Raw genomic sequence first — 120,920 nt, 5'->3', positions numbered from 1 at the left:
AAAGGAATTTGATAGTTGCAAATAATTTAAAAGTGTTTATATTTTGCGAGAGGATTAAGTATTTAGTGTTGTTGTATTGATTGCTTATCATAATCTTTTTCTTCTCTTTATGCTTAGCTAAACAGCAGCAGCCGAAGCAAATACGCAGATAATAGAAAATACGCATCAATGGCATCAATAGCTTGCGTGGAGTGAAGTTGTATTTATAAAGGTTTAATCATCCAGCAGGCGCCACAATGGAAGCACACCTATAGAGTAAGTAATCATATGTGGGTTAAGATATTGTTGTTGTTTCTGCTGATGCGGCTGCTGCTGCTGTTGCTGTTGCTTTGCTATTGTTGTAGCCGTTGTTGTTTGCGCTCAATATTAAATGTTTGCCATAGGCAAGCGTCGATCATCATTATTCCAAGTGCACAGTATGTACATCAATTTGTATACAAAGTTATTGTATTCAATGTACGATTGTCTATATGTACATATGTGTGTGTGTACAAAGACCAATTAATCATGTACTCTAATTTCTATATGCAATACATCATTGAACCAAATTTTAGGTGGAATTCGACATTAGCATTGAAAATACTTGTAGTTTGATGGCTTCATTGTTGAAGTGGCTGCCTCAGCCGCAGTTTCAGCTTCAGCCTCAGCCTCAGTTTCAGCCGCAGCTTCAGCTTCAGTTTCAAGCCACTTGCGATCGGTGGTGATGCCTTCTGGGCCTACGGAAAACAACGGCACTTGCTCCCGCTTCATTGCCATTTGAAGGTCAAGTTAGGCAGGCAACAATGTACAACGTACATCGACAACAATAGCAAACAAACTCTTTTTTTTTCTTCTCTTTTTTGTCATTTCAGAACATGTGCCGAACCTCCGAAATCACTTGAACATATGTACGAAAACCTAAGCAGAGTGTGGGTTCATCTATACGAATTGATCATCGAGGAGACGCAGAAGGTGCCAAAGATATCATCTATCATACTCTACCACGAAAAACATGAAGTATTCGTCATAGAAGGCAATCGGTGTTTGCTTATTAACAGGTGGAATGAGACGATATTTATAAGTTATCTCAAGTATTCGAAATTACCCTTTAATTAGTAAGATTATCTATAAAACAGAATTAATCATCATGATTAATACAAGTAGAACAACTTTACAACAACTAAAACTAAAAAGTATACATTCAGCTTATTTAAATTTAAGTCAAAATGTGTACATTTTTCAAAACTAGTTTTTTGTTTTGCTTAAGGCAACTTAATCAAGTTTTATATTTGAACTTGCAACGACATTATTTTTTGTAAATATTTTACAGTGCAACGAATAGAAGTAACACATAAAATCAAATTTAATTTTAAAAATATTTGAATACATTTTTTTTAAATATATGTGTATATTATTACTCGTTGAACCCAACAAATTCTTGAGGCAAGATTTTAATCTTTAAATAAGATCTTATAATCTTAAAATGCAAGTTTTGTATAAAAATCTTGTTTTAATATCTTTTCTGCCAAAGCACCCAGTGCTAGTAAATTTACACTAGGTTATAAATTAATTTGTAATCTAAGCCTTATAATAAATAAATAAATATCTTTTCTACCAAAAAACCTTGTTTCCAGATTTGAATTATTAAGATCGTAAAGTTCTTAAATTCACTCTGTGTACTTAAGTAAATATTTCTGAAAATATAACTTTGCTATAGCTTAAATTAAGACAAATTTACTGATTGTTTATTATTATCAAATTGAATACTTTGCTTCGAAATAACTATTTAATGGTATCTATTACTTTATTAATTTTAAATACCGTAATTAAACGAATGTGAGCCAAAGTAATAAATTAAGTGGCTTATGAGATAATATTGTGATAGTTGAAATTAAAAGTCATTAATTATACATGCACATCATAAGTTTTTTAAAGAATAAGACTCATCTCTATACTCTGAGTAAACTTTGCGGTAAAGAATTTACTCTGAATGCCAAAAAATTGGTTCGATTCGCTCATCAACTGCAATCAAGGTTTTCGTATCTCACCTTGGACATTTTTATTACGCGTAATGCGATGACATTCTTGTTCCAATTAGAACGTGGTTTACGATGAGCGTAATTGATCAAGAACAGATATAGAGGTGATTATACGTATAATTTTCTTGTATTTCGTAATAATAATGTGAGAGTGATTGTTTTTGTTCGCGCATTGTTTTTACGCTTGCTGCAGAGGGTGTCTAATTTTATATAGCGTGGCAAAGTTGATGACAAAAGCAACCGCAACAACAATAATAACCATAATAATAATTCGTCCATCCTCGAGGGTAGACAAATATTGCTTTTTAACATATAGTATTGTGTTTAGCTGTGTGTATTTTGTTGGCCATTGTCTGACGTGGTGTAGTTCGTGTCTTAAGTCTTTCGTTTTGGGGCATCTCTTCTAATAGATAGCCGCAAAGCAGAAATGGAGCCACAACAATTAACAAAGTGTGCGCCGTTTGTTTATTTGTTTACTCATTTGATTTACTTAACGTTTTCATATTTTTCTTTTTTAATTTTTTATTTTTTGTTATATTTGTTGTTGTTATTGCTGTTCGCATTTCATTGTATGACCTTTAATAGATCGTGTTATACATTGTGCCATGGGCCATCGGCGAGTGGCAGCCGATGCCGATGCCGATGACGATGCTGATGGTGAAGATGCAGCACAATTGAACTTCAACTTTGATGGCTGTTGTAAGTGCAATAAATGTTACCAAAAGGTGATAATCTTGGCTTATTCAGTGCTCTTGATATTGCCCGCCTGCTTGCTTGCTAACTGTCTGAATGTTCGTCCATCTTTCTGTCTGTCTGTCTTTCCATCTGCCTAGTGGCTCGATCCAAGCGCTATCGCCACTTAAGGTCAATGATATGGCAAGCTGACCGCTCGCTTAGCCGGATGACTCCGATGGTTTGCCTGCGATCATCATTCAACTGAGGCTTCGACGCTGACCTTGCAGCATTGTTGGCTTTGACAAATTTGTAGCACCAACTGAAAGCTACAAGTATAAAAATTGCCACTTAATGTCGCTCGCTATGTGACCGGATGCGCGGCTTAGAAACTCGAACTTGGACTTGCAACTATCCATTCGATGTAGGCAACCACATCGCAAACAGCAACAGCAAAAGCAACAACAACAGCGTCAGCAACAGCAGAGAAGCAAAGGCGAAGGCGAAATTGTTTACACAGTTAGCTCAACGTTTATTTGACTTTTGACTGCGAGTACTCGCAATCGACAATTGGACGCACCTCATTGCGTATGCTCAAACACTCGTTACACGCTATTCACTTAGCTGGCCATTGTGTTGCTTGACATGTGTTGTGGCGTCGGTGGCGTATACGCAATATTTTTTTGACACTGTGCTAACTACTAAATGCTAACTGTTATCAGTGTCGTGATGAATGACTCGGCTTGCCAACTAACTGTAGATAATGTCGAGTCGCCTCGCGTCGTGTACTTTCCATTTTTCATGCTTACGATCAGCTTTTGCCTGCAGCTTTGTGTCGCTTCAAATAATTTTTAATCAGCGTGTGAATCTCGATTTCTTGTTGTTGCTGCTTCAATGAGACCTTGCGAAATTCAAGAAAAGATACGCGCGCGCACAAGAGTCGAGCGGTGACTTAAAGCTATCAACATGAATTATTCCGAATTGCACCAATTTAGCAATTAAACATATGTTGTACCCCATTGAGACGGAGCGAGAAAGAGGCAGAACAAATGAGCTAACATAAATGGCAACCCACAATTGTTGTTGCTATTGCTGTTGTTTTTCTTTTATTGCTGTGACCTTCAAGAGAATCACACGCCTTCGTCTTTGACTCCCCCGTGAGCGCATCTTGAACAGAGAGCGAAAGAGCGAGAGAGAGGTGCGAGAGATGATGTCGATGACACACCTCACCGGCATCTTGTTCCAATACTCGTTACTTAGGAGTAGCATTCTGCACTCATACGTTAATACGTACATTCTCATTGCATTGTCAAAGTATTACTATGCCGTACTTTGGGCCCCACACCTTTTCTTGATTTCCATTGAACCCGTTGACATCGCCGCTAATTGCCAAAAGATGCGGCAGGCAACCAACAAGTGCAGAGCAAACTCGTGATATGTAAGAACCAAAATCTGGCATTCACACGAAAATATTCTTAAATACTAACTAAATGCTCATTATGCAGCAAATCGGATTCAATTCAAATAAATATATAGCCAACAGCGAACTTGAGACTCTGCAGATACTTCAGCTTCGGCAGCCATAGAAAATGATTTCAGCAAAGACAGATAGAGAGATCGACAGAAAGATATATTCATCAACACAACTGAGATAGACAGCTAGATAAATACGTAGTTCCAACAGCGCTAGAGTGTGTTTAAGATAGTTATCTGTGAGGTGCAGAAAATAGTTCCGAAATATAAATGTATCTAGACTGAAGATACAAGAGACGCTTAATTTAAGCTAATTTACAATGGAGATACATCAGTAGCAGACTGAATAACAACTCAAAGTGTTGATAGTTCATATACCTAATTAATGACATTCATTTATTTTAAGGCAAATATCAAATTGGGTAAAGTTCTTTTAGTATTATTACCAAATCATTTTTGTCAACTAGCATAGTAAACTTTCAATTTTGTTGAATGAGAGGTCAACAGAGCAAAAATTACAGTCGAATGTGCTCGACTGTGAGATACCCGCTATTCGATTTGAATATACCGAATTAATATATCGCAAAAATACTTAAAATACTCCAAAGTCTATATTTGGTATATTGATACAGTACTACATTCAAGATATTCCATAAAGTATAAAGAATCCGGATTGTCAGACAACTAAGACCCGTAGGAAGTATTTCTTGAATAACTTCTACCACTTTTATCCGATCGCAAACAAATTTTCAGGAATAATAAAGAATACAAATTATATGTATCAAAAATTTTTAGCTTCAAAATTACGCTTGGCGGAAGTAGGCTTGGCAAAAGTTTGAAACACACTGGAAACATAACAAGTGCCGTCGAAAATAATAAAATAATGGCTCTCTCTTATAATTTCTCAGATCTAAGTGTTAATACGGACAGGCAAATAAACGGGCATGGTTATTTCATCTCGGCTATTAGCACTGATCAACAATATATATTCTTATAGAGTCGGAGATTCCAACTTCTGCCTCTTACATACATTTCCTGCCAACAGAAAGTTTTAATACCCTTCTATCCTATGGGTAGCGGGTATTAAAATGTTAAATGTTTTCACCATTTACTTTTTTTATTTTGTGTTCTTCATAATGACTTCAATCTAAGATGCCAAAAAATCAACAGAGTAATAGTTGTTGAGTTTTTTTTATTTTTACAACATAAATGATTTAATTATTAAATTAAAAAAAAACAGCGGATATTTATTTCCCTGCTTAACACCTCACTTGTTAAGTTAAGAAATAATTACGAAAATGTTAAATGAATTCAACGTTTGTTTACTTTTATTTTAATTTGTGCTCTTAGATCTTCATAATGAGTCCAATCCCACACCGTTTATTAAGTGAATACATAATTAGGTACCTGAGAATAAAGAGTGTGTCTTTGAGTTGCTGATTCATTCGCGAAATGAAGCACAACATTGGGTTTCCTAATATTAATTGCACTTGATATCTATAAATAAATCATTAAGTGCAAGTTTAGTTCCAGTAAATTAGATTGTAAATTGCAAATGCTCCTCGCAACGAAATCGTCACATGTCGCTGGCAATTAGTTGACCTTAAACTGGGCTTTTTTCTTTTGGTGGTGATCGTGTGCCAAATGGAAGTAACTGAAATACAACTACTATTACAATTGCAATTACTACTGTTACCACTGCTGCTGCTGATGATGATGATGATGAGGATGATAATGGTGGCGATGGTGGGGCAAGTGGTGCAAGTCATTCCTCACCCAATTTCAAAAGATATTAACTCACACTCACACACATCTATCGATCCATCGCATCTACATACGAGTTGAAGTATTTGTTGTTGATGTATCCAACGCCTTTTCAGAGCCAAACAAATCCGGCGCTAAGACAATTCAAATGCTTGTGGCATTCAGTTAACGGTTCGAATTTCACTAATAACCAAGCAGTTCGATCTCGGCTTTGGCTTTTGATTGCCACAGCGAAGGTCGCAGCTGTAAATTCAATTCAAATATGAATTACATTTACATTTGTTTATCTTAAGTAATTGCTAACGAATTGAAGATGGACCCACATATTACAATTACAATTACAATTACATCGATGTTTGCTTTGTTTTGTGGCTCGTCGTGCTGCTTCTGAATAATGATATATGGGTTTTATTTACATAAAGGTATGCCACGGTTTAGAAGGACGCACCTTTTGACCCTCTAAAGTACACATACTTTAAGCGTGAGTTCTTTCTTAGCATTACCAAAAATGCATAATTGATTACAAAGTGAGAATAGAGTATGATTGCAAAATAAAAAACTCAATTCAATCTCTATAAGCAAGCGTTGTGTGTAGAATAATTATTGATAGATTTCATTGATTTAAGTCTGTGCATAGCTTTTACTTCCCATGTAGATTTGTTCCAGACGTTCTTGTTCTCACATTTTAAAAGCAATTTTACACAAAAAGTTTAAAAGAAAAAAAGCAACATCAAATTTCAAATATGAATAGCAAAGAGAGCGGTCCTGGCGCTAATTGCAATCAAAGTTTCGATGATGACAATTGCAGCAACTATTCCGGAAATTCCCATGTGAGTGCACGACCCGGGCCGGATATGCACTCAAGTATCGAAGGAGAGGAGGAGGATGAGCAACCCATACGTGTCCGTGACATGATCAATCTATACAATTATGCCACACAGAAGAATCAGGAATTGGCCCAGGCCAAGTCCATCTACTTTGGTTCGAACATGAAGGGCATCGACATGGAGGCAACTCAGCAGCAACAACAGTTGCAACAAGAGCAGGAATGTTGCAATGGCATTTACCTCAATGTTCCAGTCAACGATAGTCAACAACCCGGTGGCAGGTGATTAAAAAATGATCAGCTAATTACGTTTGCTCCAATTTAATACACAAAATTTATTAGCCATGTATACAAGAGTAAACCGGGCAATTTTCACTTAACCACATCAGATGATCAAACATCAATGCAACAATCGCTGCAGGGAGACGGTGCGGGCGGTGAATCGATTGAGAAATCATATCAAAGCAAGACCACCATAAGGCGCACCGAACAAGGTAAAATACGAATGAAAAAGAAGACCTTTGCTTTTCGATTGCATTTTGCAATCATCTAAAATATCGAATTAATCATTGAGATACAGATCGATTCTCATGGCTCATCGAATCATTCTTCCGCAGGCGTACGCATTATTATCGACATCTTTTTCGACAAACAAGAGCATGACATTGATATCATCGGCAGCCGCGTGGAGACAGACATACCAGAGAGTCGCATTCTGGCCGAGTTCCAGCAACACTCGTTGGCAATGCGCTCACAGCAATTGAAATCGAACCAATCACCGAATGTTTAAATGTTAAATGGTGTTTCGTATTTTCTATTTTGTTTCGTTTTATCTTTTCTTTCCTGCTTTTGTAGAACGCCGCAAAATTTCATGTTACGTATACGCAAAGATGGACTTTTGTTTGTTTGAACAACATAAAGATACGCGTTCATCATTGAATTTTAAATTTACCGTTTTTCTTTTATTTCGATTTTTTTGTTTTCGCTAAAGCTTTGACTTCCTGCCCAGCCGCAGCCCAGCAGCAGTCACGATCAAAAAACACACAACAAAAAAAAAAAGAAAAGGAAAACAAAAAGCCAAATAATAAACGCTGCATTGAAAGCATGAGCGTCAACATCAGCTTCATATGAATGTGAACCTAGAAATTCAATGAGGCAACACGTCAGAGCAGCCCCAATTGATGCAAACCCCTAGCCGAAAAAGAGTCTTGTACACAGTTCTTTCTTGGTTTTTCCTCACGACAAAGGGCTTTGAAAGGCGGCAAAACAAGCAAATAAACGGCATGAATTGAAAATGGAAATCTCCTCTTACAAAACTCACTAAAAACTGTAAAATGAAAACTGAAGACGAAGCTGACTTCGACGCCAACGCCAGAGATGATGACTGCATGGAGTACTCGTTGTTGAAGTGCCTAGAGTTTTGGCTTTCGTAATCCGCTGCCTCTAATCTTACTTGGATCTCTCCATCTGCGGTTGCTACTCTTCTCGATTGCTCTATTTAGCCAACTGTTTGGCGATCCAATAAATTAGGCAAATAAACACACAGCATTTTGGTGAAGGGTTCAACCTAAACGGTGGCATACCCGACGCTAATAACCCCAATCCCCCCAAACTAAGCTGTGCTGTGTACATTGCAAATGGAAATCAAATTGTAGCTGCAATGTTAACGCTTTGTTGACTGCTCAACTCTGGCTCTGAGTCTAACGTTGAATCTGGCTGGCTGTGACGTTGGCTCTAACTGTGCTGCCCACTCGGCAACATTCAGACGAACTTTGCAGCAGCTTTGCCTTCGGCTATTAACGAAGATGTTTGACGCACAGTGGGCGTAAATCATAGCAAAACTACCAGCAATTCAACTCACAAAACCATAGTAATTGTGTGCATATTTTATCTAATTATTAGTTGTTAATTTTTTTTCAAGTTTCTATTTTAATTTATGAGCATATCTTTTAAGTTGAAAAATGTATAAAATGTATATAATTCTACTTTATTTTCTTTATGAAGCAATAGTAGCTTAAAGTTAATTTTCGGGACAAATTAAAACAAACATTCATATATTCTTAATACAATAATATTATTTAAATCAATAGGAGTAAAAATATTTGTTTTCGAAAATAAACATGACAAATATAACATTGATAAATAAATGTATATATATCTGGACTTTAATAAAATGACCACAAAAAAATATATTTTTCTAATAATCTAGTCTTATTTCTTATAAAATATATTTCATTATTAAAATACAAATATTTAATTTAAAGTGAAAATAGTTATAAAACCAAAAACTATTTTAAATTTAATTAATTTAAACCATAAGATAGAAGGGTATTATTACAGAAGTAATTCAAGAAATTATTTTATAAGAAAAAAAAAAACGAATGCTTCTGTAGGGTTTTTATATTTTTACGGTTTATCGGTATATTTAATAATATTTTCTGTTTATTGATTTGGTATATTATAAAAAAAATACCTAACTGTTTTGCGCACATCTTACTACAAGTTTAGCAAACCTTGCCCCACTGTGCGTTGATGATGACGACGATTGCTTGGCGCTTCTTTTGTGCTGCGTCTAGCGGGCGGACTTCGCCAGCGGCCTAATGTGAATTTTAAGCCAAGTTGAGTGCATTCAGAGGCATCAGTTCTGTTTGAGACGTCGTTCGATGTGGTTGCCGTAGCGGCAAAAATACAAACAAAAAATAAACAAAAAATAATCAAATACAATTGAACTGAACAACTGAAAGATACAGCGATTGAGATACAAAAAACAAAAGTAAAGCGCGCGTCGTTTGAAGTGCAAGAACGGGCAAAACTTGCAACAGTGTGGCATCGATAGGCATTAAGTGTTAATGGCATACCGTAATAAATATATAATTTATGCCAATTGAATTTTAGATGTTCGATGCTTGAATCTTAAAACATCAGAGCATCAACATCAACATCGTCATCGTCATCGACATCGTCGGCATCGTGATTAAAATCAATTTGGCGCGTGTGCTCTTGACTTTGTTTCGGTTTTTCAACTTCTATATCGGTCTGACATTTGATCTTTTGGGAAAGATCAGCAGCGATGTGTAATAGAACAAACCAGACATAACATATGGAATATTATTCATAGCCCCACCTACTCAGCACTTAATTTGTTGTTGTCCAACTTTTAAGTCGAAGGTAATGCCATAAAAAAATCCAATCTGATTGCCTCCTCAACTTGCTATCTTAATAACTTCCTCTCAACAATTAGACACAAAAAACGAGAAGAAAAAATGCCAACTATGGATGGGCTAAAGTCGTAATCAACCTGTAATGCCAGCTAATTGGTACAGTAATTGTTATTGTTGTTGTTGCAACATTAGCAATAGCTACAGCAGCTATTTGACTGCAGCTTTGGGTTTATAAGTTCGTAAAATGCTCTTTCTGTGGAAATTTGCTGGCAAAAATGTCAAATAGGCTTTGTAGTTTGGTTTTGCTGCCAGGCACAAAAAAAAAACGAAAAAAAAAGAAACACGGCAACAACTGCAACAGCAAAACGACGGCAATAAAAAAACGAAGCCAGCATCACGAGCTGAGGATAAAGTTGCATCAAATATTTGTTGCAACTTGCCGTTTGTTGTCAGAAAGGTCAAGACAGGGAAATACCATATCGAATCACGGGACCTCAATTATTCGAAGAAGCCAACGCTGTGGATGCAACCAATCGATTGTTGCACGCACAAAAATGTGATCTTGTAAATAGATTAAATAACCCAAACATCCGCCCAATCGATATTCAAATTAAATATCCCAAAAATAGTTAATCCGATTATTTGTAGTGTAATTCAATCTAATGAATTTTTAATGCGCTCGCTTCTTTCGTTACGGTCGCTGTCACTCAAGGAAATCAAGTCAAAGTCACTTTGTTTCATAAAATTTGACAAGATAAGTTGAATACAAAATTATAAACTAGGCTGCATTCTGACCTCATGCCAATTAAATTTTAATAGCAGCTACCCCCTTGCTCATCCAGTCCAGTTTGCAGGGTATTCATATGTAGTTCAAAGTTCAACTTGGCTTATTTGGAAAGCTTGGAAAGCAGCAACAACTGCATTTGGCTTGCACGACAACAGAAAACAGTTTAATCTATTCGCAGTGTTTGTGTTTCTGTGTGTGCGCGAAGTTGCAAGGTTGCAAAATTGAATTGTAGGTGGAGGTCGAGGCAGAGGCAGAGACTGAGAGGCACGGACACAGAAGAAGAACAGCATCGGCAGAGCGGCAAATGCGTTGCTAATTCTACCAGCCATAAAATAGCAACAATTTATGCCGCTTCGCTGTCAGTCAAACGATTGTAATTGTGTTTGTTTTCGTTAACATTTTTTTTCGCTTTTTGTTGTTAAATTACAATTAATTACGAACTTGGCCAAATTGAAATCGAAAATTGTTTTCACCATGGAATTGCGTCGTCGTCGTCTTCGACCATTGTTAAGAGGGCTTTGTGTGGAAAGTATTGTAAATCGACTTACGCAAAGATTGACAACAATTCAACCATAATTGGGGAGTCGCTTTCCAGCAATTATACAATATCTCGAGCACTTACGCTATTTATTTAACACTTTCAGTTATATATACACAATATAATTAACGCCCAGCCAAACAAATTGACAATTGATTCGGAAGCCAAAAAAAATTAAAAAGGAAAAGAGAGAAGAAACACTAACGAAAATGAAAGATTTTCGTATTTTGGGTATCGCATTATTCTGCTTCACGCTATTTTTGGATTGTGAGGTAAGTTTCTTTGGGATTTAAGCCCAGAGGCATATGAATATATCTATTATAATATATTATATATTACTATTATGACTTGTGATCCACCTTAAAGCTATGCAACTCATCTCTTGATGTTGTTTGGGCACGTGAGCTTAGAAATGCAAATTGCAAATTAATTTTTATTGAAATTATATAAAGATTTAAACATTGTATTTATTTCGCCATAGCGACTGCAGTAATTAATTGTTTAAATAATATACAAATAGCTTACAGTCTCACACTTGTTCTCGCTCGCGTATGCTGTGATTAATTCATTGAGTCGCTCATCAATTCGCCTTGTTTTGCGATCGGATCTGGGCAAAAGTTCGAAATGCTTTGCATCAGCAGATAAATCACTTACTGATTGTAAGCAATCACAATAAAAAGATCGTTAACATTTCATTTACTTACAATCAATTATCACATTGTAAGAGCGACATCAAATCGTGTTATTAATGCCAAGTGTTGGCTATAACCGTTGTTTATTATCAATTTAAACGATACTCAAATTCTGCGGATTTTTGATAATTTTCCGAATGCTAAAGTTGATGTGCAATTTAGTAAATAAATTTTAGAAAAACTTAGCTAAAAATGACAGCTGCAAATTTTAGCAAGTAAGAAAGCTACAGTCGAGTATGCTCGACTGTGAGATACCCGCTACCCATTTTGAATAAGAGCAAGACAGTGCGGTTTTAAAATATACTAAATTCATGTATAGCAAAAATATAAAAATTTGCCTAAGGCTCTATTTGGTGTAGTACTTACTTAAAAATATACTATAGAGCTAATATTATAAATCAGATTGTCAGCCAAAACTACTAAGTTCCTATTGCAGTAGGATTTTTTTGCCATATCAAAGTATTTCTTAAATAACTTTTATAATTTTCATGCAATAGCAGCAGGAATCATAAATTCTGTAGTCCTTAATGTATATACCGTGAATTAATATTTTTCTTCAATATTTTTCGATTTGTGGTGACGAAAGTAGGCGTGGCAAAAATTTGAAACAAACTTTATCTGCTTGCAAACATATCAAGTGTTGTTTACAAAAATTATATCTCTATCTTCTATAGTCTCTGAGATATAGGTGTTCATACCAACGGACGGACAGACGGACATGTCTACATCGCTACTTTAACTTTCTATATACTTTAACATACATTTGCTGTAGGCTCAAAGTTATAATACCCTTCTACTTTATGGGTAGCTGGTATATTCATAGTTGAGAAGTGTCTTAATCTGATATAACTTGTTGTGCACATAATTTAATTTAGCATATTCCGTGATGCATTGTCTTCCTGCGAGAATTAATCGCATGCTAAACGCTTTTATCTATACAAAACTTATCATGTACAAGCAAATAATTAATATTTTATTCTTATTGATCATCGAACTGACTTCAAGTTTCACTCCCCTCAACTTTCTTCTGCACACACTTGGGCAACACTTTTGAGCATTTATGTTAATTACTCTCATTCCGCAATATGTGCTGCCTGCCTGCCACATTAAACTGTCCGTTAAAATGCTGTTTATAATTTTGCAAAATTCGCCCCCCCTCTTTGGCCCCTTGTGGCAACTGGACATACCGATGGCCCCTTCAACTTTGACAGCGTTTTTCATCCACTTCTTCTACTTTAGTTTCTTCTATTGCTTTGACTTCGACTTCAGCTTCAGCTTTTGGCGGCTTCTTCGTGTTTATCTTCTTTTGGCGTCACTTCCCAAGTGCTTTTGAGCAACGGCGGAAAATGTTGTAATTTTGCGCTCTTTACGCTTTGTTTCATTTTTAATTTATTCTATGGGTGTCTATGTGAGTGCACCTACTACCACCATTCATTCATTCACACACATGCCACAGCAAGAGCTAAAGCAACAACAACAACAACAACAGCAACTACGACAACAATATTAGCAAAGGTCTTCAAGCATATTAAAACAAAGACGCAGTCGCTGACGTTGACCAAGTGACCTTTTTACTGACACTTTTGCACCACCGCCGCCACCACCAGCACCACCACTAACAAACAACAATAACAGCAACAGCAATAGCAACAGCTTTTAAAATAGGTTGGAAAAAAAAAGTTCGCAGCTTCTTTTCGCTTTCAAACAAGAAATTAAAATAAAAACGAAAAAGAAAATGAAAAACGTTGAGGTTGAAGTTAAAGTTAAAGTTAAATTTATGAAGTTGAGTAATAGGCCATTCGCCTCGGCCAAGGCACATAACACATAAATAGCACTAAAACATTCCGTCAAATTGTAAACAGTTAAGCGGCCAAATGAAATGCAATTAACTATTAAAATTGCCAACAAGTTTGCACAGCTTGAGATCAAGTATACGCCATGTTATCCATCAGTAGCAAACATTTTCGTTTTCTGTTTTTTTTTGGAATGTCAAATTGGTTGAACTTTCTGCACACTCGCCTTTAGCTCCCACTAAGTAATCAAACAGCTTCCAGAGTGAGTTCTCTGATTTACCGGATGCCTCTGCTCGTAAACATTGTCTGACAATGCCCTTATACAGCAAATGCAAATCAATGTGATGCCCACAGAGTCTCTCTGTCTCAAATGAATGCTAATCACATTGCCTTAAAAGTGTGCGAGCGAAGCGAAATGCCGCAATACAAAAGTGTTGAGAACCATTCAGAAGACAAATCGAGACTGCTCCAGTTCATCGCTGATGAACTGTAGAAATACCGAGAAATCAAATTAACATTTATGGTAGACCAAGAAAATCTTAAATAAATTGTATGAAATCAGTCTTTTAGACATCTCTGCTTATAGTCGAGTAAGCAATGGAGATAATTCTAAAAAATGGTATAATTTTTTTAATAAATAATGGACAAATTATAGTACTTGTTGTGATGACCGCATAACGGTAAAAATATGTAATTGAAAGAAAAGAATTTTCGATTTAAAAAAAAAAGAATCTGACTATATAAATGTAAGTTAAGGAATTCACTATAAATAATATTCACGTTAATAGCTGTAGTAATAAATAATAATGTTCAGTAATAGCTACAACAGAAAATATATTACTTGTCGCCTAGAAACCGGAATATACAGTAAGCATTATAAGTGTTGTATCTATAATGCAATATACTATACTATGTATATACACTTGCAAAATAGAAATATATTTCTAAATTCATTGGCTACAAATTTATTTAAAAACAAACTAAACACATCATTTAAATCAACTTGTATTACATTAAATGGGTAACTATATAAAAAACTAGGTGGCGTTTTTATTAAATTTACCACAAATATCTGAAAAACAAAACCACAAAAAAGAAAATTGTGCTATTGCTAAATCCGCAAATAGATCACTAAACCCAAACCTAAACACCCATTACAAAAGCACATTATTTATAGGGTATGTAACCACAAAATTGGTACACATTTTAAATGTTAATTCTCATAATCTGGGGCATCATAAATTGCCAAATATGTTTTACTCACAAGATGTCATCATTTGAGAATTGAGGCAAAGTCAAAATTATAAAATTGTAAGAAATATCCGCTGGTCTATTAGCTCATTAGTATACTATATTTTGTGGAATTTACAGAGAATTGAAAGTTAACTGAGGAATTCAAAGGGATTAGCAAAAAACTCTAGACAAGTTTTATAGAGAGGAGAGAAAAAAACATCGTTTGTCCAGCAAATAATTTTTTTGTAGTGTTGTTTTTGTAATATTATATAAGGTTTTTGCCAAGTTGTAGGGCGAGTGTGCTTGGTGTGATATGTGTTTTGTTATATTGTTTTGTTTTCTGTTTTTTTTTTTTCGAGTGCTTGGGAAAATATTTTTGCCATTTTTCACGGACTCTGCATGAACGGCACGGAAGCTTCACACGTCGCAGGCGAGAGACCCAGTGGCAGATTTCGATAAGTCATTGGGCTATAATTTGCGACTGCTAGCGACAACATCTGAACACTTTTTCTATATAATTAAAGAAAAGACAAAAAAAGCATCCATACATGCATATGTCTATACTATATATACACACACATACATATATAGAGATCTCGAGGTGTACACAAAGTTGACATTTCACACAATAGCAGCAGGTCGCATCGCATTGAACGTCTGTTGTACGTACGTGTGTTGCAAGCAGCCGTGGCAGCATGTGCCAAGTTATGACATCACTTCAATTCATCAGTTGGTCGGACCACAGCCGGCGGCAGCAACGAGTACTCGTTTTAGTACTCATGCCAAAGATATTGATCATCCACGGGTATCATTTGTTTTGATGCGCTAATAGCTTTTCCGCTTGAGAAAGCCCACGTATGTCCATTCTCTAGGCAGGAAAACTTGCAGCAACCAAACAAGAGACTAGCTGTGTATAAGTAGTAAAATTTAGAAGAATCACATTAAATACTTACCATCAGCACTGCGCTGATTAGAAACAAATTTTACTCTCAAGGTGAAATATTTCATTGATTTCCATAAAGTAGTCATATTTGTACCTGTAATTATAACTACATATTACAATGCATCTTATTTTAGATTCTAATTGTAATCGATGATTATAGTAAAATTTCACTCTCACGGTCATTTGTTTATATTTATAAATTTTTGCAAGTGATTCATTGAATAGAAATATTTAAGATATATTAATTTAACGCATATTAATACCCTTGTCAGCTATTAAGGGATATTATTGCCCATTTTGTCCAAATGTCAATTATAAATGTTGCATTGATTTCCAAGAAATGATCAATTAAAAGAAAACACCTTGAAAAAATATCAGCAATACTTATAAATATTACTATGCAGCTAAATTTAAGTATGAATTCAGTAGCTGTTAAACATTATTTCATTCCCGAATCTTCTTAGTCAAATAATACTCTAGTTTCCAAGAAGTGATTAATTGAAATGAAAGCTCTCATCAATATTCAAAAGTACCACAACTCATATTAGCTCATTTTTTATTCAAAGATCAGTTCTAAAAGTTTCTCAGATTTTCTAGAAGTGAGTAATTGAATGGAAAACTAATAAAACAAATAAAAGAGAGCTTATCTATAATAATAGTCATATTTATAAATATTATATTAAGTAAGTTGCTGATTAGAAATACATTTCATGCACACGCTTAAGATCACATCCAATAGTTTATCTGAGTCAATCAATAAATTGAATAAACAACTGGTAGCAAAATCAATGTACTTTCCTTTTTTGTCTAAAGATCAATTCCGAATATTTCGCTCATTTCCAAGAACTGATTAACTGAAAAGAAAACTTAAAAAAAAAACACAAAAGAACCAATCTGTAGGAATAACAATACTTTTAAGTAGCACATATTATATTAATTGCAAAGCTGATTAGAAACACATTTCACTTTCAAGGTGAACACACGCTTGTCTTTGCCTTTTTTGGACAAAGATCAGCTCCAAAATTTAGTTTCTAAGAAAACATATACGCCAATTGAAAACTAAATAGAAAAATTAATTTAAATATATAATTATGAAATAGTAGTTTTGTCTATATCAATAGCAATTAAGTAGAAAACCAATTCGATTTATTGCTTTCACAGTGCCAAAATGCCAACACAGTCTCGAGTGGCCCACGTCAGATGCAGAAGACTTCGTTCTCGTGCTCGGGTCGCCCCGCTGGCTACTATGCGGACGTGGAGACAGGCTGTCAGGTGCATAAACAAACACAGCAAGCAGCTCAAGTTATTCACAATCTAATCACGCTCGCATCTCTTAGGTGTATCACATGTGCGATGGCCTAGGAAGGCAGTTCAGTTACACTTGCCCGAACACGACGCTCTTCCAGCAGCGCATGCTCATCTGCGATCACTGGTACATGGTCAACTGCTCCAAGGCGGAGAGTAACTACGCTGCGAATCTGTTAATAGGTAAGACAATTCAATTAGTTACTCAATTGTGGAAGTACGATTGTGTTTAAACTCACCTGCAGGTCAGCGTGATAAACCCTTTGTTAATGATGAGGAGAACAATCTGCGCACGCCACGCCCAGATCTGCTGGATCGTCCTTATGCACCTGATTATGGCGGTGAATCCTTTAGAAGTCAATACAAGGTAAGCGATAGTTCAAGTAAGTTATATGCTCTTTCTGATTAGCTTCTTCTTGGCTTCCTCAGCAACTGACGCCAAGTCAAAATCAAATACGCGACGACAGCACAAAGGGTTCCATCAAACTGGATGCACAGTTGGCCCAAAATGGTCAAACTCGCTGGCGCATTCCGCCGCCAAGTCGCACCATTCTGCCACCAGCCTATGAGCCACAGATTGAGCTAACCAGCAGCACAGCCAGACCAAGACCAAGCACCACAACGACAACCACAACTACAACTACAACAACCACAACTCGCAGACCCAGCTCGACAACAAAGCGCACTGAGGCGCTACATCAGCGCAAGTCCACGTTTTTTATCGCAGAGCAGGATGCGGATGACTTGGGCACCAGTCACAGCACTAGGTACAACACTTCGGCGGACTTTAACTCGGTGGAGCTGGCAGCGGGCAAGAAGGACACGAAACCGGTGAAGTTCATCAAGCCGCCATCGAAGATCTACGAGCCACCTTTTGTGTACCCCATCTACAATCAGGATGATGCACTGCAGCAGCAGCAGCAGCCAGCAACCGAAACATTGCGCACTTCGTCGGCAGCTCCATTCACGCGTTTCACTGGCACTGTCAGTGGTGCAGTGGTGGTCAGCACCACAGCTCGACCCTTGAGTCGACCCACCACATTTGCCGGCCAGCCTTTCTCCTACTCCACGCTGCCGCCCACAGCGAGCACAGCAGCAAATAGCTATCGCCCAGCTGCTGTTGTTGTGCCGCTGGAGACGCGTACGCCAACGCCAGCGCAGAGCTTCCGCCTGGTCACGCCCTCAACGACTGCTGCACCTCCAGTTGTGCCGTTGAAGGCGGAGCTGCCGTTCAACGATCTGTTGCCGCCTTACGTGGAGTTTGTGCCACACGACATTGCCACCACGCAGGGTCCGCCCATTTACTACGAGTGGAAGGTGCCCGCCAATGGCCTGGAGCCACCCAAGTTGGATCCACCAATCGGTGTCGATGGTCGCGAGTATCCCGAGACAACGGGCGACTACACAAGCAAAGGGCACAAGCAGGAGAGCTTCAACAGCAAGCTGAATGATCTGGCCAGCCAGAGTTCGCTGACCAAACGTTTGCCCAGCTCGCGTTCCATCAAGACCAACGAGCTGCCCTCTGTGGTGGTCACTGAGAAGGCCCAACGACGCTCGGATGTGGTTGCCACTGGCAATGCTGCATCCACGGACATTACACAGCTCCGCAAGCAGCTACTGATACCGGAGTACGCATTCCCATTGGAGCAAATCGGACGCACTGGCTACGCACCTGGCTCGAGTGCCGCTGGTGATTTGTACAATTCGTTTCAGCTGAAGATTCCCGAACGTCGCAGCAGCAGCTCGAACAGCGCCAGCAGTAGCAGCAGCAGCACTGGGATCTCAACGAAGGGTAAATGGTTTGGCGAGAATCCCAAGTGTCCCGAGTGCCATCCATCGTTTGTGCTGCCCGGCACCTGCGAGCCCTGCCTGCGTAGATAGATTTACGATATGTCTTATATTTAGTTCCACAACACAGCAACTACAACAGCAAACAGCAACTACTCCTAGTATTAGACGACATCCTAAAGCTTCTCTTGCACGTTCGATTCTCCACCGAGATTCAGTCGCAAGTTCACAGCTGACTCTGCTAATGCATCAGCTGTCGCTATAAATGAGATGCGAACTGGAAAATATACTAAAAACTCGTATTGCAATAATCGATAGTTATCGATTACTGAGGACGGTGCAAAGTCGAACTTGTGAGCGGAACTTTAACAAACCCACATCCCACGCCCTCTTCTAGCAGAGGGATGGTGCATCTTTCATGCATTTAAATGTTAATTTTATTGTATATTCACAGTAATAATAATGCGCATTAAATAGTGTGTAAAACTAAAGTGTTGTCTTTTCAATTTATTATTCATGGTCTAATTATGAGTGCCTAACAAAAGTGATAAGTATAATTTTTGACACAGTATTTTAGTGCAAACAAAAAAGTTGTTGGGGACACTCTAACATAAATAAAGTAGTATATTTCATAGTTGATGCACTTGAAAATGAATGAGTGTGGGACAAACTTTCAGAATCGCATATCTGATTATATTATGTAAATTAGGCACATATGCATATTATCAATATTTTAAACGTAATCATTTATTTTCACTTTATTTTGCAGAGGTTAGTAAAGTAAAACAGATTATTTGAATAGTATGGTACTAAATTCTAATTAAAGTTTTAAAAGCTAATTTTAAATGAAATTTGTCTTTCATCTCTTAAAATAAAAAGTATGAAAAATAATTTCAAAACAAATTCCAGCCTTTTTACAAGTTTGTGAGCTATACTTTTAGGCGCTAGTTCGTTGCCTAAGTCTTTTGTTTGTGTGGTGGCAACGCTGTGCAATGGAAAAGAGTCTCAAGAGATGAAGAGAATCACTTCTCTGCAGTGGTAAGTATACACAAAGAGCAGCGTATTACTCACCAACACCAACACACATGTGTCGAGTGTAAAGCGTAGCTGAAAGAGGAACTGTACGCTGTGGCTGTGGCTGTGACTGAGCGAACGATTCAGTCAGTTGCCATTTACCTGTTGCCGTGCGCTGTAATTCGTCCAGTGTCGTAGCGGATGAAATTGAACCTCCAGGCGAGGCATTACGTTGCGTGCCTGCCTGAGACTGCGCGTGTGTGCGAGAGTGAATATACCACGAGTGTCAGTGTATTGATGGTGCTGTGGTGCTAGTGCGCTCTGTGCAAAGCAAAGGCAGCAAAATAAGAAAAGAAAAAAAAGATAACATAAAGCAAAGTAAAAGAGCCATAGTGAAAGATCAGCGCACTCATACATATGTGAATGTGTGTATGCATGTGTGAATGCACACACACACACACACAGACGCGCACACACACACAAATACGTACGCGACTTGCAATGAAAATAAAGTAGAGAAAAGTTGTGTCAAAATGAAATAACAAAAACGGAAATTTAAAACACATACAACATATGCAAACGGAATTCAATGAAGCTGCAAAAACTGCCAAATATCAAATGGAAAACTGCGATGCATAAATGAAAACTAAACGCGTGACGTGTATGAAAAAGGTAGCAACTGCTATTTATTAAATTGCAATTCGAATTCTTGTTTTCCCCTCTCTCGCTCGCTCTCTCTGTTACTCGCTCTCTTTCTCTCTCTATCTCTCGCTCTGTCTCTGCTCATTCGCTGTGCCTTGTTTTTGTGTGGCTTCAGCGAATGCAAATTCCTTCGTTGATTTCTTTGTTGTTTTTGTGCACGCTCGTAAAACTGAAAAAGGAATAATTGTAGCATACGGATATCCTAGACACTGTCTTTAGCTGGGTAAATTATTACGCATTTTCCCCCACAGCAGTTGCACTCACACACATAAACACACACACACACAGTTCCAAACCAGTTGCAAAGTTGTCACATTAAAATCACACCTTCGAAGAAGAAATATTTATTGTTGTTGCTGCTGTTGTTGTTGTTGTTGTGGTTTCTATATGTGCACCATTTTGCCCATAACTCGTTCGTGCTCTCACAGATACTTGGATACTCACGCACACACACATACACTCACACACACACACACTGATACACCCTCTCTGGTTGCCTGGCAATTTTGCAAGCAAATTATACGTAAAGGAATTCAGACAGCAGCAGCCTCAGTTGTGGTTGCTGCTGCTGCTGTTGTTGTGGCTGCAACTGGTTGATCTGCATAGACGCCCATTATATTTATGTATGTAAGTAACTCTGCTGCATTCTGTATGCGCTGCCTGCTGCCTGCTGCATTGTCGTTTTTCCTTTCATATCTGGCGAAAAAGTTATAAACATTAACGCAGGCGAGCAGCAAACGAGAACGCTGCTTAGCTGCTCATTATGCGCCATTTGAGCCATGCAACGGATATGCTCATTACCATATCATTTCATTTTATAACACACATTTTGCAATGTGACCATAGCAACACACACTCACACTCACACATAAATTATGCATGCTAATCGGGACAGTGACTTTCAGTTTTATATGATTCCTAGGAAATGCCGTTGACCATCACAGATCTCTCTCTCTCTATCGCTTCATCTTGTTTTCAATGCTTTCAATTCTATCGATAAGTATAGACTGTCACATGCATACACAACTCGCGCATATATAATTCATTATTTAAGCGCCTTGGGGGTATCCGCTGGTTGCTTTTTAGCGAACAGCAAACGCGGGAAACATGTGGCAACGTTTTTCAGAGTTTGTTTTGGCTTAAAAAGGTTAAATGTTTATAAATTGTTAATTTGATATCTGTCGTAGATTTGGACATAGTATTATGACATTTGAACAAAGCACTTTTCCTTCCCCCTCCTCCGCATCGCAACATAACGTCAACAACAACTGGAAATCCAACTCGAACAACAACAAACTGACAAGACCCTGTTGCCTGACGTCCATTGCCTGCTTGTTGGCCAATTTTGTTGGCCGCTTTCCAAATGTCCGTGGTAAAACAAAAGACTTAAGCGACAAACTTGATCGACTCACACAAAAATATCATAGGCCAAAGTTTTGCTGCCCGCCTGGCGCAGCCATTTAATGCATTTACAAACAATTTAAAGTATTTTTATAAAGAAAAAAAGTAAGAAATAAAAAATGTCAACATATGCGCAATGCAATGACAAGCCATCAGCAGCCGCAGCAGCCAGAGCTAAAGCAGCAGCCGGCCAGGCCAACTCATTGCAGTCAATTCCAGTCCAGTCAGCCATGGCCCGCAGCCTCAGCGCATTGGCAATCAAAGCCAAAAAGCTTTCAAGCCGACGCGACGACACCGTCAACGACGCCGCCACAGTCACAGAGTTGGAAAAGCCGCGCGTCGATTTCTAAAGATTTTCAACAAAATTGTAAATACTCTAAGCGAACGCAGATATATCAGATATCTTGAGCCAACAATTATTTATTAATTAAATGCAATATAATTTGCTAAACTAGAAATAACACAAAAATGTCGTGATCGCAGCTTAATATTCAATTAATTCAACACGCTGATAAATTGAAAAGATAATGAGCTTTATTGATTTTTGTTAACAACGCTAATTTATGACAATGCAAGCAACGAATTAATATTGAATTTGCACTTTAAAATAAATGAGTTTATTTATAAAAGCGTTAATGAAGGAATTTATATCACATGTTTGTTTTATTCAAAATTAATCTTATTAATATTATTTTAATACAGAAATTTTAAAAATACATTATGTTTAATGTAAACTACAAGAATATCATCCAGTTTTCTTGTATTCTAAATATTTTGTACTGCTATTATTATATTTTTATTTTATTTCATATTTAAGCTTATCGCAATTAACAACAAATTTTATAATCTAATTCGAAATCAACAAATCAATGTTCTATAAAAATATTTCATAATACTTTGGCATTATAAATATTTCATCAGGTATTGTTATAATTAATATTGAAAGCTTGAATGAATTCAAATATTTGTATTTCAATTCAAATTGAAACCTATTGCCGTTAAAGTTAGTTAGTGCAATTTTTTGAATGCTGAATGTTCAAACTTATTCGGGAACTTTGAAATCAATAGCTTAATTTTTCGTAAAGGTACAAAAATGTTGCCCAAATATTTGATTTACAAATATTGTATACAAGTAGTGTTATTATTACTCAGAAGATTATTCTTAAAAGCATTATATTTATTTGGAATTTAAACTTATTGGATTGAAAGAAAGTTATTACATCTTCTTTGAACACAAAAACTTTTTCAAACAATATCGAAAAAATAACAAATTGATTTCTTTCTCAAAAGTTTAAAAACTAACAATAATATCACTCATTGCTCTGTTATTATAAATATTTAATCTGTTATTATAAAAGAGTAAACAGCAACGTTATTGTTTGATACTTTCATTTAATAATATAGCCATTGAAGAGCATTGAGGGTATGTGAAGCTTCGTTGTGTGCCTTCTGAGCATTTTTCTTTCTTGTCTACAATTTTTGTTGTATGGGTTTTTATACTTATATATGATTTCATAGCGCTTGCAAACGGCGCAATAAGCAATACTAAAATGCAATGCGATGGATTTTTTATTATTATTTATTTAGTTTTGTTGTTGGTAGGAGACGAAGACTGAGTCCGAGGCTGCGACAGCGACAGCGACTGCGACTGCGACTGAGACGGAGCCATAGTCCGAGTCTCCAATACAGGCATAAACACAGCCAAAGATACAAATGCGCAAAATACAGATACAAACACGAACACACACATAGATACACAGAGAGTTGGAGTGCAGCAGTTTTGCAGCTCTCACGGCCACAAGCGACAGTTTTGTATTAGAAACGGCAACTTGTAGCTGCAGCTAGTTACGGGCCTGATGACTCCCGGACAGAGAGAGGGGAACGGAGCGGGGAAGCCGAAGGTAGCTGGAATGTTGTCGCTGCTAGTTGGTAATGTTGCCAAGTGGCTGACATAGTTGTTGTTGCTATTGCTCTTGCAGTTGCTCCGTTGTCCGTTGTGGTTGTTGTTCTTGGTCTTGTTCTTATTCTTGTTTGCGTTCGCGTTCTCGTTGTTGTTGTTGTTGTTAGCCTATGCAGGGCAAGTTTGGAGTGAACTTAAAAATTTCATTTGTTAAACAATTTATGTGTGGCATATTAGAAGAAAGAGTTGCGTTCTAAAGCCAGAAAGCAGCCTCACAAACGTCACCCTATGCGGGCGTTTGTGGCATGCGGGCAATGCCAGCCAGCAGCCAACAGCGAGCTGTGAGCAGCCAAAGCAGCAGCAGCAGCAGCCCACAGATACAAAGATACAGATAACCTGTTGTTGTCGTTGCTGCCTCTCATTGGATACGTGTGTGAGAGTGTGTGCGAGTGAGTGCTTGTGTGTGTGTGTGTGTGTAGCTGAAATCAGAGAAAACGGTGCTTTACATTCGTTTTATCTCTGTTTTCTCTTCACTTGCTCATCAGCCAAGCGAGCAAGAAATCCGCCAGGCTGAAGGCTGGCAGGCATCTTTCTCTCTGTCCCGCTTTAATGAAATGTAATTTGAAAAATTGCGCTCGGCAAATTGTTGACTTGTTGCTGCAGCTCGTTTTTATTATTGTTGCTGTTGTTGCTGTTGCTGTTGTTGTTGTTGCTGTTGTTGTCGTCATAGTTAGAATTTCAAATATTTTGTCTTAATTAAAATTTAGCTGCCAAGCACTTGAGAAAGAGACTCGTCCACAGTCTTCGTCGTCGTCTAAACTCGCATCGCATGTTGGACAAAAGTCAGGTAAATCTTTTAAATAAATTAGCGCTGTCGTTCGTCAAGCATTTGTCGCGTTTGCATTTAGTCGACATTTTTATTGGATTAAGTTTGGCCTGGATTAATGCGCTGTCTTAGATTAGATGCGCCATCATTCACGTCTCCAATTGTTGTTGCTCTTGTTGTTGTTGTGGCTGTCGCACAGCATGTAATTTGCGGTAAGTTGGCTTCTTGTTGCTTTTGTTTTTTCTTTTAAATTTTTTGCGTCTTTGGGCTTGTTGTGATTTATTTTGTTTTGTTGGACATTACATTTTAGGTTAAGTGGCGTTTATGCACAGTTGACTGTTTCGCTTGTCGCCGCATTCAAAATGTGGGTCATAAAACAAAAGACTTAAGCAACGAACTGGTTCGTCTGCTTTGCCTTTGGCTTTGCATTGGAATTTGAATTATTTCCCCGGCACTCGGCACTCAGCAACAATCAATACGAAAGAGCGACAGAAAGAGAGTGCGAGAGAACCTTAACTATTTTCCATTGATTAATGACAGGTAATTTTCATCCATTGGTCGCGGTTATAGAACGGGGAACCATAAGAGAGGCTCTTCCAAAGGCAAAGGCAAAGGGCATTCGCCTCATGCTTCATGCCTCGTCTTCATGGTTCCTTATACAAGCTTCGGTTTAATTAGTTTGGCTAAAATTTTTGCGCATTTTTTTAATGAATTTGTCGGCACAGAGTGAAATTTAAGTCAAGATAATGATCAAATCGTACAAGAATCATTAAAGAAATGTTCACAATTGGTGGTCAGATCTAGGGCATAGCTAATTGCTGGAATTTCAATTATAATGATCAGCGTGCATTGCACAGTCTTAGCCAAGGTAACTAATTGATAATCTATGCTAAATGAAGCATCAACTTCATGCTAAGCATTTACTTTATCGTAAAATTTAGAATAAATTTCATAGAACATTTAGAACATGTTTTCGTATGAATTTTAATATATATCTCAAATGACTTTATTATAGGCAATAATTGTATCTATAACAGATACTTTACTAATCTCTGAGACACTTTCAAAGATGTTTTGCGTAAATATACACTTTCTACATTCCTTTTGAACTGCCCAAGCAGCGTTATAATGAGCCATTCATAGGCTAATAGCTGACAATATATCAATCGAAATAGACATGTTCAAAAACTATTCCTATACCTATACCTATTCCTATGCATATTTCATTAGCTGAATTCGAGCTGATTTTTGCACTCTTTCTACCTATTAAGTATGTCAACGTTTCGACAACTTTCAATTCTTTTATTCTCATTTACAACGAGTCTCTTGAGAACCCAAAATTTCAGCAGAGTTCAACCAATCACAAAATATACAGTTAAGATATTTAGCTGTGGAATATTTTTAGCATACCTAAAACCCACATTCATAGAACGAATTTTTATTTTTATTAAAAGAAAAGCTTTACAACTTCTGCGAATGTTGAAGAAGAATCAAGTATGTGTAATAAAGTAAAGTAAATATTGGAAAAGTACAATTCCATTATGACATTCATATTTAGTATTTTAATATTTGCATTTACTATATAGGGAAGCATGGAATATTTCATATAAAACAGCTGTATTTATTTAATTTTATTTACACTTGGGCACTTTTTTTTTGTTTATATTCATACTTGAAGCTTGATATTTTAAGTGTATATGTTGGATTTGTTCGACTAAATGTTCAAAAAAGGGAATTGCATTTCCACTTAATGCAAATATTAGTTCGAACTTTTACTTTATAGTCATAAAATTTAACATTTAAATATTGTAATTTAGAATTTATTTCTTTTAATGCAGTTTAGTTTGCATGAATATGAATCGTAGATTTAAAATATTTCGTAAAAAATCTAATTGTTAAGTTATTTATTAAATGTCAACAAAATCATTACCATCCAACAAAACTTGAATTATATTTTGTTAACAAGTTGTTTTTCAGTAAAGAAACAATTTTGTTTGCTTTTATTGCGACAGCTTTATTTGTTAAATGCGACACTTGGAATTATTTTTATAATATTTTACCAAGTGCATCAATTCTCAAGCCTATAAATTATTCTGCAAGTAAATTATAGACTTAGTCCAGTTCACTCGACATGTTAATGAAGATAACAATTGGATTATTAATCGTGGCTGTGCTGTTTGTGCACCAGAACGCTGCTTGTGGTAACAGTCATTTAAAGAAATAAAGAAGAGATGTGCTCATAATACTTTACACTTTCATAGTTGACATTTGCACGCTGCCCGTAGATCCAGGGCCCTGCAGAGGATACAATCCGAGTTGGTATTATGATTCCACAGAAGGAACATGTAAGCCTTTTATATATGGCGGTTGCCAAGGCAATCAAAATAGATTCGAAACACTTGAAATCTGTCAAAATACATGTCCCTAATGTTAAAATGTTTAATAACACTTTAATGAAATATAAATAAAATTGGAAGAAAATAATGTTTTAAATAATTACTAATACTTTGGGAAAAAGTCAGTGTGAGAGTGTAGGAAAATGAGGATGAATTATTGTTTTTTAATCATAATAATTGGCTAACAAGCAAAACACAAAAGTTTCATACTGCGTTACTACACGGAATAGAATTTTTCTAAATAAGCTATTTCAATATTTCTTTTATGTATTTGTTTTTCAAATAATCGGAATCCTTAAAACCAGAGATAATTCCATGTATTGGGTGTGTCAAGGTTGTACGAAAAAACAAGTAAGAGATACCCGCTATCCATTTTGAATAAAAGCAATATATTTTGCAGTATTATTCTCAACATATACCATAAATACTACAAAAACTGTAAAAATATACCGAACGGTATATTTGTTATATCGATATAGTACCACATTCAAAATATACCATAGACGGCACAATATACCAGATTGTCAGCCAAAGCAACTAAGACCCCTATTAAGTAGGCGTTTTTGCCCATACAAAATTATTTCTTTAATAACTTCGACAATTTTTATCTGATCGCAATCAAATTTTCAGAACTCGCGGGGCGAAAGTGGGCGTGGCAAAAATTTGAAACAAACTTGATCTGCGTGCAAACATAATTAGAGCTCTATCTCTTATAGTCTCTGAGATCCAGTGTTTTATACGGACAGACACACAGACAGACAGACGGACATGGCTAGAACCGTTTCGGCTATTGATGCTGATCAAGAATATATATACATTATAGGGTCGGAGATGCCTCCTTCTACCTGTTACATACATTTCCTGCCGGAACAAAGTTATAATATCCTTTTACCCTATGGGTAGCGGGTATAAAAAGAAATTGCATTTTAACTTCAGGAATTTTACGGTTATAACGTTTGATATAGGGAGAAAACAAAGTTTATGGTGTGCTCTAGCAGAGAATCGCGGCGTCTTGATTCTCAGCTGACTGCAGAGAACTATAGCTTTGGGTCCGTCAAGGAGTTTATCTACTTAGGCACTGCTATAACAACCACAAATGATGTCAGTCAGTTAAGCGGAGAATAACACTTGCCAACAGGTGTTACTTTGGGCTCACTAGGCAGTTCAATAGTAGAGCTCTCTCTCGACGCACAAAAACCACACTCTACAAGACGCTCATTCTTCCAGTACTCCTATATGATGCGGAGTGCTGAGCAGTGACGCAGTCACATGCAGCTGCTCTTGGAGTGTTCGAGAGAAAAATTCTTCGCAAAATCTTTGGTCCAATCTGCGTGGACGATGTTTATCGCATCAGATACAACCACGAGCTGTATGAGCTGTACGGTGATGTTAACGTAGCCAGTCGAGTGAAATCTCAAAGACTTCGCTGGCTGGGCCACATTGCCCGTATGGATGAAGACGCTCCGGCTCGTAAGGTGTTTGATGCGGTGATTGTTGGGACACGAAGGAGCGGACGACCCCGAACGCATTGGCAAGACCAGGTGATGGAAACCCTGTCCACACTTGGTGTTACCAACTGGCGAAGGCGCGCTCAGGACAGAGACGCGTAGAGGCACATTGCGCTTCAGGCCGAGATCCGATAAAAGGGTTGTCATGGCCATATAATAATAATAATCTTTGATATAAAGTTTTACGTAAGAAATCTAATATTTGTCTCAATTATTAAATGTCAACAAAACCATTAACATCCAACAAAACTTGAAATGTATTTGTTAACAAGTTGTCATTCAGTAAAGAAACAATTTTGTTTACTTTTATTGCGCCAGCTTTGTTTGTTAAATGCGTCACTCGGAATTATTTTTATAATATTTTACCAAGTGTATAAGTTCTCGAGCCTATAAATTAATCTGCAAGTAAATTTTAAGCTTAGTTCAGTTCAGTCAACATGTTAATGAAGACAACTATCGGATTATTAATCGTAGCTGTGCTGTTTGTGCACCAGAACGCAGCTTATGGTAAGAGTCACTTGTAGAAATAAAGAAGAGATGTGCGCATCATAATTTTCATTTTCATAGTTGACATTTGCCAGCTGCCCTTAGACGTGGGGCGTGGCAGAGGATACTTTCCAAGTTGGTTTTATAACTCCACAGCAGGAGAGTGCGAACCTTTCATATTCGGTGGTGGCAAAGGCAATGCAAACAGGTTCAGAACACTAGAAGAGTGTCAAAATAGATGTCCCTAAAGTTGAAATGTGTATTGATACTTTAAAAACAATTAACGTTGTTAAAAATAAATGAATTAAATAATTGTGTAACAAAAGCAAATATGGTTAGTACAATAAAAGTTCTTCGAGGGGAATCCCCAATTTTAACTTAATTGTTAAAATAACAACAAAACTACAAATATTCATCAAAACATATGCTGAATGATGATAGAACATATAATTTTGTTGTTCACAAGTATTTTGAGTCAACTTTATTTTTGAATTGCGACAGTTCATAATATTTAGTCAAGTACTTAAAATTAAACAAATATATACTCGTACATATGTAGATTACATATACTGAATGTAAGCTAGAGTCTTAATCCAGTTTATTTAAGCGACATGTTCTTAAGATAACAATCGAATTATTAATGTTGGCTTTCCAAGCATCAGAAAGTTACTAGTGGCAAATGCCACTTGTAAAAACTTATAATAATTAAATTTTTCCTTTTGTGTATCGTAGTTGCAGAGGCAATGGAAATAGGTTAGGTACATCTAAAGACTGTCAAAAAAAGTGTACCTGAAGTGATGAGTAAAGACTCTTAACATATAATTTAAAGGATATTGAAAATTTCTTAAATTATTACTAAATTCTTTTTATAAATTTGGTATTCCCAAAAAAAAATTTGGTATGGACTAGATATAAATAAATAAATAAATCAATACAGAAGCAAAGAAGTATAATCATATACAACTCGTTTAACTTCAAACATAAATAAAAGTTTAAAACATTAATATGTGTTTACTTTTAATCGAAATATACCCATTGAGACATTCACAATGTATTTATTTTGAAGCAATTAAGCAAATAATAAGCATGACGAATGGAGTTTTTAACATTCTAAAACAGATGTTATCATAATTAAAAGAACTCCCAAAAAATCACTTTGACTAATGCATTGTTCTGAATATATGTATGTAAAAAAATGACAATAATATTTACTTATATTGGGTCATTCACGTGTGTATTAAAACAAAGCGTGAATTTCAATGACAATTTTATTATTAATTTCTCAAAAGACGACCTATATTAAAAAAAGTATCGAAAGTGTATTTAAGCAGCTATGTAAGTCGTTATTTTTACTACAGTTGTAGGAGCAGAAACATGTTGTTGAAGTTTGCAAGTGTATTGTTGATCGCTTTAGTGCTCATCAACATGAGTCAGAGCAAATCTTGTAAGTGCAAATAAAAATGTAATCTTAATTAATACTAAAATCAAAGACTAAACAAATTTTATCTAGTGGATGACGTTTGCTCGCTTCCTAAAGATGTGGGTCCTTGCAGAGCAAGATTAGTTCGTTGGTATTACGATAGAAAGACAAAATCATGCGAAGAGTTCGATTACGGTGGATGTCACGGAAATGATAATAATTTCAAGACACTGCGTGATTGCAGAAAGACTTGTGGTTGAATCGATAAGTTCTTGAATGGAAAATACAATACATAAATAATGTTTTTAAACTTATAATAATTGGGCTTTATTTCGAAAAACAAAGCTTCACAAAAACAAACTTTAGTTTCAGTTGATGCAAATAAGGAAAATTTAATGTCAATTCGTTGCTCTCAAAATACTGCAAAACTTTGCCGCTATGCAAGATATGAATGAAGCTCTTAAAAAAAAACAAACTTATTCTCCCAAACGATGACCGAATTAATGGCTTTGCCTGAAGATATGTTTTTTAAGCAAATAGCATTGCATGTCAATGCAAATGGATTTATACTTAATATGAATAAAACATACAGATACAAAAAATATCACTTCGATGAAGCAGCTCAGCAGCAGCTGCACCCACTTTTTGCTGGGTTGCAAGAAATATTTCTTGCATTTTGCTTGCAAATAAAAAACTTGTCAGCGCCACCCACTTTCTGTCCACTGCAGCTGACTGTGAGTGTGCGAGAGTGTGCTAAGTGTGTGTTGAGTATCTGTGTGCTGGGGAGTCGAAATATTTTTGACTGGGGAAATATCGGGCGGGGCGCTGACAGCACGATGTACCTACCATACTATACACTACACGCAGCAGCCCGCCGCAAAGCAAAGCAAAGAGCAGCGCAGCGAAGCGGCAACTGCAACATTTTGCTAAATCAAAATTGACACTATGCAAAAAGCCAACCCACGGAGCGCAAATTGCAACACGGTAGCTACACACACTAATATGTTCACACGTACACTCACTTACTCGCATATATACATACATATATGCATGTAGTTGATTGTCGGGCCAGACTGGGGCCAGGCGCTCAGCGTGCCATGCCATAGAGGCCAAAAGGTGCACGCTGTCCGGCTTCGGCTCCGGCTCCACGCTCATACACACAGTACGTACATATGTACCGAGTATGTTGCGGTTTCTGTTGCTGTTGCTGCGGCTGTGTTGTTGTAGTTTTATGGCGCCAAGTAATTTCTGTGTTAGCGTTAGATTTCAACCATGTGCAGACAACGAACGCCACACAAACAACCAGCAACAAGCACAGCAGTTATTAGTTGAACACCGCGCACAGTGGTGCAAGTTGTATGTAATCTGCTCTCAAAATACATTGTATTCATGCAAAAATATATGACACCATGTTGTATTTACTGCTAATTGACAATACGGACAATACGGCTTTAAACTATAGTTGTTTTTTACAAATAAAAAAAGTGAATAACAAGAATAATTTTGAGACTCGATTTTTATACTTTCAAACGACAGTTTTTATGATTCTTGAAAATTTGATTGCGATCAGATAAAAATTGTACAAATTTTTAAAGAAATACTTTTGTATGGGGAAAACGCCCGCTTACTACGAGTCTTAGTTGCATTGGCTAACAAAGCCGCCAGGCTTTGGCTTTATTCAAAATCGTGAACGGATATCTCTCTGAAGCTTTCTTACTTGTTATATATTAAGCAACCATTAAACAATAATAAAAGATATAAAATTTAAAAAAAATTTAAATTGCTTGAAAATATATATATTTTAAATATTTTTGTTTAGTATTATATAGTTTTTATTGGAATATGATCAATAAAGGCTTATTTAAAAAAAAAAATTTATTGGAAATATCAACAATGTTTTCCCCTTTGACAAACACATTCTCTAAGTTAATAGACAAGATTTGTTCTTATTAGAAACTCGCGTACAAATTTTATTTATTGCTAAAAGTCATACTCCCATTCATTCACATTTACGAGCATATCGTAATACTTCTAATTCAAGAACATATTATACACATCGAAAGTTATTATCAAGAACTAAACCACTGTGCAATGGCATCAGCATGAATGTGAATCACTCTGGTGGCTGCACTGTGGCCACCACCGTGGTGACATTTGCTCATTAAGCATATTAAATAATTAGTACTTGTTGTTGTCATATTTTATATGCTCAATGCTTGTTCGGCCCGCTGAGAGAGGCTTGGCATATGAACCGCTTGGCAATACTCGAAGTTGCAGTAGACAAGGACCAGTTTTCAATGGCCAACTCAAGTCAACTCCACTCAAGTGTTGGCCTTTTGGCTTTGCCTGAAAAAAAATGTAATACAAAAATATGCAGTTTAATTGAATGGCCATTGACATAACTCGATGAAGAGATCGACTCATTCCTTGTTGATGATTTACATTAATATTCAAATTCAAACGAGAAACCTTGACCAAATAATTAAAATAACAAACTTTCGGATAATCCATTTCAGCCATTCAAAAGTGTATCACTGCCTAATTGATTTGAAATTACCATGAAATGGTAAGTGGTAATGATTAAAAAGATACTCCACAGAGTTTCACTACAAATATCACATCGAAAGCGAATGTGCGAAGGCATTGAAAAGTGACCCCAATAGTCAAGTTATTGGCGATAAGATCAGCTGCAAAGCAAATTAAATATGATTTTAATTACAAAAATAATTGCTTGGGATTTTCACTTGGCTTCACCTCAAAAAGATTAAACAATTAACTATTGAGAGAGTAGTTTTTGATTAAAGTGCGAGATAAACATGGAAAATTAGCAGACAAATGCTGAATTGTATGAGTTTGAGTGTGAGTGTATTTATCAATATTTTTTGGTTTTGTTTTCTTGTAAGTGGAGAAACAAATAAGCGATGTAAATTTATGCAAATTGCCTGCTGTGTTGCCCAATGAGCCATTTGACACTTTTGGTGGACACGCAGCTGAATTTGTTATTAATTATTTATTGTCTAAGTATTGTTAATTATGGCAAGCAAATACCAAAAAAGATCTCTCTTCTCTTGCTGCCTCTTCAATGGACTCAACTCAACTCGACTCAATTCGACTCCAAACTGTGGGCCTCTGGGCCTTTTCCTTTTCTTTTTTATTTTGTATTTTTTTGATCCGAACCAGTTGAGCGACATTCCATTTGAGGCGCGACAGGCGGCGTCCGTTTCGGAGATGCTAAGATTAATCAGCTGCCATAAGCCAAATGACAAGACATATTTTTTTTGGACTTGTTGTCTCGGTTGATCATTCTGCTTGTCGTTGTTGTTGTTGTTGTTGTTGTTGTTGCCTTTCAAATGCCTGGCCTAGTGTTATTATTGTTATTATGTTTATTTATGGCATAGCTAGAAAAAAAATTAATTTCAAATTTGATTACAATAAAAATAAAGCCACACACACACACTAACACACTCACACTCGAATTCACACTCAGATACAGTTTCGAATTCGAAGTCAAGGCACTTGTAAGCAGCATTTGATTTACGCGCTCCAAAGTGTGCCCAAATCTCGCCTAGGTAGTCGCAATGAAAGACCCATCACAGTTCCCCCCTTTCTCTCTCCCACTCTCTCTCCCTCTCCCCTTTTCATATAGTATTATATCTCTTGGTAGGTCTGTAGGTGTGGGCACCGTGACGGGCCCAACCCAAAATGCCAAACAAATGCTGAGCTGAAGAAGAGACTTGGCCAACATTGAAATAAATTTATTGTTTTCTATTTAGATAAATACATATGTCGTTTAGTCGTATCGCGTATGTTATTGTGTTTTATGCTATGTGTGGCCTAAGTTATGCAAAGCCGCCTCAAAACAAATATTAGTGATGAGCGCGACTAAAGCGAGGCGCATGCCTCTTCTTCTTCTTCCCTTGTTCTATTTGCCGAATTGGGTTACTTTCAACATAATTTCAGGTCTTAGGTTACACCAACAGCAACAATCTAAGCTGCTGCTGCTGCTGCTGCTGCTGCCTCTGCTGCTGGCTACAACAATCGACTCTTTCTGGCCCAGCTACAGATGGCCACGGCGGACTAACATTAGAACAGCCCACGCCTGTCTTTGGCTTATGATTAGAGTTTCCAAGCTCCACTCCAAACAGGTTTCTTGCCAAAACACAACAACAACAAGTAAGAGAGTCGAGTGTGCTCGACTGTGAGATACCCGCTACCCGATTTGAATAAAAGTAAAGCAGTGCGGTAATAATTTTAAGATATACTACTGAAAAATACTAAAAATATACCGAATGTTCCATTCGGTATATTGATAGCACTAAATCCAAAATATACCAAAAATCGTAAACTCTTGATCTGCTTACAAATACAACAAGTGCTGTGGAAAAACAAAATTATATCTCTATCTCTTAGTATCTTTGAGATCTAGATGTTCATACCGACAAACAGAAAGATAGACGGACGGACGGACAGACAGGCAGACGGAAATGGCTATATCTTCTCTCGTGACTCCGTCTGCCTGTCACATACATTTCCTACGGGCACGAAGTTATAATACCCTTCTATCCTATAAGTAGCGGGTATAAAAAGCCAAATAGAAAATCAGCTTTGGCCAATGAATGGAGATGGAGTCGAAGTCGAAGTCTTGGCTAGAGCCTCAATGATCATTGATGGCAATGGAAATATGACAGCATACGTGTGTCTATACAATCCAAATGAACCGAGAAACTGAAGAAAAGATACAAATTTAACAAACAACAAAATAAATATCAACACAAAAATAATTGGTAGACACGTGGGCGTTCTGCTTATTACTCACTTGGTAAATTGTTAAAAAATAATAGTTAAATTTATGCACACATTCAGTCGTTTCTATTTTTTTTGCGTTTTGTTTCAACTGGCGCCGCATTTCAATGGCTAATCAGACTGACAACATCTTTTTGGCGTGGGCTTTATGGGAAATTTCTGCGCCAAATTGGCCAGAATTTAGTTATGAATTCCCCCAAAGGTCAAATGCACTTCAATCCGAGAGGTGTGGCCCAGCAATAAATGCACACACATATCGCATATTGCATATAGTATTTTTATTCATTTATATGTCTGCTATGTGCACACTTTTAACGCATTAAAATTGGCAACTGGAGTCGTCGTCGTCGTCGTCATCGTCGCAAAACCTACTTCGATGCTGCCCACACTCTGACAGCATTGCATAGTCCAATCCCATGGCCATCGAGGCTTAATGGCAGGCAGCTAGGCTCAGCTCAGGCTAGAGACAATTTATAGAAATTTCCATTTATTTTATTACTTTTATTGCTTTTTGCTCGGGTCGACCATCAGTGACCCAAATTCCTTTGTGTGATTGCTCATCCATTGAGGCAACTTCTATGTGAATTGCAGTTTTTCCTCTTGTCTTAAGAATATGTGAATGCTTCAGCATAAGTCAAATAATCATATAAGGCAACACACATACTGCAAACCAAACGTATACTAAACTAAAAACAATTGACTACTTGATAAACATTAATGACATTCATATATATGGTACATATACAAGTATATAAAAAACGAGCAAAATAAACCTAAAATAAAATATAAATAAATAATCAAAATAATAATGAAATATCAACTTGTAAGAAAGAGTCGAGATACGCACTTCATATATTTATAAAATCTAAATATTGCGGTATTATTCTTTAAAATACTGAATAATTATACCAAAAACTACAAAATAATTCGAAGGTTATACTTGGTACCCTTACGGGTATAAAAATTGTACTCTTGCCTTAAATTAATAACCTGTAGTACACATGAATAAACTGCATTATAGGCAATAGAATAATGGAAAACAATTGAAGCAAATTAGTTAAATTTTGGCAAATAAAAACAATTTACGACCTTTTAAATATTAATTGCTCTCATGTTCTGTTGTCTTTTACTTCAACTAAATAAATATAAATAATAATAAAAACAAGACAATAACTGCTAAATGAAATGACTTATAAACAAATAAGATACAAATTACGGAAAATAAAAATATTTCTCGACTTCATGAAAATATATACAAGCAAATCATCTAAACAATTAAAAAAATTGATTCGATTGGTTGTATTTTTTTACAACTGAGTTTTATAAGAATTAAATAAAAATAAAAGCATGAAAATAGCTCTTAAATGAAATGACTTTTGATAAATTATGGCAATTCACTCTTAAAAATGTCTTAATAATAAAATGAACTAAATGATAAAATAAATAAAAGTTAAGCCGGGTCAAACAACTTTTAAATCAAATACAAGCGAAGAATCTAAGCAAATAAGATAATTGATGGCAAATAGAAAACAATTTTTGACTTGGTAAATATTAATTGCGTACATATTTAATCTTCATTTCATTCATAAAAGCGTCTTAAAAAATACTCGTTTTATTATATTTTAATGCGACTAAATGACACAATAAATAAAAATAAAGACAAGAAAACAACTTTTAAACAATCTAAGCAAATAAGATAAATTATGGCAATTCAGCATTTCGTAAGAATTAATTTATTCGACGATACTCGAGAGTTTAATCAATTAAATGTACATGCTCATTTCAGCTCGTAAAGTAATTAATTATTGTGTTGCTCTTTCAATTCCAGACTTCAGCGAAGGTCGCAACTTAGAAACATAGAATAGAATAGAGAATATCGAAAGCAATATGTCACACAAGACGAGCACCAGACGAGCCTCAGAGCTGGAGTGTCCGCTGGCATCGCTGGGACGCAACAGCAACGCTGTGCGGGATCAGCTGGCGGCAGCGCATTATCATCATCCGCATCCATTGAGCTCCAGCCCCCTCGATCCCCAGGCGTACAAAATGTCCCGAAAGTCGCCCAATCTTAGCCTCAATGTGAACGACACCGTTGCCAGCGGGGAGCTGTATCCCCTCGACTCTCGCAGTTCAACGCCACACAGCGATCAGCAGACGCCTTCAACAGCCGCAGCAGCAGCGGCAGCGACTACGGCAGCTGTGTTGCACATGGTGCAGCAGAAGGCTGCCACATTCGAGCTACGCGGGCGACACACGCGGCACGAACCGTCCAGCTATGGGGCACACTCCACAGCCTCCGTCGGTCGCCACGCCCAGTCGAAGAAGTCTCCCGAATTGCAGACGCTGCCTGCTCCTGCGACGAGGACAACGGTGCCAGTGCCACAGCCGCGCAACTTCCTCACGCTGGACTGGCTGCACGGCAACAGCGCCGACACCGAAGACTCCAGCGACAACAATGCTGGAGGCGCTGCCAATGGACGACGAAGAGCTCAAGCCCAGAGCGGACGCTGCAGCGTGCCCACTGTGCTGGGCAATGGCAACAGTGCTCAGTATCTGCTCGACAAGAAGATGGAGTCACTCTACCTGGGCAATGCGCTGCGTGCTCTGCCTCTTGGCGCCGAGGCGAGTCAGTATCAGAATGAGAGATACTACCTGGAGGACTACAGCAGTGGGAGCGGGAACGAGCGACTTCCAGGTGAGTGTTTAAATCATTTGTTGTAAGGCAAGCAAGTTATGAAATATCTAAAATTCCAAATAGAATATTTGAATAATCACAAAATTTGGAATTAGTTTGAATAGCACCGACATCATATTATATTAGCAACGAAATTTAAATTATTATTATTTAAAAAAGTATTTTTCATATTATATTAGCAACGAAATTTAAATTATTATTATTTAAAAAAGTATTTTTTAATGTCGACAGCTCAATTGAATTATAATAGCAACTAATGCGAAAACTTCAAACTGAAAATATTTTATAAATATGAAAAATGTGTATTCAATGTTGAGTGTTTCATAATTTTTGATGATATCATGTATCCAAATATTTGAAAACACTAAAATTTCTTATTAATTTTAAATATTTCAAATAAAAAATTTTAATATTTAATTTTTGCATTTAACTAAAAAAGGAAATAATACATAAAAAGTTATAAAAGAAATAAAAAGAATTTTACAATGTGTAATAGAAAACAATGTTGGGATACTTATCACTTCAAAAATTTATCCAATACAACTCTTAAAACTGAGAATATGAATGCATTGTTTTCTTAGTTATTCATTTATTCATTGAAATATGATCAGAAATATATATAAATATATAAAAAGAATAACACATCAAATTTAAAAATTAAGATGCACATAGGATTTAAAAATTAGCCGATATCTAAAATGGAATTAATATTCAATACATGAAAGAAAGAAAGAAAAGAAAGAAAGCTTGACATTTTTTCCCTTCATGACAATACAGTAACAGTGCATTCGACAGTAACAACAACTGAAGGTCACTTCAAAGTTATGCAACATCTGTTGCATTAAGACAACATATGCCACATTGCCACACATTGTTGCAAACGGTCTAAAACAACAGTTAAGAATTTTCTCATGAAAAACATTTACGCACATGGTGATAGTGTTGCCATGATGATGATTTTTATGACGATGTGTTGAAATTTGCTTTGATATTTCTAGTATTCTTCGAATTTTTTATAGCAATGAAAGCATAAATAATCATCGTTACTTGAAGAATCAAAATTACTTGAAAGCCAAATGTCTTTTTATTGACTCGAACTTAAATGAACAAACTTTAACTACTATTTTAGTCAATATCTGCTGTAATTACAATGGTATTACAATAAAATCTTTGATGTCTTCTGAATGGCTATGTAAAAATATAACGCAAACCAGAGATTGCATATGAGGGATATAAAATGATACTCGTAACATTTTGTGATCTTTACCTAAGAGTTGACTTTAAATTCTTTTCTTTTTTGTGATCAGCAAAAAATCAGCAAATACCAACAAAGTTTGAATTTCATTAATTTGATCTGCATATATATTTAGTAAATATTTCGAAGCAGAAAAATGTTGATAATGAATTCGTGTTACTATTTAAGAGTCTTATCATTTCTATATAACATTTTTACCTTAATTTACTCTTGCAGAGCGCTTGCATCATCCCCGCAATTCAAGTCCCAGTGAGACGAGTGGCTCGGATCGCTATCTACTGAATCGCAGCACCAACTCGCCCGCCAATGCCTTCCAGCTGGATCACCACCACACCAAAGTGCAAAGCCTCTCCGACGGCCTGTGCAACATGGGTCGCTTTTCGCCCAGCCTCGACCAGGGCTACGCCACTCTAGTGTCGCCATCGCCAACTGGCCATCATCCGAGCAGCACAAGTGGACTGGTGGTAGGCGGCAACAGTAACAGCAAGAACAGCAACAGCAGCAGCGTTGTTGGCGGTGGCGTCATTGCCAGCAGCACGCCGGCAACAACGCCGCGTCGTGGATTGACCAGCAATGTCACAGTGGGTGCCACGGCAATTGGTCCGCCACCTTGGAACCGCAAGGGTCCTTTTCGCTGTGGTCCCTACTTTGAGCGGCTGCCCGACGAGGCGGTCGTGCGCATCTTCAGCTGGCTGGACAGCTGCGAGTTGTGCAACGTGGCGCGAGTCTGTCGCAGATTTGAGCAGCTCGCTTGGCGACCCGTGCTTTGGAAGTGCATCACGTTGCGAGGCGAACATTTGAATGGCGACAAGACGTTGAAGATGATATTCAGGCAGCTGTGCGGCCAGAGCTGCAATGGCGCCTGCCCGGAAGTGGAACGCGTTATGCTCGCCGATGGTTGTCGCATCTCCGACAAGGGGCTGCAATTGCTCACGCGTCGCTGTCCCGAGCTGACGCATCTTCAGCTGCAGACTTGTGTGGGTGTCTCTAATCAGGCTCTGGTCGAGGCGCTGACCAAGTGCAGCAATCTGCAGCATCTGGACGTAACCGGTAAGCAAATTGCCATCAATTTAAAAGTATATTTATTATCTTGACTGATTGACTAAGAAAACTATCAACGCACAAATCAAATGGTAGGAGCTAGGAGGCTGCAATTTTTACACAGGATAGTTTAAGAAACTTATTTATAAAATTATTGACTGACTAACAAAGTGATAAGGTATCTATCAAAAAGTAAAGCTCAACTTTTTTCACAAGTTTTAAAAAAAATTTAATTTTAAAATCAGAAGGAGTTTCCTTAAACTTCCGATTCGTTGATTGACTAACAAAACTGTCAACATACATATCAAACGGTATAAGCTGGAAGATCGACATTTTTCCAAAAGATAGCTTAAGATATTTCATTTGAAAAATTAGAAGAAAATTACTATTCATTAGCTAAAAAAAAACAAACAACAGGCAAATCAAATAGTAAAAACAAGGAGATCATTTTGTACAAATTGGCTTAAGAAATTGAATTGTAAGCTTTTAAGAGGTTTCTTCAAATTCTTATTCGTTGACTTACTGATTTACAAAACCATCATCGGCCAGATCGAACGCTAAGAGCTAAAGAAATTTAAATGTAAATTCAGAAGGGGTTTCTTAAAATACATATTAATTGTTTTCAAAATTCAGTACAAGAAGTATTGTTAATTTTTCCTCTTGCACTTCAGTCAATTAATTGAAAATATTGTATGAAGTAAATCAAATTGACAATCAATAATTAATCTTCTAATCTTCTTTTGTCACCCTCAGGCTGCAGTCAAGTGAGCAGCATTAGTCCAAATCCACATATGGAGCCACCGCGTCGTTTGCTGCTGCAATATCTCGATCTGACCGATTGCATGGCCATCGATGACATGGGCCTCAAGATTGTCGTCAAGAACTGTCCACAGCTGGTGTATTTGTATCTGCGACGCTGCATACAAATTACAGGTAACTTTGAGATTGCCACGACTTGGTGAACTTAAGAAATTAATCATTTCTATATTTGCAGATGCGGGTCTGAAGTTCGTGCCCAGCTTTTGTGTGTCGCTCAAGGAGCTAAGCGTCTCCGATTGCGTCAACATAACTGACTTTGGCCTCTACGAACTGGCGAAATTGGGCGCCGCTTTGCGCTATCTCTCCGTTGCCAAATGCGAGCGAGTTTCTGATGCGGGTCTCAAGGTGATTGCACGACGCTGCTACAAGCTGCGTTATCTGAATGCTCGCGGTTGCGAGGCCGTCAGTGATGATTCCATCACAGTCCTGGCACGCTCCTGTCCTCGTCTGCGCGCCTTGGACATTGGCAAGTGCGATGTGAGCGACGCAGGACTTCGGGCACTGGCCGAAAGCTGTCCCAACCTTAAGAAGCTTAGCCTACGCAATTGTGATATGATTACGGATCGTGGCGTGCAGTGCATAGCATACTATTGTCGTGGTCTCCAGCAGCTAAACATACAGGACTGCCAGATATCCATTGAAGGCTATAGAGCGGTAAAAAAATACTGCAAGCGCTGCATCATCGAGCACACAAATCCGGGCTTCTGTTGAGTAGGCAACTGCGCGTGTTCCAGCATCCAGAGGATTGATCGGTCGATTAAAGCAAAGAGGCAGGCCATATGAGCAATGATGTTCTAAACAATAAACAATTTTAGTTTTCGTGTTCGTTTTAGTATTAGCTGTTATTTGTGTACATACTTACTTAAGCAGTTTGTATATACTTCGCATATAAATTTGCTAAGCAGGATTAGCATAGACTATAGAGCATTTTATAGCACCTAAGTAGCGCAGCCTTCTAGACTAATTCTTGCTTAATAAATTATTTCTTATAACCCGTCAGAATAAAAATTATTTATACACCTATATTGAATATTTACAGCTGCCATGATATAACAGTTTGAGTTTGATTTTCAATTATTAACTGATAAGTATGACAGTTTTGGAATATCGATAAATATGTCGACAGTCCACCACAGCATATTAGTGCGGAATTTTACTGAATAGGCCACACTAAAAACCAGTGCTGTAAAATATTCAGTAACAGCTGATGCTGATTGTTTTATACGCTGCACTGTTGTAGGTTAGGTACGTTGTATAATGACAATTTCGTGAATATATCTAAGCTTGCTTAGTAAAAACAAAATTAAAATTCGAATTTTGACTATATATTAGTGAAACGTTCAACGTCATGGCAAAGTATATCGCACAAATTATTGTGCTCGGTGGACAAGCCATCGGACGAGCGTTTGCCAAAGCTCTAAAGCAAGAGATTGCCGCTTCACAGGAGGCCGCCAAACGAGCCGGTGGAGGTAGACAAGGAGACAAGAGTGCAGAGTCTAACTTGCGCACGGGTAGGTTTAATATCCTAGCTAGACACGAACATCTAAATTCACAATTTTATTTTTACAGGTATGACGCTGGAGGAGGCCAAACAAATACTAAACGTGGAAGACCTCAAAAGTGTAGACTGCATTACGAAGAACTACGAACATTTGTTTAACGTTAACGAACGCAGTAAAGGAGGCTCATTTTACATACAATCCAAAGTCTTCAGAGCCAAGGAACGTCTGGATCAAGAACTCAATGCGCAACAACAAAATCAAAAGCCAAAGGCTGAAGAACAGGCGGCGGCAGAGGAAGCGCCTCAGAGCAGGGCAAGGCAAAGGCGTTGAGCGATTTTTGTGCTTTCTACCTCTAAACGAAGCTAGTTGTAGTTCGTAATTGATTAAAATAGTTGTTAAGTAGAAGAAAAGACGGCGTTTCATGTTTTCCATTCTGTAAATAGATTTTGTTTAATAAACAAAAATACTGCTTATTGGAATCGCGTGTTTGCAAATGAACAGAATGTTATTAACAGTGCTGTTATTGTACTCGCTGCGTCGTAGGTGTGACCGCGGCTTAATCCTTAACAAATTTACCTCTAGTCTAAGATAAATGTACTGGTCTTAATAAATATAGCATTTTGAAAAATTATTTGATGTTCTATTAGGCCTCAATATAAATGCAAGAAAAAATACCGAATATAATAAATTATGGTCACATCTAAAATCAGCTGTTTGTGGGCAGCACTGGAAAATAAACTAGAAGAAAGACAAGGCTAAAGAAAAGTTCAAGCTACGCAGCTGTATTGTTATTGTTGTTAAATATACATTTGATTTGTGTACTATCAGACGTGTCAATTGTTTGTTTAATTTGTGGCTATTGAGCCACCACTAACGACGCAAAACAGCTGGCACATGCGCGACATAGAGAAATTCCAGCACAAAGGAAACGCTGAAAACAACCACCAACTTTCCATAGAGTAGGTGGCAGGCAAGTCGGTGTCTCAGCATTTCACTTGGAACTCTTCTGGTGAGAGACAGAGAAAGAGAGAATAAACTAAGCAACCACCAAACGAACGGTATTTGAGCAAAGAAAATTCCGCTGCTCAATCAGTTTTCAGAGGACCTTCGACACAGGCAGCCGAAAATTCAAGTTTTGCTCGTTTTAACTAGCAGACAAGACAACAAAAAAAAAAATATTAAAAAAAAACTCTTAACTCAAGTGGTAATTTACAACGTTACGTTATATCTCTAGTATAAAAGGAGTCGTAGTTGTAGACGGAAACCTGAAAGACACCAACCAATAAAAAAAGAAGCAAGCGTGGCATAATATCGATTATCGCGACATTTTCACAGTGCGAATTATTTTGACAATTGCCCTCTAAGTGTTGTAAATTTTCAAACAATTTAAATTACAATTGATTTGCCTATATAGTAGTATATTGATTTTCTTTGCCATTCGCATTAGCCAGTAAAAAATCTGTATTGTTTTTCCCCATATTCAATTCACAGCGTGCAAACATAAATTTAACGTAAAATAGCAAAAACGCAGCAATTTACATAACTTACTCGTCGTCGAAAGTGAAACTACATTTGCAGTGCAAAAGAAAAACCTATTACAAAATTCCTGCCAAGTGTAATAAAAGTTGGCGATAGAGGGAGACACAGTAGCGCAGAGAGCAGCAGCAGCAGCGACGTTTGCAGAAGAACACGATTAACAGAGAGAACGTGAGAGAGTCGCACACACTCATTCAAAAGGAAGAAAGAGAGCAACAACGCGTGTGAGAGAGCGAGAGATTAAAAGCATCTAGCAAGCGCCTCCTTTACAAAACGTGCGCACGTTTCCTTTTGTGGAGCTTTCGTCGCATCGTCGTCGACATCGAGACATCGTCTTCGTTCGTTTTGTGTATTCTCGACAACGCAAAGCTAATCCTTTCAAGCACTACACACACACACAGTCGAATTAAACACACACAGAGACGCGCGCGCACGCACACACAGATAAAAGACAAACATGTTTTCGGGTCTAACAAATCAATTCACCTCGCTGGTGGGCGCAGTCAAGGGCGGCGCTGGCGATGAGGACGTTCCAGTACCCACAGGCGGTGATGCCGCAGCTGCAACCACATCTTCGACTGCTGCCGAGCCAGTGGCCACATCAGCGGAACAGGATGCTGCTGCAGCCGCTGCCGGTGGCGAAGGCATTGAAGGCGAGGAGGGTGCCAAAAGGTAAGTCTCCACTTTGCCATTATCACAATTTACTCGCTCTTTGTTGACTTTCAAGACAGATAAGCATTATGTTTTTGTTTTCATTTGTTTTTTGTTATACCAGTTGCCGTTCAAGGCCAACTCCCCTTATCTTGCTTTAAAGTTCCATAACCCATTTGGCATTTGAAATCACAATTCGCTTTGTTCTGTTCTGTCTCCGGTTTGGAACCCATTTGGCGTGCTCCAGTATTAAGTGGCGTGCCAATTTGACCTTGCAATTTGTACCTTTTAGCATTTCGCCAACCCTTCTTAGACCATTTGCCCTGCTTTTAGCCATGAATGCAATTCACGTTCCGTTCCGTTTCGTTTCGTGACTGAACATAATTGCTTTAACTGCAGGCGAATAGGTGATAAATTTGTAATATAACTTATAGGCGCCAGTAAGTAGATTTACTTGCTTCTATACTGAATTTGATTGATTACCCAGAATGGCCTTTAAGCATTTATAAATTGCATTATTCATATGGCGATTAAATTGTTTTACTGACTGGTTCACATGACATGAAGTTCACAATATCAGAGATATGTTTCTCATTATCCATGGATTTGATTACACTACTGACATTTTTCGCATTCTTTAATAAATATGAATAGATTTCTATTTTCTTTCTGGTTTTAAGAAAGTTTTAAGAACAAACATGCGGTAGCTGAAATTTCCGCATTTTTTTGATTTACTCAAATATTTTTGTAAAAAGTAAATCCTATTAAAAATGAAAGTTGAGTTTGTTCAGAAATTTATTCCAAACATGTCAGGAATATCTTAAGAACAAAAATGTTTTTTTTTTTTGTTCAGAATATGGAATATTTAATATAAATCTCAAACAAGATTCCTTGGATTCTTAAACGAAAAGCTGCCTAGTTGCACACATGTTTCTAATGCTGCTGCTTGATCTCTGTGCACATTGTGTGTACTGTAATTATTTTATTTTGGCTTAAAGCAAATGACAACATAAGTCCAACTGATGGGCTGTTAATGCCACAAGTTGCTGCCTAATCCTTGAGACAAGCGAAAGCCAAGCCAAGTCAGCGTTGCTCACCCCATCAAATACCATTTTTCACTTAATTTGGCACATTAATATTTAATTGTGTGTGTGTGCGTGTGAATGTATGTGTGTGTGTGTGTACGAAGCCAATTCTGAGCACGTTTCGCGAGCATCCTTTGCCAGCTGCCAACAGCTGCTGGCAGACTTTGAAGATGCCTGCTCGACCAGCTCTATATGGTCTACACCTGATACAGAGCCTCTACTTCACCCTCCCCACCTCTCTTGCCCACTAACCTTATATCAGCTCCTCTCCTACCCTCCCCCTTGAATTGGCTTTCACTATCAACTGACATTGACAAGTTGGACGAGTGTGTCGCGAGCATCGTATCCTTTTTCCGCTTTTGTTTCGCTTCACACAAATTGCACGTGTACGTGGCTATGCATAACCACAAAATGTTGAGTCATGCTCCCCACCAACCCACCCACCTCATCACCACATGCGCCGTTTCCATTCAGTTTTTTGGCCACTTTTGTAGGACCACACAAAAAAAAAAAACTGTCACCAATGTCAGAGGCATTTGCTCCACGCTGAGCAGAAAACCAGCAGCAGCAGCAACAGCAGGACAGGATTCTGGTGGTTGCTTTCCAGTTTCCAGTTGACTTTTGCTCGTTTTGCGGATCGATACCAAAGAGCCAGACCACACACAGAGCGAGAGCGAGAGAGCAACACACTGAGAGAGAGAGAGTGGGCAACATATTCGCGTGTTTTCTCTCTCGCTTTTTCGGTTGTTTCTGCAAAACACAACGAAATGTGCACATGTGATGTCCTCACACCAGGACAGCAAAAGGACGCTATCGTCGCCTTCGCCTCGCATCGTCTCGCCTCGCCTCGAAGAGTTTTCTTCTTGTTGCTTGGCGTTCTTTTGCCAGCCTATTTAATAATTGTGCATTCAGTAAACGTGGCCTGGGATATTAGAGAGAATCTGACGCCCTCCTTAACAGTAACAGCAATCAACGTTAAATCTCTATAATTTTCGTTGAATTAATTTATTTAATTTTGGCTGTCATGCATAAATGCTGCTCATTATACTGACAAATGGGGGCATTGCAACCCACGGAATTCTACGAATTACACTTAAATTCCATCTACTTTTAGGCATACATTTAAATAATATTTTTGTGCTGAACTCATAAAGAGTAAATCATGGAGAATGTTGAAGAATACTACAGATTATAATTGGTTAAAGTTCTCAAAATATATTTACAAAAATTTAAACATCTCAAAGTTACAATTGTGAATATTTTTCAGTTACAAAAATAATTTATTTTATTTATTACCATTTTATTGAAAATAGAAGATATTATGCTAATAGCATAAGACATTTTTGCAAGTTAATTTTTTTTAAATTACACAAAAAGTATTACAGATAAATTTAAAAAATCAATGTAAGGAACTCAATATAAGAATCTTTGAAGGAAAAAATATTTACAATAATCCTCAGTATTTTTATTTATTGGCACTTTCTTATTTCATAAAATTCTTTCTGTTATGACCGCATTTTATTACTTAGAAATAACATAATATCAAATAGAGCAGAACGAGAAAGTTTTAAATCAAACTAGACATTTGTCGTCGTATACTTAAGAGTTTTCACCATAATTGTGTGCAAGTAACTGTCGTAAAAACGTCTTTGCGAATTTGGAGCGAAACGCAGCGAGAGTTGAGTGCGGAATATTGGCATGTTGGCCTCAATTCTCGATTCGTCCTGCGGAGCCTTCACCTGTATATGCGAGGACGTCAGGGCCAACGTTGTTGGCTTTGCCATTTGCGCGCTTTCAAGGACATTTACACTATTTGCAATTGCTCTCTTTAACTATGTGTGAGCTCTCTGTCTGTGTATGTGTGTGTGTGTGTGACTCTGCGCCCTTGCATTTTGTTGTTGGCTGCGTAATTCTAAAATTATGCTAAAAGAAAAAGCAAAAACAAACAGAAATGAAAACAAAACGTACACTCAAATTGCTCGGCAAATAAACAGGACGAATAAATGAATGCTTTCAGCGTTGCTAAGAATTTCAAATTCTCTTTGTGCACAAATAAAAAAAAAACAAAAATAAGAAGAAAACTTGTTATTTATAACATTTGTTATGCATGTGTGGAAATTCTAGAAAAGTTTTGATTAAATCTAACAGTGAAATTACCCATTTTTATTACTGTTGTTGTTGTTGGGTCATTTCAAAGTGAAACTCACACAAATATTTGCATTTCAATCGATTTAAAATTGAGTCGGATTGCTTGCCAATATCCAATTTCCAATCAGATGCGTGTTTGCGAAATGCGTGGGAATAGCACACGTTGAATGTCAATTTTATTGTGCAAACAACAAAGAAACCCAAAGAAATTCATATTCTATATATGAATTGCCATCTCTCTTTTTAATATCCAAAGCGCATTCAAATAAACGAATTTTGTGGAAACCATATTAGTATCTTTATGTAGAGAGCTACTAAAAATATTCATTTGTAATATAATGTTTCACTTTTCCAATATTGATTATGCATTTTTGCACCATTGACAACTGAGAGATGATGGCTTCAAATTCAATTAGTTTTTAAACTTACTGCCATATTCAATATATCAAAATCTAATTCATAATTGAAGCAAAACAATATACTAAATGTGTAACGCAATTCCAAAAAATTAGGAAAGCTATAGTCGACTGTGATATGCCCGCTAACTATTTATAATAAAAGCAACGTCAATGTATGACGTTTCATTCTTAAATAATACCGAATAAACCTACAAAAAATACCAAAATATTTCGAAGTCGATATTTAGTATATACCTAGATATACTATTACTTTTTATATGTACCAAAATATACCATATTATCAACGATAGCATCTAAAACGCGACGGCAGCATTCGTTTTTGACATACAAAATGATTTCTTAAATTTCTTATGTGTAGCGGGTATAAAAAAACCTAAACTAAACCTAATTTACTTTTTAAAAAAGTTAGTACAATCAGTATATTTTACATATCGTTATTAACAATGGATTTCTAATTAATATAACCAAATTTAGAAACACTTGTAAAACAATCACATGTCAAATTATGTCTAAACTTTGCAATAAAATGCGACAACTAATTGCTACTCTGTAGAACGCATGCCCAATGTCCATATTAAAACACAATTAAGCTGCGGCAAATCGTGCTAATTAGTTGGACAGAGGCATGCGAAAGTGTATCTGTTGGCAACAGACAGTCCGCATTTAAATCCGTCAAGGACTTCAAGGTTTTCACGAACTTTTCGTAGCCTACATTTGGGCGCAGTTCTTTATGTAAGCTTGTCTTTGCTTAGACAGCTACCTGCGGCAGCTGTGTATACGCCAACACACGGGGCACAACACACAATCAAATCAAAGCGATGGCCTCAAAATAAATATATAAATAAATAAATAGAGCAAAGGCAAGGCTGAGGGAATTTATTGTCGCGTCGGCGGGGACCCCAAAAGAAAAGACAGTTGGCTTGCAAATAAAAATAAAATGTTGTGCTGAATTGAAACGTTGCCAAATCAAACGCAAAGACCACCAACAACTTGAGGCTATTTAAATTTAAGGACGATATTAAAATTTTATGCCATGCAGAGCAGCAGAACATTGGACACTCGGACAGCCGGACACCATTGGACACCACTCACTGCTCATGTCCGTCGCTATCGGTCCGTCGGCGGCGTGGGTGCTAACGACAAGTCGACTGCGGATCCGGCATTTGGCATTTCTGGCAAATTAACGCGGTGACAACGACCACCTACAATTCAGTCCGGCAATGCGGGCAACCAATTTCCATTTCATTTCTTTTTTCTTTTTTTGGTTTACGTCAAGTGGAGTCCAACGAAAAACGAAAAAAAAAATGTTGGCACAATTTCGTTTTTATTTCATTTCGGTGCCGACTCCGCCTTCGCTTAATTGCCAATGCAGCATAAGCCTGAACCAAAAGTGTGCAATATAAATAATAAATGCGAATTCGTTCAACATTTCACTTCTGCTTTTGTTTTTGTTTCTGTTTCGAGTTCGGCTGCTTCGTTTAATTCAATTAAAACTGGCTTCGTTTGCTTCCTATTAACTTATGTATTTAAGTCGAACTTTTTTTTTGGCATCAAATAAAATGTTGCTCGGACTTTTCGTAATTCGCTTTGTGTATTGGTGCCATAATTATCAATTCATAAAAGTGAAATGAGTGTAGGACACTGAAAGGTCAGACATTTCGCATTGACCCTTGAACGACCAAGTTCGATTTCCGTTGGGATTCGAGAATGAAATAACTAATGAAAGGTCGTGCCTCTATTTCGCATACTGGAATGAGTTTAATCATATGCTCGCATTTATTATTTAAATTTATAGACGTCGTTCTTAGTCCTATTTGAATACTGAATTTCTAGTGCAAATATTTAAACATCTATATGTAAACCCAATTTCAATGCCTTTTCACAGAAGAATCATTTTATTTTAGAATTTATAATTAAATACTTATAGTTCATTTCAATTATTTATATACTGTATAGCTGCGTCCCCATTAGAGTTCGGGGCCTTCAAAATAAAATACTCTTCTCGTGCAGTATTTAAAATATGCCATCAATCGATATAAATACTGTAACCATAAATTCCTTTCCTCATTTATGCAGTTTCAGCAACATTTCAATGAACCATATGGCAGTTAATCAGAGAGCAAAGGCAAAGCCACAAAACGAACGTTCCATCAATTTTCTGACTTTTTTCAATTCAATTTTATAAACACAATGTTGCGCATGCTTTTGACCTAACCGTTAGCCTACTTTTGATTGGAGAGCAATTTTACATCACTAGCAAGTCAATTATGCCGCAACAAGAAACAGCTTTTGGCAGCTGCTGTTTATAGGCAATTCTAAATTTTTGGCAATACCCAGATTAGGTTTGCATAACATATAGCTGAACCTTCAGAGCATCGTCGTATATAGTGGGATAAAAGAAATTAGGCGGAGGCCAGCATATGGACGAGGTTGGTGAAAACATATGCTAACATATCCCGTGTTGTGAAATAAAGATAAATGAATTGTGCAGCAGCGAGCACAAAGGGCAAAGTGCACGGAAGTAGTGAAGAGTACAGGAAACAGGAAAAACAGGCAAAAGTTACGCTTTTCATAAAGTTGGCCAGCCCCTGGAACAGACTAAAGCGTATCAAGACATAAATATTAACGCACGGCGGAAGTGACAGCCAAAGTAATGCCAACAAATGATGTGAAAGTACAGAAAAAAAGAGGAGAATAGGAGAACGAGTGGGCGATAAAGTCTATGTGTGCGTGTGTGTGTGTGGTTGTATTTGTAACTGTGTTGGTGTTGAGACAATGCACGCACACACATAAAAACTGGCTGCCAAAATGCTACAAAGTAGCAAATTACGCCGTATCGTAAAAGTGCTGCAGCTACGTGTTTTGTTTGCCTTTTGCCTTTGTGCTCTACTTTAACTTCAACTTCTGGCTTTGACTCTGACGGTGACAAGCGCGAGGAAAGGCGACATTTTATTTATGTTTCCATGCTGAAATACTAGAAGTTTTTGGCAAAAGTAAAGTGCATGAAACTGACTCGGAAACAGTTCACGAAAATGGGGAAACAAAACTTTTGAGTCCCGCTTTCGAGCAATTCTATTTTACAAATGCAGCGGATAATAAAATGTAATCCCAAAACTATTATTTGTTGTGAATATTGTTTATTTAAATAGCACTCTTTAAAAAGTGTGATAGATAAAAAATCTATTCCATTCCTATTATATAGAATTGATATCGCTTGTATTTAATAGGTAAAGAGATTGTGATTGATTAAAATGAAGCGATTTTCATTTTTAAATACATTCAATTCAAAATTATCATTACTAAAGCATACTTTTTATTAACTTAACAAAAAAATAAATATAAAATCCCAATTTTCAAACAGATTTTATAATAAAAGCTTCATATATTTCGAATAAAAAGTAATAAAATCTTAACTACTCTCAATAGCATCAAATAATAAAATATAAATTACTAAAAACTATACATTAAATTACAGTCTTCTAAAAATATATACCTATATATATGAATGAATGAATATCTTAAATATTTACGGATAGAAATGAAGTGCAACCAAAATGAATGTACATATTAAATGAAAATTCCTGAAGAAAGTAGTAAATTCCTAAAGCATCGAATTAATCTTAAAGTCATTAAGAGTAACTTGCTTTAAAAATTGATTGAGATTTTCAATTTGCTATCTGAATAAGTATTTGTATGTACAGTATTTGCATATGTAATCGCATCATCCAAAAGTTACTACATGCTCGCATGTGTTTTATGTGTACTCAGCTAATTTTTCACATCTATTTTGCCGAGATTAGAATAATAGACATACACTCTCTACCAAAAAAAAAAAAAAAGTAAAACAGACACACACACAAAGCGTTGCGTTCAAGCGAAAACTGCCAGTCATTGTTATAGAAAGGTTTCAGTAAATAATCCAACTCAACTCAAACCACCCAACGAAGCTTCCAACTCATCTATGTTATGTGTCGAGAGGCAGCCAAACGGAATACTTAAAAATTAACATAAAACTCGCACGCTCTATAAAATGCCAAATTGCGTTTGATAAGCGCGCACTCACTAAAATTTTGAAATTATTATTCAGATGATGGAGGAAGAGCGAGAAAGAAGGATGAGGATTGAGGGGGGGACGGGGTTAGGGCTTTGGGTCTGCTGGGGTTCTATTTGCATAGCGTTAATGGCTGCTGACTGCCTCTAAAAGCCAGCAGTTGCTGCTCATGTGTTGTAGCTGTCAGCTGGTGGTTGATGGCTGGGGGACGGCATAAAAAGGTCATCCCGAGTGTAAAACTCACAGCCTGAAGCTGAAGCGTAAACGTTGGCCATTTTATTATTTGCCAGCTGTTTGTGCCTTTCCAACACAAAAGCGGAATAGCTAACACATTAAATGTGCGCAGCAGTTGATGGACGTTACTTGAATCGAATCAAGTTCTGTACAACGTTTAAACGTTTTAAAGATGTCAGGCACACTCTGCGTATACACGATTTTTGCCAGCGTCTTTTCTGCCTCGCTTTGTTTTTCGACATAATGCAATTCTGTGGCCACAACTGCGCATCGTCTATTGGCGTTGCAAATGTGTTTACGCTCCGAATGAAATACACGCCTAACTCAATTCCCATTCTAAATGCCGTCGGCATCGTCGAAAGGACCAAAGTCATCGTCAGGCTTCTGTTCTGCTCTGCTCTGTTCTTTGCTGTTCTGAGTGTGGCTGCTGTCCATGCTCTGGCTGCCATCATCATCGCCATCGTCGTTGGCAATTTAATTTGCTGTTCCGCGCCCGTCACTAACGTGCGCAATTAATTCCGTCAACAACAGGCAGCCAAAGGAGCAGGACAACACCTTCCGGCCATGTTGTCGCCTTCAGTCGCCTCGTTTTTGGTTTTTTACTTTCTGCATGCGCAATTTGCAATTTTATGTTTACACCAAATATACAACGCAATTCCCTCTGTGTGTGTAGCAACTCTTTTTCTAATTCTTTGGTCCCTTCTCTTTGGATGCCTCGCGTTTAATCTAATTGTTATGTTTTCGATATTTTTTGGTGACCTTTTCAGTTGTGGTTCGCATAACTTTTAATGGCATCGCCTTCAGTATCCTGTATCCCTTTTTGCCTTTTAGATGGTAATCAAGTTTAAGCTTAAATTGAAAAGCGAAACACGACACTTTTCAAAGGAGTTTGCCACACTCAAGCAGCGTTCTAAAAGTAAATTGAACTTGATTATTGCCAGTCGAAAGTGTGTTTTTTACGATGCTTGCAATGCAGTTGAATCGTGTAGTCATCTAAATAAAATTCTTCTATACGCTAACGAGAAGTTCCACCAAAAGAAAACTGTTTCAAATAAATTCAGTTTTCTAAAAATTGCTTTTACCTGTAATGCAAACAGATGTGTTGAAGATTAGCTGAATCAAGTGTTCTCTTAAAATATACCAAATTAAATTACTCAAAAAATAGTAAAATATACCGAAGGTTAGTTTTGGTATATAAATATACTATTACATTCATAGTGTACAAAATATACCGCACATATGTTACGTAACGTACCATCTAAAATAACTTCTACAATTTTTAACAAATCACAACCAAATTTTTCTATCCGCTACATAAATTTCCTGCCTTCTACAGCGGCTATAAATATGCATTAAGAATCGTATTATTGTTGTCACATATTTTGTTATATACTGAATCGGTATCCTTATGTGCTTCATATTAAGCAGAATGGCAAAGAGTTCCTAATTGCTTTGAGGCTAATGTGTGCATGCCAAGCACAAGTTTTAGTATACTATGCATATATGTATGCCCAACAAATAAATCTATCTGTTTTTCTATTACATTATTTAAATCTGAGTATTTAATTTTTGGTCTAAGCGAACTTGCACGCTTTGCCGAATCCCCTGAGGCTCGTTACCTGTGCTTATGCCGGCCACACAAACTACAAACAACCTCTTGAATTATTAGGGGCAAACTTGTTGTCGTTTTGGGGCTGTTCTGACTTCTGACTTGACTTGACTTGGCTTGACTGTTGTGGACTTGAGTGCAGTTGGCAGGCAATCAGGAAACTGCAAACCTTTGTCGATTTACTTGCTGCTAGAATATGTATTTTCAAGAAACTTATTAAACTTTCATGCTGGCAAAAATGCTTAAGGGCAGCTCCGCGTCCCGTGCGTCACAACAAGATTCTGCATGACCTTTCACCTTGTCTAAAAATAGCTGTCACAGCCCGAAAAAGACATGGTAACTCCTTGACTATATGGCACTATCTATACACACGGTCATGTCTGAGCCACCAAACATTTTATGGCCAATACAATTTCCGCCTCGAGTCACTTCCTGCTCGCTTTTGGCTTATGACAGACGTGGGTGCCATTTGTGTTGCCCGAACGAACGAACAACAACAACGTTTCCTTTTTGGCAACACTCCCAGCACTTTATGCTTGTCTGGGGAGTGGCTAAAGATGTTGACTCATAAACAAGGTGACAAGATGTTCACATCACATCATCAAAAAAACAAAATGTTTCCCAATTAAATCGTTAAAGTCAACACTTGATGGCGACACAAACATAAAGTTAAACATATTGTAATTGAATGAATAATTATGATTGTTATTTAAAGTGCAATGCGCGTTTCTAATCAAGAATCTTTTCATTGCCATTGGCATGCGAATAAGAAGGCAAAGGCAAAAGCATTTCTTAATTAAATACCTCGTTGCATCAAAGTCAAATCAATTGAAAGGCGCTATTCCAGCAGCTGTGCATCCTTCATTAAGCTGCTTGCCGCACACGCAGGTGCATGCCACGTCTCTTGATTATTCCCAGTCATGACAGAGGCCTTAGTTCAATGGCTGACTAACGGACTGAGTGACTGACTGACTAGCGATGCTTGGCTCTGGGTCTGTTAATTGAAAATTGCAAGCCAACAGCAGCTGCTTTAGCATCTGCTGCCAACTGTTTGCTTTGTAATTGAGTAATGAAATATGCGCCAACACAACACAACATAACACAGAAACACTCTCACTCTACTACGCTCTCCTATTCCAGCCACTTGCATACCAATTAAGATAATATAGAAACTCGCAAAGGTCAAGGAGGCTGCTGCTGTTGTGCTCTCGTCATATGATCTCTGACTTTGTCCTGGCAACAAACAAGCATGAAAGCGCTGTCCAAGGGTATCAAAATCGGGCTAAAATTAATTACTAAACTCTACACCCAGCAATCATTGTTTAATTGCAAATCCTTGGTCTTTGAATATGAGCTCGAATTTGATATAATTTTAAGTGATTGTTTGCAATTGATTATTAAATTGTTCAACTTGAACATATTGTGGTATAAATGGGAAATAATTCAAAATAAATAAATAGAATAAAAGTTGTTTTGTTTGCCATTGATATGCGTTATAAAGTAAAGTTGTGTGTTGTTGATTCAACTGATTGGATGCGCTCGTTGTGTCTAATTCTATTTATTTTCACTTGCCACTCGACAGTCTAATCCAATCATCATTATCACATCACAGCGATGTCAGTGGCATATGCTTTGTAGAGTGCTTAAGTCAATATGACTCAAAATGCCAACGAAACCAAAAACAACAATAGCTGTAAGAAAATCCCCTTGAAAATTGTGTGTATAAAGTTGTATGTCAGCTGCATACATTGCGTATACTTAATTAGCCTTACAAAGAACACCATCATTATATTGCAAATACCGCGTCCTTCGTTAGCTCGAAAGCATGTGAGAGTGGGTCGAGGGAGGGGTGTGGGAGTGAGTTAATTAAATAAAATTTTCTAGTGTTTGTTGCGGCAGTGTGTGCGTGTGTGTGTGTGTGTGTGTGTGTGCGGCATCATTTGGCATAAATTGTACAAGTCCTTGGGATTTTTGTACTATTTTTTGCACTATGTACTTGTCGGATCCTTGAGTCAACATAGAATTTAATTTGCTTTACTTTGTTGTTGACGGTCGGTCGGGACGTTCGTTGCTTTGTTGCAGCCTGCGCTGCGCTCCGCCCCGCCCCGCCCTTCGTATTTTGTTTCAATGCTTTATCACAGGAGGACGAGTAAGGACTCGGGGCATCAGACATCAGACATGGCGCATGCATTGGGGTCAAGGTCAACACGATTTACATTTCAATTTGCAGCTCTCGACACTCCACACTCGACTGCAATTTTATTCCATCTTTCCCCATTTGCACCTTTCGCTCGCTCTTTCTCTCTCTCTCTATCTCTCTTCTGCCGTTCGTTTTGGTTCTGTTATTCCTGTCAATTGATTGGGAAAACAGTAAATCCGATACAATGTGGCAATGTCCTTGCAGGCAAATTGATTCAATAAATTTCGATAAAAACAAAATTAAAACACTTTAAGGTCGCATTTATATTGCTGTAGAGAATCGCATTAATTTTGATTTATGTTTTGTTCCCAGCAAGATTTATGCGTTGTTCGGTTTTATTTTTTGTGAGCCCAACGTCAGACCCTTGTTGATGGTATCCTTAGCGTTGCGTGTGAACTTTGAACTTTCACTAGTGTGCAGAAACAATCAAGTTCCGTTCACTCGCTTTCATGTTGAGCTGCCGTTTAACATCATTTCGCTTTTTGTAATCATATCTCTAGACTTAATTAAAAGGCATTCATTCAACAGCACGCCCCTTTTTGGAGTGAGAGAAAGGGTTAAGTCCGGTCCGCTTTCGTTCGCTTTGGTCCGGTCATTAGGCCAGCCTTTGCTGGCCCCAATTGCCGCCTTCTCTAACGTAAAATGTCTAATTAATTTCTTAACATTTCCATCGCATACGATACAAATCTTCATTAATTCAAAAATGTGTTCTTTCTTTGCAGGTAAATACGATGGCAAAACTCGATACGTTCTGCAAAATGTTGAAGGTCAAAAATGTTAGAAATGTTAAAAACTCTGATAATCGTATGTAAATTTAAAATCGGTGCACATGATTAGCTGCATTTAAATTGTTTCATTTAATTTTCATTTATTTCGGTTAATATATTTAGTTTTTTTTTTTATTGAATTTTAAATTTTCTTCTTGTCTTAAGTTCACATTTATTTGATTATTATTTTTGTATTTTAAATATTTTCTTTTAGCATTCCAAAATCAACTTCCATGGTAGATTCATTTGTCAGCGAAGCCACGTAAGTTTTTCATTTACATTTTTATTTTCTTTACTTTATTTAAATAAATTTAATTTATTTCACATTTTGCACATACTTTTGCATATTTTATAATTTAATTGCAACCAGCTTAATTGCAAATAAATGTAAATAGTTATTTTAACTGAAGCAGCACTCAAACGAAGTTGGAACTTTCAACTTGTTGGCTTCGACTCGTAAAATCAGCAATGCAATCAAATGTACATTAAACTGAACTATCAAGCGAAAGGTGGAAAAACTCTTGAGCTCATAAACCCAGCCACGCCCACGCCTCCGGGCAGGGCACTTAAGCCGCTAAATGGCAAAAAGCAGAGCAAAGCAGCAGGGGAAAAAAAAGAATTCTCGGTGCTATAATTGTAGGAAAAGTCAAATAAAAACCTACAGCTTAGGGACCCGCGTCCCGATGGCTTTTTTGAAACTTTAATTGCGCCAAAGTGCTTGTGAATGTAACTGCCACGCCCACATCACACACACTAACACACAACCCATTTACACTCGCACACATGTCAGATGTAGCATGAAGAGTTGCGTAACGTAATCGCTTGCCTTGTGGCAACGCGACGCGACGCAACGCGGCGGCATATGCAACAAGATTTTTGTAATGACACTTCGGACGCTGGGTCGCCCTTTGGGCGTTGTGTAATTTACGGCAGGACAGGACTCTGCCAAGGACTGCTGTAATTATATGCCAAGCAAGGACTCGCAGCGGGTCAGACAGACGCAAAGGCAGGCGAAAATGGCAATACAAGTGATTTCTGGGCAGGACACCCTCAACGCCCCCACGTGTTGAGCATTATATTGCCATTGGCATTTGGCATTGGCATTGCCATCTTTTCTTCCTTTTTGTTTCGTATTTTGTTTTTGGTTTTTCGAGGACCAGCAAGGAAGTGTTGGGCTTTCGCAAATTCATCGGCTATTCATTTCAAGATAATTCATCTCAATCAGCTTAAATATTATGCTAAATATTTCATTTGCCACTTTTTTTTTCGTTTTTTTGTTGGGTTCGCCCTTTGTCCTGACTTCCTTAATTAATGCGCATAAAATCCCCGACATTTTGCACCTTTTTGGTTTTTTTGTTGGTCTCTTCTTTTATTACGAGCACGCAAACACATCCTTTCCGGCTCGTGGTGTTTGGTCCTTGTGACGACCTGTGTTTGATTGAGTGCGGCTGCCATGGCAACAGTGCTGATTGTTTATCATGCAAAGATTTGTCATCGTCACATACACTGCTTTAAAGGCTCACATTAACTTGTCGTAATATTCGCAGTTCATAGATAACTATCATAGACTGGGATACGAGAGAATACTTATGTTTATTTGAGGTATTTTATGTATACCAACTGAACAAATTAACGAATGATTAAGTGTAACAGTAAAGGATTTATGAATTTGTAGTCCTTACTTTGACAATTGAATATTTGTTTCTCTTAAAAATGAAACATATGAAGAAAGTATTTACAAATTGTAAATCTCAACTTTGAATCTCAACTGAATATTTGAGTATATTCAAAGTACACGGCAGTAATGCATTTACACATCGTTAATCTTGACGTTAACTTAAACTGATACATATTAAATATTTGTTTCTGTTAAAAATGAAACATACGATAAAGGTATTTACAACTTGTGAATCTCTTCGTTGAATTAATCTACTGAATATTTCAGTATATTACAAATGAAGTGTACTTCACTTATATATATAAAAATATAATAAATATTCAGTATCTTGAACTAACACTTCTATATTCATTACAAAGCAAACAAGCGATTTAGAAATTAAACTAAATACTCTGCTCTTTATTCCGTCTCAACTAAATAGCTCATTGAATTGAATCACATCACATCTTATTCATGACTGATTCTTCTTTGCAATAGTATTCAATCTGAACTGCCTAAAAGCCCAATAATATTGGGTGTTATTTATGCGAAGGCAGACAATCAACTTGCTTGCTCCATCAGTCTGACATATTACACAAGATATTAGAGCAACACACGCACAACAAATCACAATGGGTATCAACTGTTGTTAATGCGATTTATGTTTGAGATCTGCCTAGTCCGTGGCACATCATTACAGAGCAGAGTAAACCGCAGAGAGTTGTAGAGAGGAAGGCGGGTATGGGATCAAAATAAAATTAAGTATACGACAGAGGAAACAAGCGAAAGAGAGAGGCCTATGATGTCTGTTTATGTATAGGGAATTTATGCACTCGTTTGTTGTGTGTGCTGCTCCGGTAAATGTCAGAAGTTTTAAGCCACAATAACAGCGCACACAGGCGCACATTAGTTACAAAACGAGGACCTTTTAGGCACAAAGGACTCGGCTGTCGCCTGTCATTGGCACGCAACATTTGCAGTTGGCTTTTGATATTTTTAGACATTTGTGCAAATTTCAGTTGTCCGTGTGTGTGAGTGAGAGTGTTGTTCATGCCAAAACATCCTTTTCATAATTATATTTTGCGCTCCCCCAGACTCATTGTCGTTGTCCTGGCAAAGGATATTGTTACGTACACCCGGCCTGGCTCGACTCAGCTCAGCTAATGTGCCATCTCAACCACAGTCGTCGCCTACGTCTGACGTAAAGCAATCACATTAAGTGGATTGTGAGGCAAAAACGGCGGCACCTAAAAAGTGGCTGCACAAAAAGTGAGAAATGTGTGTGTGTGTGTGGGAGTCGCTGTGTTGTGCCCACTTCAATTATTGCCAGGTGGCTGCTGTGTGTAGTGTGTGAGTGTGGGTGTCGTTAACAGTTATGCTGTGGATTTAGATACATAAAAAGCTTAGCATTTGCTGAATGATTACGACCACCTTGGGCCACAACTAACTGACTTGTGTGCGACTCGGTGACACGACTAAGATCTTTTAAACTAGGCTAACAGCCTTATGCACCTGTCGCTGCTTAATGGTTATAAAGATGACGGGATTAGTGGGTCGCCATTAAGTTGTTTAGTCGTGTCAGCAAATGTGTGGATAAATAGCAGATTCGAATTTTATACAGACAAACTTGCGTCACTTGAGGCAGTCTTCGTTATTCGAATTTTACTCGACTTTTCTACAGAAGCAAACTTCTTTATTCATCTTTAAGTGTTAGCAAAAATCTGCTGCAATTCGAAGGCATAATTCGCAGTGACCCTTGATATACGGATCATGCGAGCATAATTGGCTGGCAGCTTTACCAAGAAACTCTCCTTCAAGCACTCGTAAATTTGCGAGAGGGGAGAAGGCAGCTTCCATGCGATAAATAATGGCAGCGAGCTTGACTTTGCTTGAATCCCAGCCATATACGAGCATATTTTATTGCATACTTTTAGGCAAAGGCACATAAAAGTGAAAATAATTGAAAATAAGTAAGTCGGAACGCACGACCATAAAAAAGTGGCATCAAGTGCCTGCGAAAATATTAAAAACGAGACAGCAGGAGAAAACAATAACAAGACTTAAATAAAACATAATGAATGAAAATAGAAATCATCAAACCCTGAACGAAAAGTCAAAGTCAAATGTCCTGCTACGTGTATGACCAGCAAAAAAGAGCAGAGAAAAGGGCATAATTCTTGTTTATTTCGTTTACGACTATGCAGGCGTTAAATGTCCCATTCATATATTATTAATAGCTTCACAGGGTCATAATAGATATACATACATTTGTCGACTGGCACGTCGTCCCTTTTGGCAAACGCGCCTGTGGCTTTCGCCCTGTTTACTTTGGGCCCACATAATGCCAGAGGAGGAGAAAGATCTTTCTCTTTCTCCTTGGATCCTTCGTTGCTGTCTGTCTTTTCAGCAGCTGTTTACCTGCTTGCTGGTAATTTGTCAAATGTGGATTTTTCCATTCTTTTTTCATTTCCTCGACTGGCTGTTGCGCCTTTGTGTGAGCGCGTACAACCTGCGAGGGCTGCTCAAAACTAAGCCCATCTATCACATGTCTTATAGATGGGTTATTTATAGAGTGATATTCAACATATTAAGCAGTATTTAGTTAACATCGAAAGTGGTTTAAAGCTGTCTTTAAAGGCTATGCAAAATCACAAGTCTCGCTCAAAATATCTTCTAGAATTCTAAACCCATCCATCACATTTCCTATAGAAGAGGTATTTATGTAAAAACGATATGCATCATATTAAGCAACACTTGAAAGTGGCTTTATGCTGTCTTTAAAGGCTATGCAAAATCACAAGTCTCGTTCAAAATATATTCGGGAATTCGTTTCGCAAATTATTCCAGGGTTCTGCATAGCTAATGGAGTCCATGTCAATGGCATTGCTTACTTTTGTTGCCTGACTCGTGAGTCCTTGCAAAAGGCGTCCCCTGCTGAGATCTGCGATGTGCTGTTCTGTGCCAGCGTCACCTGCTTGCCAGTGGGATGCGTGTTATTTTTCTGCTTTATTTACGCATTTAGCGTTATTTTTCTGCGTAAACGTAATAAATTTCCTTTAACGTTATCTCAAATATGTTGACTTCGGATGGTCGGGGGTGCGTCTGTTTGTTTGTTTGTTTTCCGTTGCCTTTGCTGCTGGCGTGTGTGTGTGTGTGGATACATTTTAGAGGCTTAGTGTGTGGCAGCAGCAGCGGGTGTTCGTTGGGTTTGCTGCTCTTTAGCTTTGGGGGCGCTTTACCTTAAAATTACGTGTCTTGCCAGCCAGACAGCCAGACAGTGAACCAACCAAGCAGCTAAATCTCAGTTCAGCAATGCAATCCAATTAAAGCAGCAGCTCACGCATGCCACTCGACGCAGACTCAATTAAAAACTACGCTTGCAACTCCCACTTTCATTTGCGTTCTCTTTATCCCACTTGCAACGTGAAGCCATAAAATTGCGATAAGCAATCAGGCAGATCGCCTGCATAAAAAAATACCCATCTAAAATGCAATGCAATTTGCGCATCGCTGCATACGCGGCACAGTGGGGACAAACAACGTCGAAGGGGGAGCAAGAGAAAGAAAATTACGTTATCCTGCAGAGTCCTCTCCAACCATATGGTTTCAATGTAGTGCGCTTGACTTTGTCATGACTTTTACCATCGCATAAAAATAAAGATTCTTATTTGTTTTAAATGGTAAATCAATCAGGCAACCTCATTCCTCTCTCTCTTTCTCTCTCTCTCTCTCTCTTCGCCTGTCTTTAACAATTATATCTGCTATTCAATGCGATGCTATATAGTATGTGTTCCCCATTATCTTTATCGTTAGCATCTCTTTTCAATGGGTATTCAGTTATTCGTGTCATTGGAAATGAGTCCATTGGCAGACGGAGACACATTGATGCACTACTGCAACTCAACATTTCTTTTGTCGAGCAAGAAGGCCATAATTAATTTTTCATTGTTTACCCACAGATTGAGGACGCTTTAATTATGCAACAGAACTTTGCAGGGATTGCATAAATAACAAGGCCAATACAATTAGAACAATGCGCACTTTCATCTCCAAACTCAAAGAATGCCATACTATATACTATATATTTTATATCTGCATAGAATTCCATGATTTAATAATTTCGAAAAAAAAAAGATGGAAAGTTATAGTCGAGAGACTATGAGATACCCGCTACCTATTGTGAATAAAAGCAAAACAGTGGGGTATTCATTCTTACCATATTCGGAAGTGGGCGTGGCCAACATTTTAAACAAACTTGATCTGTGTGCAAACATAAGTGGTTTAAAAGAAATGTTATCCCTATTTCTTAAAATTTCTGAGATCTAGATATATAAATATCAATATATGTATATACTTTATAGGGTCGGAGATGCCTCCTTCTGCCTGTTACATACATTTTCTGGAGGCACAAAGTTATAATACCCTTCTACCCTATGGGCAGCTGGTAAAAAAGAAGACAGTGACACTTGTCCCAAACTTCCATGGTCGGAAAAAAGTCGCTGTCAGTTGCAACTTTTTCGCTCAAATTATCTGCTCAAACTGTTACCAACTTTTATCAATATTTTATACCAGACATTGGTAAAGTATATCATATTTCAAAGTATGTAGTATAATTTATGTGATGTTTAATTGTGGTTTCTTGCAATTGTATGCTTTAATTTTGCAGCCACTCCGTAAATATTGGCTTTCGACCTTCTTCGCTTGCCCAGGCTTAAAGTAAACTCATTTGGCATTATTGTCTAAAACCCATATTTGGTTTGACTTCAGTGTTATGTGTGGGTCTCAATTTTTACTCTTGTTTTCCGCAGAACGCCGGGCTAAACTTTTATAATTAAAACTTTTCACTGCAATGCGAGAGAAAAGCAAAAACCAAAAAAAAAAAAAAATGTCTGTCGATATGAATTGTTCAACAGAATACGCGTAATATTTCCCCTGGCTTTAAAATATCTTTAGAACATTGAAATGAAAAGCCGAAACTCATGTTTGCCCTCGGGAAATTTTATCAGGTTGCCGCCGCAGCAAACAATGTGAAAAGTGAAAGCAAATAACAATCGGGCAAGGGTACAATTTGACATTTTAGTAGTAGCAAATAGAAAACAAACATAATTTATGACCAATTGGTAAGATATCACTGATATTTTGCAAAAGGAATACAAAATGCGCAAAACATCATTATCGCAAAGCCTGCATAAAAATGTTAATGCCAATTTGTTGGCTGTCAGCCACTTTTATCTGCCTTTCCCCGGACACAGCTTTAAGTGCAGCATAGAGCTCGGGGATGTGCTTTAAGTATGCCACTTATCAGGCTCTGTCCAGAGCGAATGCGAGTGCTGGATAGACGCCGTCTAAGTCCTAGGCGACCCATAAATAAACACTGTTGCCGCCTTGACAGCCGAGCAAAATTGCGTAAAGACAACGTTTGCCAGCCGAAAAACGCATAAATCACATCAAAAATGGGAGGAAGACACAGCATTGGATGAGATGGAAAATGCTAATCATAGTTATAGGCTGAAAAAGCAAACTAATTAAGAGTAGAGCGTGCAACATGGCGTATGCGCATTTAATAATTAAATTCACCGAAGGCCATTAGAGTGTAGTACAACAAACAAAGAGTGAGAGTGGGAATGGAAATAGGTAATTGAATAAATAATGCAATGCAATGAAATCAGGTTGCATCAATTTATGGCCACTTTTTGTCCAATCGAGTTTAGTCCTTGCCGCATTCACTTTACGTCTGGCTTGCGTTATGTGCAAGTCCTCGCCTCATCATAATGCAGCGCCTTCTTTAACCTTGCCCTGTCAATTCGCCAATAGAGCATAATAAAATGGAACGTCAGCTAGGCTGCAATCCAGCAAAATAGCAAAGTAGAGAGGAAAAAAATAAATATCCTTGCTTGTCAATTTTATTTCAATTCCTTCTCCCTTCGAGCGGTCTAACGTGTGCCGTCGTGCATCATCATTTCACATGCACAAAGCCAGGGGCGTGTGGGCGTGGTCTTGGTCTTGTGGGCACGACAACGTTGTCGTAGTAGATTCTTTTTTCTTTGTCCTCACTGCCGCAGGCCAAACACTCAATATTTCAATATGCTTGGCCGGGCTTGCACTGCATGTGCACAGCACAGAGAATGCAATCACATCGATTGTGCTCGCATTGTTCTTCTCCATCCGATTGTTGTTACCGCCTCACTGGCGCTGGCTTTGATGATGTGTCCAGGCATCAGTCATCGGATTTACAGTCAACTCAACTTAAGGCCAGTTAATCCCAAAATGTACCGTCAATTTGCTCAACTTGTTGTGCATACAACAATATTATAGAAACTCCATTGAGGTGTCAATAAAATCAACTGGTGTTATGCTTTTTAAATGCATTGCACTACATGATTAACGCTATGAAATACAAACCTACCTTTATCGGTTTTAATCGTCAGTATTCCATCAAGTGTAGGAAATGTAAAGCACTTATAAAATGAAATTGTCTGTTTTTCGTTCTTTTTTTTTTGTTTTAAGCGCTTTTTAGCCAAGTGCAATTTAAAAAAATAATAACAGGAAATTCCAATAACTCCAAAAATGTAACAATAACGAAAGGAAACAACAAAATTTGAGAAGCTGCAATCTTATTAATTCAAAAACACTATTCTTATGGACCCGAAACTTTCTCGCTGTGTAGAGTAATAGAGTTAATACAAAATTAATGAATGGCAAATTATACTTACAATGTAATACTCGAAGGGGGCACGACACATAGGGCAAGTCTTGACGTCGCTAATCGCGTAATAGTCTTTGAGGCAATTCTTGCAGAATGTGTGCTTGCATCGAATGCTCACAATGCGCCGCTTGGGGCACAAACAGATTGGACAAACATCAGAATCCGCGTTCATTTTTATGATTACGAATACAAATTTTCGAAAGCTCAAAATATTTTTTATATTTTTTTTTTGTTAGAAAGTATTTGGCGTACTTTGAAAGATGGAAGTCAATCATTCAGATTGTTCTGTCATGGCTTTCTATGTTGTATATTTGAATTTTTGTGTGTTAGGTGTTGAGCTCCGCATTTCAACGATGATTTTTTTCATTCGGTTTCACGTATCACGCATATTACGCATACGCCACGTATTACATGAGCTTGTCAGTGACATTTTATTTATGACAGTGCGAGCGCGTAACAAAGGAAACGACTGCAAAAATGGGTGGATCAATAAATCGCCGACCTATCAACCAATGAAAATGGCGCACTCACGCACTAGACCTCATAAGTATAGGGTGTTATTACATTCGTGTATGACCTATAGTATGTGACCCGAATAACCAAATCGATTACGTTGCAGTATTCGAGCAAAGATTAATGTTGCCTCATAATTGAAATTCAAATTAAACGTTCAGTACTTACTATATTATTAGAATAACTATAATGAAACTTTGTTATAGATTTTCAAAAATGTATAATAGTGGAATACTATATAACTAACATTGATTTATATTAATATTAACTCATGAGATTAAGGTTGAATTATTTGACTTTATATCTCGATTAGCGCCCACTCACAATATTCTCACCGTAAAGAGAAACAAGCAAAAAATGTGTCACCATATAAATTATTTAAGGGATTTTTCTAATGATGACACATCGATTACATTAGAGATGTAAAATAGTATGCCATATTCAATCTTAATGTTTTCAGTCATAAATCTATTATATCACTTGAATTTTTCTTAAAGATAAATATCCTAGAATAGTTTTGTATATTTTGTTTGCTAAAGACTTGAAATTTAAAGGCTGAATGTTACACTACACATACAACAAATACGTACAATCTGAGCAGCTGAGCAATTGCTTGCCCTTTCATTGACTCTCTAATACGCACTTGTGTCTTGTGCGAGAGAGACTTTAAGTGAAATGGCATTCGAGTGTTTTGCGCATTCTTGAGATTTACTTCGATGCTTCAATGTTGTGGCACCCTGTCAATAAGTAAGTGCCATGTGCTTATGTGTAGTGGGCGTTTGTCAAGTTGATGCGTCAGTTTATTGTGTTTGACATAATACATAATACTCGCACATAATACATAATACATTCTCTACATACTAGAGTAGTTGGAGATATTATCGCCAGCCTACTTCTTCAGCATTGTCAAATTACGGCCAAAGATTGATTGTCAGTCGTGTCAGTTTGGCAGTCTGATTATTGCGCAATGTGCGCATGGATTTTTGCCACTTTATCAACTAACTTTTATTTCTTTCGTCTTTTCTGTCTTCTCTGTTCCACAGTGGATGGCTAGGAAGCGCCAAGGGTTGGTTGGGAAATGCTTCAATGCCATCGATGCCAGCAATGGCAATGCCATCGATGCCCTCGATGCCAGCGATGCCGTCGATACCATCGATTCCTGGACTACGGAAGAGCGGAGCCGCCGAGGGAGCTGAGGGTGCCGAGGGCGCTGCAGATGCCAGTGCTGCGGGTGCTGTGAGTGGTGGCGATGATGACGACAAGTCGAGGTATATTAGGTATGGGCCCCAGCTTAAGAATGACGGAATTATATACATTTCAAACGGCTACAGTGAAACTAAAAATCATAAGAGATCGCGTTTGGTATTTTTTTTTATTTTTTCTATTTCTTATTTTGTTGGGTTCCTTCTCCTGTTAAATGAAAAGTTTTCGTTCAACTTTTTATGACAGTTGTGGAAGCCTTTTGTTTCAACTTATACTACTTACTTTGAGGCAGCATTTGTTTGTAATATTTTTCGTTCTGTTACACCCCAAAAAATACGAGCAACTTTTTCATTTTTAAAGCAAGAACAAAAACTTGGAACAATACAATTAAAGTTTATATACACCTCTTGCTAACACTTGACCTACTATTAGCCTACTTGAAACACGTTATTTTATACAACTTATAATACTCAATATATAAATATATACTTTAAACACAAGTTACCTTAAATATATCCTATAACTACTGCCATTTAGTTAGTTTCAACTATTCACAAATTTCTCTTGAAAAGAAAACCACTCAGTTACAAGATATTTATATTTTCCATTTCTGATTTTCTTATTTAATCTTAACTCAAGTTTCTTACACACTTGTCGTGCAAATTCAAATTTCACTCTTTAATAACTTTTCCTTAAAAAAAACTGTACAAATACAAATAATTACAAGATCACATTTAAATCTTTATACGTTTTTGTATGTATAAGCAAAAAAAGAAACCTTTAACCTAAAAAAAAAACAAATGACAAAAGCATAAACATAACATGAATCAAAAACAGAATTTTGTCCGTTTACAAAAAGTTGAAGAATTGACACTTTTAAGATTTAAGGTAAGTTTTCTTCTAAGTTTTGTAAAAGGACACAATTTTGAAAGGATTCTAGAACGCATTTCATAAAACTCATAATCAAGTTAAATCATTGCAAAACACCATCACTTCAGTTAAACTCATGCTCTGCCAACACATGAGACTCGCTGCCCAACTTTCCATTTCCCATTTTTCCCATACAACATTTGATAAATATACATTTACAAATCTTTCCTCATCATTAGTTGATTCAATTCATATTTATGATTTCGTAAGATAACGCGTTAAAATGCATTTAGTTTACAGTTCAGAAAGAAATTGTTGCCCAACTTAACTTTAACAAATGTTCAAGTATCAGATTCCATCATTATTGAGCGGCCCATCAAACAACCTGAAGGATTTAATCAAAACCACACAAATCTGGAACTATTTTGTGTCTACGCAGTAGATAAAACAGAAACAAAAACCAAAAAACCTTAAAAAAAAAACTGATTGTTGTTACTAGTTGTTATCATATCATTTAACGGATTATTTCACAAGGATATTCTTTCCCCTTTTCCCACCTGATTTCTCTGTATTTTTGTGTGTAGCTCTTTCTGTGCCAATTTTCTTATGCTTTACTTAATATTTTATTTTTCAAGTATGTAGCGACTGTATTCTGGTCAATTCTTTGACAGCTCCTGTCTCCTCCTTCTCTAAGAACATTGGAAATGTGCGATCTTCTCAAGTTTATTTTCAACTTAACTCAAAATGAATTTCCTTATAAATGATACGAATATGGTGCATGTAATAGTGTGTTCTTTTTATCGTCTTTCATTTCCGTCTCATTCAGCTTACCGTTTAACGGCATCCATCATTAATTATTCATTAAATTTACGAACATTTCCATTTGCATCACAATCATGAATAATTTTCATATTAATTGTCCTTCAACTGAATATAATTACAAAAGCTATAAAAACGTGTAAATATACAAAAGCATTAATTCAACTACATATAATAATAATTAATAATCTCAACACCCTTTCAGAATCATAGACCAAAGGCAAAAGTTTATAAACAAATTATAAATTCAAATAATTTTAAAGCTACAAAAATAATTATTAATAGAAGAAAAGTATAGCTGTCACTTTTAATAGTTTCAACAGGTTTCTATTAAAATATTTTTCAAATTGAAGTAACATTTGTTCTCACTCAATAAACATATGAGTAATTCCTTGATTCCATGACATTGTCGCTTACATCACTATTTACACAAAAATTATTAACTGAAACTATTTGAAAACAACAAGTAAGAAAGCTACAATCGAATGTTCTCGACTATTGGATACCTGTTATTCATTTTCAATAAAACCATAAAATATCGAAAATATACCGCTAAAATACTAAAATATGTCGTAGGTTATATTTGGTATATAGATATACCATAAAGAACAAAATATACCTGATTGTCACCTAATCATACATATATAAACATATATACTAAAAAGTAAAAAAAGTCGAGCACACTCGACTGTGAGATATCCGCTAACCATTTTGAATGAAAGCAAAATATTGCGGTATTATTCTCAAAATATGCCAAATGGCATATTTGGTATATTGACATTCACTACATTCAAGATATACTATACAGTGCAAAATATACCAGATTGTCAGCCAAAGCAAAAACAAAATTAAAATCATTCTTAGTTTTAATAAAAGTGCTATAAGATACATTTTCACTTCGAATAGTGGGGCATGCGACATTTTCGCCAGAGATATACCCAGATCGTCCCAATATTTATTAGATAGAATTAGATTTACTTGCCATCTTGGTCTATGATAATATTGAATGCTATATGAAGGGTTTTTTTTTATTAATTTGCAACGCATGCACTTGAAATCAATATGAATATGTGAATTGCCTCGAATTTGAATTGGAGTTTGGTTTTGGTGTTGCATGCTGCATGTTGACTATTGCTCTCAATTGCAATATCCACACCAGATATCCAATACTATATATATATGATATTTATGTATAAATGTTTACTCTGAAAAAACTTCGCTACCCTAAAAATGACACAAGCTTATTTTGCTCTCTTCTTCTCTCTCTCTCCCCATCTCTTTCTTGCTCTGGTTATCCTCTCTCATTTGCACGCTGACGCAATTTGTAATTACAGCGCTACTGAGGGCGCCGATTCGCATCCAGCATCAGGCGGCGGCACGCCCACTGGAGATGAGGGTCAAATTGGACAGGGTAAGGGCGATGAAGTGAAAAGTACGTGTCACAGTTTGATTGGTAACAAAAAAAAAAAAAAATTACAACATTATAAATGTCGATTCAATGTCAACTGAACTAAATTGCAAATTGTCAAAGCAAAAAGTAAAAAACAATCTGAGATATGTATATAATATAACAATAGAAAGCGGTGACAGGTTACTACATACATGAAATGCATTTACAACCCGTAGCAATTATACTTCCCCCAACCAAATAGTTGTATCAACTTGATATATTTGCATTATCTTCTATTTTACTTAGTCACTTAGTCTATTTATTCTCACCTCCAACAACGTTTACTTTGTAGTCTTTGCAATTTTGGTTGACTGCGTTAGTTAGATGCAACCACTTTTACTTAACATCAAATATGTAATGCAACAATTTATAATAATTCGAAATCTTACTTGCCTCGACAGTTACCACAAAAGTAACTCAACAGGCCAAACATTTTGGCTCGTTCTTGTCATCGGCCATCAGCAAGGCTGGCAGCAAGATCAAGGAAACAGTCAAGGATAATGTGAGTAAAAAATTTTGAAAAGTACTTTCATAAGTTCATTTGATTAATTAATCATCCATTTGCAGACCATTCTCGACTCATTCAACAAGGAGCAGGAGGCATTCATTAAGGGTCAAGGCGGCGCTGGCAATGGAGCTGCTCCATGGATTGGCCATGCCAATGAGTCAAAGATCAAGGAGGAAATTTTGGGCTTGTCACAGGATCGTCGCAACTTTGTGCGTGCCCCGCCAGCCGGCGTGGACTTTGAGTTTAGCTATGACACCGCATATCCCACTGCCATAGCCATTATGGCCGAGGATAAGGCACTCGAAACGATGCGTTTCGAATTGGTGCCCAAGATGTGAGTAGCCTGTGCATTTGCAATGCATTTATATGGAAATTATATCTAAATTTTACACCCGCTCAGCATCACTGAGGAGAACTTCTGGAGGAATTATTTCTATCGCGTTTCACTAATCATTCAGGCCGCCGAGCTTGGCACTTTGGGCGCTGATGGTGTGGGCCAGGCTTCCAGCGGTGAAGATGGTAAGTTCGTTGTCATTGATTCCCCTGCAGCAGCAGCATCAGCTTTCACAGCTTTCACACCGAAGACCCAAGAAAACATTCCATAATTGAGACGCGTTGCCGTTGAAACGCGCGAAAGCGGCCAAGTTTATGATTTCCTTGCGCTTGCCACTTCAGTATCTTTCTCTCTGTAAACTGTCTAGCTCTCTATCTCTCTATCTCTATCTCTGTCTCTACCTTGCAATCTCTATCTCTATCTCTCACATACAAACACTCGCTACTCGCGCGCTCTTTAACTTAAAACAGTCTATCAATCTCTATTAACCTCTCTATCTTAAGTCTAAGTTTTCATTTATGATTTCGATACCAATTTTCTTTTCACACACACGCGCCTGTTCTCCTTATGATTTACGATTCTCAACTAGTTCTACTTGGGGACACGCCTCCCTTTTAGTTCTTTTCATTTTTAGTTATCTAACTTTCGGCTAGCGTCTGTATTACACCGCCTTAAAGTAAATGCTCTGAACCTTAAGTTTCGGTTTTGTATTTTCCTCAGTTTCAATTCAGTTTCAGTTATGGTTATGAGTTGTGATTGTCCTTCAGCTGCACCGGCTTTTGTCGCCTGGGCCACCGATCAGATTCCTAATTTTCTTTAGTTTTTATTATCGTTTCGGTTCTCATTTTCTCATAATCGTTTCGCTCGTCTCTTCACCTCGTCGCGTATTTAAGATCCTCTCGAAGTCAATAATCAAAAATCGCCTTTCAAACGCCCCTTTCACATCGTATCCCTTTTTTATTTTGATTATCTAAAATTACCTTTTTGATTTCTTAATTTTTCTTTTCATGTATCTTGTAATAATTTGAAACACCAAATTTAAACAAAAAAAAATTGTACAATAAATATAAATATGTTGCACATGACTCAAACTTAAAAAAAAAACATCGAATTAAATCAGCCAAAATTCAGGCAGATAATGCAAAGATTGACAAAAAGTCTGGCACAGTTGTCCAAGCTGAGACAAACAATGAAACTAAACAAGCGGCCCAAGGAGGCGCTGTCTTTGACCAGCCAAAGCCTGTCATTGAGATTAAGGCGGCCGAAGAGCTTAAAGAGAGTGACAAGAAAAGTCTCTCAACGAAAATCTCCGAGTCCGAGTTCGTTTCAGATGAATTCCAAACATCAAACGAAACCGATTTGGCTGAAATAAAAGATGGTATGCGCAAATTGGGCATTGACAGTATGACCCAACAGGCGCTTGCCAGCAACAACGATGGTAAGAGGTTTTAGTTTGCAAATTAGATTATTATTTTCCTAAGTTAATTGTAACATACAATTTGATTTCGTTTTTTGTTTGTTTTTACTAAGCTCCTTAAACTACTATGTTGTATGCCTCAATAATTGGATTACACAAATCACCAACAAGAATTATAATCCCTTAATAATTCTCAATTGAGGTACACGGCATACTCGTTATATACATAATCTCGTTCGTTTTGCTTACTATTATCTTTTAATATTTCCACATTTTGTACATACATTTTAGGTTCCATGCATTCGCTTTGAAATTCGTCTTACTTATTCATTAAGCTGCAATTTCTATTGAGTCTGCATCCAACCTGTCAACATCGTATAAAACACACACATACCCATACACACACCTACACTTACATATACATAAGCATATGCAAAAAGTAGAACATCGATTGATTCTCATGTCGGATCATGTGGCTTAATTGCAATAAATAGAAAGACGAAGAGCTCTTAAATTTGAATAAACTAGACTAACGAAATGTTGTAGGTCAATAGGTCGTCAGATGCACTGAATCAATATAGTACGTAAACATATTCCGGAATGGCACAATCAATTTACGAGTAGCATAGGTAACTCAAAAGATATGAAGCTTCGTCCAACACATGGGCAGCATTACAAGTCATTTAGATAACATGCTTCATGGTGTCACATATCATATATGATATATAGTATTCGTCTTCGTATTTGTCATTTCAATATCAGGTTTTTCTTTCCTTTTGCCATTTTGCCTGTTTCCATTGCCACATTTCAAACTGTTTGGCTGCGTACAAGTTTAAGTTTCGTTTCTAACCATTCATAATGCCCACTTAATATTTATTTTTATATTGCTCAAATCTAAACTTTCAAGTAAATATATTTCAATGACAAAATACCCATAAAATATACCAAACAACAAAATACAAATGCAAACTCACTCTTATCGAAAAATGTGTGTACAAAACAAAGTGTAAAAACCAAACAATTCTCTTTTTCTCCTCTGCTCTGTTTCTTTCTTTTGTGTAAATTACATTTTTGTCAAATCGTTTTCTTTATTGTCAAAATACTAACAATACTAACAATATACAATCCAAAGCTCTGGCATTTAATTATTAAACAAACAAACAAAAAAACATCAAGAAAAATCTCAATTGAAATGAAAGCAACAACAACCCCATAAAAGAGTATACAAACCTATGGCAACTTATGGATAATAAACTATCAATAAATTCAATATGAAATTTATACTATACATAGATAACATAACAAATAACAAGCGGACAGCTCAAGTCTGGTCTAATCTATTGTTGCCATTCTTTTCTAACTAGCATACAAAATATTAAAATGAAATTAATTATAAATACATCAACAAAAAATATAAGTATAATGCAAAAAATGAAATCAAATAATTTTCACTTAAGTATCTATGATCTACTTCTACTTATAACAATGTAAAAGATAATACATTAATATCAATTAACTTGTGCACTAGCCACAAATCAATTATGAACAAGTTGAGTATAAACAAAATGATACAAATTCTTATTATTGATCAAACTCTTTACAATTTCGTGCTTCTTTATTCAATTGCATTTTCGATTTAATTTTCAATAATTCGCTATACAAATCTATATTATTATACAACGAAAAACGTTTGTAATTTATATATAACTATATATATATATATATATATCTATTACTATTATTATTTTGAACATTTTCTTTCATTCTTAGTATTCTCCCCCACTATTTCGGCCTAATTTCATTTCGATTAAACCCAACCAAATCGCGTTTTCCTCTTTGACACCACCACCCCACCACCGCACCATGAATTGCTCCCAAACATTAACACAGAACACTTCAAAAAGAATAGAATTAAAACCAATACCAATACCAAAAACAAAAAAGAAAGACAACCAAATTCTTAATATTAGTCGAACTATAAATTGTTGTATTGAAAACATTTAACAAACATTTATTTTTTCATGTATTTCTTAATTTGTTCTCAAATCATCTTGCAGAAGATTGAATGGATAAACGCTAAATTCAAAACCAAAAAAAAAAAAAACAAAAAACCAAACTAACAAAATAAAACCCAAACGCAAGCAAAATTGCCCACATGACAAAAAGAAAAAAAAACAACAACTAAAAAGAAAATGTTAAACGATATACAAAGAAAAAAAAACAAAAACGAAATGCAAGAAACCAAATTATATATACATATATAAAATATTCTCTTGACAAAAATTTAAACAAAACGCATTATTTATATAAACCGAAAAGCAAAAGAAAACAAAAACGTTACTTAAAAAAACTGAAACAAAATTTTGTGTGGTAAGTTAGAAATTGTTGGTTCAAACAAACAAATTTTCACTTATATAAAAAATCTAAAAAAAAAAAAAAAAAAACAAAATATCATAAAATGTTTCAATGTTTTGTTGTTGATTTTCAATTGCATAAAATTTGTGTTGAGCAAAATAGTTGTCGAAAATATCAATTTTATTTCTTATCGCTGTTGTCAGTGTCCGTAAACATATTTAATATTGTTGTGTCTATATGTTTGATGGCTATTCGTATTCGTATAAATGGTCAGTTTATTTTTTATGTTTTATACAAAAATAATCAACTAGAACTTCAAATGTAGTTGTTTGCAAGCTTACATTTCTTATATCATTTCAAGACGTATTTGCTTTTTAAACATCGTCGAAGGGAACTTTTCCAAATTAAACCTTTAATCCAAATACTTCTCACAAAAAAAATCTATGCTTTTTAATTGCCCAAAAGACAATTCGTAAGATTTCAACATTCTGAAATTGAAATTTTTTTAAACTTATATGTGTAATATAACTCACCACACAAAATCAAGAGAAATAAATTCAAAATACACACAAGAAATTCTTCCCTCTCTAAGACTAAGAACGTAAGTCAGTCTGTCCATATACGAACGAACACATTAAGAATTTTAATTGTTGTACAGAACTGCTTTAGTTATCATTTGATTCAGTAATTATTGCAATTTTTAAATAGCTTCCAGTTGAGTTCATATACATTTGGCGTGCTTTGTATAAGTAAATATTTATATTACGAGTAAATGTATAGAATATATTTGGCTTGCTTTTGATTTACGTGTTACATATGCTGTAAATACACACTAAATATTGATTTCATAATGTTTTTTTTACTTACAAATGTATATCTACTTATTATGATTATTCTTATTCTTATTATTATTATTATTGCGGTGTCGTAAGTGAGATTTACTGCTTTGGCACTTGATTTGGTGTGAGGACAACAAGCAAGTCATGGTAGAGGATAAACGCAAAGTATCCTCTTATGTGAGCTCACTCTTAACTACTTCTCTATACTATTGTATTTGGTGCGTTGGTTTTGCACGCTGACTCGTCAAGGAGTTTAGTATAATATTGGCTATGGTGTCAAGTATTAAAGCGTACTAAAGAGAATTTCCAACTTTTGTAGACGATTACTTTTCAGTTACGGTGCGAATACCAAAGCGAATAACAGTCTGTGAAAATCTATGCCTTAGTTATACGAGTTTGACACGCGATTAGTCTCGGAAGGTAAAGATCATTGAGAAACCATGTACTTGCTTGGAGGGTCGTCACTAAATTAAAACTTGCTTGCTAGAACCTTTAATCCAAACTTACAAAAAAACAAAAAAAAAAGAATATATTACTTATGATATGCCACTATGTATGCTATTTTATAAGTATGCCTAAATTAAACTAAAAAAACTACTATATATCCATATGTATGCATACTTAACATACAACTTATGTATGGTTCTATGTAGTATGCAACCTAACTGTCGTATACTTAAGCTAATAAGATAAAGCCACACACATAGTAATCGTCAGTTTGATACATCTTCCCCAGAGGAACAATGGGAAAAGGACTTGGAGGCTGAACTTAAGGACTACGAGGTTGTCGACGAAGGAGGCACCGGCGGCGGACGCAATAAAAACGGCGATGGCGAGGACGAGGACGAGGATGAGGAACCGACAATATCGAATTTGCGCACACGTTCGTCTAACAACGATTGGGAGGAGTATGCCGATTTAATTGAGGATACCGATGATTTAAAGTAATTAAGAGCTTATATCGTAGTTTCTTCTAAGTTGGCTCTAAGTTTATAACTTAACTTTTCTTTCCATTCCTCCTTTCTACTCTCCTTTGTTTCTTTTTTACTACTTACTTAACTTACTTACCTACTCGTTTGTATTACTACTCTCATTATTGGGTATGTAACCTTATCTCGTACTCTATACCATATCTAACCTATCGACAACCAACAATAACGATAACAATAACAATGACAACAACAACACAGAACTTTGAAGTGCCTAAAACGCACAATGTTGGGCTATCAATGAGACGAGGCATTCTTTACGCTCTTCTAGTGTTGGCGTAAAAGATTCCCAAATGTAAATAGAATGTGCCTCGGATCGTATTGGAAAAGTTGGTTGAGATTTGGGCCAAAAGCAATGAATTTTATTGAGTTACCTTACAAGATGATATAAGACACTAAAACCCAAATATGTATTAATTCAATCAATTGGCTAATTCAAATGATATCAATCACCCAATCCGAATGTCAAGATTATCCTTTTCTTTTCCTGTTGTCACCTCCCCTCCACGCCCACGACCACGCCCACGATGTGAAGTGGGGTGATGAGTTGCTAGCGTTACGGGAACTTTCGCCAATTGTTCAGCACACGAAAAAATGGCAACAGTTAACTATACATAAATGCAAATAAAAGTATGTACACAAACTCCAAGCTAAAACAAACAAAAACAACAACAGACAAACTGGTTAAACTATAATTAAAGAACGTATAATTCGTATTTAAATATAGTAATAAAACAAAAATTAAATTACAAAAAAAAAAAATGAAAAAAATAACAATTTCATGAAAATGGACATAAAAAGCTTCAAAGGGAAACATTTTGTTATTTATATTTATAAATAAATTATATATATATATATATACATATATATACAGATACAGATAAATTAATGCATTTGAATTTAATGTGTAAAAAATTATTATTATAAATATATAGATATATGTATAATATATATAAATATATATATATACACTATATGTACTATGTAAAGATATTAATATAAAAAGAATAATAAAAAAATATATTAAAAAAAAAGTAAATAAATAATGAAGTAAACTCAATATTTTATTTCAAAGTTCACTTGGTTATAGTTTTTATTGACACTTTTTATCATTTGGCAAAGAAAATAGATTTGTGTTTTTGATCAACAATTTACGAGTATTATCGCAAAACTTTGGCACGCTTTTGAATCAAATGCTTATAATTTTCGTCCTATTCTATTTGTATACTTTTCACCAAGTTTTAATAACTATTCTAATTCAGCAAAACACACAAATATGTATTCCTTTAAAGATAAATGCCAAAAACAATAATAATTAAATCGGAACATCACGTTTAAGAAATGAAATGAAAAATGCAATTAAGAAAGAATACAAATAACAAAATCGCAATTATAAACAATAAGCAGTTCAAAACCTTTAAAACAAATATATATATTTACATATATATTTCACTAGACAAATTTTTATGCATAAATTGAAAGAAAGACGATGGAAAGGACAAAAACCAAAAAACATAAAACAAATAAAAACAATCTATATTATCAATGTTTTTGCTCTAAATGTCTAACTAATTGTTAAAAAGCAAATTATTTTCAGCAGACACAAGGACATGTTAAATGAAATATGAATATGAAATATCGCTATAAATGTGAAATTATTTGTTAGCAGATGATGATAATAACACATGGAAGGTACGAAAGGTCAAAGTTAATAACACGTTACGACATTTAACTGATGCTGTATGTATATTAAACATTTTACTTTTTAACAAATGCAAAGTATTTACAAACAATAAATTACAAGCAAGTGTTGAACAAAAAAAAAACTAAACATATTTTAAATTGAAATTTACTTTGTGCGTTTTTAAACAAGTTGGCAATTAAAACCCGAAACCTAACCACAAGTCTAAAGCAAATATAATTATAAAATATAATTATAAAAGAAAACAATATATATATAATATTAATAATAATGAATGACAAATAATGTAATGTTGACAACGTGTTTTACAGTATATCAAAACTCAAATAAAATCCAAATCCAAGCATTAACACATATTTTAATGTCTGCATACAATTTACATACTTATTATTGAAACCCAAAAAAAAAAGATAAGAAAATGCGTTAATTAAAGGTTATGAGCAAAGTTCGTTGAAGCATTTGCATATGAGAATATAAATAAAAATAAAAACAAATAACAACAGAAAATACACACGCAGCAATTTCCATAAATATATATATACATACAATACGATAACATTGCTAAAATAATAAAAAAAAAATAAACCCAAAATTGAAAACCAAACACTATACATATAATATGTATGTATGTACATGTACTAATTAAAGTATATCACCAAAACAAATATATATATATAATTTAGTTGACTAATAATAAAAATAAAAAACAACAAAAAAAAAACAAATTATGATCTATACAATGACATCTAGACAGAGATTTATTTGCAAATAGTTTGACACAATGAATGAATGAATGCAACAACAACACACAAGCCCATTAAATGCCATAGAAAATTGAATTGAAGTCAAGTCAAGTAATTACACAGAGCGCATACATATATGCCTATATATGGAGTATACAGCCGATCGGTAAACAGCCCTATTCAAAAGTTTGGAGAACATAACAACCCATAACAAAACAAAAAAAAGAAAGCGAAAACGAACAAACTAAAACACAACAAGATCATTTGTGTATAATTTAGTGACAAAACCGACAAATTATACTAGTATACATATATAGATACATAAATGTATATGACAACAATTTAATGAGAATAACATCAAGTAAAGTAATAAAATGAAAGTGTATAACTATTAAAACTAAACTGAGCTCGCAATTCTTTTTATTTATTGGGCGAACGCAGATCGGGTTTGTATCTTTCAATCTTTCAAATTTAATCTGATATTTATTGTTCACAATTCTTCAATAAATTAATAAATATATTGTTTAAATGTAAATTTGTTTACACCTCCAGATATATTTAATGCAATTTCAGAAAGGTTTGCAGATTCCCACAATCGAAATTAAAGTCAGCCAAAAGTCATTTTAATAAAATCCATATTTTCGTTTTAATATATATTTATTGCCAACAATTTTATACAATTTACTAAAAATACAATTAGTACATGTAAAAGAACAATACACAAATAATTAACGCACACATTTAATAAGTATGCGATTGTTCACGAAATTGGTAAAATACAAAAATAAAAATGATGCAGAAATATCGATTGAAATATCTGAAAGGTTTGCCATATTACAAACGCTAACGTATTCCAAGGAACTGAAAGGCATTTTTGTTGTTTTTTATTTTAAGTCTAATAACACAATTTGAAAGGAAAACATTACCCCCAGAATCTACAGTACTGACTAAATGCTGATTGATATATATAGAATGTATATTTTACTAAACAATTTGGACGACACACATGTAGCTGGGATTACCGATAATTTGATGATGCGTTGCGGGGAGTACGTCGATGGGGCTCTGAGGGAGTATAAGTGAGACTCTTGAAGCGATTGTTCGCTTCCAACGGCATTGGTTGTTGGCCAGTCCCGCCACGTTTTACAACCAAATCCTTCCACATCATCGTGATTAGAATGAAAAATGCACCAATTATCTTGTTGATAAACTCAAGCACTTTAAAAATAATTGGTGTCGCGGTATGCGTAAAGCGGCTAATCTCAAATAAAAACCGTACGGCAAAAATGCCCATAAAACGAAGGGCAACAGCAGCGCCGCTCATGATCGAAAACAGGAGCAGACCCAGGAAGCGTATGGTGCCTACTATATTTCGTTTGTTGACATCGTGCGCCATAAATTCGTATATTGTCGTTACAACTGATTGACGCCATTGCTGCAGCACTTGCACAAAATCTTCTAGGCCAATTGAGGACATTTGCTGCTCCTCCGTGACAAGGCTTGCAGGTGCAGCACTGTCGCCGGCAGTTATAGCGGGTATCCTGCTGTTGCTGCTCGGTCTTCTCAAGGACAAGGAACGTCGTGGCGTTGGCATTGCTTCCGGCTCAACGGCTCGTATCATTTTCAGTTTTAATTGAATTTCCTGGGCACGAAATCGTATCGACTTTATGCTGAACCAGTATTCGCCAAATGCCAAATCGCTTAACTCTGTCCACACACATGTCTCGAGTTGTGCGGGATGTGGTGTGTGCTTGTAGGTGCCAATGCTACCCCTGGTTATGCCAATCCACATATTGGGCACGAAACGTTGATAGAACATTTGCAATTGCACTGCGCTGCCCAGCAACTGTTTCTCTAGGTCACGCTCAGTATATTGCAGTGCTATAACATCCCGGTAACCGCCCAACTGTTCCACGAAGCAACGCTCGAGGTAAATGCCACGAAAAAGTCTCGATTTAAACAGCTGTTTGGTCAATGATTGCATTGCTAGCTCCTCGGGTGGCATAAAGCGAGTGCCATTTGCTGGCCCCGCAATGCTGACAGTTGAATCCGCTTCGCTCATTATTTTTTTGATGGACCTGCAAAGTACTTAATGAGTAAATGAAGTAGCAACAATAACAACACTTAGTTTAGTTACCTGTGTTTGTTTGTGTGATTGTCTTTGGACTTCAGCTTTCGCTTCACTTAGTCAGCATGCAATAATCGCTTTGTTATTGTTTTGGCTGCTGTTGCCAAAAATTCGCAACAACAAATTTACGTCAACTGCAAATGCACTTAACACAAACGGATTAAAACGATCAACTGATGCGATTTGTAGTAATAGTGCATAACCGCGCACACAAATAAACTCTAAAATAAAAGCATTGTTTAAAAACCGTTTGCAAATAAATTAACTAATATCATTATATTGTGTTCAATGTGACCGTAAGATTGCCCAAAAAAGACCCACTTCAATCAAATTGAACCAGCTGAACAATAAGAGTGAACTAGTATTATATTCCAGTATATTTTAGTATTTCATGCATTTTTAGCTACAGCTACACTGAGCGGTAAAAAAAGGTGCTAACAAAACGTTTTTACAATTATTTTGCATTTAAGGTAATTTCGAATCACAATCAAGATAGGCTCCAAAAACAAACTCAGAGATTATTATATAAGGATGACTTTGGTCGGCTTGGCAGCTCGCAAGCTAGCCCAAAAACAGCGGTATGTTTGCAAACTTATAATCATAAACAACAACTAAACGAATGTGTTCTCAACAGCTCGGCAAAATTGGCTGCGGCTTTTCCAAATGGCATTCGATGCCAGAAATGCCTGAATCTTGGACATTGGAGCTATGAGTGCAAGGAGAAGCGCAAATATGTTCATCGCAGCTCGCGAACAAAGCAATTGAGAAAACACTTGAAAGAGAAAAGCGCAAATGCAGCTGTAGCTCTGCCGGCAACAAATGCAAATGTGATCGACGTACGCTTGGATCGCGAGAAGCGAACGAAGTTGAAGCGAAGGCGTAGTGTCAGTTCGTCATCATCTAGTTCATCGAGTAGTTCCAGCAGTAGTTCGGATTCATCCAATTCGGATTCCACCAGTAGTGACGATTCGTCGGATAGTTCAGACTCGGATGATAGCTCATCAGATATCGAATCGGGCTCTTCCAGTGGCAGCGACAGTGATGCTTCCAGTTCCAGCAGCAAGAGCAGCGATAGTGCTGGTGATGAGCAGGCAAATAATGCGGTGCCCAAGAAGAAAAAACGTCGTGAGAGTAGCGGTGAATCATCTGACTAAAAAGTTGATAGAAAACGGATTTGAAAGAACGCGTACAATATATAAAATAAATCAATAGCTTTAGTAGTTTAATTTAAGTTTATATCCAAAATATCTATAATTGGCATACTTTTTATTTAATATAATTCAATTACAAATTAGTTGTAAATCATACTGTCAATCTTTTAATAAACTACTTTTAAATAATTTCCCATAACGTGAATCAATCTGATTCGTCTTCTTCCATAAACTGTCCCCATTCGTTTACACGACTCAATCCCAAGTTGATTTGCTGACTATTAATTTGATCGTTTGGCGTACCAGCTCTGTTAACGTTAACATTTAAGTCAGATGGGAGTCCTTGTGTTGCTGTTGGCTGTACTGACTGTGATTTTAAGTGCAACTCTTCCACCTGATAAGCTTGAAATTAATATGAAATTGTTTTGTATTGTATAAAGCTCTCACCTTCAGTGAATTTAATGCTTCTTGCATCTTAGGAAGTAACTGCACCAGTTTTTGTTCTATGGCAAGCAATTGAGTTTGCTCCCCTTGTATTACCCGATTGGAGCGCAACATATTTTGGTTTTATTTCCATACGTTTGCACACTGTTTAACCCAAAACAGTGCTGGTCCCTTGAATAACAGAAGTAAGTGTTATTATTACATTCCATCCAAATGTAAAGTTGCTGTTAAACTCGCGTGGGTAATTGTTTCAAGTGCTTTGGTCACACAACCTGTCGCAATTAATAAGCAACCCGCGAAACGAAATTTTTATTAATTACAATTATTTTAAATCTATCTGTTGTTATAATTAGATGCATTTTAAATAAAGTGCGTAATGCATTAGCATAAACACGTATATATAGTTAAAGAACTAGCATGCAAGGACTTTAAAAAATATTTTGTACTAATTTCGGACGCACATAACAAGGTTTAGTGTGACCAACGTTCATTTAGCGCGCTGCGTCGCATTTTAAGATTCGCGCCGAAACAATACATGAAAATAATATTTACAAAATTACTAAGAACAATAAAAAAGGTAGTCAATTTGTTTCTGTTGTACGAAAGCTGTTACATAATTCGATTGTAGAGGACACAGCAAACGGACAATGGAGACCGAGGAGAAAGGCGTGATCCTGCAACGCTTTGCGGCAAATTGCCGCAAGTTGCAAATAGATTCGGATATTTGGGAAAATGCAACAACAATGTTTCACAAACTGAATGCAGATGGAGCGCTCTCCAGCGATGCAGATGATTGGCTCTGCTGCGCCGTCTACAGCGAACTGCAGCAAGCGAAAATGAAGGACATGCGCCAAGAGCAGGACTCCAAGGACAACGATGTGGAGTCACATGCAGAGGCGGAGGCGGAGAAGGCGCCACGTAGTCAAAGCTGGAACATGTCGTTGACGAAAGTATTGAGTTGCTTCGGCATGAACATAGGAAAGTTCTTTAAACGCATGGAGCACTGGAATTGCATGGCCAAAAACTCCTCTGTGTTTCAGCAAGAGATCATCGAGCTGAATCGTCGCCTGGGGATTACGCTTCTGCTGCTACAGCATTATAAACGCATCTTCAGACAGCTGTATGTGCAGCCCGAAGGACCAGAAAGTCGTGCCCACTACCAGATGATCTACGAGTTTGGCTGGCTGCTTTTTCTCGTGGTGCGGAACGAGTTGCCGCCATTTGCCACCAGCAATCTGATCCATGGTTGCCAGGTGTTAATCTGTGCCCTCGAGCTGGTCTATGTGAATGCTCTAGAGGTCCGCAACTCAGACATTATCAACAGCGATTTTCGAGGGTTGCCCGCCAAATGGCGCAACGGCTACTTTGACAACGATATGTTGAACAAGTTTAGTGCCATAGATGCCATTTGTCAACTGCTGCCGGAGCTGCCGCAGAAGGGGGCGCGTATCATGAAGAACGCCTTTTTTCACAAGGCGATGATGTCGCTGTTTATGGATCAGCGACTGCTGGGCAACGATCGTTATATGCGAGAACTGATCAAAGACGGGCTGCTGGAAATCAATTTGTGTTCACTGAATCGCAGTTATGAGCAGCATGTCAACGACATTAGCGAGATGGACGAGCGTGTGCTGCTCAAGCACAAGGAGACCACGAAGCTAAACAATGGCGAAGACAAGTGCAATGGTGGCAACGATATCTCAAATCTATCGCAGCTGCTCTCCTTGGAGCTGCCAAAAGCGTTGCCCAGCTGTGTCAGCAATTTTCTCAAGCAAGACGAGATTAAATTGCTGCACAAAACCCTTCGTGACATGTGCCACAAGTTAGAGCGCGCCGCACAATTGACCAAGCAAAAAGCTGAGTGTCGCTTCCAGCTGGCAAGTGGTTTGTATTACATGCTGCTCGAACAGATCGCAGAGGCCGAGCTGCGTCGCAACCCCACGTTTCAAATTGTCACGATGCTTATAACAGCGCGGAGCTGCTTCAATGCGTCATTAATTGCCTGCTGCCTGCAGCTAGTGCTGCACTTGTTTGACGATGGCGACGACACCGCGTTACAGTTTCCATGGCTGCTCGATGGTTTCGCCATCGATGCCTTCGATTTTCAGAAGATCATCGAGTTGGTTGTGCGCCATGCCAGCGACTTGCTGCCACGTGATCTCATCAAGCACTTACGCGAAGTGGAAGACGAATGCCTGAGCTCGTTAATTTGGCGGAAGAAGTCGCCGCTGTGGCGTCTCAAAGGTGAGCTGCCCAGCTACAGGAGCGTGCAGCTGAGCGCAAGTAATGGCCAGGAGAATGCTGCAATAGCGCCCAGTGCTGTGGTCATTTGCCTTCGCAAATTCTATATGTTGGCCCAGCAGCGTTTGAACTACCTTTGCAAAGGACTTTCGCTGCTTGGCAGTTACTCAACCATCTGGCATTTGGTGGAGCACTCAATTGTGGCACATGGCGTTGTGCTTCTGCAGGAGCGGCATCTCGACCAACTGCTCATATGTGCCATCTATCTATGTAAACGCCAGTCGCAGCAACCCATCAGCTTTAGCACCATTCTCCAGCAGTATCGACGTCAGCCACATGCTCGCAGCGTCTTCTATCGTTCTGTGCACTTGGGAGATGGCGACGATCCCATCGATATTATTGGCTTCTATAATCGTGTCTATGTTGGACTGATGGCCGAGTATGCCCGCAAGTTGCACTGCGAGCAACCCTTAGAGGAACGTGCGCTTCAGAACCTGAGTAACAACACTGTCCTGCGTCTCAGGAGCAATGGCAACAACACCAACGTCTACGTCTCACGCGAGGCTTTGCCGCGCATCTGCATGTCTGAGGACTGCGGTGCGAATAACGATAATGAGAAGAATCTGCACATTAATGTGAATCTGAATCTGAAGCGTGCTCCCTCCAACCTAGATCTAAACACGAGCAAGCCATTTCCTCCGTCCCGCAAGCGTCCCAATATCCTCAGACGTCTCCCACGTAGTTCTGCTAGTAGTGGCAACAGAACGGACACAGAAAGTGAAGGCGAATGCTAGAGTAGCCACAACTTCCACGTAGTGTATAGATTATGCTACTTACTATAAATATACGTATAATGCATTTTATATGTATGTTTAGTTTTCTTTAAGAATTAATTACATTAATTGCTCGAATTTAGAATTTAATTAAAATAACTACTGTCACAAGTTTTTTTGTGCAAACTTTTAAAATAAAAGCTTACCTTGTATGTGTATGAATTGATGATAAGTCTGGAACAGAATGTGAAGACGAGTTCTCTTATCATAAGTAATCGAATTTGTTGTTCATTAATAATGAACTATATTAATTTCTTGAATGCTAAATTTATAATTGTTTGTGGTAACTTCTACAAATAAACTGAATTTTTTCAGTATTGCATTGATCCTCAAAATGCTTAAGCAAAAATAATTGTTCATTTCATTGAATTACATTTCAAAATAAAAAGGGAATCGATTTAAAGAAATCAAAGTTTAATTTTGGGTCCAAACCTTTCTATTACATAAAGATGTCAAGTTGTTCCTTGGTTTGCTTCTCGATTCTATTCAAATACATTTAAATCATATATCTTCAACCAGAAGCATAAACTGTATCGGGTCCAAACTTAAGGGTTAAATGTACAAATTAAAAATCAAACTCACATTTTCATACATATGAATAGACTTTATTTTAATGCGGGTTTTTGGGTTTGAAACTTGGTTCAAAATTCTGTAAGTATTGATAGGGGCGACGTGGAGTGGAGATGACTATCGCCATCTCGGGACTACAACAAAATACATAAGTACACTAATCAAAAGGGGGATCTGAAGCGGGAGCAGACATTATGGTGAGGTGAGGATAAAACGGGAGAGACAAGAAGAGTATACAATAAGATACTGAGAGCTTGCAACTTAAAAGCTAAAGAGAAGATGTTCCAGATGCCTACGATTAGCCTTTAAGATGAAGGAGGTGCTGGTGCAGCAGCTGCAGCTACAGTGGCCGCTGGAATGCTAGGAGCAGGCGCTGCATTTGGAGCAATGGTTGTCACGCTGGCGGCGGCAGCAGCAGCATCGGCAACAGCAACTGGCGGTGCATTAGCTGGTGGTGTAGTGTCTGCAAAATTCAATATTTTTGTTATCTAATTCGAATCACCAATTCTAGATTGTTAACTTACCCATGGGCGTGGGCGTGGCCTGAGCTGGTGCCACAGTTGCAACAGGTTGCTCGGCTGCTGCCGTTGTTGGCGCTGGCGCTGAAACCACAGCGGGTGCAATTGGCGGCGCCGCGAATGGTGCTCCATTGGGCGGTGCACCAGCTGCTGCTATATGCGGTGGCAACGGCTGATGCTGTTGCGCTGATGGAGCCGCAAGTTGTTGCGGCTGCAGCTGCGGCTGATGCGGATGCCCTGCCACCGATTGTGGCGCTTGCTGTTGATGATGATGCGGCGCCGGCGGCGGTAAGGTTTGTGGCTGCTGCTGCTGTTGTTGCTGCTGCTGCTGGGGTTGCATCAATATGGATCCGGCGGCAGCGGCTGCTTGGCCCTGTTGTTGCAGCTCCTGTTGCAGGCGATGATGCGCCTGCTGGCGTGCTCGGAACTCTGCAGCCTTCAACTGCTCCAAATGGAATTGCTGGCGCTCGGTAATGAGCTGTTGTCGCTGATACTCGAGGCCTTCACGTTCCCGTTCCATGGTGGCCTCCAGCTCCTCGAAGTGCCTCAACTTGATCTCCAACTTCTTCATTTGTGTCTCCACCAGCAGTGCCACCAGTGACTTGATCTTGCGCTCCTCCAGTGCAGCCAAATGTTTCGCCTTGACGGCTGCCGAGGCGAGCGCAGCTGCCGCCGCCGTTTGCATGTTGTTCTCGCTGAAGGCGCCCTCCTTGTTAGCTGTTGAGACAGTGCCGCCGCCGCCGCTGCTGGCATCGCTGCTGCCATCCTTGGTCTCGCCATCGCCGCTTGTGTCCTCCGTTTTGATCTCCACATCTCCAGTGCCGGAGCCAGACTCTGTGGGTGAGGAGTTGGAAGCCGATTTGTTTGAGGCGTTGCTCGTTTTTTCAGTTTTGTTGGCTTTGTCATTGTCGCCGGCCAACGACGACGACGATGAATCTTTAGATTTTTTATCTGTGTTATTGGTAATGGGCGTTGTTGTTGTTGTAGCTGATGTAGTTGTTGTTGTCGTTGATGATGTTGATGTGGAACTTGTGGAGTCTGTGTTTGTGTTGAGCTTATCCGTTTTCGTTTTGTCTTTGGACTTTGCCTCATCTGTGGCTTATTTTTTTTTGTTTGGTTTAAACAAAACGCAAAGGCAACGCAAATACCAAATGGCAAATAACCCAATAACGCAATACAATTGGCCAAATAATCAATCGTTCGTCATCGTAAATGGTTCATAATTTTGTAAATAAAAGAAATATTAATCAAAATATAAACTAAAATGTTACTTCACTTTCACAAAATGCTAACAATCGGACCAACACAAAATAATATTACTTGGGCTATTGCTCTAACAAATAGTGGTCTTCTTTGCTGAGTAAAAATAAGAGAATTGCTTGGCTTACCGTCTTTCTTGCTTAGATCCTTCATCTCCTCGTCATTGGCGACCGACGCAGAGCTGCTGCTGTTGTTGCCCTCCTTCGACTCGTCATCGTCCTTGTCGTTGCCTGTGCCGGCAATTCCGCTGTTGGCCAGACCAAAGTTTGGATTAAATTTGCCGCCCGACGAAGCTTTCTCTACATTCTTCATATGGTTATCCATAATGGTTGCTGGCACCTCGTCCTGCAAGCAATCATATTAATAAACTAGTAATACACTTTGAAATAGTACCAAGTTACCTTGATGGCGGCAAATTCCTCCATTGCTGCCTTTGCAGCAGCAGCAGCGACGCGTGGGTCGACAACAGATGCCAAAAAGGCCACGGTCGACATAATGGGATTACCAGATTTGCTAAACGGAATTGGCTGGCAGCCAAGTGGGCCAAGGAAACCGCCATCATCCTCCAGATAAGGATCCTCAATGGGTAAACGTAAGAAGTGCAAAATGCACTCGTCCTGAGTGCGTGTGCCGACGTGTTCGCACACCTTATTCCAGTCGTCTTTGTGCATCTCGAGACCTTCGAGCAGCAGCAGCGTTTCCTGATCGGTCCACTCGCGTGCCATGCTCGCTGCTGTACGATTCTTCATGGCTGCCGGTTTCTTGGCATACTGATCCAACTTGAGGCCAAACTGACTGACGCCAGAGGACAAACCGCCAGCAGCACCATTCTCAAGTGCTTCCGTCTTGATGCCACCCAATCCACCAGCAGCCTTGTCGCACTCCAAGACGCCACTAGCGTCTTTGCCCAGTGGCTTCTTGTCGAGATCGAGCAGCGTCTTGGCTGCCGATGGTTGTTGCGTCTTCTGCGGATTGATTGCCTGCAAACCTGACGGCGTATCCGATAGTATGTGAAAGTGCGAAGTGGGCGGCGGTCCCATGGGTGTGGGACGCAAATCGGCATCGATCTGGTAGTTGATCAGACCCCACTGCTCTAAGAAGGCGTGCACACGCATTATAGCGCACACATCGCCGGCTAAATTGCGACGACAGGCGGTGCTGGTCAAGTACTCTGTGGGATTTAACCTGCAAAGCGAGATAAGAGTTGAATTAAATTGCAGACACTCGATAGTAAGTGTTACTCACCTGTAAGTGTCAATCATAAAGTTGCGATAGGCCATGTAGATCTCGGGGGGTCTTCGATTTGTTTTTTGCTATTGAAGAACTCGGGCATGGCGCGCTTCTCGATGACATGAATCGAGTTGTAGTCAAACCAGGCCGAGTACGAGGGCACAATAATGTGATGAGTCTGCTCGGTCACATTGTCCTCCATGTCCTCTTTGGCCGACGATGAGAACTCTTGCGTGTTGCTGTTGTCGCTGGTCTTGCCCGTCTGCGAATTGTCGCCATCGCCCGTGGACATTGCCTGGGCAGCGCTGCCGCCTGTCATTTCATCATCCAAGTCGGTCATGGTGCCACCTGTTTAATTGTAATTAATAAATATGTAGAGGATAAGGAATTTTCAATAGACTTACCCTTGATGGGCATCATATCGTTGTCAGCTCGTGATTTGCCACCTGGTGCGGGGCTGGCAGTTGATTGCAGTGCCGAGTGGGTAGCCTTATGCACCTCCTGAATGTTGGGCTCAGCTGGCGGATCGTCTAGATCACGCGTTAGATCCTCGTCGTCGTCATCGTTGCGCGACTTCTTGTGGATAACGGCCGGCGAACGCTTTCGTTTGCCCGGTTTCGATGTAGACGTGGATGTTGTGGGCGAAGGGGAGCGACGACGCTTTTGTTTACCAGTTCCACTGCTGGCCGTAGGTTTCTTTTTGTCGTCTCCAAACGACATAATGTCGTCGATGGACATGCGCTGCTTGTGCGTTTTCTTTTTGCCCATCTCATCCACCTCGTAATCCTCTTCAGCCATCCACTCGTTGTACTGCTCCAGATCCAATATCCAAGTTGCAGCAACACGCCAACGTTCTGCAGGCGATTCCGGATTCTCAGGTATATTATCCGGCAAGTCGAAGCTATTCAGCGTCCACGAATCGTAGGACTCGGGAAAATAGTACCAATGTAACATCACATGATTGCCTCGCTTGAAGATGGGTCGAGCATACTCATCCGGATGAGGATCCACAACGGGGTAGACAATATGGGTGGCATCCTCCTCATCGGTAACAATCTCCACACGACGGTTGTCGAGAATTTCACGTAGGCGCGACTCAAACGACTTCTCAATCTCAGGCCGAATATAAATGTAGGGTATGCGATAGAGATCAGCTTCCACGAGCGCCTGTTCGATTTCGATTAACAGCTGGATGTTGGGATCCTTACGTGTGGGATTCTTGCCAATAGAAAAGTCGAACTTTTTGCCGCGTTGTTCGGCGCGGAAGCGAAACATTGTCGAGAAAATGATACATAGGCCACCACCTTGCTTGAAGTCAAGAAAACACCGCATCTGCAAAAGAAAATTATTTTAATCAGTTTAGTTGATGTTTTTAAAAAGGACAAAAAAATAAATTTAATTAAATTAATATTAATTGTATAATTAAAATAACATCCTAATATTATTGTATGCCACGTAGGCGCCTTCAATATAAGAGACGAGAAGTTCAAAATAAATCTATATATCAGTAAAATCCATTTCCGCAGCTAGGCATCAATGTTGTTCGCAGAGGAAATACAATTGGGTTGTCGTGTCACCTCACGCACACATCTCTGTCGCTCTTGCGCGCGTGTACATACAAAACATTTTGCACACCCAAAACACCCTGTTTCCCTTCCCCCAACACAGCGTACACTTACCGGAATTCTCGTCGCCGGCGGTTCGGCAGAGTTCTTTCCCAATTTTGCTTCTACATATTGCAGAAATAGTATAAGCAATTGTGCCAACGATTCCTTTGTAATCGGCTCCGAGCTGTGCGCCAAATACTATAAGCAAAATATTCATGTAAATTGTTGTGTTTTCGATGTGTTTGCATGGAGCGCCATTTTTGTTTTCGCTTATAGCGGCGGCGGCGCTGGCGTTGTACTCACCTTTTTACAATTCTTTTGTAGCCATTGGCGTATCGACTCGAAGCCTTGCAGCGTCTCTGGCGATTGGAAAAAGTCAATATTAGGACTTCCGTCCTTTTTAGGACCCAATGTGTTCATTGTGCAACGCTTTTTTTATGCTTTTATTTGATTTGATGCACAGTTTCACGGCGAAAACGAATATTGAAAATGCAGCAACCGCAATAGACGCACACAATTGGGGTGACGAACAGTGTGACCAAAAAATACAATTTTACATTGGAAAATATACCAAGGTTATACCACGTTCATAGTAAAGTATCGATACTATATAAGAATAAAAAGAATTTAACAGAAAAAAATTCTTTTTTCCATCAAGAATTAAAAAAAATAGTAAAATACATAATAATAATATTTTTATTATTTATGTTTAATTTAAAATATACATTGCGTCATGTTTATATCATTTTTCAAAAAATTCATTTGATGCGTATTCCAAATGGTTCTCAATTTCTAGTTCAATTTGCTTTACGCCACCTCTATCTTTGTTCAGTATTGTCAGCTCACTTGATGAAAACCATTTTGCTAAATAATTCATTAAAAACAAAAGTCTTTAGTGAATTTGAAAAACATCGCAAATACGTTCTCATGTAGAACATAAATCCAAATTTACTGCTTATATAATGATACAGTTACAGAATGCATTTTGGCATAAAACTGGCTATCAAGTGATCGGTGGCAACTCTAATTGAATTTTATTTCATGCGCCAATCGAGCACCGCACAGTATAAATGTGACTTGAACAGCGCGAACATGGCTTTCCCTGGTAATATTAATATCCGAAAATTTGAGAATATAGGGCGAACTGAGTGTTTTTGTGCCTGTGTGAAACCAAATGTTAAATTAAAATACTATTGACTGTTGTTTGTGGTGGCTAAACGACATTTGCAACTGGAAAATCGAATCCGTTGTGCTATTCACGCCTTCTCCCCTGTATGCCGGCGCTGTGTGTTTTTGCGTGAAAAATCGATGGACTGAATTTGTTACGCGTGCGAGTGAATAAGAATATTTTTTGTGACGCTTGCAAAAAAATAAGTGAACGCGTAGCAGCAGAGACCCAACACACACACACAAGCACACGCTAGCAAAAGTGAACTGAACAATTAATTTGCAATAAACAAATCAATAAAAATAGGCATTTTTGTGAATAAATCATTAGCTGGTGGTGAAAAGTGGACAAAAATGCAGCAACTTTACACAGAGCGCATGAGTTGAAGTGACAGCCAAGCAGTCGCCGTCGCAGTCACAGCGCTGCGCCGCGCCACTCTGCAGCAGAGACGTCGACGCTGTCGCCGCCATAGGTATGCTGTAGCACAAGCAGAGCAGTACGACGCGACAGCAAAACAGCCGAAACGTAACGTTTGCCAAAGGTAAAGTAAAGTGCCTTGTAATGTGTTAATAATTACGTTTGCGAGAAATATATGTGCAAAATACAGTAAATAGCGCTAGTGTGTGTGTGTAGCAACCCTCGTATGTGCTTTTTTGCTTATCGTTATGCGCCGACTGCGCAGCTTTCATACGCTGCTAACGTCGACGCCAACGCCGACGCGTCTTTCTTCCGTTGCAGTTTTCAATGTGTGCGTGAGTGTGAGATTGCGCTGCCTCTGCTGTTGATACGTGGAACAGAGCTGGGCAAGCTAAGCTGTGATAAGCGTACACTTATTTATGTATTATGTCGTTTGGTTATATATACACATATATTTAAATATATATTAGGCGTATTTGTGGAATATGGGGGAGAATCATGCGATGAATAACTCTTTCCTTTATTTTTGTTATAAACAACTACGCCTCTTTATGTGGTATATTTCATTAGACTTATTCGTTTTTATTTCTGCTGTGGAGTTTTTTTTTTTTTAATTCTTGGCAGTGCTCGAAAACGTTTTAAATGCCCCCGTCTTATTGTATTTTTAGTCTCGGTGATTGCTCAATACATTTTTATTGTTTTTATTTTAGTTTTTGTTGTCTTGGCATTTTTGGTTTGTGTTTGTCTTCGCATCGCATCTCTTTATTATGTATTCTTCGTATGTGTTCGCGGTCTTCTATTGCCTCCAATTCCGATTCCGATTCATTCATTTACTTTTTGGGCAGTTTTTGATGCGCGCGACGCGCTAAACGAACCAATTGTGCACTCACACACATACATGCATACTCTAAATGCAAGTGTGTGTGAGCTTTTGCTTGGCAAGTACATAAGTACATACACATGTAGTTGTAGTCAAACTCCCCAGCCTATTTAGTACATGTGTTGTCCACGTTGCCGACGCTTCGTTCGGCCCATCAGCAGCAGCGGTGACAGAACGCTGGCAGCGCTGTAGCAGCGGCGGCGGCATTTGTATTTATTTATGGTTTGCTACCGTAATCAACATTGACGACCGATTCAGTTGCTCCCCAGGTTATGGCTCGCTATCTCCATCTTGCTCTATCTCTCTGCGCGCTCTCGCTCTGTCTCGTAGTGGGGTAGGGCACTTGAACTAGTTTGAGGTGAACATGCATATGAACGAACACGCGAAAAAGCGTATTGAGAAGTACTTTCAAACATTGGAATACCATTCGACGTTTCATTACTAAAGTACTAATGCTTATGTTTAGTATATTTTTGATATGTAAGTGAATGTATTTTTAATTCCGGTTTATCAATAACGCATCGTTACGGTATATTGCAATTAGCGATTTACTTGAGAAACTTTTGCATACTTTCATATTTTGTCGAGTTTTGATGACACTAATGTTCGTTTCATTAAAGAGTTGAAAAAATAGTCGTCTCTTGCAATGTTAGGTATCCAATGGTATTTTTTAAAATTATATAGAACACTTTATATTAAGAAATTTAAGACGACGTGTGGGTTTTTTCATTTAACTAAAAGTAGGAGTAGAGGCCTTAGACCTTCTGTAATTTTGTATATCTTTGATTAACTAACCAAGTTTATTTACGGAATTATACAAAAAAAAACTCGTAAATTTAGCCTTAAAAAAGGACTGAACGACTAAACTACTTGCTAACGTTTAATTTAGAAGGTAGTTTGTAAACGTGTATTGAAGTATTTAGTTCTATTTAGAACTTTACAACATTATCTAGGGTATTCTGTTTGCTGAACATTGCCCTGTTTACAGATAAAACTTGTTTACAACTCCGCTTGTATTCCCAGTGAATGCAGCTGATATAAAGTGAAGAGAATTGTACTCGAAGTACGCTCCGAATATCAATAAAAGACTATAATTTCGTTTTCGTTTACGTCTCGTCTCGTCTTGTTTTCAACGCTTAATGTGCAATGAAATATGCAACGGCAGCTGTTACAATATTTGCCAAATGTTGTTAGCGTTGTGTCTATGTAAATATTTCGAGGTGTTTAAAATTCAAACACATTTGTCTTCTTTCCATTTGTGCGAAATTCTTCAACTTTAAATCGAGCACAGAAATTGTGGTAATTTCCAACGTTTCGCATCGGAGAGTTTTCTGGGTTTTTCCCCGCAGCAAATGAGATGTGTTAAATACATGCCTGAATTTACAATTTATTATTTACAGTTTATAATTTAGGATAATAAATATTCCTTTTTTGTATGTCGATTTGCTTTTCCAATAGATAATTTAACATCTTGCATAATTTAGCAAATTGACAATTGTTTCACGACTTTTTTAAAGTCAATGTTGACATCTAATCACCGCCAAATTTGTCTCTATTTCGTTTAGTAATCTTAAATGAAATTTATGAATAACCTGAGAGTGGAATGTAGCGTAGTCGATTCTATATACACGTATTTATTTATAGACATGTCTGGCAATTGATACGTGTCTATATAATACAAATTGCTAACAGGAATTTCTTATTCACTGCATTAATAATACAAGTAGATATTTTCAATGCTAATGCTAATGCTAGAGAGTGATTCTTTTAAAAGTAATAGTTTTATAATTATCAGTCAAACGTTAAACCATTCTTATCGCAAATCGTATCACTTCTGACTAATCTCTATAATCGAATTGAGTGACTCATCGAAAAAATGGGAGGAGTTGTGATGTGGCAAGCGGGCGCGATTTGAAAGCCAACGTGGCATCAACCAGTTGGTCGCAATTTCAAATTATTGTTCACAAACTAGGGGAAATAAAATGTCAAAGTTCACAGTAAATATTTGTAGTTCTAGGAAAACAAACAAACTTCGATTCACCAAGTAATCGCAATCATTTATTATTGCTAGTGAAAATTTGTAGACATCTTGCTGCTTATCTGTGGCTTTTTGAAATGTATAAATAAATACGCGTGTGGCGAATAAAAGTGGGCGAAGAAAAAATAAATGGCAAACAAACAAATCAATATCAGTTGACTGCTTGCAATTGACTGTGACAAATGATGAGATATAAGAGCATGGCAGGGGAGAGGAGTCGGAGGGGTTCAATCTGGGTCTAGACTAGAGGTATTGATGAGCATTCAAATGCGAGCACTCATTTAAATAGTCATTGTCGATTTGAAAATCATAGCAATTCAATGATAAACCTTTACTTTACCTTCCCTTCTCCCCTCTCTCTCTCTCTCTCTCTCTCTCTCTCTCTGGCAAAGCGAAGGCAAGGTTGTTGACAAAACGCGATACATTCATAATTACGTAAGGTACATTCAAACAAACATAGATATAGACAGATTTATGTACATGAGTTGTCTGTGTCAGTTGATATTTGTATTTATTGCTGCCAATTGATGACGATTCTCATGTCATACAAATGTGTTCATTATAAGTTTTACGATAACCATTATCTATGTATGTAATCTTGATTTTATTGCAATTCATTTGTCGCTACCAAATAGATAATTTACAACTCTGCTGACATGTGAAGCTTAATAGTTTTACTTCTCTCTCCTCATTATAATTATTATCAAAATGATGAGTTCAGTAACCCGGCACATGTGTTTGTGTTTACTAATTTTTAGTTATTTTCAAAGCACATTTTAAAAACTATCATTGCTTATCGCATTCTACTTTTCTGGGTTAATTAATAGATAAGATGAGCAAATGAGAGTGACCAAAGTGTTTATAGAAAGACATTTTGCTAGTTCAACTTGGTCTATAGCTTCTTTGTGTCACTTGCATATTGACTCAGCTGTTGTTTTATTTATGTCTTCTTTCACGTAATTTTTCTTTTTTTATTTTCAATGTTATAAATATCACGTTTCGTTTTGGGTTATTGGAACAGCCAATCATCCTTGCAATGGATTATTATAATATGAATATGAAATTTTGCATCATCTAGATACATTTTTTGTTAAGATGAACTTTCTAAATATACTTGGGAGCAAAAGAATTTGTCGTAATAATGATTTAAAATACATAGTTCAATAACTTAGCGACAAGTCCAAAGTAATTGACAGCACAGAGAGAGTATTATATAATGAACTTATGCAAATGAATTTGCTTGAAATTCAAGTCGCATACGGTAATAAAAAATAGCGGCAGCTTTTCTGAATTATGAACTGTCTTTTCATAACCTTTGTTCCTCAATGCCTATTTATTTAAAGTGCTGAATCACAAGTAACTAATGTTGTGGTTGTGTTTTATGGGGGAATTACTTTTGTAGATAATTTTAAGAACTGGTTGGGGGAAAAATAATATTGTAATCTATATATTCAACTCCTTACATTACTGAGGGAAAATCAAACAAGCATTTCAAGGCCGACAAAATTATTCAAAACAATGCGATTACATTATGGAACAGTTCTCAGCAATAAACGAATTTTAAATTATGAATGTTTTTTGATTCTTAAACTTATGAGGAGTAACTAAGTAAAGCTCCTTAATGTTAATGGAACAAATCATTTTTGAGAATATTGTGTTCTTTGAAAGTTAAAATATTTAAGTAGATAATGCTAAATTTATTTGAAACACGGTCATTTATTTTGCTTTTATTATAAAAAAGTTTTTAGAAGAAATAAAAAAATTTAAAAAAAAAAAACAACTTGAATTTTGAGGCTACCGTGTTTTTTGCTACATACAAAAATAACAAAATTTTTTATGATTCCTGAAAATTTGGTTGCGATCAGATAATAGTTGTAGAAGATATTTAACAAATTGCCTTAGCTGTCAATCTGGTATATTTTGTACTCTATGGTATATTAATACTACATTAATATACCACTGTGTGCATTAGTTATAATTTAGAAGCAATACTTGACAAAATAAAACTAATTTAAATAGCGCTAGTTTATGTTATTTAAGTAGTATAGTTTAGACGAAAGTCCCCAATAAAATCATATTTTAGTGTACAACTTAAATTCACTCTGAGCAAATTATACATTTGTTTATATGTGTAGTTTGTCGATTATTTGTTTGTTGACGCTTTGCGTGTTTCACGAGCTCGACCCAAAAACAAAAAAAAAAGCAGTGTGTGCCACAAAATGGTCGTAATAATATTTGTTGTTTTGCATCCAACGCGCGATTTGCTATAAAACATAGCAAACAAAAATAACACTGATATAGAGTGTACAATACATACTGGCATGCATACATAGTTATATAAATAGTTGATTAATATTCAAGGTTGCCGTAGCTAGCGTTTGAGCTTCCTTATAAATACAAGAAACTAATAAAAAGAAAAGAAACAAACAGTTTTGTTGAACTCGCCGCACACACGAGTTTTGATATTATTTCAGCTTTACTGAACAATCTCATTTATATATATTGTAATATACATATATACATACAGATATATATTTTACATTTGAGTATACAGAGTCAGAAACAAATCAAAGGATTTCAGTTGCGTTCAGTTCTTTGCCAATAACTGGTTAACCTAATTTTGCCTAGTTGCTTTTATCTTTGTAGATTGCAAAAAACTATTCAAACCATGTTCTATTTACTCTCTATATGCACTTCGAAGAAGCAAAAACATTGCAGCTAAGATAGCTCGACTTCAACATATGCTGTGTCAGCCTCAAAAGTAGATGAAGATTTGCTTGGCTGATAAAGAAACTTGAAATGATATTTGATCTTAGTATTTTATCTCGATCCACATGACTTGATTAAAAGTTGAGAACAGTGTTTTTATATACACAAGTTGTCATTAAACATTTTGTTCGTTGGCTTCAATAAGCAATTTTAAAAAGCAAATATTTCTTACTCATGATTATTGTTTCAATTATTGGTTCCATGCTAATCTAACCAAATCCAATAAATTATTGGGCTTAAGTGTAACAATTGTTATCGCACTCTTTCAAATTTGCTGGTCACTCAAATAACATGAATTTAAATAAAAAATTAAAATATTTCCCAGCTAATTGTTCTTGTTCTTTATCTTTTCAGATAGATTACATATAGGAATTAGACCAGTCCAGAGTTCGATTGCAGAATCAAACGGAATATATCGAAAATCTCAATAAAAGAATGACATCCAGGTGAGTGTTTTCTCTAATAAAATACTCTCAAGAAACTGACTTATTTAATCTTTTTTTGCACAGACTCGATCGTCTTTTCATACTACTCGAGTCCGGTTCGACGGCTGCCACACGTCATGCAGCTGCCAAGCAGATTGGCGAGGTGCAGAAGCTGTATCCACATGAGCTGCACACGCTGCTGAATCGCCTCGTAGGCTATTTGCACAGCAGCTCGTGGGAGACGCGCATTGCGGCGGCACAATCTGTGGAGGCGATACTGAAGCAGGTGCCGCCATGGCAGCCGGAACTGCAATTGGGGGGCCATTAACCTAAAGAAGGAGCGTCAGGGCAGCGATGCCACCGAGGAGGACAGCTGCCAATCGAATGCCTCATCGTCGACCACAACAGCGCCGTGCAACGAGCGATTACTCAGCTTCGATGAGTTTGATCTACAGCAGATACTGCAGAAGGGAGCACGCCTGATTGGCTCCGAGGGCAATGAGTTCGATGTGCAAGAGGAGCAGCCGGCAAGTGGAGGCGGCGTCGAAGAGCAGAGCGTGGCCGCTCGACTGATTCGCCAGCGAGCACTGCTCAATGATAAACTGGGACTCACTGCCGCCGCCAAGCTGGGCGTCAATCTGACTGACATGATCACCGACGAGGATGTGGCCTTGACGCGCAGCGGCACCAGCTACAACGTCAATGCCGAGAAGCTGCCGGTGGAGCACATACTGAACATTAAGCCGGCAGCAGCAAATGGGGGAGCAACTGCCAGCGCTTGCGCCACTGCCACAGGTCAAAAGCTCAGCTGTCGCGAGATGAATCGAGCCAAGCGCAAAGCTCGTCAAGGCAGTTCAACGGGCGCCGCCTCAGCCTCCGCTGTAGCAGTCTCAGTGACGCCCACCTGCAGTCGGCGCAACTCAACAGCTGGCATCGCAGCTGCTGGCAGTAACAGCAACAGCAGCGGCAGCAGCTGCACCGGCAGCAACAGCAACGGGGCAAGCACAGTCGATGAGCCAGAGAAGAAGAAACTGAAGGCAAACGACACACATGAAATATTCTACAGCTTAAACGGTGCGTAGGCGTAAGCTCAACCTGACGCACAGTATTAATTTTTTGGCATAACATTTAAATATATATGTTGCTGATGACGATCATTAATGCAAATTTCATATGATTGACAAACAACTTTAAAAGTATAGAAGGCTTTTCAAACGTTGTAGAACAGTGTTAAGAGTTTAAGAGCTATAAAATGAATCAAATCCAAAAGCGAATGTAATTTTCATTTATAGTATGCCTTCAAACAATTTATGTATTGTACAATTTTATTGAACAGTTGACCTTGTAACAATTGAAATTGTGTGCATCGAGTTGGCAAGTGGAGCAAGAAATCTCCTTAATATATATATTCAATTTTGATGTATTCATATTAATTTTGCAAGATTATTGATTAATTTAGATAGCCAATTCAGTTAATGAGTTCTTATATAGTTGAATAGATTTAATTTAGCAATCAATTGTGTTGCTTGACTTTCCTTTGCTTAATTTGTTTGACTAGAAAATAGCAATTAGATTAATTACTTTGCCTAATTACACAAAGATTCAAGGCACACTTGTCAACAAATCGCTGTGCGTCCTTAGATTAGATTAATCAAGACTTCCGTTAATTACAGATTTAATGAACCACAATTTGTCTTTGCTCTCTTTGCAGCCGCTGTTCCGGATGCGACGGGCACGTGGGTCGACGCCGTCTCGTGGCCATTGGAAAACTTTTGTGCGCGCCTTTTCATTGATCTCTTTCACGCCAAGTGGGAGGTGCGTCACGGCGCGGCGACTGCGCTGCGTGAGCTCATCAATCAGCACGGCACAGGAGCGGGCAAGTGTGGCTATCAGAGTATGGAGCAAATGCACGAGGCCCACAGTCGCTGGCTGGAGGATGCAGCACTTCGTTTGCTCTGCGTGCTCTGCCTGGATCGGTTCGGCGACTTTGTGTCCGATCAAGTGGTGGCGCCTGTGCGCGAGACTTGCGCCCAAGTGCTGGGCACGCTGGTCAAGGCCATCGATGAGAGCAAAGTGCATCGCATCGTAGACATCCTGCTGCAGCTGATACGCCACAAGAACGAGTGGGAGGTGCGCCATGGCGGTCTGCTGGGACTGAAGTATGTGTTCGTGGTGCGCGAGGAACTGCTGTCCATTTATCTGCCCAAATCCATATCGGATATATTGCTGGGTCTGCTCGATGTGGTCGATGATGTGGGCGCCGTGGCAGCAGCAACTCTGATACCAGTGGCCAAGTGGTTGCCCAAGCTGCTGAATGCCACGCAAGTGTCGTCCATTGTGAAGATGCTGTGGGATCTGCTGCTGGATCAGGATGAACTGACCTCCGCCTGCAACAGTTTCATGGGTCTGCTCGCAGCCATATTGTGCCTGCCCATGGCTGCTAGCTGGATACAAATGGAGCCCATTGGCACGCTAGTGCCGCGTCTCTTTCCCTTTCTATCGCACAGCACCAGCTCAGTGCGTCGCTCCACGCTGAAGACGCTGCTCACGCTCACAAACAGCGGCGAGAGTTCGCTCGTTAAACAGAAGCCAGAGAATGGCAAGCCAGAGACGCCAGAGATGAAGCTCAACTTTGGTGTCGTCGACTGGAACTGGCAACTGTTGCAGCAGGCGCTGCGTCACATCTACCAGCGCATGTTGGTGGAGCCCCAAGCGGACATTCAAGCGCTGGCCCACCAGGTGTGGTCTAACATCATACAGTATGCGGATCTGGGAGCCCTTTTGCACGCCGCCTGTCCGCATGTCTCCACCTGGATTTGTCTGGCCATGCAGCCGCCCCGCCTGGCCTTCGATCCCGCCGTGCTCATTCGCGCCATTGCCGGTAGTGACGTCGCCTCCTCCACTGCGGCAGGCGCCGCACGTCGTCGCACACCACGCATGGGCGATGATCTGGGCGGGGCTGCCTTGGCCCATTCGAATGCCATGCAGAAGCTGTACTTGGGTGGCAGCGAGGCGACTCCGTTGGAGATTCGTGAGGCGAACTTTATGCGTGCCCGCATCACTGCATCGCGAGCAATGGGCGCACTTTCGCACTACCTGGTGCAGCCGGCGCCTGGAGTGCTCTATACGCCACAGGTGGAGAGTCCCACGGATTGCTACACCAAGGTGTTGCTTGGTCATTTGAATGCACGCTCCGCTGTGCAGCGCATTGTGTGCGGCCTGATCATTGCGTTCTGGGCTCTAGAAGATGAGCCGGTGCGACCGGGTCCGCCCAATCTGCAGGAGAAGCTGCATCAGTGCATGTCCGAGTCGTTCTACTATGATGAGTTGGCCATGTCGCTTACCAGACTGCTGCAGGAAGCACTCGACTTTATTGCCACGCTGAAGCAGAACAAAATACCGATCAATGATTTCAACAATGCCAAGGTGCTGACGCTGGAGCAGATCGATGCGGTGGCCACCACACTCAGCGACAATCTGCGCAGTCATGCGCTCAAGCCAAAGGTGCTGGACATGCTGCTGGAGCGACGACGCAGCCTGCAGGCCTCGTATCAGCAGACAACGGGTGAGCAGTTTGCCTATCATGTCAGCGCTCAGGCTGCGATGGCAGGAGCGATTTGTGCACTTCACTGTTTGCCCGACAAGTTGAATCCCGTGGTCAAGCCTCTGATGGAGTCCATTAAGCGGGAGCAGTGTGTGCCACTTCAGCAGTTGTCAGCCGACTTTTTGGTGCATCTGATGGACCAAGTTTGTGATAGAAATCCTAGTCCCAACAACAAAATCCTGAACAACCTCTGCACACTGTTGCGCAGCGATGCCGAGCACACGCCCAAGCTGGTAAGTTATTCTAAGAGATTTCCTTGTGTGATTCCCTGGGTTAACTAAGTATATTTTTGCAGAATATGCCGACGCAAACGCTGCTGGAGACACGTCCGAACGATAGCAATGCCTCCGAGTACTATGGCATTCTCACGCTGACGCTGTCGCTGAACCCTCCGTCCAGCCACAGCAGCGCCATAGGCAGCAGCAAGCGAGCTGGCGCCACGACACCATCGACAACGCCAGCGCCACGCGGACCCGGCAGACCGCCGGCCAGTGAAGCGTTAGCGGCTGCAGCAGCTGCCGCCGCGTGCATTGAGGCCAGCACCCAACAGGCCAAGGAGGCCGAGGCGCGTCAGTGTCGCACTCAGCGTCTGGGCGCCGCCTGTGCCATAGCTAAGCTCTGCAGCACGTTCGGTGAACGCATGGTGGACAAGGTGCCCATCTTTCAGCAGCTTATGTTCGGCAAGTTGGAGCAGTTTGTGGCCGGCGTCGATGCAGACACTCTCATCAGCACGCTGCCCGATTTGACGGCCTGCAATGAGTTGATCAGTTCGTTGCAACTGATTGAGACTGCGGCGCCGCATCTGCATGTCGCATTGCATCCGCAATTGTTTGCGCTGCTGCCACAACTGGGCTGCATTGTGCGTCATCCTCTCAAGGTGTTGCGTCACATGGCAGCGCGCTGCATTGCCGCACTGGCGGACATTGACACCTGCCGCACCATGCAGTTTGTGGTCACTGAGTTGCTGGAGCTCCTGCTGAAGGTGGAGCGACCCATTGAACGGCAAGGTGCCGTGGAGGCCATTGAGCGTGTGGTGAATCGCTTGCAGATTCGTGTTGTGCCATATATTGTGCTGCTGGTGGTGCCGCTGCTCGGCTCCATGAGCGATGCGGATGAATCTGTGCGACTACTGGCCACACACTCCTTTGCCACGCTCGTCCAACTTATGCCGCTGGACAACAGCAGTGCTAGCAACAGCAAAAGCGGCGTCAAAACCGAGGGCGAGGTCAAGAACGAGCCCCTGGAAGAGCGCAAGACGCGAGATCGTGAATTTCTCGACTATCTATTCAAGCCCAAGACCATACCCGATTACCATGTGCCGGTGTCGTTGAGCGTGGAGCTGCGCGGCTATCAGCAGGCGGGCATCAATTGGCTGTGGTTCCTCAACAAGTACAATCTGCACGGCATACTCTGCGACGACATGGGCCTGGGCAAGACGTTGCAGACCATCTGCATATTGGCTGGCGATCATTTGCAGCGCCAGGAGGCACAGCAGGCTTCGCTGCCGAGTTTGGTCATTTGTCCGCCCACGTTGACGGGCCATTGGGTCTATGAGGTGGACAAGTTTCTGTCGCAATCGCCATCGCCTGTGCTGCGACCCTTGCACTACTTTGGCTTCCCCGTTGGACGCGAGAAGCTGCGCAGCCAAATTGGCACCAGCTGCAATCTTGTGGTTGCCTCGTACGACACCATACGCAAAGATATCGACTACTTTAGTGGCATACACTTTAACTACTGCGTACTGGACGAGGGGCACATCATCAAGAATGGCAAGACCAAGAGCTCAAAGGCCATCAAACAGCTGAAAGCGAATCACAGGCTAATCCTCTCGGGCACACCGATACAGAACAACGTGCTGGAGTTGTGGTCTCTCTTTGATTTTTTGATGCCCGGCTTTTTGGGCACCGAGAAACAGTTCATCCAGCGCTACTCACGTCCCATTCTGGCATCACGGGATGCCAAGAGTTCGGCCAAGGATCAGGAGGCTGGCGTGCTGGCAATGGAGGCATTGCATCGCCAGGTGCTGCCATTCCTGTTGCGTCGCGTCAAGGAGGACGTGCTCACCGATCTGCCGCCAAAGATCACGCAGGATCTGCTTTGCGAGCTGAGTCCGTTGCAGTTGCGCCTGTATGAAGACTTTAGCAATAAACATCTGAAAGACTGTTTGAATAAGTTGGACGATACGGAGAATCTCGGCAGTAAAACGCACATTTTCCAGGCTCTGCGCTATCTGCAGAACGTCTGCAATCATCCCAAATTGGTGCTGCGACAATCCAATGATGAGCGCGTGAATATCGCCGCTCAGCTTGCCCTCAGCCATAGCTCCCTGGACGACATTGAGCACTCGGCGAAGCTGCCAGCGCTGAAGTAAGTTCATTCCTATCTATTGTATTGATGAATTACCTAACTTGAATTTCTTTGTATTTGTGCAGACAACTGCTGTTGGACTGTGGCATTGGTGTGCAGACAGAATCTGTTAGCCAACATCGTGCTCTCATCTTTTGCCAGCTGAAGGCCATGTTGGACATCGTGGAGCACGATTTGTTGCGCAAGCATTTGCCCAGTGTCACATATCTGCGTCTGGATGGCAGCGTGCCGGCCTCATTACGCCAGGACATAGTGAACAACTTCAACAGTGATCCTAGCATCGATGTTTTGCTCTTGACCACTCAGGTAAGTTCCAATCTACTCAATGTTGCCAATACACAATGCCAACTCTCGTATTATTTTTTTAGGTGGGCGGCTTGGGCTTGAATCTGACTGGAGCTGATACAGTCATCTTTGTCGAGCACGATTGGAATCCCATGAAGGATCTGCAGGCCATGGATCGTGCCCATCGCATTGGACAAAAGAAGGTGGTCAATGTGTATCGTCTGATCACACGCAACTCGCTCGAAGAGAAAATCATGAGTCTGCAAAAGTTCAAGATACTCACCGCCAATACGGTGGTGAGTGCCGAGAACGCCTCGCTTCAGACGATGGGCACCCCGCAAATATTAGACCTGTTTCAGAGTGGCAATGACAACAAGGCACAGGGCAGTGGAACAGCGGCTATTGCTGCCGGCAGCGGTGGCATGTCCATGAACACTATCATTGAGAATTTGCCGGATTTGTGGTCAGAGTATCAGTATGAGGAGGAATACGATCTGGGCAACTTTGTGCAGGCGCTGAAGAAGTGAAGAAGCCACTGCAAGCCGAAGCCACAATACTTTCTTCCGAGACTTCACATACACACACACTCAAAAATAAGAAACACACTCGTTCACATACAGCTTCACAATGCATTCACACTTCGCTGATTATAATGATAACGACGATGATGAGAGTCGAGTTATATTTTTAGTTTTCTAAGCACATTCTTAATATTTTTTCTTTTTATTGTGAATGTTTTCTTTTGTTCCTTTGTAGAAGTTGCAAGCAGAAAGTGTCGAAATTCATAATAAAAGAAATTTGAAATTAAAATGAATGTTTTATTGTGTTCAAGCGGGCAACAATTAGTATCACATTAATACATTTGAGCTGTGGAAGGGGCGAAAGGGAACATCGCTAAAGGCAACTGCGTAGAAGTCACTCAAGTATTAGCATAAAGATTTGTTTATCTCGTTCTTATGGCAAAGTCCGTAACAAATAACCGTTCATGTAGACGCACTATGTATATCGTCTGGTTGATTAAGAAATATATACTTCTTATTTACAACTTTGATAAGCAACAAGTATTAAAATAAATAAGTGGGATATAAACTATTTATATTTCACATACTATGTATAAAAATGTGTGCATTGAAGAAATCGTGGACTGGATTCGATTTCTTACTGTTTAAGCTTACTATTCGGAAATACAAAAGAGAAGTTTGCGAGACTTTCTGTGAACAGCCTGTCTTAGATCTCTGAAAGGCAAGCGGGAACCATAACTGATTACTGTCAGAGTACTATAATTGCAACGATTTGTGCTCTTCAGGGACAAAAGAAATTAATATAGATCTTGGAATGATCATAGTTTGATAATCACTTTTTAAATTACAGTTGAAAAAGTACTTTGCAAATTTTGATGCAGTGGTAGCCTTGGCTCTTATGTGAACTATAACTTAGTCATGTTTGGATTCAAATTGACTGCGTTAAGCCGCCTTGTTGTTCAGCTGACTTAAGTAACTGACTCCTGCTCCTTGGCTTCATAAGCAGGAGAACCTAATTTCTGTTTACTTTTATATAATATGTACGTTGCGAATATTGATTCTATATTATTTGCTGCCTTACCAAATGATGTGTAATTTTTTAACTTTTTCAGGGGGCGTCTAGTGGGCAACGACAACAACAAATACCAATGAGATGTAGCAGCTAAAATACCAGCGGAACGTTGGATGTACCTCACATATAGGAAAAGAGCAGCTCAGTATGGTGTCATCCTCACAGAATGTTTAGTGGATTCTAGAAGCGGAATACGTGGCACACATGAGTTTCGCTATTTTAGCTCGCTGCTGATTTATGTTTGCTTGGAATTCCACTTGTTGATTGGGCACTTTTGAAGCGTTCTCGATTTCATCGAGTGGTTGCTTGTAAATTCCATACATTTTATTTATGGTAATCAGTACATATTAACATATGACACATTGCAAGAAAAGGGCCTAGAAAAAGTTTATTTTATCATTTTATTTATAAACAATTTAGTTTAAAGGTCAGTTGGAGCAATCCTGTCTCTGTCTACTATTTCAATAAATTCATTACAAAATAAAAATGAGGAGATGATTGCCGATACTGAGGGCTATTTTGAGGGCAAAAGTTCATCCTTCCACAAAAATGTCATCGAAAGGTTGGAGAAGCGTTGTGTTTTTCCCTCTTGGGCCGGGAACTTATTGAGTGGTGTGTTATAGTAACTTTATAATTTAAGTATGTACCTAAATTCGATGCCTTCAAGAGTTCGTGGAAATACAAACATGTTTCATTCCTGCACAGCATTTATCTTAAGTTGTTTTCTATACCAGAGAGTCAGGATAACACTTAGCGACTTTCTACCTTGCGAAGTATTTTTGCTTGTTAAAAAGTGTCTTTAATAAGCGATTTAAATTCTTATTATTAATTATTAAGCCAAAGTAATAATCGAGTTACGATTAAATTTGCACAGCACTCATTAAAACGTTTAAATTTTAGTAGATAGTATTTGGAAACAAGTAAGACCAAAAACTATTTAGTTTGTGTGTCTTATCAACGTAAAGGGCATGTCAATGATTTGTGATCTATTAGTTGTATATGTTTTTAAAAAAAAGGTTCCTTATGGGATATTAATGTAAAAAAAATGTTTCAAAATAATCGTGAAAAAGAGTTTTTAAATAATTAATATATTTTTCGTGTTTCCAACATTTCCAACATAGTAACACTTATGAATGAATGACTTCCAAAACTGATGAGCTAATTGAATATTGCCGAAAATCGACCCGATCTGTGGTGCTAAGTGTAATCGGTACGGAAATACTTAAAATCAGATAATTATTGTTGATAAGGCTGATAAGTATGTGTAAATAAACAGATGTAGAATCGATCAGATTAGCAGAGAGTCTACTCGACTTCATGTTGATAAGCTTATAGGCGCAGATCTGCTGAATTGAACCCCTAGCAATTGTTTTGCACTTTGTGAAATCGGTTGATTAGGTCGATTTGTATATATCTATAAATAAGTGTGGTTGGTTTACATTCATGACGTTTGAATTTGTGCTGACAGTTTTATGATAATTTTTTAGTGTGCCACTTAGAGATGGTTATCCGAGATTCCTGAGGATTGTGACTCTTCAAGTGGAGCCGCGCAATATTGTGTGGTACTCTATTTTGTATTCGAGTTCGTGAGAGCAGAATATTATTATTATTTATTCACGTTGATGTTGTATGTTGCCCTCAAAAAATTGATAACATTCAGTGGCAGTTGAATGGACATCGTAAAACTCTTCAGCCGATAATCGCTGCTCAGATAATGATGAGGGAATATAAGGCCTTCGTCAGCTCAGGTGCTGGCAAAGTGAAAGTGAAATTGAAATTGTCAACACCATGAAGTACCTGCTCAGTGTGGCTCTCCTCTTGGCCATTGGCCTGCACCAGATTGATGCTCACGGCATGATGCTCAATCCGCCAAGTCGTTCTTCCCGCTGGCGTTACGATAGCTCTGCTCCTCAGAATTACAACGACAACGAGCTGTTCTGCGGTGGTTTGTATGTGAGTATTCAACCAGCCAAGTGATGTTTTATGTTCTTGACTAACTCCATTATTTTGACTATTCAGACCCAGGCCAACAATGGCGGACAGTGTGGACTGTGTGGCGACAACTTCTCAGCCTCTCAGCCACGTGCCAATGAGATTGGTGGATCCATTGGTGGATCGGGTACCATTACCAAGAGCTATGCTGCTGCCAATGCCATCAATGTGGGCGTTAAGATCACCACCAACCATTTGGGACACTTTGAGTTCAACCTCTGCAACTTGGATACCTTTGGTGGTGAATCCGAGGCCTGCTTCAACCAGCATCGTCTGCGTTTCCCCGACGGAAGCGACAAGCTGCAGATTGGTACCCAGAGTGGTGAATTCGATGTGACCGTCATGCTGCCAGAGGGTCTCACCTGCTCTCACTGTGTTCTTCGCTGGACCTACGTTGGAGGTAAATTACCTTAGAGTCATGCTCAAAAGTTCACTAATTTAATGGGAATTCTTCTATTTTTGTAGCCAACAACTGGGGTATGTGTGACAATGGTACTGGCTCTCTGGGCTGCGGTCCACAGGAGACCTTCAAGAACTGTGCTGATGTGAGCATCTTCTGGGGCCGCAACATGGTCAAGGAGTTGGCTAAGCCTGCTGTCCAGCCAGTTGCCCCCGTCGAGGTTGATTCCATTGAAGCTTAAGTGCCACATTCATAAGTCACTTTATTAACTGAAACGAAACCAAATATACGTTTAGAGCATTTTATATAAACTATTGTGAATACTCTCTATATATATTGCATACTTCAGTTCAAAATATACTGATATGCATTTCTGGGGATGCAAAGAACTTAAACCATGGATCTACAAAATCGGTTTGCCAAACATTTCATTTTCTCTTAGTAAGTTTAAAACGAAAGTTTGAAAAACTAAATGTAGTCAAAATAGTTGAGATAGCTGTTTGCTAGTCTTTTTTTATTGAATGGAAGTTTCAATTAGAAAGCTTCTATTGCCTTATTTGTATGACCGACGCAAATTAGTTTCATGAGTCATAGAAACACATTTCAGCTGTAGTGTACTGTACAAATCTGATTAAAGAAAAATTTGTCGTAAATCATGCCAGCTCTTAGACCTTGGCACTTAACATAAGCACTATTTTCGTTCTCCCTTTCGGTCCCTTGTGGACATTGGTCATTGAGTGTGCTGAGACCAAAATCTTGATTTTTGAACTTTCAGAGTTAAAAATACATAGTAAAGCATTTCTTGAAGATTGGAATGGTTTGAGTTACATTGACTGATTGATTCACTGAGCTGGGAACTTTTAGTTTTTACTTAACTTATGTTAATTTCCTACTCTAACGATTAGGCCTGAAAAAATGATGCCAGCCACAGTCTCCGTTGCTCCCAAAGGAACATATTGAATCTCAATTTAAAAGTATACATACATATGTTCTTCTTAGCGGATTCCAATAGAGCACTCCAAGGAACACTAAAACCGAATACAAAAAAAACAAAAATGTTGTTTATAAACAAATTTGAAAAGTAACATTAAAGCCCCCATGAGCTTGCTGATATGAACTTTTCGAGCTCTTTTCGATAAGAATATTCCATTTTTTACATAGTTTAAGGATGGTTTATTAGCATTGCCGAATATTTAAAATGATAAGCTGGTGTTAAATTATTTTTTTTTTTTATATAAAAACACAATTTTTCTATCCATATGAATTTTGAGAGGTATAAAAGGAAGGTGTAGAACAAATAGAGTGTACATTAAATTGAAATTAAGTGAAGTAAAGTTGTGAACGTGAAGGAAAAAAATCTAGCTCTATCTCTTATAAACTCCGAGATCTAGGTGTTCATATGGATAGACGGACAGACATACAGACGGACATGGCTAGTTCGTCTCGACTGTTGACGCTGATCAAGAATATATATGTTTTTTTTTCTCTTCTTTTATTTACAATCTGTCTATTTAAAAAATAAGTTAATTGAATAATTAATATTAATTTAACAGAAATAGCAGTTTTCCAATGAGAACTGCTATTATATACATATAAAAATATGAATGATCTATGAATATTTGTCAGAAGTAATAATAGCTCAAAAATAGTAAAAAGTCCCTTAGCGATCTCATTTAATATTCGGCAAAAGCGGAGTGAAACGAGAGTTTCTCTACGTCGAAGAGAAGAGAGTTGTCACTGAATATACCAATTATAATATATATACTTAATTTGATATTTTATTGTTTGTCTTAGGAGTCTGTTTCTTCTGAGATGTAAAATAGAAATTAAATTATTTTCACATTTTTGCAACATAGGCATTTAGTATTTAAAACAGATGGCTGGTATCTAACATTAATTTATATGGCTTTAAAATGGGTTAGAATATTTCAAGATATAAAATTTGAAAATGTGCTAAAGTTATAGAAGTAATGATAAAGACTTTGATAACTGAGCCCTTTCTATTAGCATATTTCTGGGATGAATTCTTCTGGTATCGGGAATTTTTATTTTGATATTCATAAATTCATCATTATTGTATAGAATGCATGCATTTGTTAATCTCCATTCTATTTCTAGATTTCAGCTGTATTGAATGGCCGAGACGAATCTGTAGAGATGTGTATGATTGACGCTCGATATCCCAATTTTCAATGTGCCAATGGAGTCATCATCGACTCTCGGAAACTGTGTGATAACAAGTATGATTGCCTCGATGGCGCGGATGAGTTGGAAATCCATTGTCAATATACCGAAAGCTGGGTACCGAAATCGCCAGTTACCTGTGAAGAGACCAAAGTAAACGGATTAAGATTTAAAGGCTTCACTAATTTGTATTCCTATAAGGAAAATAAAAAAAACTCATTATTTTGTGTATGCTAATGAAGCAGTTGAATTCAAGTGCGACGATCCTCAGAAAACATTGAAAGGTATAAGGTGGAAAGTGTGCACGATCGATGGAAATGGAAGATGGTTACATGAATTACCAAAGTGTGAAAATGCGACACTTCCCAATGCAACTCCAAAAACGAATGAAGCCTTTGGGTGCCAAATAGATACATATGATGACAATTCAGATAATTTGCGTATTTTGGGATGTCAAGATGGAGGAAGAAATTGTACAATGAGCCTGCAACCACCCATCAATGACATAAGCGTTAAGTTTGCTTGCGCAAACAACTTTATTTTATTCCCAGAAATTATTCGTGATAGAACATTTGAGTGCCGCAATAATACATGGGACTACTTCAGTAATTACAGCAATCCAAGTTGCCGAAGTGCGTAAAGAGAATTTTCTACCAGTTACATATAAATAAAGAATTCCTTTTCTTTTTATTTTATTTAGAAATGTGCAGCACTAAAGAATTGTTTTGTGAAGACACGTTGATACCAATGTGCCACTCAAAGGATCAAAGATATATGAATTGCGAATCGAAGAACGGTTGGCTACCTGGAACTACAGTTACTTTTGATTGTGTGCCTGGATACGGACCAAATGATCAGAAACTTAGTTTAGAGTGCCTTAACGATGGAACTTGGAAAACTACTGGTGATAGAGGAAACTATTGCTCTGCATATTGCGGATATGATGAATCCCGAACCTATTTAGCTACAAGAGGCAATTCCTTTATCAGAGCTTCATGGCCTGTTGCCATTTATTACAAAAGCATTTCAGAATTTGAATACATTTGTGGTGGTGCTCTAATTCGGCATAATCTCGCATTGACTGCAGCTCATTGCGTTAATGATGTTGTGAATAATGAAACACATCGTTTTCTTGTGGTGCCAGTAACCAACACCACAAGATTCGTGAGAAGAGGTGATCGAGGTGCTTGGTTAGTTAAAGCGATAATAAGAAATCCGTAAGTTTCATTCTGTTTATATCATATTTGTTGTTATTAATAATAATTGTATCTACTTAGGTACGTAGCTTCCAATATGGCTCTTTTACATATTGAGGGGAATCTATATTCATCGTACGGTTTTGTTTGCCTACCGGGAATCAACATTCAGATGACTGCGGATAAAACAATTACAGAGGGAGCAATTTATGCGATGTCTAAGGATTATCAACGCCTTAGACTTACTGCTGTCGAGGCAACATTAAATGGAAACCTTTCTGTTCAATCTGCCCAATTTCACGTAGATATAAAGGATAATCAAACTATTTGTGAAGGCAATAGCGGAAATAGCTTAACCGCTTATTATCCTAAATTAGATATTCATTGGCTAATTGGCATTGTCATTTTTAGTCGAGGATCAGATGGGAACTGTTCGCACAATATTAAAATCGAAAATGTTGTGAGTGAGGCCAATATTCAATTTATTACCGAAACTATACAGAAAATTTCTAATACATGTTACGAATAATCTATGTACATTGATAATTGAGATTGTATAGTATACTTCAGTAAAGTACTCAAGTTGGTTGTTCTTTGTCAACAACTTGTAGATGGAAAATTGGAATAAATTAAATTTTAAGGGGTTAACAAATTTGGCAAGCAAAGTTTAACAAACGATTTTGTCTTATAGAGAATCTAGCTTTAAAAATATGTTATCTTAAATTCGAATATAAAATTTAATTCTTCCACAAAATTTTATTTGAGATTTGGCTCAATTCTTGCACACATTATGCATTATTTTTATATTTTGCACTCTATGGTATATTTTGCATGTAGTAGTACTACGTCAATATACCAAATATGGTGTTTCGTACATTTTTAGTATTATGCATAGACTGGAACTAAACCGAACTGATTGGAGCAGCAGCAGGACTCACACTTGCAACTGGACACGCCGAGGAGGTCCTTGCGACGATTCATGACAACAATTTCCTGTGGCTTTGGTGTGACTTTCATGGGCAACTCGCTGAACAACTGTTCCTGCAGCAATGCAATGATAGCTGAAATCATTTGAGTTCAAGTTCTTAGCATTAGCATTCTTATCGATAGGTTGCTTTTACTTCTCCTTTTCTTTCTCCTTATCCTTCTTTTTTATGTCACGACATGCCATTGGCAATCCGGTCCTAATACAATATCATAGCGTGTGTTAAAAATAATACCTTAGAATTTCTTGCTTCAAATTGAAAATAAATGTGTCGCTCATACCGTGCAAATGAATTTGTCTGTCTTGCTATTCGATGCGTTCATTGCAAAATTCTGATTCTAATTCTTGATGCTCAACATACAAAGAGCACAAATTATAATATCCACAATTGTTGCTGATCGAGCATTGATGTCTTTCATTGATTTGGGTGCTGATTGCATTCAAGGCACCTGCGTGCAGTTTGGCTGTCTTGGGAACCGTTGCCACTGTTGCGCATTCCTCTTGACGACCATGGTCAAAGTTCAGCTCTGTGGTGGCGGACTGACTTGGGTGTCATTGGCTTGCCAAAGCGCTTGTCAGATACTTGATCTCCTAAAGGAATCTGTGGCACTTCCTAATAATCGAATAGATCTGGAACTGAGGTTGCTTCAGTTGCGACATGAGTTGTTGCTGCTTGGCAGCTTCCATCCATTTGCGATGCACCACCCAAACTGCTGGTCGATGCACATTGTCTCAAACTCCTCGCTGGCGTTCTGCAGCGCACGCTGGAAGCAGAAATGTTCGATTGTCAGTTCGCCATCCTAACAGAGGTATAATGCCATCTTAAGATCGCATTTTTTTTGCCAGCTGTAGATATGAAGGCGACATGGGCACACTGACGAAACTCAGACTGCGACGTATTGCCGCTGCGCAAGCTCACGCTACCAGCCGTATTTAAGGGGCAGTTTCTGGCCTAATAATGAAAATGAGAATATTTTTCATAAAAATGGATTTATTGTTTTTCAAAGTATTCTCCAGCAAGATTAATGCACTTTTGCATGCGCTCAAACCAATTGTCGAAGCACTTTTCCCACTCCGATTGAGGCACCTCCAATACATGGATTTTGAACACCTCAACAGCATCTTCCGGCGACGAAAATTGTTGACCACGCATTTTTACCTTGATGTTCGGGAACAGAAATAAGTCATTAGGTGCCAAGTCAGGGCTGTACGGCGGGTGACCCATCAATTCCACGTTTTGGGCGACCTTCGCCTTCGAGCGAGCATCGGCCACGAGAGAATTCATTGCACCAGTTTTTCACAGTGCTATAGGATGGTGCTTCATCGCCATACAAAGATTTCATTGATGAACTCTTGACGTTATAATCCACGTCGAAAGTTGTAAAATCGAAAATGTTCACGGGTTAATTTCATTTTTCTGCCGAGGTAACTTTTTTCCCATGGGCAGGAGGGAATTATTTGGCCGCTCCCTAAAATTTAAAAAAATAATTTGTATATATAGTAAAAAAAATTGGATACATCGGAGGACTATATCCTATAGCTCCCATACAACCTTATTATGGCTTATATGCCGATTGTGCGCCAAAATTCTTCCGGTGGAGTTACAGTGCTAAAATTTAATATTAGAATCCAAGATATACTATATATACATAATTATTTAAATTATATTGCTGCTTTCTTCTACCAAACTAACATAGTTACTCTTCGAGTTTTTTCTTCATTCGTGCTCACTTCTGTACACCAAAGATCAAAGATGTACATGCGTTTTCACCAAAAATCTATAAAAATATTCTAAACATCAGATTTTTTGATGTTGATTGGGCGCATGTTATCGGTATTGATTCCTTTTCATCCAACCAATCATATTGATATTGGAGAATTGAAGATTTCATGCGTTTGTAATTAACCCAAAACGTTATAATCCTCTTACAAACGTATTCAATTCGATTTTACACTTCACTCTTATCAACAATATAGCCGTTTTTAATAATATTTGTTTCTATAACTTCAATCAATTTTGTTCGCCTTTCAACGGCGCTACCTTCTTCGCTGCACCATACATTAAAAACATATAAACGTGAGAATACACACTTATAAGAAGAACCTATTAAAGTTTAAAGCAAGGGAATAAACAAAATATGAATCAAAACTATTAAAAAATGAAAAACTATTAATAAACACAAACTCAATAGACGAAGACAGGGCAACAGCACAAGCACACGAGCGAAAACAAATTTTTTTAGTGCAAAACTGACCCTGAAAATGTTAAGACGGTGTTAGAATTTTTACGACTGTAAGCTCATCTGCAATTTTCTGCAAAAAAAATTTACACATTTATTACCTTTAGAGCCAGGCAAACACATTGGTATACAACTTAACTGTGGCGTTCTGTGGCGTCACTACTAAAACTTTAGCTATACATAAAAAAGATGTTCAAAATATAGACAAAAAACATGTATTATTTCAAATTAATATAACAAGAAGAGTTTAACAAGTACGTTTTTTTTATAATATCTCAAATTTTAGAAAATACCTTCAACTTCAAAATCCATTAAAAATATTATAAACTTGGACACGTAATAAATGAACTGACCACTTCAAAGTTCGGTTTTGTTGTGGAAAATTCGCGATGCGCGCAAGCTGTGCTGTGCAAATGACTACCTTCTCGCAACTTCAATTCTATTTTTAGAAAGAACCGTTAGATATCCAGAAAAATCTAGTTTGCCATGAAAAAGGTTGGACAATTTAGAAACGATTTGTTTACTTTTCGTACATTTTTGTTGTTATGACTTTTTTTATTTTTGGCCTATGGACGCAACCACTGTGCGTTGTTGTTTGTGTCGATCCCGTTGCTGTCGTTGTTGTTATCGCCCAAATTCGCGACTTCTGGCGCCGAAAGCTATGCAGCTGCGCGTGAAAACTGTGTGGCGCCGTTGTTGTTGTCTATTACTGTTGTAGATATCTGATGTGCAGCTGCGCTGTACTGAGAATTTCGCAATTCCTCTTTGCTTAAACGTAATTCTTCTTGCGGCTTTCTAATGGTGTTTAACAAATCCTGGTGAACACCCTCTCCTCTGTCAGAATTTTCGCGAACATTTTGAGTCTGATCATGACGCTCGTTGTGCCGACTCGTAGCTTAATTACAGTGGATCACAGCTTATTTCAACCACCACCAACCGACAACTTTGAGTCAGTGTACTAGCCAAACTAAAAGAGATATTAACTTTATTTAAACGCAGGATTGAAGTTTAATGTGTTAACATACCAGATACTTTTCCATTTATCCATTAATTTTTTTGTTTACTATATAAAATTATTCAAAAACAAAAAAATGCAAAAAAAAAGTACCACAGCTTATTTCAACCAGCTGAAAATAACTAAATATAAATATGTTAAACTGTGTTTTTCGAATTTCGTATGACCTCCTTCTTGGTTAATAGCTCCTTCCAGACAGTTTGGAATAGATTCCACCATTTTTTTTGTGATATAGGGGCTAATTTTGTCCCATTCTTCCACTAAAGCCGTTTTAAGGTTAGATTTGTTGGAAATTGGCCTTTTTCCGATGTTCTGGTCCAAAATGGACCAAAAATTTTTTTACAACATTTATGTCAGGTTACTGAGCTGATGGTTTCATGACATGACGACAGTTGCACATTAGCCAATCTTGCCTAATTCCTGCCTTAAGCCTAGGGTCATTGTCTTGGTAGAAGCGGAAATCATCCTTAATGCCCAGTTTATCTGCACTTTGGATCAAATGGACATTCAGTACCTCTAGGTGTTGAGTCTAGTCAATGGTCGCGTCAATAAAATTGAGTTTTCCGACTACGGCTGTGGACTTACAGGCCCAAACCACGACGCTACCACCGTAATGCGTGACTGTAGGCTTTAAATTTATGTTTTGAAGCCCGGAATTTGGATTCTGATCGACATATGGAGCTCCAACCAAGCCAAAAATGTTGATTTTGGACTCGTCCACAAATATGACTAAGCTCCAAAAGTTTTTATCCTTTTCCACATGCTCCTTGACAAATTTCAAAGGAGCCTTTTGATTCGCGCGCCTTATAAACGGTTTCTTGCGCCTTATACTGTCATTAAAGTTACTTTCCCGCAGTACTCTCGAATTGATTCTGGTTGGCACGCCTTACTCAATTACTCCTCTATAACACTGGCCAATTTTGGTGGCGAAAATTTTGGATTTTCCCGATTTTCCGGACAATATATCGCGCGTCGGTCTCATTAAAAATTTCAATGGGTACATTTTTGGCCTTTTAATGCACTATATTTTCGCGAAAAAATACTGTTAATGATGCTCTGCACCGTCTAAACACTCAGATGCATCATTTCATAAATTTTTGGACGGGATAATCCATTCTTTAAAGGAGTTATGACGTCATTTTCCTTCTCAATTGTGGTTCATGGACCCATTTTGTAAAATACGCGTGTCTCTTGAGATCTAAACCTTAAAATGTCGAAAATCTAACTTCTAAGCATTAAAAATACTATACACAATGCAATAGATAAAAAAAAGAACCGTTATTTTCCTAGGAAACTGATCTTTGCACAGCAGCAAAGTTGCTGGTTGAAATAAGCTGTGGTACTTTTTTTTGGCATTTTTTTGTTTTTGAATAATTTTATATAGTAAACAAAAAATTAATGGATAAATGGAAAAGTATCTGGTATGTTAACACATTAAACTTCAATCCTGCGTTTAAATAAAGTTAATATCTCTTTTAGTTTGGCTAGTACACTGACTCAAAGTTGTCGGTTGGTGGTGGTTGAAATAAGCTGTGATCCACTGTATGTATAACATCGAATGCGAAATGAGAGAAATGATAAAGAGAGCCAATATCGAGAGAGAGTTCGTATAGCCGAGAGAGCATCGAGTTAATGTATATGTGTGTGTAGGCACACGTCCTACTACAAAAGCTAGCAATCCACTCGACCAAATGCCTATCAAAACCTAGTTTGTTTAGATTACACTGGAGGATGTCTATGTTTACGCAGTCAAAAGCTTTTTTTGAGGTCTAGACATGCTGCTAAAACTTGATATTGCTTGGACTTCAGTGATTGAACTTTATTTATTAGATCATTGATGCACAAGGCTGTAGATCTCTGGCGGCGAAAAGCGTATGATCTCTCTGGGATTATTAAATTCGCGCGAATATGCTCCTCCATTCTTTGTTTCACTAGCCCCTCTAGTATTTTAAAAGGGACACTCAATAGACAAATCGGTCTGTAGTTGCTTACTATTGAGGTGTCCATACCTTTCTTAGGGATGGGGACTACTCCAATCCTTCTCCAGCTTTCAAGAATGACGCCCATGGACCATTTCTTGTTTAGCATCTCCAGGAAACAGCATTTCCTTCTGTGATCCAGCTTTTGAACCATTTTATATGAAATGCCATCAAGACCTCTGGCAGAGTTGGCATTTACAAATTCATTGAAGTCCGATAAGTCGAAGGGTAGATTACGAGGGTCGGTGTCTTCTACGCCGTTGCTAACGATTTGGGGGCACATAGGTCTTGCGGTGTCTACTACACTTTGAAGAAAGGTTTGATCCTCTTCTTCCGTCCATTTGTTATCAATTCTTTTAACTTTTTTGTAGTTTTTTATATTTTTAATTTTGGCCCAAATATTTGAAGCTGAGGAAAATTCGTTCACAAATTCTTGGAAGCTGGACTTTCTGCGATTTTTAACTAGATTTTGAAAGTTTTTATCTGCTTCAAAAGCTTTCAGTGCGTCTTCTCTCTTTTTTGTGCTGTAAAACTTTTTCCTGCAAGCATTTCTTAATCTAAACAACCTATCTACTTCTGAGTCCCACCATTTCTTTGGCTTATATCTATTTTTCGAACTAATTATAATAGTGTGCTGCTTTGTGAGTTTTTTAACACTCTCGCTTAGGTCTTCCAGGCTCGTGAATTCACACTCAACGAAGGCATCTGCGATTTGAAATGAGGACTGTTTGAGGACTAATATTGCTAGCTCTTGAGTTGGTAAACGCTAGATCTAAGACGGAGGATTGGTTTAAGCTACGGGAAAATGTGGGGGAACCATCATTAAGGCAAATAAAGCCCGCGTCCATGGCAGCATCTTCCACAAGTTGGCCTTTGGAGTTAGAGCTTGGGCTACCCCAAGATGTTGACTTGGCGTTTATGTCTCCCGCGACTAGAGAAGGGTTATTAAGACCTGCTGCAAATTGAAAGATACTCTGCAAACCAAGTCCAACGTCCGCAGCTGAGATGGAGGGGGAAGAATAAATACTAAAGATATTTAGGTTATGTTTCAAATTTAGCGTTTTAATACCAACGCATTCAATTTTGGTAATGGGATTTAGTATCTTAAAGGGTATGTTGCTTCTAATATATATTCCTACCCCTCCATATCCGTCCTCCCTAGGCTTGCAATAAAATTTGTAATCAGGTATGCTACAATCGCTGTTGTCCATAACCCAGATTTCTGAAATAATAGCTATGTCTATGTTGTTGTTGTCGAGATACATATATAGGAGTTGTTTGTTGTTGTTGTAGGTCAGGCTTTGGATGTTAAATTGGAGGATCTTCATGATGGTAAGATGTTTCCAAGAGAGAGTTGGCTAGCTATTTTATATGCATCTATTTCTGGGTTGGCTGAATTTATAAAATCTCTAAGCTCCACGAGAAAAGCAGAAAAAAGACTGGTTGTGGTTCTGCACTCAGTTACAAAGGCAGCAATTTTGGTGCCTAACTGACTGAGTTTCTCTTCAGCAAAGAAGTGGTTCGGGCTGGCTGCTCTCACTGGTGTAGGATTTGAAAAGGATTGGACTGGCGTACTCTGAAGTGAAGAATTAGAGGATCTGGCCGATCTGGGGTTGCCTGTTTGCTTGGGTAGCTGTGGAAAGTTCAACGCATCGAGCGGAGGGGTGAAGCTTTCTGAAAAATGGAGGGGAATTTAGTTTTTGTATCCTTTCTAGAGATATTTTCGGAAGCCATTATTTTTTTAATCGAATATTCTTTTATTCTCGCCGGACAATTTGGGTCAGTCGCCACATGCTGCTCCTTGCAGTTGATGCATGACATTGGCCGGAAGGATC

At 38.1% G+C, this 120,920-nt stretch overlaps 14 protein-coding genes across 30 annotated transcripts; 10 read left to right on the top strand and 4 right to left on the bottom strand.

Annotated features, from left to right (window-relative positions):
• Positions 1–6,543: 6,543 nt before the first annotated feature.
• LOC132787093 (uncharacterized) lies at positions 6,544–7,700 on the top strand. Its single transcript, XM_060793987.1, has 3 exons — positions 6,544–7,035; positions 7,096–7,247; positions 7,371–7,700. The coding sequence occupies exons 1-3, from the start codon at positions 6,671–6,673 to the stop codon at positions 7,541–7,543; spliced, it is 690 nt and encodes a 229-aa protein (XP_060649970.1). The 5' UTR covers positions 6,544–6,670; the 3' UTR covers positions 7,544–7,700.
• Positions 7,701–9,409: 1,709 nt separating this feature from the next.
• LOC132786179 (mucin-2) lies at positions 9,410–19,484 on the top strand. Of its 2 annotated transcripts, none has more exons than XM_060792637.1 (6): positions 9,410–9,612; positions 11,346–11,511; positions 17,062–17,172; positions 17,238–17,388; positions 17,451–17,572; positions 17,635–19,484. In XM_060792637.1, exons 2-6 carry the CDS (start codon positions 11,449–11,451, stop codon positions 19,084–19,086), a joined length of 1,899 nt encoding a protein of 632 aa, XP_060648620.1. In that variant the 5' UTR covers positions 9,410–9,612; positions 11,346–11,448; the 3' UTR covers positions 19,087–19,484. The 2 variants fall into 2 exon arrangements, with proteins under 2 accessions (XP_060648620.1, XP_060648619.1); XM_060792636.1 differs by having other exon boundaries at positions 9,410–9,921.
• Positions 19,485–20,169: 685 nt separating this feature from the next.
• LOC132784229 (F-box/LRR-repeat protein 7) lies at positions 20,170–42,124 on the top strand. The gene is made up of 5 exons (XM_060789691.1): positions 20,170–20,679; positions 37,278–38,144; positions 39,616–40,449; positions 41,194–41,373; positions 41,435–42,124. Exons 2-5 carry the CDS (start codon positions 37,337–37,339, stop codon positions 41,968–41,970), a joined length of 2,358 nt encoding a protein of 785 aa, XP_060645674.1. The 5' UTR covers positions 20,170–20,679; positions 37,278–37,336; the 3' UTR covers positions 41,971–42,124.
• On the top strand, positions 30,449–30,931 carry LOC132787318 (kappaPI-actitoxin-Avd3a). Its single transcript, XM_060794278.1, has 2 exons — positions 30,449–30,670; positions 30,737–30,931. The coding sequence occupies exons 1-2, from the start codon at positions 30,601–30,603 to the stop codon at positions 30,904–30,906; spliced, it is 240 nt and encodes a 79-aa protein (XP_060650261.1). The 5' UTR covers positions 30,449–30,600; the 3' UTR covers positions 30,907–30,931.
• Positions 42,125–42,460: 336 nt separating the features above from the next.
• On the top strand, positions 42,461–43,240 carry LOC132784234 (mitochondrial import inner membrane translocase subunit Tim16). Its single transcript, XM_060789711.1, has 3 exons — positions 42,461–42,504; positions 42,592–42,770; positions 42,829–43,240. Exons 2-3 carry the CDS (start codon positions 42,608–42,610, stop codon positions 43,089–43,091), a joined length of 426 nt encoding a protein of 141 aa, XP_060645694.1. The 5' UTR covers positions 42,461–42,504; positions 42,592–42,607; the 3' UTR covers positions 43,092–43,240.
• A 254-nt stretch (positions 43,241–43,494) lies between these two features.
• Positions 43,495–79,580, top strand: LOC132784230 (synapse-associated protein of 47 kDa). Of its 16 annotated transcripts, none has more exons than XM_060789696.1 (11): positions 43,495–43,770; positions 44,253–44,969; positions 57,676–57,723; positions 67,381–67,605; positions 70,564–70,640; positions 71,081–71,181; positions 71,247–71,521; positions 71,588–71,706; positions 72,642–72,959; positions 76,869–77,076; positions 77,323–79,580. In XM_060789696.1, exons 2-11 carry the CDS (start codon positions 44,755–44,757, stop codon positions 77,363–77,365), a joined length of 1,629 nt encoding a protein of 542 aa, XP_060645679.1. In that variant the 5' UTR covers positions 43,495–43,770; positions 44,253–44,754; the 3' UTR covers positions 77,366–79,580. The 16 variants fall into 16 exon arrangements, 15 of the variants coding, with proteins under 15 accessions (XP_060645679.1, XP_060645677.1, XP_060645684.1 ...); XM_060789694.1 differs by having other exon boundaries at positions 70,564–70,661; XM_060789695.1 differs by having other exon boundaries at positions 43,496–43,770; positions 67,381–67,614.
• Positions 65,598–66,107, bottom strand: LOC132785027 (E3 ubiquitin ligase TRIM40). Its single transcript, XM_060790984.1, has 2 exons — positions 65,832–66,107; positions 65,598–65,777 (listed from the first exon to the last, which is right to left on the bottom strand). The coding sequence occupies exons 1-2, from the start codon at positions 65,994–65,996 to the stop codon at positions 65,736–65,738; spliced, it is 207 nt and encodes a 68-aa protein (XP_060646967.1). The 5' UTR covers positions 65,997–66,107; the 3' UTR covers positions 65,598–65,735.
• A 636-nt stretch (positions 79,581–80,216) lies between the features above and the next one.
• LOC132784232 (uncharacterized) lies at positions 80,217–82,003 on the bottom strand. Its single transcript, XM_060789708.1, has 2 exons — positions 81,704–82,003; positions 80,217–81,644 (listed from the first exon to the last, which is right to left on the bottom strand). The coding sequence occupies exon 2, from the start codon at positions 81,626–81,628 to the stop codon at positions 80,585–80,587; it is 1,044 nt and encodes a 347-aa protein (XP_060645691.1). The 5' UTR covers positions 81,629–81,644; positions 81,704–82,003; the 3' UTR covers positions 80,217–80,584.
• Positions 82,004–82,096: 93 nt separating this feature from the next.
• LOC132784233 (zinc finger CCHC domain-containing protein 10) lies at positions 82,097–83,001 on the top strand. Its single transcript, XM_060789710.1, has 2 exons — positions 82,097–82,272; positions 82,329–83,001. The coding sequence occupies exons 1-2, from the start codon at positions 82,226–82,228 to the stop codon at positions 82,846–82,848; spliced, it is 567 nt and encodes a 188-aa protein (XP_060645693.1). The 5' UTR covers positions 82,097–82,225; the 3' UTR covers positions 82,849–83,001.
• A 49-nt stretch (positions 83,002–83,050) lies between these two features.
• LOC132784235 (uncharacterized) lies at positions 83,051–83,475 on the bottom strand. Its single transcript, XM_060789712.1, has 2 exons — positions 83,293–83,475; positions 83,051–83,239 (listed from the first exon to the last, which is right to left on the bottom strand). Exons 1-2 carry the CDS (start codon positions 83,401–83,403, stop codon positions 83,051–83,053), a joined length of 300 nt encoding a protein of 99 aa, XP_060645695.1. The 5' UTR covers positions 83,404–83,475.
• A 90-nt stretch (positions 83,476–83,565) lies between these two features.
• Positions 83,566–86,890, top strand: LOC132784228 (retinoblastoma family protein). Its single transcript, XM_060789690.1, has 2 exons — positions 83,566–83,866; positions 83,918–86,890. Exon 2 carries the CDS (start codon positions 83,937–83,939, stop codon positions 86,322–86,324), a length of 2,388 nt encoding a protein of 795 aa, XP_060645673.1. The 5' UTR covers positions 83,566–83,866; positions 83,918–83,936; the 3' UTR covers positions 86,325–86,890.
• Positions 86,891–86,946: 56 nt separating this feature from the next.
• LOC132784227 (SWI/SNF complex subunit SMARCC1) lies at positions 86,947–92,083 on the bottom strand. The gene is given in 9 exon segments (XM_060789689.1): positions 86,947–87,396; positions 87,458–88,543; positions 88,840–89,056; positions 89,113–89,896; positions 89,957–90,012; positions 90,015–90,289; positions 90,346–91,273; positions 91,621–91,746; positions 91,852–92,083. Coding segments are annotated over 9 exon segments (3,747 nt in total). The 5' UTR covers positions 91,969–92,083; the 3' UTR covers positions 86,947–87,238.
• A 537-nt stretch (positions 92,084–92,620) lies between these two features.
• Positions 92,621–106,301, top strand: LOC132784226 (TATA-binding protein-associated factor 172). The gene is given in 8 exon segments (XM_060789688.1): positions 92,621–93,257; positions 99,175–99,266; positions 99,330–99,567; positions 99,569–100,319; positions 100,957–103,082; positions 103,145–105,216; positions 105,282–105,522; positions 105,585–106,301. Coding segments are annotated over 7 exon segments (5,883 nt in total). The 5' UTR covers positions 92,621–93,257; positions 99,175–99,255; the 3' UTR covers positions 106,029–106,301.
• Positions 106,302–108,856: 2,555 nt separating this feature from the next.
• LOC132786068 (uncharacterized) lies at positions 108,857–109,797 on the top strand. Its single transcript, XM_060792455.1, has 3 exons — positions 108,857–109,047; positions 109,114–109,486; positions 109,552–109,797. Exons 1-3 carry the CDS (start codon positions 108,883–108,885, stop codon positions 109,725–109,727), a joined length of 714 nt encoding a protein of 237 aa, XP_060648438.1. The 5' UTR covers positions 108,857–108,882; the 3' UTR covers positions 109,728–109,797.
• Positions 109,798–120,920: the final 11,123 nt, after the last annotated feature.

Source organism: Drosophila nasuta, chromosome 2R, assembly GCF_023558535.2.
Source record: "Drosophila nasuta strain 15112-1781.00 chromosome 2R, ASM2355853v1, whole genome shotgun sequence".
Lineage (NCBI taxonomy): Eukaryota > Metazoa > Arthropoda > Insecta > Diptera > Drosophilidae > Drosophila > Drosophila nasuta.
The sequence above is the reverse complement of the archived record's forward strand: the minus strand, read 5'-3'. Positions and strand labels throughout refer to the sequence as shown.

Excerpts from the sequence above, each read along its gene's own strand:
- LOC132787093 (XM_060793987.1), top strand. The coding sequence starts at position 6,671 with ATGAATAGCAAAGAGAGCGGTCCTGGCGCTAATTGCAATCAAAGTTTC. Across the intron at positions 7,036-7,095 it reads AGTCAACAACCCGGTGGCAG|CCATGTATACAAGAGTAAAC; the intron begins GTGATTAAAAAA and ends AAAATTTATTAG. Across the intron at positions 7,248-7,370 it reads CATAAGGCGCACCGAACAAG|GCGTACGCATTATTATCGAC; the intron begins GTAAAATACGAA and ends ATTCTTCCGCAG.
- LOC132786179 (XM_060792637.1), top strand. The coding sequence starts at position 11,449 with ATGAAAGATTTTCGTATTTTGGGTATCGCATTATTCTGCTTCACGCTA. Across the intron at positions 17,389-17,450 it reads CGCTGCGAATCTGTTAATAG|GTCAGCGTGATAAACCCTTT; the intron begins GTAAGACAATTC and ends ACTCACCTGCAG. Across the intron at positions 17,573-17,634 it reads CCTTTAGAAGTCAATACAAG|CAACTGACGCCAAGTCAAAA; the intron begins GTAAGCGATAGT and ends TGGCTTCCTCAG.
- LOC132787318 (XM_060794278.1), top strand. The coding sequence starts at position 30,601 with ATGTTGTTGAAGTTTGCAAGTGTATTGTTGATCGCTTTAGTGCTCATC. Across the intron at positions 30,671-30,736 it reads CATGAGTCAGAGCAAATCTT|TGGATGACGTTTGCTCGCTT; the intron begins GTAAGTGCAAAT and ends AATTTTATCTAG.
- LOC132784229 (XM_060789691.1), top strand. The coding sequence starts at position 37,337 with ATGTCACACAAGACGAGCACCAGACGAGCCTCAGAGCTGGAGTGTCCG. Across the intron at positions 40,450-41,193 it reads GCAGCATCTGGACGTAACCG|GCTGCAGTCAAGTGAGCAGC; the intron begins GTAAGCAAATTG and ends TGTCACCCTCAG. Across the intron at positions 41,374-41,434 it reads ACGCTGCATACAAATTACAG|ATGCGGGTCTGAAGTTCGTG; the intron begins GTAACTTTGAGA and ends CTATATTTGCAG.
- LOC132784234 (XM_060789711.1), top strand. The coding sequence starts at position 42,608 with ATGGCAAAGTATATCGCACAAATTATTGTGCTCGGTGGACAAGCCATC. Across the intron at positions 42,771-42,828 it reads AGAGTCTAACTTGCGCACGG|GTATGACGCTGGAGGAGGCC; the intron begins GTAGGTTTAATA and ends TTATTTTTACAG.
- LOC132784230 (XM_060789692.1), top strand. The coding sequence starts at position 44,755 with ATGTTTTCGGGTCTAACAAATCAATTCACCTCGCTGGTGGGCGCAGTC. Across the intron at positions 71,707-72,641 it reads GGCTTCCAGCGGTGAAGATG|CCAAAATTCAGGCAGATAAT; the intron begins GTAAGTTCGTTG and ends GAATTAAATCAG. Across the intron at positions 77,077-77,322 it reads GAGGATACCGATGATTTAAA|AACTTTGAAGTGCCTAAAAC; the intron begins GTAATTAAGAGC and ends ACAACAACACAG.
- LOC132785027 (XM_060790984.1), bottom strand. The coding sequence starts at position 65,996 with ATGAACGCGGATTCTGATGTTTGTCCAATCTGTTTGTGCCCCAAGCGG. Across the intron at positions 65,778-65,831 it reads CCCCCTTCGAGTATTACATT|CGAGAAAGTTTCGGGTCCAT; the intron begins GTAAGTATAATT and ends TACTCTACACAG.
- LOC132784232 (XM_060789708.1), bottom strand. The coding sequence starts at position 81,628 with ATGAGCGAAGCGGATTCAACTGTCAGCATTGCGGGGCCAGCAAATGGC.
- LOC132784233 (XM_060789710.1), top strand. The coding sequence starts at position 82,226 with ATGACTTTGGTCGGCTTGGCAGCTCGCAAGCTAGCCCAAAAACAGCG. Across the intron at positions 82,273-82,328 it reads AAGCTAGCCCAAAAACAGCG|CTCGGCAAAATTGGCTGCGG; the intron begins GTATGTTTGCAA and ends TGTTCTCAACAG.
- LOC132784235 (XM_060789712.1), bottom strand. The coding sequence starts at position 83,403 with ATGTTGCGCTCCAATCGGGTAATACAAGGGGAGCAAACTCAATTGCTT. Across the intron at positions 83,240-83,292 it reads AAGCATTAAATTCACTGAAG|GTGGAAGAGTTGCACTTAAA; the intron begins GTGAGAGCTTTA and ends CAAGCTTATCAG.
- LOC132784228 (XM_060789690.1), top strand. The coding sequence starts at position 83,937 with ATGGAGACCGAGGAGAAAGGCGTGATCCTGCAACGCTTTGCGGCAAAT.
- LOC132786068 (XM_060792455.1), top strand. The coding sequence starts at position 108,883 with ATGAAGTACCTGCTCAGTGTGGCTCTCCTCTTGGCCATTGGCCTGCAC. Across the intron at positions 109,048-109,113 it reads TGTTCTGCGGTGGTTTGTAT|ACCCAGGCCAACAATGGCGG; the intron begins GTGAGTATTCAA and ends TTGACTATTCAG. Across the intron at positions 109,487-109,551 it reads TCGCTGGACCTACGTTGGAG|CCAACAACTGGGGTATGTGT; the intron begins GTAAATTACCTT and ends CTATTTTTGTAG.